This window comes from Ptychodera flava, chromosome 2, assembly GCF_041260155.1.
Source record: "Ptychodera flava strain L36383 chromosome 2, AS_Pfla_20210202, whole genome shotgun sequence".
In the NCBI taxonomy this organism is placed as follows: domain Eukaryota; kingdom Metazoa; phylum Hemichordata; class Enteropneusta; family Ptychoderidae; genus Ptychodera; species Ptychodera flava.
The window spans coordinates 30,914,970-31,059,148 of record NC_091929.1 but is presented as its reverse complement, the minus strand read 5'-3'; the positions used below and the strand labels follow the sequence as shown (position 1 = coordinate 31,059,148).

At 37.5% G+C, this 144,179-nt stretch overlaps 4 protein-coding genes across 5 annotated transcripts; 2 read left to right on the top strand and 2 right to left on the bottom strand.

Moving 5' to 3' along the window:
* Nucleotides 1–56,961: 56,961 nt before the first annotated feature.
* Nucleotides 56,962–68,034, bottom strand: LOC139119028 (myb-like protein X). The gene is made up of 2 exons (XM_070682640.1): nt 67,673–68,034; nt 56,962–61,847 (listed from the first exon to the last, which is right to left on the bottom strand). Exon 2 carries the CDS (start codon nt 59,509–59,511, stop codon nt 57,100–57,102), a length of 2,412 nt encoding a protein of 803 aa, XP_070538741.1. The 5' UTR covers nt 59,512–61,847; nt 67,673–68,034; the 3' UTR covers nt 56,962–57,099.
* A 4,295-nt stretch (nt 68,035–72,329) lies between these two features.
* Nucleotides 72,330–82,562, top strand: LOC139119016 (splicing factor YJU2-like). The gene is made up of 6 exons (XM_070682632.1): nt 72,330–72,661; nt 74,142–74,242; nt 76,850–76,994; nt 77,771–78,099; nt 79,060–79,198; nt 79,424–82,562. The coding sequence occupies exons 1-6, from the start codon at nt 72,638–72,640 to the stop codon at nt 79,757–79,759; spliced, it is 1,074 nt and encodes a 357-aa protein (XP_070538733.1). The 5' UTR covers nt 72,330–72,637; the 3' UTR covers nt 79,760–82,562.
* A 1,652-nt stretch (nt 82,563–84,214) lies between these two features.
* LOC139119007 (uncharacterized) lies at nt 84,215–120,291 on the top strand. Its single transcript, XM_070682621.1, has 12 exons — nt 84,215–84,876; nt 90,992–91,125; nt 102,561–102,719; nt 103,256–103,399; nt 104,094–104,192; nt 105,060–105,403; nt 107,023–107,115; nt 108,658–108,858; nt 110,535–110,610; nt 117,256–117,414; nt 118,343–118,477; nt 119,258–120,291. Exons 1-7 carry the CDS (start codon nt 84,595–84,597, stop codon nt 107,085–107,087), a joined length of 1,227 nt encoding a protein of 408 aa, XP_070538722.1. The 5' UTR covers nt 84,215–84,594; the 3' UTR covers nt 107,088–107,115; nt 108,658–108,858; nt 110,535–110,610; nt 117,256–117,414; nt 118,343–118,477; nt 119,258–120,291.
* Nucleotides 120,292–124,352: 4,061 nt separating this feature from the next.
* LOC139118992 (arylsulfatase B-like) lies at nt 124,353–142,210 on the bottom strand. 2 transcript variants are annotated; one of them, XM_070682603.1, is made up of 8 exons: nt 141,935–142,210; nt 138,035–138,236; nt 137,428–137,602; nt 136,905–137,086; nt 129,972–130,182; nt 126,720–126,969; nt 125,791–125,942; nt 124,353–125,110 (listed from the first exon to the last, which is right to left on the bottom strand). In XM_070682603.1, exons 1-8 carry the CDS (start codon nt 142,063–142,065, stop codon nt 124,887–124,889), a joined length of 1,527 nt encoding a protein of 508 aa, XP_070538704.1. In that variant the 5' UTR covers nt 142,066–142,210; the 3' UTR covers nt 124,353–124,886. The 2 variants fall into 2 exon arrangements, with proteins under 2 accessions (XP_070538704.1, XP_070538712.1); XM_070682611.1 differs by having other exon boundaries at nt 138,035–138,239; nt 141,935–142,177.
* Between the last annotated feature and the right edge of the window lie 1,969 nt (nt 142,211–144,179).

The window sequence follows — 144,179 nt, the reverse complement described above, 5'->3', positions numbered from 1 at the left end:
TTATATTACGCCATGAGGTAGAGTCGACAGATATTTGGACTCTCAAACATTTACAACACTTCATTGGCCAACCAGTAGTGGGGGCTCATTTTGAAGTTTTACTATCTTATTTTGTGTAAATCGAAAATGAATTTGTCGACATAGAATTTTCTAAGGATAGAGGCCATTTTGAATTTTATCTATCGGTACACATTTGATAATTTCACTCTCTAGTGACCTCTGATTTTAAATCTTGATTCTGAAAGGCAATGATTTAAAGTTTCTGAACAGAAGTTTGCGGAAAAGCAATTTTGAGACACGCACAACCTTAAAGAGACATTAGCTGTAGCTATTGACTAAATTTTCACTACTAATTTTACTATATAATCCGATCATCATGATCAATGCCAGTTGTCCTGCTGGCCAACACAGCCTGTATATGTGAAATGACCATTGTATTGTTGATAAATGTATTCTAGTCCTGACCTGAATACAAAATTTAAACAATAACAATGCAGATTATACTCATAGGGTATATTTATGAGCTACTTATTAGGAATTTCTTCATGGTTCAGGGATTCAAACCAGAAATTGCAGATGATACACAGAAGCAAAAAAATTAAAGAAATGACCAAAGTTACAGCTAATGGATCTTCAACTAAGCTGATAGACTCTGTTTTATTATATGTGGGGTTACACAATCTGGTTCGTAATGCTAAAAAATTCTAAAGAGATATATAAGTACATGTACTTCCATGAGCGATCGAAGAAAACGGATTGAAGCGGCTAATCTCGCTCGATGCTAGCTAGTTAAGAGAAAAACCATTTTCCATTTAGCCTGACTTTTTTGCTTTGTCGCATTGGCATAATAAAATTTGTTTGCTTCGTATGGGGTCCAGGATAGTCCCACCATACTGTCGCATATATTAAATGGAGTTTGCATTATATTAAATCAATAGAAACTATTATAATTATACACTTAACCTATGGACTTTCGTTGTACAGTAAGTTTCGTTATCAGAGGACACAAAGTCTCTCAAGTTAAACAAGGAGTACAATAACTCAAGGTAATATTGGACGTTATTTGACCTTTGACCTCATGGCATTTTTTACGTCGACTCAGGGCAAAAGACGAGAATATTTTACATTTTTTACAAAATATACATCTAAACATTCAGTTCGATATGCAGTGAATAATGGTCAGTCCAAAACCTGTGACTTTGAGTGAAATTATGCTGCTGAACTACAATTCCTACCATCATGTGCAAAGCGCTGCAAGGATTGAAGTATCGTTCTGTTTTCTTAGCGGACGCGCTGAACAAGTCCCCAGTCTGCTCTGATTGCCCGACGCAGTGCACGACGGACTTCCTCAAAACGCAATAATATCGACTTTTTTGGTAAAATGGGACTAAAAATTCGGTATTTTCGTCTCGGACGATACCTCGTTTGCTTGATGTAGTCGTCCATAAATTCCGGTATTTTATAATCTTATATTATTGGACAAATTTCGATGTACTAAAGCGTTGAGCCAAGATTCTCCACACGAGTGTTGTGTATATTGCTGATATTGATGCCGTCTATGATTCCTTTGTTGGCAAATGGAATATGCATAAAGTGACAAGTCTCGTCAGTCAGGGGTCCTGCACAAACAGGCTTATAAAGCCTGTACTTTACAATATCAGTAATGGTACTAACCAGTCTATACTGCCGAGTGTTCGGATCTGTCACAGGCAATCCAATGCATAGGTTTTTAATGTTCTCAAGTCCCTCAACTAAAGAGCAAACAGTCGAGTGCGAATGTCATAGAGACCAAAAGTTTTCTGCAATAATGGAAGCAGTTCATTAAATTTGTCACGGACATTGGAGCCCGACTGTAATGCCTGTGTCCATGACATTGACTTCATAACAGTCAGGGCTTCAGAGCTTAACTATGTATTTGATGTTGTCGTTACAACCATAATGCACTGAGGTACAAAGTTGTTTAACCCAATGTAGTGCGCGTAGACTGCTGAATAGTGCACTAAGTGTTGAGCTGTTGTTGTAATGGTATAGTTTTTTCAAGATTGCGGACACGCCCTACAAATGGAGTGGTCGACTAGATTGAAGTGTTTATACAGCTCCAAATCTGATTGGAAAGATTGATTCACTTCTCTCTCCGTGTTCTAAACAAAGAACATCCGATTCCGTACTTCAAATTTCTGGTTGTTCGGTTCAGAGGTTCAAGACACTTTGTCGTAAATGATTTCCTTGTCCAATTACTACTAAATTCTTGCGACATTATCAGGATACTAGAAGTCTTACAGTTACACCGCACTTTGAGATAGAATCAATAGTATCACTGACTGTGGATTTTAAACAAGCAGTCAGTAGCACTCTGCACAGTTTGATAAACTTGTGTTTGTTATAAAATTCTCCCTCTGACTGCACATAACATGTCTCATTAATATCGCGAAGGATGGCCCTATGTAGCTAGTCGAAACTTTGGTAACTACAAGTTTTTTCCCCAATCCGCTCATAACTTCATTTTAAATTTGCAAATCTGGCATATGGGACGTCTAAAGACACGTATAATTCTTGGAAGAACTAACTAGTACGGCTGATATATCCACTTTGCATTCATGGATGTTGTAGAGCCACTCACTCAATGCACTTCGCAGTTTTCAAATCACGGAAAAAAACTCATTTTACAAACTTTAGCCTATGTTACATCTACATCTATTTGAACTTACATATCAACGTTCTTCAAATTGTGAAAACCTGTGTCGACATCTTAATATAAATTTAAATTATTTGCTATGAACATGTGCCAAACACCCCTTCCATCAAGGGGGGATGGCAAAAGAGCGGTTCAATATCAACAAGTGATACAAGTGGTACGGCTGCTGTCACTCCTTTGTAATGAACTTTCTATGAGTACAGCGAGGAGAGAGCAAGGTTTCGATTTCGTCGCTAATTTCAAAACGTGGCTGGGAAAACAGTCATAACCAACTGCATAATAATGGTGTAACTACACAAAGTTTGATCGATATCGCGACTTATTCTTGTGATTTGACAGTATTTTTACTAGTTGCTAGGCAACTCGTCAAAATACGGACACATCTCTCGAATATCAACCAAATTTCGTGTAATTTTCCCTAAACATGTTTCAATAGTACAACAACTTTAATATGATCTCCCCATTTGTATTTTTAATTTGAAAGAGAGTGACTGTAATTTCCCTGAAGGAAACTTTGAGCAAATGTTTAACTTAATGTTGGCTACTCCAGTAAACAAAAGCAACAACAACAAGTAATAGTAATGTGAGAGACACACAGTGTTGGGGGTCAAGGTCAACTACTTTAATACAAGTTGACAAGCTGTAAGCCACAGTCCGCCACTCGGGTCGGATGAATTACAGAGCAAGGTAGTATGATAAACATACATGCAGCGCAGAGAAAGGAGCAAAGAGAAAAATAGTAAGGGACGCTAGCAGATGGTTTGGGTGGGAGGGCGGAGGAACGCTCGAAGGTCAATGCTAACAATGGTATACCCAGGAATAGCCTCGTTCCATGATAATCAAACACACAGCCTCGAACTAGCCCAATTTAAACTACAATGAATAAGTATTATTACACACGATAAAATTTCGAGCAGTGTACAACCTCAAAGACAAGTAAACGGTCAGGGAAATAAAGGCAAACAGACACATATTTGATGGACTTCATCCGCCTTGAGAAATTTGACTGCTTAAAAATTAATGAATTGCTTACCAATATGATGTTCTTTGATAATTTTTCGACCCATAAATTTGCAGTGATCTTCTTTCAAATGATCATCAATTTCGTAAGAGTTTGAGAATCTGTCTTCTTTGTCTCGGAGGGCCATCGCTCGCGTGTTCTGTGCATCGCGTGAGCTTTGCAAATGATGCAGGAGAAATCGGCGAGTCTTCTTGTCAGCCCGGCGCAGACGACACGACAGAGCTGAACTTTTGAAGGCGCTTTTAACATCTGTGAACGGCGAAAAGTTAGCGTTAGGGTCCGTTGGGAGTTCTCCCGAGCCAACATCAAACTCGCCATTGCTCAGTTGAAAGTTGTGATGATCTTCTTCTCCTTCTTACTCAGGAAATGGAAAATGTGAGATGTGTGTCTCTCCCTCTCCCGCTGTCTCAACTTGTAACACCTGCATATACAGGTAGCCGACGCACCACAAGAGTTGCCCTAACTTTACACATTGTCTAGCAATCATGTTGGTCTTGATGTCTTAACAGTCGACTCTGTACCGACGACTTCCAAACTTCGGGATTTTATACCTTTTGCGCCCTTTTTTCCATACACCCACGCTTGACTTACGTGGCTTTCTAAATTTGGGCCATGGTGGAAATTACCTAGCGTTCCAGGTAATTATGACTTGGAGAAAGCGACCTCCCCAGCCTTGTTGCTAGGCTGGTCTTTTTGGACACTCCACGAATACAATTATCATGGAATTAAAAGAATCATGTTTAAGTGCTATTGCCCGATTGACTGATTTCTCGCTAATCTCTTTACGTAAAGGAGCTTACTTCAGTGCTTTCACTATCGTCGTTGTCGGATCGACACTGTTGCGCGCTTCTCTCAGAATGACTTGACTAGCAAAGTATCGCGTCAAATTAGAGGTTAAGAGTGAGATTTTATCCAAGTCCAAAGTCAAAGTGCTCATTTGAGGCAAATTATCCGAGACTTCAGAGGGAGAAAGTTGACAGCGTGTTGTAGAATTGTGTCCTCGCCAAAGATTAGAGATAGGGTATTTCACCCTCCTGTCTTATGGTGATTTTAGCAGACGGATACGCAATTTCAATGTGATGATCGAGTGGATTTATTAGACACAGACTTGATGATAACTTCCACCGGCAACCATATCTGATGTCGCTGTAGGATTGTAATGTTACTATGCCAACACTGGATACATGTAAACACCGTTTCCAGGGTGGGATTATTTACCTCGGAGTTGTATTTCAGGGGATTAAAGATCAGTGACTGGTATCTATTGTTAATCTTCTGCTATATTAAACTTGCTAAAAGGTTGGCCCCGTCACCACTTAGGATACCCGAGAGAAAGGGATAAATAAATGATTGAATGAATGAATGAATGAATGAATGAATGAATGAATGAATGAATGAATGAATGAATGAATGAATGAATGAATGAATGAATTGATATAATCATCAACATTTAATCAGATAATGTGTTGAAGTTGATGTGTGATTTCTGATACTTCACTGAGGCCTCGATCAGTCAATTTCCAGACGAGCTGCTGAATATAGCTACTTCTCAGCAAATGCTTCGGTACAGATACGCCTCGAACTTGAATGACAGAAACTTTCCTCCTGGCAACTTTCAACTCGTTCGCGATGTAGAATACAAATTGGGGATCACCATGAACAGATCTTTATCACAGCAACAATCTGGCCTAACATTTGCCGATACTTTAATTCGAAATGGCCGCCAACCCTGAGTTAGTTCTCAGGGGCATCACTGCTTTAACGATTTTCAAAAAATTTAAAGCTGCGAAAATTGTATGAACTCCAACGCCTTCAAAGTGGTCCCAGCCTGTGGTAGATCAAAACGGTGTTGTAAAAGTTTGAGAGTCCGAATATTAAACCCCCTCCCCGAGGCGCAATCTGCCTAAAATAAAGTTTCAGGAAAGCGGGGAGCACGATTTTAGAACTACCGAGCCATGGTAATATGTCCAATGTTTGACCAAACACAAGAAAACAAACAAAACAAAGTAAGTATGTGGTAGTCTCTAAAAGCTCTTGCTGTGAACAGAGATGCATTCGAATTCAGTATCCCGACACAATGACTTTTTATCCAAACTGTCAACTGATCGTTATGCCATACAAATACTATATATTGAGAATTATTGCCAACGCTTGGTTGCAACAGTTTTGAGAAAAAAACACGGTCATAAGTTTACAGAATTCGATTTTATTGATGTAAACATTGGTAGTATGGTTGCGAGCACGAACATGCCCAGATTGCTCATGAACTGACCTGGAACGACATCAGCGCATGCGATGCTTGTCTGAGTCCAACCCCTCAATGAATTGTACTCCGTTGTAATTTATTTACCTTGTACAATCACAGTACACCATTGGCACCCTTAACCACACCGTTACAAAAACATGATAACACCAAGTATACTATTCAGAATTGGCAGCATATTCCCTCAACTCCATTTGTGTCATGATTTTGCGGATTTTTGTAACGCACATTATTTAAGTTAATTCAGTTAAAGGGCCAGTAATGCTAACTTTTAATATATTTTTTTTATTTTGCATATCATTTGAAACTTTTTATTATACTTCCAAATGAATGTTGAAACACCCACTATATAGCTTGTAAACTTAGCGTCTCTATGTTTAAAATGCATTGTTATTGTTTATATTTGAATTCTAGTCTGGACCAGAAGTCACTTTTTAACAATAACAATGCAGTTTACACAAGTACAGGCTGAGTTGACAAGCTAAACATTGTGTATATCAACAAGCCTTGGGGAGTAAAACAACGAATTATGGTTGACATTCAAAACAATAATGAGGAAAAATTATCAAAAGTTAGCATTGCTGGCCATTTAAGATAAGCCATCAAACTTAAACACGATTGTAACTAATTTGGGGTAATTGGATCTTAATATTTGTCAAATTTCTGAAAAGCGTGAGGTGCCCTATAGCTGGACGTTGCAATCCTATAAGGGGCCGTCGATAATAAAAGCTGACGCACGAGAAACGTAATTCCTTCGATTTACTTGAAACCCCCTCCCTCCCCCCTCAAAACGAAAGTTCTTATGTGAATACAATTTCGTATTATGATGCCATTTCTGACAAACCCACTCACACCTCTCCTATCCGCACGCCCATGAAAAAATACCGGAAGTGCACATTAATTAATAAACCTCCACTTTACGCGTATCACTTTTAAGACACAGAACATTTTAATGTATTTCGCACGTAAGAAAATGTTTCACGTACATGTTTCACGTTGAAAAAGCATACAAGTTTTATTTCACATTTATATCTTTTTGTTGTCTTTTCTGTCTCCGTATTTTGTGGTCATTTTGTTCTCGATGAACGCGAAGGTAGTATTGCGTTCTCGCTGCAAAGTCGTACCTCGAAAACAATAGACGAAAATCCTTATGCGATTTTGACGCACACAAAACGCAATGGGCTTTAACCCCCTCCCCCTAAACGAAAGAATTACGTTTGTCGTGCGTCAGCTTTTATTATCGACTGCCCCTAAGGTTAATGCTTTGAAGACTATTATTTTAAAAGAGTTTTGTCACTTTACAATACTTGATGTGTGGCAGCACTAGAACTAATTTAAGGTAGCGGTAAAGGCTATTTTTGCACCAATTCTTTTCTCAGAGTTAACGTCAAGTTTCAAGTGTTAGAATCAAGATATTTAAGTTCAAATTTTCAGGATAACTCCTTATTATACTTTCTCCAAAGAATATAAAAATTGTATATTTGCAGCCATGATTTTGAAATATGACACCAGTAAATATTAAAATTTAATTTCTCATATTTTTTTACATATTTGAATTTAATAATAATTGGATAGTACTTAATACTACCAAATTAGTTATAAATATATTGACACTATTTATTGTAAGATTTGTACGGCAGGATTTGTAAATAAAATTTGTTTTTATAATTTTACATGGGTTTATATCAAAAATTATTAAAAATTGTTTCAAATTTCAAAATGTGATTTTTCAAAAAGTACTTCAAATACAGGAAAATTGTGCCGTACAAATCTTGTCTGTAACCTTGTTAATAGGCTGTGAAAATTCCATGTCCATATCTCATTTCAAAGTTGGATTAAATTGGCATACAATTATGTAGGAAAACTTTATTCTGTCAAAAATGTTGAAAAAAGGGATATTTGCACCCCTCTTTTGAAGTCACAGAGCAGTTTTTTTGGTTAATCTCACTTTTGACACCTCTTTGACACTCAAAGAATCTAAAAACGCATTTACAATAGCAGTCACCCACTCTGAATGCAAGCACTGCCTTGTCAAACTTTCCTTAAAAACAGCAAAAAATGACTTTCCTTTTTCAAATATTTTTTAGAAGCTAGGGGACCTCTACCATAGTTAATACACTAAGGACTCCCCAACTTCCTCTTATTTGGTCAGTTTTTCAGAAGTTTAACAGCTACTCTGCAATGCCTTTGACCCAAATGTCTAGTTTTTTTTATTCCACAGAGAATGTTGACTAATCTTATATTTCAATAGTTTTATTGAAATTTATAACTGACGCTCTAGCCTTTCCAACCACCTTAACCATCCAATTATCCCAAATTAGTTCCAATCGTGTTCTTAGGTAAAGTCTATCTCTGAACGTTACTTGTGTGACGCGGAGAAAATTCGTAACGTTTCAATCCTCAATCGATCACAAACTCTAAACTAGATATGAACAGAAGTGCTTCCGTGTTTCAGTATATTTTGCAGTTGTCTTTAAATTGCACTTTTTACCAGAAGTTTGAAGCGTTATTGAAATTGTTATGATCAACATCATGATCCATATTCACCATAGATTAATTCAAAAGTCAATAAGTATACAAATAGTCAATCAGCTGAAATGAAAATACTAAAATGCCCGAGTCTTCAGAGAGGGAAAGTTGACAGCTTGTTGTAGAATTGTTTCCTTGCCAAAGATTTCAGAGATAGTTTCACCCTCCTGTCTTATTTTGATTTTAACTGACGGATATGCAATTTCTATGTGATTATCGAGTGGATTGTTTAATCACAGACTTGATGATAACTTTCACTAGCAAACATGTCTGATTCTCTGTAGGATTGTTATGTTACACGCAAACACTGGGTACACGTAAACACCGTTTCCAGTATGGGATTATTTAAGTCGGAGTTGTATTTCAGGGGTATTAAAGACCATGTGACAAGTATCTATTGTTAATCTTCTACTGCTTTAAAGATACTGAAAGAATGAACCTGTCACCGCCCAGGAAAGTAGAGAGGAAAGGACAAATGGATGAATGAATGAATGAATGAATGAATGAATGGATTTATTCATCAACACTTAATCAGATAATGTGCGTTGGATTGGACGATTCTATGTGCGATCTCACTAAGATTTTGATTTGTTACATTAGCCCCGGGACACATGCTTCGACAGCCGTTGAGCTATTACATTAACATAGACTCGCCTCAAACCTGAATAACTTAAACATTTCCTCATACCAACTTTCAAACTTTTGATTTTCTTTCAAAATCAAGAATACAAATCGGGAATCAGCTCGCACATTTCATTATCAGAGGAACAAATTGCTTAACGTTAACCGAAACTTAAATTCGAAAGGCCAACACATCTGTGTTAGCTCTCAGGGAATAACCGATTTTCCAAGTTTCAAAATTATAAAGCTATGAAAATTGTATTATTTACTCCAACACCTTCAAAGCGGCTACCACCAGTGGTATAATGAAAACAGTATTGTAAAAATTGAGAGTCCCAAATATTTACCCCCGAGGCGCAATCTGCCTAAAATAAAATTTCAGGAAAGCGGGGAGCACGATTTTGGAACTACCGAGCCATGGTAATATGTCCTAGCACTGACCAAAACAAAAGAAAACAAACAAAAATGTAAGTGTGTGCTAGTCTCTGCAAGGGCTTGCTGTGAACAGAGATGCATTCGAATTCAGTCTCCCGAGATAATGACTTTTTATCAAAACTGTCAATTTATCGTTATGCCACACATAGCTACATTGAGAATTGTTGCAAATGATTTGGAGCTAAAATCTTGAGAAAACACAGTTTACAGTATTGGATTTTGTTGCTGCAACATTGGTGGTATGGTTGCGATGACGAATGTGCGCAGATCACTCATGAACTGGCCAAGAATGACAACAGCGCATGTCAACCTCTAAATGAATGACTTCGTTGTGATTTGTGTACCTTGCACAATCACAGTACACCATTGGCACACTTAACCACACCGTTACAACAACATGATAACACCAAGTATACTATTCAGCATTGTCAGCGTATTCCTGACATATTTGGGGATTTTGGTAACATAAATTCCTTCAGTTAATTCATAATAATAATAATAATAATAATAATAATAATAATAATATGATTTATTTTTAGAGATATTTTCATCGATAAAATATCAAACCGCTTTGCAATAAAATTACAAAGATCATAAAAATTTACAACAATTTTAAAAGTATAGTAAAAATGCACTGATAAAAAGACAAACTCGACAATACTACATGCTGAAAATTTAAAATAAGAATAGACAAGATCAAACCCGCGACTTGTACATAGTAGTCACAGTGCTTTCTGAGGAGGTATGTTTAAGAGATGTTTTAAAAGAAGCAACAGACGGTGACAACCTAATTTCTTTTGGTAAGACATAGACATAGAGTTAGACATAGAGTTAGAGCTGCATTTGAGAAAAAATGATAGCCAAAGTGTTTCTGTTCCCAGTTCACAGGTTCAAAAACGGGTGCGAACGCTGAGCGTGTCAACCGTTTAGGAACGCGAGCTGTCACGTGGTCAGACGTTCAGTTAAGATACTAATATGCCATCAAACACACGTAAAGTCTATCTCTGAACGTTATTTGTGTGACGCGGACAATATTCTCTTCTTTCCCTCCCCAATCGATCACAGACACTACCAGATATGAACAGAAAATGCTCCCGGTGTTTCAGTATATATTGCAGTTGTTTGTAAATTGCACCTTTTTCCACAAGTTTGTTATGTAATTGAAATAGTTATGATCATCACCGTGATCAATATTCACCCTAGATTGATTCGAAAAGTCATTAAGTATTCAAATATGTAATCTGCTGAAGTGGAAATACTAAAATGGCGCCACAGGCAGTTTAGCGAAAGAATGAAAAAGAGTAGAAGATCATTATTTTTGGATAGTCAATACAATTACTTGAATACTATTGGGTGAGATATTAGTGCCAAAACATTTGAGTTAACATTATTTGATTTTACTGTAATGTTTTCGTTTTGTTTACATTCCTAATTAATTGTCTTATGTTCTCATTGTTTTCGTAAATTTATTTTCATTCTCTCATTTTGTTTAAATTTTTATTTCATTGTGTTTGCATTTGTGATTGGTTCTTTTGGCTTTCTTTCATTATGTTTACATTTTTATTTTGTTTTCTCATTTTTTGCATTTTTATTTCATTTTGTTCTCATTTTTTACTGTTTTGCATTTTTATTTCATTATTTGCATATTTTTACTTCATTTTATTTTGTTTTCCCATTTTGTTTGCTTATATATTTCATTATGTTCGCATTTTTATTTCATTATTTTAACATTTCTATTTAGTTTTCGTTTCGCATTTTGCTTGAATTTCTATGAAATTTATGTTCGCTTTCGTGCACTCATTTTGCTTGCATTTTTATTCCATAGGCAATTGTGACAGCATTTTTTTTATCACTCAGTTTGTTAACTTTTATATGATTGTAATTGTATTTTTATTTAGTACCTCACTATCATTGTGTATCTCCCTAGCCTAACGCCTAAAGTTCACTTTCCAGATTGTGAAATTTGCTGTACTTGTAGTTAAAAGCAAGTCCATTGATCTAATGTAACGTTTTTCAACCTTTTTAACCTAATAATGCGTTCGTAGTATAAAAATGTACCAAGTTAAAGGGCCTAGGTATAAGCGGTGAAAGAAGCACAAGACTAGTCGATGGTCACCGTCATGGCCGCCGGCCACCACAACTACTTCTTGTACAGGGAGACTCGCTTCTCTGAACAGAGCTATGATGTTTGAGGCTGTCAGGCATTGAGTGAGGCCAGCAGCTTGCTTACACAAGTTCATTCCAGAGTAAAAATGACGCTACCACCTTCCATCGCATCCTCTACCGTCACTCCAACATATCTAACATTTATTCTCCGCGCCATGCTCAATCGCCACTAGCCCTGCGTACGATGCTGTGTGTTCACGGCGTTGTACCGCGTCCCATGGCTTCCATCATGGCGTTCAAGTTAATTTAATTATGTTTACATTTTCATTTCCTTCTCTTATTTCGTTTGCATTTTTTATTTCATTATGTATGCAATTTATTCGTTCATTTTTAATTTTATTAAGTTTACAATTTTATTTCATGTTGATTCACAATACATGGTAGTCTATGACGAAACTACATTTTTTTCCAATACAAGATTAAAATAGGTAAATCTGTGTACTTATGTATAATTGATTATTCATATTAATGTACTTGATTAGACTAGCGTGGTTACAAACCGATATGTGTGCAAGAAATTGGATTTTGGAATTTCACAGAAATGTTGATTTACCATACAAGGTAGTCAATGACGAAACTATGAATATGTTTTTCCAACACAAATATAGATAAATCTGTGTATTTATGTACTCTTTATTATTCCTATTAATGTACTTGATTAGACTAGCGTGGTTACAAATGGATATGTGTACAAGAAATGGGATTTCGGAATTTCACCGAAATGTTGATTTACTATACATGGTAGTCTTTAAGGGAACTATGATCAATTTTTTGCCAATATAAAACATAAACTAACCATATCTGTGCATTTATAGACATTTGATAATTGATATACACTTTGTCATCTGTCTCATATGTTTTTGTCTCTTGCCTTTCATAAGTTTTAACTTGTCGATAATGTGTATGATTTAAAAGAATCAATGTATTTCGTCAGCAATTTGCTATTCAGGAAATATCAAATGGACATTCAAAGGTTTGGCCGAACAATCATCTTCTGTAAAAAGTGACCCTCCCCTATGATAGGTTTATAAAATGTTACCCTCCCCCCCCCCCGGGACAGTTTTCTAAAAAGTGGCCTTCCCCCCAATTCCCCCGGGCCACCCCCTGTAATTACCGAAAGCTCCCTAAGGGTGTGGCCAAGTTGGGCAACTCCGAATGCAGGACGCTGTGACGGATTCTCTCGCACTTGCGGACCTTCCATGACGAGTACGACTTCGTGCATTTAATCGAAGACACCCACTCATTACGTGTCTCTATTTGTGACGGTTGCGTCTTGATGTTGGTGTAGATGTAGACATTGGTGGTGTCGATTTTGAGCATGGTGTGGAGAGTCCTCAACGTTCGCGTTCTATCAAAGGTTTGGCCGTAAAATCACCTTCTGTAAAAAGTGACCCCCCTATGATAGGTTTATTAAATGTGACCCTCCCCCCCCTGGGACAGTTTTCTAAAAAGTGACCTTCCCCCCAATTCCCCCGGGCCACCCCCTGTAATTACCGAAAGCTCCCTAAGGGTGTGGCCAAGTTGGGCGACTCCGAATACAGGGTGCGGTGACGGATTCTCTCGCATTTGCGGACCTGCCATGACGAGTACGACTTCGTGCATTTAATCGAAGACACCCACTCATTACGTGTCTCTATTTGTGACGGTTGCGTCATTGATGTTGGTGTAGATGTAGACATTGGTGGTGTCGATTTTGAGCATGGTGTGGAGAGTCCTCAACGTTCAATTCGCGTTCGATTGCAGCATTCCTTCTCCGAATTCTTCTCCAAGCAAGCTGCTGGCCTCACTCCATGCCTGACATGCCTAGTTATAATAGCACTGTTCAGAAAAGCAAAGCCACATGTACCAGAAGTAGTTAAAGTGACCAACGTCCCAGCCAAGTCAGTCGACATTTTACAAAGGAAACTTGTGCCCCTAATTTACTACATTATTCTACGGAGAACACGTTATCAGATTATTGAAAAGTTTTACAAAAACGTGACTCTATATCAAAGGATTTGCTCTCAAGTTCATATATCACCAACTTCACAATCTAGCTAACAAACTATAAAATCATAGCGAAAGTATATATTTCATATAGAATTCCAGTCTTTCACACTAACAGGAAAGCCAACTTTGAGCGCTAGGCTGGGTGGATATATAAATTGTGATAATGAGATAGATAAAATGTTATCATTTTGAAAAAAATGCAAACAATGGAGTAAAACTGCAAACATAATGACATAAAAATGCAAAGAAAAACGAAAAAATGTAGCAATGAATTAAAAATGCAAACAAACTGAGAAAATGAAACCAAAATGTTAGCATAAAGCCAACTTTAGGCGCTAGGCTTGAGAGATACATAAATTATGATAATGAGATAGATAACAATGTTATCATTTTGAAATAAAAATGCAAACAATGGAATAAAAATGCAAACATAATGACATAAAAATGCAAAGAAAAACGAAAAAATGCAAACAATGAAATAAAAATGCAAACAATGAGAAAACGAAATCAAAATGTAAACATGATGAATAAAAATGCAAACAAAATGAGAAAACGAAATCAAAATGTAAATTGTGGCACGTGCAATCGGTATCATCTGCCTGTACCACAGTCAGCACTGTCATTGCGGTCATAAAATGCAACCAAATCAAAGAAATATTTTTTTATTAATTCACTGCATATTTTTAGATTATCATTGGTAGTACTGTAATAGTGCAATGAGCACAAATGCAGCACAATACTGTCAAAAAATTGATATGGAACGGGTACCCGTATTCTGTTTCTGCATCACAGAAATAACTCAATGGTTACCCAATAGGCTGTCTCACCGGGACGACTATGCGAATCGACGAAGAAATTCCACAGAAAAATAACAAAACTACATGAATATTTTTAAGTATGTCACTATCACATATCCAACTAAAAACATGCATGCATAATTCACAGTCTATATGAAGTTTTGCTACCTAAAGATGAGAATCAATTTACACGTGAAATCAGCTGTCTCTAAGTAAATACATGGCGCCGGCTCCGTGTACGTCGAGAACGCACAAGTCGATTACGTCATCGCAGATATTCGTAATTACTCGTTCAAGTCCACATAAAACGTGTACCAAAACCTGTCCAGTACCAACATGTATTAACGTGACACCCCTCCCCCTTGAATTCTTGAACGCCAAAGAGAATGGTTGAAAGTTTTCCTGAGGAAAACTTGAGCAAAAGATTAAGATTTTCACTTTCGAGGGCATTTAAAAAGTAATGAATTGGTATCGGGACATACAGACAAACAGACACATTGTGGACTCCCCTCAAGTGAAAAAATTTGAAAGTTTAAAACTGATGAATTGCTTACCAATATGATATTCTTCAATAATATTACGACCAATAAAGCTGCATTGTCCTTCTCTCAAACGACCATCAATTTCGCATCCAACTGCTTGGCCCTGGAGGGCTATCTTTCGCGTTTTCTGTGCATCGCACGAGCTTTGCAAATGATACAGGAGAAATCGGCGAGTCTTCTTGTTAGCGCGGCGCAGACGACAACACAGAGCTGGACGTTTGGTGTCGCTTTGAATAATTTTGATTAGCGAAAAGTTAGCTTTTGGGTCCGTTGCGATTTCTCTAGAGCCAACATCATGCTCGCCAAAGCTCACTTCGAAGTTGCGATGGTCTTCTTCTTCTTCTTCTTCTCGCTCAGGAACTGGGAAATGTGAGATGTGTGTCTTGCCCTCTCCGGCTGTCTCAGCTTGTAACTCTTGCATATACAGGTAGCCGACGTACCATAAGAGTAGCCATACGTTTACACGTTTTCCAGCAATCATTTTGGTTCCGATGTCTCAACAGTTAGCATCTGTATCGATGACTTTCAAACTTTGGGATTTTATACAATTTGCTCCTATTTTGACACACCCATGCTTGACTTACGTAGTTTTCTAAATTTGGACCATCATGGAATGAACTCACCTTTTCCAGGTATTTATTTCGGTAACTAGGAGAAAGCAGCCTCCCTGTCTTGTGCTAGGGGTCTTTTTGGCACTCCACGGATACAATTATCATCGCATAAACAGTATTGTTATGTAGGTCATTTCCCCACACTCATCATGACCTGAGTTCAATTAGTCTAGAACATTCTCAAGGTCACTGCCCTTGATGACCTCACAACCTTGAATTCAATTAGTCATGTTTGGAATGTTCTGGAAAGTTGATTAGTTGTGTAAGGGAGATAATTTTAGAACAGTAATTAGCATGTCAATAAAAGTTCTAGATTGTTCTTATATGCCTTTATAAAAGGGACGTGCTCAGCTTCCAGTCAGACTTTTGGGATCGTGTCTCTTGTGTGTTACTAACTCCAGCAGTAGTCATTCTCAAGACTTTTCAAGACCTTCACTGCCAACGCTGGATTTATACTGTGGACTTTGTGCAGCTTCAAGCCTGCAAGCCAAAGGACTGTTCATTCATCCGACTGACTGTTACAACTCTGAGACTGGAGCTTTGCCGTCCCAGCTGAGATAAGTAGTCTGTACACTTTAAAGCTTGTACTCTGTCCCTAACTTAGCAATTAGTTTTGTTTTCGTAATAATTTTGTTTAAACGGAACTGCTGAGTTCACCCTTTTGTTCGTTTTCTCTGCACGTAACAAATTGGGGGCTCGTCCGGGATACGAATATTTTGAGCCGTTTGACAACATTTTGACAGCCTTTTCAAAACTACTGTATACTTTGAACTCAGCGAAATTTAATCATGGCGGAATTTAAACCAGAGGAAATGGATGACCTTGATCAGGACACATTTGATTCCCTCAGAAAAGACGACCTCATTGCACTGGCCAATTTCCTTAAAGTAGAAGTCAAAAGATCTATGCGCAAGAGGGAAATACAGTACCGTATTGCCAAACATCTAGTTGATTTAGGCCAATTTGAGGAATCCACCCTGAAAGATTATGAGCCCGAGTCTACCTCTGACTCAGAAAATTAGAATTAGAAATGCAGACAAATTTGGAGATCAAGAAACTAGAATTACAAATGGAAAAAGAGAGACAGGCATTAGAAAAAGAAAAAATACAAATGCAATTAGAAATGGAAGAAAGACAGAGAGAGAAAGATAGGCAGGAAAGATTAGAAATGAAACGTTTAGAGCTTGGACAGTCAGGAAAATCCTTCCCTTCACACGGTTTTGACATCACTAAGCATTTCAGGTTAGTTCCCCCTTTCCAAGAAAAGGATGTTGATAAATATTTCCTTCATTTTGAGAAAATTGCTCAGAGTCTGGATTGGCCTAAGGAGTCCTGGTCTATGCTTTTGCAGAGTGCTTTGGTGGGTAAAGCCAGAGAAATTTACATTCAGTTGTCAGTAGAGCAGGCTTCAGATTATGATTCTGTGAAGGAATTAATTCTCAAGGGCTATGAATTGGTGCCTGAAGCTTACCGTCAGAAATTTAGGGATTGTGAGAAGGTGAAAGATCAAACTTATGTTGAATTTGCTCGAACAAAAGAACAACTGTTTGATCGTTGGTGCTCTTCTGAAAAGGTCAGTCAGAATTATGACAAATTACGACAACTTGTTTTGATTGAGGAATTTAAAAGGTGCATCCGGAGTGACATCAAGACGTTTATCAATGAACAAAAGGCAGATACATTAGAGGTTGCTGCACGTTTGGCCGATGATTATTCATTGACCCACAAATCTTCATTTCTCAGCAAACCATCCCAGTCCTTTTCCTACAGAAACAATGCAGGTAAATTTAACTCCTCCTTTTCATCCAAGAATTTTTCAAAGGAGAGTAGAAAATCAAATGACAACAGTTCACAGAGTTCAAGTAACACTCCACATCATCAGATCCCAAGTCTCAATCTCCTTCTGACAAACAGTTTGGTACACTTTCTTGTAATTATTGTAAGAAAGACGGCCATTTAATGTCAGAGTGTTTCAAATTGAAAAGAAAACGTGAAGGTCAAAGTGGTCAAAGTGGATCTAAGCCCACCGGCTTTATTTCTTCATCAACTCAATTAGAGTCTATAATGTTGCAACACATTTTCTGAGGTTAAACCCCTCTTATCCCCAATTAATGAGGTCAAGGTCATTCTTCTCAAGATAGCATTATGGGTATTTTCGACCATTTATTCATAATGGTTTTATATCACTTTCTAGTGATTTCTCTTCCGCTACCCCTGTCAAAATTTTAAGAGATACCGGGGCTTCCCAGTCTCTTTGTTGGCAGATACCCTGCCGTTTTCTGAAAAGTCATTTTCAGGTTCTAAAGTTCTTATTAAGGGGGTAGATTGTAATGACTACATTCCTGTTCCTCTCCATAATGTCTATTTGTCTTCGGACTTTGTTTCTGGACCTGTGACTTTAGGTATTAGGCCTTTTTTGCCTTTTGAAGGGATTCACCTTCTTCTTGGAAACGACCTTGCTGGGGACAAGGTCATTACTAATCCACTTGTGACTGATAATCCTAGTTTAGATCAAAATCCAGAGCCAATAGAGGAAGACATTCCCGGCCTTTCCCATCATGTGCCTTCATTACTCGAGCCATGTCAAAGAAAACTTCTGAGAATCAAAATACTCTCAAAAATAATGTCACAGATGTTGACTTAAATGACACCTTTCTCAGTCAGGTGTTTGACACGGATCATTCCGTTATCCCTCGTGGATTTGAAACTTCCAGTAAAACTTCTGCTGACCAAAGTCAGACATTTTCTAGATCAAATCTCATTGCAGAACAACACAAAGACCCAAATATTTTGTCTTTGTTTGACAGGGTAGATGATGAAGGTAAAACTTCAGATAGCTCTGTTTCCTATTATACAAAATCTGGTATTCTCATGCGTAAATGGAGACCTCCAGATGTTTTGGTTGATGACGATTGGGCTATAAAACATCAAATTGTGGTTCCAAAGCCCTATCGTGCTGAAATATTGCGCCTAGCCCATGAAACGCCCTGGGCTGGTCATTAAGGTGTAAGGAAAACTTATCATAAAATTCTCAGTCACTTTTATTGGCCTAATCTCAGGCAGGATGTAGCACATTTCTGTAAAACTTGTCACACATGTCAAATGGTAGGAAAGCCAAATCAGACCATTCCAAAGGCCCCTTTACAGCCAATTCCTGCATTTCAAGAACCATTTAGTAGGATACTAATAGACTGTGTTGGGCCACTACCAAAAACAAGATCAGGAAATGAGTACATTCTGACAATAATGTGTACATCAACTCGGTTCCCAGAAGCCATACCACTGAGAATATAAAGACAAAGACTATAGTGAGAGCTTTAGTCAAATTTTTCACTTTATTTGGCCTCCCTAAATGTGTCCAGTCCGATCAAGGCTCCAACTTTATGTCTGGAATTTTTCAACAAGTAATGGATCAGCTAGGCATTAAACAGTATAGGTCATCCGCCTATCATCCAGAAAGTCAGGGTGCTCTTGAGCGATTTCATCAAACTTTGAAAAACATGATTAGGACCTACTGTTTTGACACAGAGAAGCAGTGGGATGAAGGAATTCATTTTCTGCTCTTTGCTGTTAGAGAGTCAATTCAGGAGTCTCTTGGTTTTAGCCCATTTGAGCTTGTATTTGGACATACAGTCCGTGGCCCACTTAAGCTCGTTAAAGAGAAATTCCTATCAGACGATGATGATTGTCTGAATATTTTGCAATATGTGTCAGATTTTCGTACAAAACTCTCTAAAGCATGTGAATTAGCCAGAGAAAATCTTGAGTCATCTCAGCAGTCAATGAAAATCAAATACGATAAAAGCACCTCAAAAAGGAAGTTTGAACCAGGTCAAAAAGTTCTTGTTCTACTTCCAATTCCTGGCAATTCATTCCTGGCAAACCACTCCATGCTCGTTACTTTGGGCCATACCTAATTGATAAGAAATTGAGTGATTTAAATTACATCATAATAACACCTGACAGGCGAAAACAAAAACAGCTATGTCACATAAATATGCTTAAGCCATATTTGGATAGGGATAATCCTACTATAACTCAGCCTGTCAGTGCAGTCAGTTCAAACCATTATGAAGATAGTGATACTGAAACTGACTTGAGTGAAAATACTCTAAACTCAAAGCTGGGCTCGGTCAAGCTTCAGAACTCAGAAATCCTGGAGAAGCTGGAGTCTACAAAGTTGGCACACCTCCAGCCAGAACAACAACAACAGGTGAAAGAACTGCTCCATGAATATAAACACCTGTTTCAAGATGTTCCAACGAGGACAAACGTCATCTATCACGACGTTGATGTTGGGGACAGTAAGCCTGTAAAACAACATCCATACAGACTGAATCCAACAAAAGCGAAATATCTCCAGGAAGAAGTCAAATACCTGCTGGACAATGACTTTATTGAACCCAGTAAAAGTAACTGGAGTTCGCCGTGTATACTTGTTCCCAAATCAGATCACAGTTATCGTATGTGCACGGACTTTAGGAAGGTCAACACTTTAACAAAGACAGACACTTTCCCAATCCCGAGGATTGATGACTGCATCGACCGAGTGGGAAAAGCCAAGTATGTGACGAAATTTGACCTACTGAAGGGATTTTGGCAAGTCCCTCTGACGGATCGTGCTCGTGAAATATCCGCCTTTGTTACACCAGACGGATTGTTCCAGTACAAGGTGATGCCATTCGGAATGAAGAACTCTCCGGCAACGTTCCAACGGATGATCAACGACGTCATATCCGGGCTAGACGGGTGTGCAGCTTACGTTGACGACGTCATTCTGTATAGTGACACCTGGGAGGAACACATCAAGCTCATGCGGAAGTTCTTTGAGAGACTGAGTAAAGCAATGTTGACTGTCAACCTTGCCAAATCTGAGTTTGGTTGGGCAAGGGTAACTTACCTCGGACATACTGTAGGACAGGGTGAGGTAAAACCTGTTGATGCCAAAATCAGTGCCATTTCAAGTTTTCCCATACCAAACTGCAAACGACAACTGATGCGCTTTCTCGGTATGGCTGGTTACTACAGAAAATTCTGTCCAAATTTCTCCACAATTACTGAGCCTTTGACTAACTTACTTAAAAAGAAAGTAAAGTTTGTTTGGTCAGAGCAATGCCAACAGGCATTTGATACACTTAAAGCCATACTGCAAAGTGCCCCAGTGTTGTCTGCACCAGATTTCACTTTGCCATTCAAATTAGCTGTAGATGCTAGTGATACGGCTGCTGGTGCTGTTTTATTGCAAGAGGATAGTCATGGTGTAGATCATCCTGTTTGCTATTTTTCACGCAAATTTAACAAATCCCAGAGAAACTACTCTACAATTGAAAAAGAGTGTTTATCTTTGATATTAGCTTTACAGCATTTTGAAGTTTATGTTACTTCTTCAAATCAGCCAATAGTGGTTTATATTGATCACAACCCTCTTGTTTTTCTGCAGAAATTTAAAGGCAAAAATCAGAGATTGCTAAGATGGAGTTTAATGTTACAGGAGTTTAATCTTGATATTAGACATATCAAAGGCAGAGACAATTTAATTGCAGACTGTCTCTCTCGTATTTAGAGTTTATTGTTGTTCACTTTCAAGAAACTTTACTTTAGAGTAAAACAAAATTTGAGTACTTAAATCCTTTTCAAGATTACATTTGTAAAAGAAAGATTTTTCTTTGAAAATTTTCTTTTTTGAAGAGGGGTGTGTTATGTAGGTCATTTCCCCCACACTCATCATGACCTGAGTTCAATTAGTCTAGAACATTCTCAAGGTCACTGCCCTTGATGACCTCACAACCTTGAATTCAATTAGTCATGTTTGGAATGTTCTGGAAAGTTGATTAGTTGTGTAAGGGAGATAATTTTAGAACAGTAATTAGCATGTCAATAAAAGTTCTAGATTGTTCTTATATGCCTTTATAAAAGGGACGTGCTCAGCTTCCAGTCAGACTTTTGGGATCGTGTCTCTTGTGTGTTACTAAACTCCAGCAGTAGTCATTCTCAAGACTTTTCAAGACCTTCACTGCCAACGCTGGATTTATACTGTGGACTTTGTGCAGCTTCAAGCCTGCAAGCCAAAGGACTGTTCATTCATCCGACTGACTGTTACAACTCTGAGACTGGAGCTTTGCCGTCCCAGCTGAGATAAGTAGTCTGTACACTTTTAAAGCTTGTACTCTGTCCCTAACTTAGCAATTAGTTTTGTTTTCGTAATAAATTTTGTTTAAACGGAAACTGCTGAGTTCACCCTTTTGTTCGTTTTCCTGCACGTAACAGTATCATATTTACTTAGTTAGGAATATCGGATTTTTACGATTTTCAAAAAGATAAAGCGGTGAGAATTGTATTTGCTCGAACACCTTCGAAGCGGCCCCAACCAGTGATAGATCAAATCTACCTAAATTAAAATTTCAGGCAAGCGGCGGGCAAAATTTGAGAATTACTACGCCATGATGACATGTCCCAGCACTAACACAACAAACAAATAAACAAACAAAACAAAGCAAGTGTGCGCACGTATTCTCTGCAAAGGCTGGCTGTGAACAGAAATGCATTCGATTTCAGTATCCCGGGATAATGACTTTTTATCGAAACTGTCAATTGATCGTTATGTTATACTATGACTATACATTGGAAATTATTGCAAATGCCTTTAACAGATTTCTTCAAATTACAGTGAAATGTAACACGTTTGGTGTAATTTTTCCCATTTTTGGTCAAAATGTGTGTCCCCTCAAGCTATTGGTTTGCAACTTGGTATTGCGGTTCCTCTGGGCGACCTAAGGTGTCTTTAAATCCTGGTGAAATTTGAATATTTGCTTTTTATGGCAATTTTTCCAGGGCTTTGTTAAAAATCCTGTTCTCCAAAAACCATTGCCTGATTGCTTTGAAACTTAGTATCGAGGATTCTACGAGTGCTTTCTATCAGGTTTCTTCCAATTGTGGTGAACTTTGCATTTTGGAGCATTTTTCCAGTGTTTGGTAGGAAGTCTTGTTTTGAATCCACCTGTCCGATTCGTTTGGAACGTTGTATTGAGATTCTGAGGGGGTGAACTAACTCAAATTTGTTTAAATTGTGATAAAATTTTCCTGTTTCTTTATTTTAGGCAATTTTAACAGTTTTTTGGTCACAATCTTTTTCTCAAAATGCGCTCATCCGTTTGGTCTGAAACTTGGTTTTGAGGTTCCAAGGGTTGGCATCAGTCACGTTATTTTCATAATGTGGTAAAAATGCTTATTTGTATTTTGGGGGCAAGTTCTTTTGGTACTATTCTAAGTCTATTCTTCAGAACTACTCGTGTGACAGCTTTGAAGCTATGTATTTCAGTGACTAAGAATGGCCTAGATTAGATTATTGCGTATTGTGAGATGTCTACAATGTAGTAAATGTAAGAAATGTACATGACCTGCAAATTTTGTAAGTATAACTATCATACACATTTAAAGCGTGTGTTGCAAACTATGTTGGATCTTCACTAATAGTGACACTATCTGTCATATTAGATGCTATTTATGCTATTCACTTGATCAATAGGCATGTAATTCTTTCTGTCTTCATCAGTACTTTCTCACTTTAGAGTCCTTTATTTTTATAACTTCACTTTGATCCTCCACTTGGACAGGAAACTTTCTTACACAGGTTGTTTTGCATATTGAGGAAAACCGATCGTAATTAAGCCAATGGGCAATAGACAGAGAAACTTTTAAGTCTTCTATTTTAGGCAAAATTCATATAACACAGGTTTTATCTAATTTTATTTGTCATCAAGTTATACTTATTATTTACTTCTGCAGATTTATTTTAATCAGTATTACAATCTTAGCATGTGTGGTTTCTTAAGAACACGACTGGAACTAATTTGGGATAATTAGATTTTCATATTTTTCAAATTTCACAAAAGTGTTGGGTGCCGTAAAGCTGAATGTTGCAATATTGCAAATTACTCATAAAAAGAAGTGTGTAATGTAAAAAGAAAAGTAGATGGGATTACATTAGCAGATTAAATCGACATCACTTCACCATCCAATTATCCCAAATTAATTCTAATCGTGTTTAAGTCATATTTGATTACTAGACTTGTACCGCTTTGTCAAATTGTTTTCATTTTGTTAATAATCATCACAATAACACATCAAAAACACATTTATTTTTGAGATCTCTTTGACAGGTTACTTCCATGCCTCTTTCCCTGTCAGTGGATAAACAACCATTCAAAAGAAACCTCTTTACAGTTTCTCACAGCACATTGTGTACTACATGTGTGCATGAAGACTGGAGTCATTTTGAACGGACTCTAATAACTGATCATGGGTGGTGTGCAAGCCAACAGCATTCATGCCAGTCTAACAAAGAAGTGGCTTACCAGAAAAACCAATATATATACACACAAACCAATGTTTTACCAATATTTACACAAAGTGGACTGTCTGCAAATCAAGTTGTTAACTCAGCGTTGTGTGTCAATTTGCCAGCCTATTCTACAAAGGGGTTCGCAGGCTGGCTGAAAATGAGCCAAAAGTAAGCCAATTTTGAGGCAATGAAACAATTCGTTTAGCACCAATAAAGCCGATATGATTTTGGCTTGAATTAATTTTGCCAGGATGCGAGAAGAATTTGCAGTGTGATTGGAGATGCATATTTTGTTTTATTTTATCACCGTAAAATGGTGGCTTTCGAAAGAAATTTGAACTAACAATTAATAATCATCTCTTACTGTCCCATGTCTTATTAGCGTGATCTTAGCTTGATGTGCAATAATGTTGTCTAGTATATGTCTCTGTTGATGTAAACATTGGCAGTGTCGAGATGAAAGGAACGAGCATGCGCAGTTTTTGCGTGTAAACTGGGGCAGAACAACTTGAATACTACGTTTGTTTCTCTGTCGCTGTGCTATCTGTCCTGGTAATTAATGTACGTTGCGAGTACACGTTCACCAATACCAATAAAATGAGAACCTACATGTGCTATCTCGTATTATCAACGTATCGACTCATGTTATGAACTTAAACGATTTTTATGATTTGTCATTCAGGTTAGAGTTAACTAAGCCCACAAACCTAGGCAAAGTCTTACTCAGTGTGTTATCTATCTACACAGGTGATTATCGGCATTTCCCATCAAAGTGGGCCGGATTCCAGTATTTGATTCTCGAAAGACATTTGAAAGTCTGGCAGTAAATGATCAGCTCTTACCATTTCATAGGTATGATCTTCCGATCATTATGTACAACAAATCTGTATGACCGCCTACAAGTTCCAGGTATTTGGTTTTTGTTGACCCAAACATCTGTAGTTGGGAAGAAAGAACGCAGTCACTTGCGTGCACTGACCCAGAACGATACTGAACAACGAGTTGTGTGAGTCGTGTGTCTACGTCTCACCTTTAGTATGAACCACTTTATACAAGCATTGAAAGGTTCACTAGCATCCTGGTATGACCTAATTGGGGTCCCGAAGAGAAAACCCCTACATAAAAAGTACCCGCTAATTATTTTTTTTTCCTTCAGCATAGACTGGAATGAATCTACTTGCATTGTTTTTCATGCACACGGAAGATTTAAAGAAAAGTTGACGTTTTCCTTTAATTAGCGTTTTATCGTCAAGATTATAAAGTTTGTTTCTGTAGCTGTTAATAAATGAAATTACACATTAACAATGTATGTAGGAAAGCAGGCCGAAGCGTTCTCAGCCCGGATCACAAACTCTTCTGACCAAAACGAAAAACAAAAAACAAAGTAAGGAAAACATCGCGTGTGGAGAATGTCTCTGATGAACACGACCTCCCCCCTAAAAAATGTTAGCTCTCACTGAATAAGTTCCCCATCATCACACAAGCATTCTCTTCAGAACAAGTCAGAACTTTTCAGACCTTGGTTTGTTGATGTAAACATTTGTAGCATGCATGCCAGGAAATCCAAGACGATTTGACCGTTGACCTCGCTGTTAATTTTATACAGGAAATTACAATAACAATGCTTGGTCGAATGACGCAGTGCCTTGAGGGTGGGATCGCCAGTGGTATAGGGGGAGGAGTACCTTCCCGATGGTGATAAGTGGTGCAGATTACCGTCGCCTAGGTGACTGGCGTATACGCATGCCAAAAGACACCTATGGTTGATTTCCTGTTGACCAGTCGGATGGCAGAGTTGCAAATACCTGGACTGAACCATTTGGTTTTTTGTGGGTGTCGGTGGTACTTTGACAATAAAAGTAAAGATGCACAGATATTCAGTTTATTGTCTTATTTATGAGCGGCCAGTATTTCTAACAGCATGAATTACGTGCATTTGCCCTAGAAGAAAATTTTAATTTCGAATAAAACATCGCGAATGTAACCACATTCCCTAAGCTTGACGTACACTTAAGTGCCCCAAAGAACCATGGAATCACCCGACTTTCGATTGAAGAGATGAGTTTTGCCAAACCGCGTATACAGAAAAAGTGGCAGATGACTTTATTTTTAGAATCATAGACAGTATAGCGAGATGTAAAAAATGTGAAAGAGGCTCCCCACGTAACTATCCTAAATGTTTTTGTGTCGAGTTCGTGTTTGATTCGTTTCGAAAATGTGTTCCTACATTCTTATCCGATTGTGTGTGTGTTAATAAAAATGTTTGTTTCGCTTTGGATATTTGTAAAGAAGTTTGGATTAGTGTGTACGGTAATGTTTTGTTTGTGTGGGGAAAGCTTATGGCGAGACGCAGCCGGACCTATGTTGTTACAAAAGTTGATAGAGTCGCCCTTTGACGTTTGCGTTTCGAAACCCGAGTGTGGTTTCTCATCAGTCGCAGTGTGGATTCATGCCTTAGTTGTGTATGTGAAAATTTTTTTAATGCATTTTAGTGGTCTTGGTTTTCGATTAGCGAGGCAAGTATATTAATTTTTGGTCACGTTGTGAGTCCGTTTGGTGGTTCGGTTTGTTTGTTCTATGTTCTTTAGTTCGGTAAATTTTGTTTTGACTGGTGTGTCTTTTAGATTTTTGCGGAGGTTTGTGAATTTTTAGGCAATAAGTACCACTGCGGGGTACGGATTTTATGTTTATTGGATCAAGATACTTACAAGTATCCTGGTTGATGTGCTTGTTCTCGTACATTTTGGATTTGATTAATAGTTCGTTTACTTTGTTTACTGTTTGTTCTGGCTTGTTGTGTATAATACTGAGTGTTGCGTAATTGCCTTTCGCATTCTAGTACGTAATCGTTTGTGTTGACAATGACGAAAACCCGACCCTTGTCGAAGGTTTTTTTCCCGAATTTGTCTATTGTTTGCAAGCTGGTTTATCGCGATTCTTTTAGCACGCGACATGTTTTGTTTCCTTGTTTGAAAGGGTATCTCTAGAAGTGCGAGTTTAGCAGCTTCAGATAGCTTTCAAGTTGTTGTTTTTTGTTGTTCGTGGAGCCCAATTTGACTTTTCTTTGAATTGGTGTTGTTGCGATTGTTTGTGTCTCACGATGTAGAGTAGTCACATTTTACGACTTTATTTGTTGATTCCTGAGGTTGTTTTATTCTGTTTTGTTTTGTTGGTGTCCGAATTAATTTTAAGGCTTTTGCCTAGTACTATATTTTACGGAGTTTCATAGTTTGAGCGATGATAGGTTGTTGTTGAATTTCATGTTGCTGTCGGCTTTTCTTTGGAAATAGCTGATTTATTTCCACGGCCATTTTTTCTGTTACGTTACGGTGATTGTTTATTTTGTATTTAATGTTGTGTTTCAGTTGTTTGTTATGTGTACGATTTTTGTTATTTCTTTTAAGTGTTTGTGTGTTCTATGTCATTTTATGGTTTTTTTTGGTAGTTCTCTTTTTGGAGTATTTGGTGGTCCTGGAAAGGGCCGCTTGGTATGGGTTTTTGTTAGCGCTTGGCGCGTTTGTTTTGGCGATAAGCCTAGCTTTTTTATGCTTCTTTTCGCCGATTCGATGTGCTTGGTGAGTAGGTGTTTCCGCCTTCTTGTCACTGTGTGTGCGTACATGGACGGTCTGCATAGCCCTTGAATGTGGTCTCGATTTTACAATCAAACTTACAATTTAGGAGTATATATCAAAACTGATAAATGATTTATGTTTTCACATGGGTTCACAAAATTTTACGGCTCGGACTATCATTTTACAAGTTTCTATAAAAGTATAATGCGCGGGGTATTATATATTGACTGATTACTGTAGCTATGATAGGCTACATTCAGGACGGGCAGCGACGGGCAGTAATTAGTAGGCAAAACAGGTGGTTTTCACCGTGGGCAGAACTCGGTGCAATGATACTGAACATTAATAGTAAGCCTGTCACCTTGAAGGTAATGCTGTAGGTAAAACAGGGACTTCAAACGCACGATGGTACAAACAACACCACAAGTGAAACGTACACATAGAAATACACGCGTTTCCTACGTTGTGCCCACCCGGGCCACGCGATTAAATATGACTGATAATGCTGGATAGTGTTAATTGGGTCGGTAAACAGTCAATTAATAGTTTAATTGACTACCTGGGTGATTGGCAGGTCGTGTCTAACGACGCATATGCAAAGCAGGCCAAAAGACAAAAGCCCCCAAAGATATTGACAGCTGGCCAGGGGTCACCATGAACACGTAATGACGCTTCACTATGCAGAAACTGCGTAGTCAAGCCCTTCTAAACCGGTCAAATCCTCTTGGCATTTCCCCTCATGGCATTTCCAATACAAGATAAAATAGGTAAATCTGTGTACTTATGTATAATTGATTATTCATATTAATGTACTTGATTAGACTAGCGTGGTTACAAACCGATATGTGTGCAAGAAATTGGATTTTGGAATTTCACAGAAATGTTGATTTACCATACAAGGTAGTCAATGACGAAACTATGAATATGTTTTTCCAACACAAATATAGATAAATCTGTGTATTTATGTACTCTTTATTATTCCTATTAATGTACTTGATTAGACTAGCGTGGTTACAAATGGATATGTGTACAAGAAATGGGATTTCGGAATTTCACCGAAATGTTGATTTACTATACATGGTAGTCTTTAAGGGAACTATGATCAATTTTTTGCCAATATAAAACATAAACTAACCATATCTGTGCATTTATAGACATTTGATAATTGATATACACTTTGTCATCTGTCTCATATGTTTTTGTCTCTTGCCTTTCATAAGTTTTAACTTGTCGATAATGTGTATGATTTAAAAGAATCAATGTATTTCGTCAGCAATTTGCTATTCAGGAAATATCAAATGGACATTCAAAGGTTTGGCCGAACAATCATCTTCTGTAAAAAGTGACCCTCCCCTATGATAGGTTTATAAAATGTTACCCTCCCCCCCCCCCGGGACAGTTTTCTAAAAAGTGGCCTTCCCCCCAATTCCCCCGGGCCACCCCCTGTAATTACCGAAAGCTCCCTAAGGGTGTGGCCAAGTTGGGCAACTCCGAATGCAGGACGCTGTGACGGATTCTCTCGCACTTGCGGACCTTCCATGACGAGTACGACTTCGTGCATTTAATCGAAGACACCCACTCATTACGTGTCTCTATTTGTGACGGTTGCGTCATTGATGTTGGTGTAGATGTAGACATTGGTGGTGTCGATTTTGAGCATGGTGTGGAGAGTCCTCAACGTTCGCGTTCTATCAAAGGTTTGGCCGTAAAATCACCTTCTGTAAAAAGTGACCCCCCTATGATAGGTTTATTAAATGTGACCCTCCCCCCCCTGGGACAGTTTTCTAAAAAGTGACCTTCCCCCCAATTCCCCCGGGCCACCCCCTGTAATTACCGAAAGCTCCCTAAGGGTGTGGCCAAGTTGGGCGACTCCGAATACAGGGTGCGGTGACGGATTCTCTCGCATTTGCGGACCTGCCATGACGAGTACGACTTCGTGCATTTAATCGAAGACACCCACTCATTACGTGTCTCTATTTGTGACGGTTGCGTCATTGATGTTGGTGTAGATGTAGACATTGGTGGTGTCGATTTTGAGCATGGTGTGGAGAGTCCTCAACGTTCAATTCGCGTTCGATTGCAGCATTCCTTCTCCGAATTCTTCTCAAGCAAGCTGCTGGCCTCACTCCATGCCTGACATGCCTAGTTATAATAGCACTGTTCAGAAAAGCAAAGCCACATGTACCAGAAGTAGTTAAAGTGACCAACGTCCCAGCCAAGTCAGTCGACATTTTACAAAGGAAACTTATGCCCCTAATTTACTACATTATTCTACGGAGAACACGTTATCAGATTATTGAAAAGTTTTACAAAACGTGACTCTATATCAAAGGATTTGCTCTCAAGTTCATATATCACCAACTTCACAATCTAGCTAACAAACTATAAAATCATAGCGAAAGTATATATTTCATATAGAATTCCAGTCTTTCACACTAACAGGAAAGCCAAATTTAAGCGCTAGGCTGGGTGGATATATAATTGTGATAATGAGATAGATAAAATGTTATCATTTTGAAAAAAATGCAAACAATGGAGTAAAACTGCAAACATAATGACATAAAAATGCAAAGAAAAACGAAAAAATGTAGCAATGAATTAAAAATGCAAACAAACTGAGAAAATGAAACCAAAATGTTAGCATAAAGCCAACTTTAGGCGCTAGGCTTGAGAGATACATAAATTATGATAATGAGATAGATAACAATGTTATCATTTTGAAATAAAAATGCAAACAATGGAATAAAAATGCAAACATAATGACATAAAAATGCAAAGAAAAACGAAAAAATGCAAACAATGAGAAAACGAAATCAAAATGTAAACATGATGAATAAAAATGCAAACAAAATGAGAAAACGAAATCAAAATGTAAATTGTGGCACGTGCAATCGGTATCATCTGCCTGTACCACAGTCAGCAGTGTCGTTGCGGTCATAAAATGCAACCAAATTAAAGAAATATTTTTTTATTAATTCACTGCATATTTTTAGATTATCATTGGTAGTACTGTAATAGTGCAATGAGCACAAATGCAGCACAATACTGTCAAAAAATTGATATGGAACGGGTACCCGTATTCTGTTTCTGCATCACAGAAATAACTCAATGGTTACCCAATAGGCTGTCTCACCGGGACGACTATGCGAATCGACGAAGAAATTCCACAGAAAAATAACAAAACTACATGAACATTTTTAAGTATGTCACTATCACATATCCAACTAAAAACATGCATGCATAATTCACAGTCTTTATGAAGTTTTGCTACCTAAAGATGAGAATAAATTTACACGTTTACAATTTACGTGAAACCAGCTGTCTCCAAGGAAATACATGGCGCCGGCTCCGTGTACGTCGAGAACGCACAAGTTGATTACGTCATCGCAGATATTCGTAATTACTCGTTCAAGTCCACATAAAACGTGTACCAAAACCTGTCCAGTACCAACGTGTATTAACGTGACACCCCTCCCCCTTGAATTCTTGAACGCCAAAGAGAATGGTTGAAAGTTTTCCTGAGGAAAACTTGAGCAAAAGATTAAGATTTTCACTTTCGAGGGCATTTAAAAAGTAATGAATTGGTATCGGGACATACAGACAAACAGACACATTGTGGACTCCCCTCAAGTGAAAAAATTTGAAAGTTTAAAACTGATGAATTGCTTACCAATATGATATTCTTCAATAATATTACGACCAATAAAGCTGCATTGTCCTTCTCTCAAACGACCATCAATTTCGCATCCAACTGCTTGGCCCTGGAGGGCTATCTTTCGCGTTTTCTGTGCATCGCACGAGCTTTGCAAATGATACAGGAGAAATCGGCGAGTCTTCTTGTTAGCGCGGCGCAGACGACAACACAGAGCTGGACGTTTGGTGTCGCTTTGAATAATTTTGATTAGCGAAAAGTTAGCTTTTGGGTCCGTTGCGATTTCTCTAGAGCCAACATCATGCTCGCCAAAGCTCACTTCGAAGTTGCGATGGTCTTCTTCTTCTTCTTCTTCTCGCTCAGGAACTGGGAAATGTGAGATGTGTGTCTTGCCCTCTCCGGCTGTCTCAGCTTGTAACTCTTGCATATACAGGTAGCCGACGTACCATAAGAGTAGCCATACGTTTACACGTTTTCCAGCAATCATTTTGGTTCCGATGTCTCAACAGTTAGCATCTGTATCGATGACTTTCAAACTTTGGGATTTTATACAATTTGCTCCTATTTTGACACACCCTTGCTTGACTTACGTAGTTTTCTAAATTTGGACCATCATGGAAATGAACCCACCTTTTCAAGGTATTCATTTCGGTAGCTAGGAGAAAGCAGCCCTCCCTATCCTGTTGCTAGGCTGGTCTTTTTGGACACTCCACGAATACAATTATCATCGCATAAAAAGTATCATATTTACTTAGTTAGGGAATATCTGATTTTTACGATTTTCAAAAAGATAAAGCGGTGAGAATTGTATTTGCTCGAACACCTTCGAAGCGGCCCCAACCAGTGATAGATCAAATCTACCTAAATTAAAATTTCAGGCAAGCGGCGGGCAAAATTTGAGAATTACTACGCCATGATGACATGTCCCAGCACTAACACAACAAACAAATAAACAAACAAAACAAAGCAAGTGTGCGCACGTATTCTCTGCAAAGGCTGGCTGTGAACAGAAATGCATTCGATTTCAGTATCCCGGGATAATGACTTTTTATCGAAACTGTCATTGATCGTTATGTTATACTATGACTATACATTGGAAATTATTGCACCTTTACCAGTAAATTATAGTGTAATTTAACACGTTTTGTGTAATTTTCCCACTTCTGGTCAAAATGTGGGTCCCCTCAAGCTATTGGTTTGCAACTTGGTATTGAGGTTCCTCTGGGCGACCTAAGGTGTCTTTAAATCCTGGTGAAATTTGAATATTTGCTTTTTATGGCAATTTTTCCAGGGCTTTGTTAAAAATCCTTTTCTCCAAAACCCACTGCCTGATTGCTTTGAAACTTAGTATCAAGGATTCTACGAGTGCTTTCTATCAGGTTTCTTCCAATTGTGGTGAACTTTGCATTTTGGAGCATTTTTCCAGTGTTTGGTAGGAAGTCTTGTTTTAAATCCACAAGTACGATTCGTTTGGAACGTTGTATTGAGATTCTGAGGGGGTGAACTAACTCAAATTTGTTTAAATTGTGATAAAATTTTCCTGTTTCTTTATTTTAGGCAATTTTAACAGTTTTTTGGTCACAATCTTTTTCTCAAAATGCGCTCATCCGTTTGGTCTGAAACTTGGTTTTGAGGTTCCAAGGGTTGGCATCAGTCACGTTATTTTCATAATGTGGTAAAAATGCTTATTTGTATTTTGGGGGCAAGTTCTTTTGGTACTATTCTAAGTCTATTCTTCAGAACTACTCGTGTGACAGCTTTGAAGCTATGTATTTCAGTGACTAAGAATGGCCTAGATTAGATTATTGCGTATTGTGAGATGTCTACAATGTAGTAAATGTAAGAAATGTACATGACCTGCAAATTTTGTAAGTATAACTATCATACACATTTAAAGCGTGTGTTGCAAACTATGTTGGATCTTCACTAATAGTGACACTATCTGTCATATTAGATGCTATTTATGCTATTCACTTGATCAATAGGCATGTAATTCTTTCTGTCTTCATCAGTACTTTCTCGCTTTAGAGGCCTTTATTTTTATAACTTCACTTTTATCCTCCACTTGGGCAGGAAACTTTCTTAGAAAGGTTGTTTGGTATATTGAGGAAAAATCGTAATTAAGCCAATGGGCAATAGACAGAGAAACTTTTAAGTCTTCTATTTTAGGCAAAATTCATATAACACAGGTTTTATCTAATTTTATTTGTCATCAAGTTATACTTATTATTTACTTCTGCAGATTTATTTTAATCAGTATTACAATCTTAGCATGTGTGGTTTCTTAAGAACACGACTGGAACTAATTTGGGATAATTAGATTTTCATATTTTTCAAATTTCACAAAAGTGTTGGGTGCCGTAAAGCTGAATGTTGCAATATTGCAAATTACTCATAAAAAGAAGTGTGTAATGTAAAAAGAAAAGTAGATGGGATTACATTAGCAGATTAAATCGACATCACTTCACCATCCAATTATCCCAAATTAGTTCTAATCGTGTTTAAGCCTTTTTGATTACTAGACTTGTACAGCTTTGTCAAATTGTTTTCATTTTGTTAATAATCATCACAATAACACATCAAAAACACATTTATTTTTGAGATCTCTTTGACAGGTTACTTCCATGCCTCTTTCCCTGTCAGTGGATAAACAACCATTCAAAAGAAACCTCTTTACAGTTTCTCACAGCACATTGTGTACTACATGTGTGCATGAAGACTGGAGTCATTTTGAACGGACTCTAATAACTGATCATGGGTGGTGTGCAAGCCAACAGCATTCATGCCAGTCTAACAAAGAAGTGGCTTACCAGAAAAACCAATATATATACACACAAACCAATGTTTTACCAATATTTACACAAAGTGGACTGTCTGCAAATCAAGTTGTTAACTCAGCATTGTGTGTCAATTTGCCAGCCTATTCTACAAAGGGGTTCGCAGGCTGGCTGAAAATGAGCCAAAAGTAAGCCAATTTTGAGGCAATGAAACAATTCGTTTAGCACCAATAAAGCCGATATGATTTTGGCTTGAATTAATCTTGCCAGGATGCGAGAAGAATTTGCAGTGTGATTGGAGATGCATATTTTGTTTTATTTTATCACCGTAAAATGGTGGCTTTCGAAAGAAATTTGAACTAACAATTAATAATCATCTCTTACTGTCCCATGTCTTATTAGCGTGATCTTAGCTTGATGTGCAATAATGTTGTCTAGTATATGTCTCTGTTGATGTAAACATTGGCAGTGTCGAGATGAAAGGAACGAGCATGCGCAGTTTTTGCGTGTAAACTGGGGCAGAACAACTTGAATACTACGTTTGTTTCTCTGTCGCTGTGCTATCTGTCCTGGTAATTAATGTACGTTGCGAGTACACGTTCACCAATACCAATAAGACGACATAGTATTATTAACGTATCTACTCATGTCATGAACTTAAACGATTTTTATGATTTTTCATTCAGGTAAGAGTTGAATAAGCCCACAAACCTAGGCAAAGTCTAAGTCAGTGTGTTATCTATCTACACAGGTGATTATCTGCATTTCCCATAAAAGTGGACCGGATTCCAGTACTTGATTCTCGAAAGACATTTGGAAGTCTGACAGTAAATGATCAGCTCTTACCATTTCATAGGTATGATCTTCCGATCATTATGTACAACAAGTTTGTATGACCGCCTACAAGTTCCGGGTATTTGGTTTTTGTTGACCCAAACATCTGTAGTTGGGAAAAAAGAACGCAGTCACTTGCGTGCACTGACCCACAACGATACTGAACAACGAGTCGTGCGAGTCGTGTGTCTGCGTCTCACCTTGGTATGAACCACTTTATACAAGCATTGAAAGGTTCACTAGCATCCTGGTATGACCTTATTGGGGTCCCGCCGAGAAAACCCCTACATAAAAAGTACCAGGTAATTATTTTGTTTCCTTCAGCATAGACTGGAATGAATCTACTTGCATTGTTTTTCATGCACACGGAAGATTTAAAGAAAAGTTGACGTTTTCCTTTAATTAGCGTTTTATCGTCAAGATTATAAAGTTTGTTTCTGTAGCTGTTAATAAATGAAATTACACATTAACAATGTATGTAGGAAAGCAGGCCGAAGCGTTCTCAGCCCGGATCACAAACTCTTCTGACCAAAACGAAAAACAAAAAACAAAGTAAGGAAAACATCGCGTGTGGAGAATGTCTCTGATGAACACGACCTCCCCCCTAAAAAATGTTAGCTCTCACTGAATAAGTTCCCCATCATCACACAAGCATTCTCTTCAGAACAAGTCAGAACTTTTCAGACCTTGGTTTGTTGATGTAAACATTTGTAGCATGCTATACTTGGACCAACATGCGCATTTCTCGCACAGCCTGACCATAAACGATACTGACATACTATTAGAAAGACTTTTCACTAATGACATTGCAAAACAATTCATAAAAGCACGCCGGATTGCACTACAGCCATGGTTAGACTCTCTACTGACCGAAAATTCTAAGATGGAGGAAAACACCAGTGTTCAGAATGTCTGTGTTGAACGCCTCTTGTGACAGTAGAGGCATTTCTCATTTTATCAACCTGGAACATGAAATATCGTAAAAACAATTTGAAGCTCAGCCTGTGAATAAATGATAGTTCTTACATTTTATAAGATCCAATTATGATCATTCTATGAACTAATATTAAAAGCTCGTCGGCAAGTTTCCAGCATTTCGTTGTGTTGATGTAAACATATAGTAGAAACACAAGCACGAACATGCGCAGATCTCTCATGAACTGACCCAGAATAACTGTAGTGCTCCGGTCGCCTGTCCGAGTCTCACCTGTGGACGGACCACTTTCTTTAAGTGAACAAAGCAACTGTCACTTATAATTTATGTAGAGAATGGTGCAAAAGCGAACATGCGCAGATCTCTCATGAACTGACCTCAGAATAAGTATAGTGCTCTGGTCTCTTGTCCGAGACTCACCTCTAGATAACCAATTTCCTTATGTGTGACTAAACCTGTTACTGGGAACGGGGAAAACACGATATCGTTTGTATGGTCTTTGTCAAGCCAGTGAGGGTTTAGACAAAACTTAACATCAAATTGTTGCATGTAGACAATAAAGTTATCAGAAATAATAACTTATCCAAGAGTTGCTTTCTATTTCAAATATTATGTTTCAAGAAAATTAGTTTTCCCTTCATAATGTTTTCAGAATTTGGATGCATTATTGGCTGTGTTTTACATTATGTATGCAGGGCGTTTGGACCCAAAGTTTGGATCCATCGCTATCAAACGTGCCCCATGTCTTTGTAAAGTCATAATATTCCCGACACAGAGTATGGTACAGGTCAAGGCAATAGTAAATCCCGTGTCAGGTTTAGAATTCTGCTGCAAATGATAGCGATCATATATCACGTTAGTGTGTACACATTTCGCTGGTGTCACAATTCACGGAGGCGCGTACTCCAGCTATTGTTAAACACTATTTACTGACTAGCTTGTTGAAGCACAACACCAATGTAAATCAAGTCTGTAAACGAACCCATACTGCGATTGGAAATGCACTTTGTTATCACCCTTAAGGTAGAATGCGCATCGGAGACGGACATTCAGATTCTATTTTTCACAAATGTATTATGATCTTTGTTCGTGGGAGGCTGGTTTTGTAGCTTTTGGAGTAGGAAAGAAAATTGCCGTTTAAGTTATTCGAAAACAAAAAAATACATTTTTCCCTAATATAGTTAACAAATAGTGACAGACATCGGTAAATGGGAGGTAATGTATTTCTCAAACTTTGCACAGTAATCCCTGATTTTTGCTCGTGATTTGGAAATAATATGGTTAAAAATTTCATTGATGAAACTTTGAGGAAAAGTTTAAGTCTTTCACATTCGACGCGCATACAACCTTAAAAGAATGATTATCGAAATAAATTTAAAACTGTCGATAAATTATTTCTTACCATTTAATAGCCTCCATTTTAAGATCAATCTGTGAAATATCTAAAGGGTCTCAGAAGTTTCTGGTATTTTGTTTTGATATTGTAAACACTGGTACTATTGGTGACAAAACGGACATGCGCAGATGTTGTATGAATTGACCCAGAACGATACTGTGCAACGAGTCGCTTCTCTGAGCCTCATGTTTGTTACACAATATTTTCTTTCTGTCGCTAAGCAGACTGTCATTTGCAATTTGTCCCCTTCCTATGTGTGGGTAGACATTAGGCATGCGCAATCACATCAATACATCGCGATGACAACCGCGACCCTTAGCAACATTATGAAACATGAATTAATGAGCAATGAGCAGACTGACTGAGAATGGTTATAAACAAGAATATGACCTGTATAACATACGACCGGTTGCAGTATTCCCTAATTCTGAACGATCCCAAATTTTTGACAAAATTAATAAAAACGAAACAAATGGAGGCTTCCACAAGGAATGAAACAGTAGCTGGGTATTGATAGAGTCTTACTTTGAAATCGAACTTTCAATTGCTCCTCGAACTGTTTATGAATTCAGCAAAATACGAAATCGCTAAAACGATACAAACAAATAAGACAACGTAAACTGCCATATCAGTACAACGATAAGACGTAATATTTCTAGGTCAACATTCAGTGTATGCTCACTCTATGAATTGACGTCTCAGGGTCAAGTAAGTTGTAAAAACCACCTTGGCACTGTCATGTAACCTTGACGTATAGGGTAACTAAACCGTCAAGAACTATTACCTATTTTTTCGTGATTCTAGCTGATACAATGGTAGACAGGAATATTGGCGCGATAAACAAGTCATTAGAATCCACTTACGACATTTCCGAGAAAAGTCCACCTATATCACTCGCCCAAACATAAAATGTACCCATTTTGAATCATTCGCAGTGTTGATATCTTCAGGTTTCCTATCGTGTAGTAATGGTCGGTGTCGAGAAAATCAGAAAATGATTCGAACATGCTGCAGGACAGAATTATAAGCATTATCTTATAATTGTATTTGTACGTTGGGCGGTAGAATTGAGTGATTGATACCCATGCACCACCAAACTTTGGACAAAAATACAGTCAATGCAATGAGTAATATTGAAGTAGTTTATAACCACAATAAGTAGCAATCATGGCTGTAATTATTGCCTTGCGTTGTGATAAACGGATCACAGTATAGGATTTCACCTTATAGAGAACAGTTACAAATCCTCATATACTACTTCCAGTGGTCTTTGTTTCGGCGCAGGTCACTTACCTTTGTTGCGTGTCAGTGTTGTTTACTATGTCACCATGGTAACCAATGTAAACAGGACACAAGTCCCGATGTGATGCAACGCCGGAAACAGAAATTGGATATAGGTCGTACGGCTCAAAAACCCAAACATTGCTTGGGGGACAACATTTGTCTTCTTTGCTCTACGGGTGACTTCCTGCAAACAGTATTGTTAATTCGGACACGTTACGGCATACACAGAATGGGGTATTCCCAATTTGCTCAGACATTCAAATCTAAACGGGGTTTACCTTGTATGATATAGTTTGGCCAAATAAACATTCTGTCGTTAACAACAAAACACAGTGGGTGCATAAAATGTAGTACCTACTATATTGATGATTCTGCCTCGCTCACTGTAAAACCAGATGTTTCTCGCCTATGATCTTGGCAAACAAAATTTAAAAAATCCCCTAGCCTATCCATTTGCTTACTGTGAAATTTCACCCCGTCAACAAGACCTGCAGGCAGTTATTTCCCTCCCTATTCTAATTTTACATTTTTTTCAAGTTTATTGATAAAATTTAACAAAAACTGGAAAGTGTTTATTTGATCGCCCTATAATAATTGCCATTGAAACCTGAATGCGGAAAGAGTTAAATATAGCAAACCAAAACAAGAACCTTACCTAAATTCATATTTTTTTCATATTTGTAGATACTTTATGTGATTATACGCAACTTGACCATGAAGGGGCTTTCGCTGTAATTTTTTATGATTTTCAAAATTCACTCTAAGACATGTACAATAACCATTGTATCTAGTTGTACCTTTGGACAATAAAGCCACATTGTCTGTATCTTTTTGCGCGTTTTTTTTTCGGTAAGATGGTTTGAAATAAAAAGCAACTTATGTAGAAATGCTTACAAGAATTGGCCACAGAGCGTTTTTCAAGTAATATAATTTTCAAATCGGAAGTTGCAGTGCGCGCCAGTGTATACAAAGGGTACGTTACCCCTAGAACTTGTTTAGCCGTACTCATAGAACGCTATTGCAGGTTACACCCTGACCTACATTTTCGTCGCTGATGGTTACATGACTAATCTAGAACTAGATTAGCCGTACTCATAGAACTCTATGGCAGGTTACACCCTGACCTATATTTTCGTCGCCAATGGATACAAAATACCCGAAGCATTTTGGCATTGCAAATTTGTGTCATTCTTCTATAACAATCCGTTGTATAATTACCAGGCTCAATCAGACCGTTTGTGTGTCAGTGATGTTCATTTTGTTCAGTAGAACGATAAGACGTAAATATTAAGGTCAACATTCAGTGTATGTTTACTCTATGAATTGACGTCTCAAGGTCATGTAAGTCGGATATCCTTGATGTGTAGGGTAACCAAGCCGTCAGGAACTACTGTCTGTTTTTGGTGATCGGATTCATGCAGATACAATGACAGGCAAGCAAATAACAACGATATACAAGTTATTAGAATCCACATACGACATTTCAGAGAAAAGTCCACCTTTTTCTTCGCCAAAACACAAATACGGCAATTTTTTCGATGGGATTTGAACTGACAACATACAGCAGCCAGTCACCTAGCGGAGAAGCCACAGACAGAACCGCTCGGCCAACTCCCCACTCTCAAAACAGAGTGGTTCAACAACCGAGCTCTATTGTTACAATTTTTCTGACTGCGACCCCTCCACACGCTGTAGAGTTCGCAATCACGCTCGTACGCTCACTACCAAACATCGCACACAAACTTTATCGAAGCAATAAATAATTGCTTAAACTGGGCGAAAGACAGCCTCAGGAAGAATTCTATTCACCAGCAGAGCTACAACCCTGGGTAGAAAATACGGTAAGGGTTCCAACTCACAACATAAAATGTAAGCGTTCGCAATCATTCACAGTCTTAATATCTTTAGGTTTCCTATCGAGCAGTAATGGTCGGCGTCGAGAAAATCAGAAAATTGATTCGAACATACTGAAGGACAGAATGATGACCATTATCTTACGGCTGTATTTGTACGTGGGGCGGTAGAATTGAGTTTGATACCCTTACACCACCAAAATTTGGACAAAATTACAGTCAATGCAATGAGTACCAATATTAATGTAGTTTATGAACACAGTGAGTAGCAATGGCTATTACTGCTGTATAGTTTAATAAGCGTATCACTGTATAGACATTTCTCTTGTACATAACAGTTACACAAACTCATATACTATGTCCACTGGTCGTTGTTTCGACGCCAGTCACTTACCTTTGTTGCGTGTCAGTGATGTTTACTATGTCACCATGGTAACAACTGTAAACCAGACAAAAGTCCCAGCGTGATGCAACACCGGAAACAGAAAGTGAATACATAGGTCGTACACCTCACAAAAGCCCCCAAACATTTGGGAAGGTCTTTGGCTAATGAATACGGGTGACTTCCTGTAAACAGTATTATTCATTCAGACACATTAGAGCATAATGGAGTATTCCAATTTTGCTTTGACATTCAAATCTAAACGGGGTTTACCTTGTATGATATAGTTTGGCAGAATATACATTCTGTCGTTAACAACAAAACGCAGTGGGTACATGAAAGTAGTACCTGATAGATTTTTTAATGTCCCACTCACCGTAATACCAGTTGTATCTCGCCTATGATTTCAGTAAACAAAAACTTAAAAATCCTTCACCCTATCCATTTGTTAACTGTGAAATTTCATCCAGTCTAGTGAGACCTATGCCTGCAGGCAGTTATTTCCCTCTATTTTCTAATTTCACATTTTTTTCAACTTTATTGATAAAATTTGACACACTCTACTAGCACACATCGCACACAAACTTTATCGAAGCAATCATACATACATTGCTTAAACTGGGCGAAAGATAGCCCTGGGACAATTCTGTCCATCAGTTATACCTTTGACCAACAAAACCTCATTTGCTGTATCTTTTTGCACTTTTTTCGATAAGAGGGTTTGAAATCAAAAACAAAATATGTAGAAACGCTTACAAGAATGTGATTACAAGCTTTTCTCAAGTCAATAATTTTCAAATTGGAAGTCACAGAGCACGCCATCGTACGTTATTCCCAGAACTTGTTCAGTCCACCACTTGTTACTCATTCATTTTTAGGCTCGTGGAATATTAAACTTTCCACCTGCTTATCTTTGTAAAAATCGAAAATTTATTCCTCCCTGTAGAGTTACCACAAGAGTACAGGCATTTTAAATTTCAAGTGTCATTGAAAATCGGGTAATGTTCTTTAGTTCCAAAATTCAACGGTGACTCTCGATTTTTCGAAACGGCTGAATGCCTTAAAGTTTCCTTGCGGAAAGTTTGAGCAAAGATAAGTCTTTCAATTTCGAGGCGCATATACCACCTTAAGTTGATCATCATATTATTCAAATGAGGGTGAGTATGTAACTTTCCATTGTGCTACGTCCAGAATTAGGGCAGAAGTGTTTGGGGTGTCAAAGGCATCGAGAGTTCATGTGCGAAGGTCATTGCCTTGTTTCAATCGGAGTGTTGCCATGGCAAAAAAAAACACATTTGGAGTGCAAATCAAGGATCAAGGGCGTGATGCCTTTGAAGTTATTTGGTAGTGACATAATCATAATTATTCTGTAACCAGGGCTACAGTGTACACAGTAAACCGACGTGTTTCTCGACCCCACTGCGCTGGTCCTTTAAGAGAACTATAATTGAGATAAGAACTAAACGCCCTGTAGCCTTCTTCTACTTACATGTAGGGTGAACGACAGCATGCGGGTCATGATTTATTGATGGCAGAGGTCACACGCTATTCATGCATGTGACTTCATGAAGAAGTTTAGTGGTTTAAATCTTTGAATATACCTTGCCGTAGGTTATCTTGCCACCGGCAGCATTGTCTTATATTACTGCCATCTTTCCTGGCTTCCTTAGGGTATGACCTATGAGGGCGCTGGTTATGAAAGAGGCAGGAGAGTGTAACGCCTTCCTCATCCCCTCCCATGATTTCGGATGTTTAAAGTTCACCTATAGTAATCAATTTGAACGACAGTAAAGACTGCCTGCAGACGTAGCTTCATGTGATTTACAAGCCTCTTTATACTCTTAAACTTCAAGTAACCATTCTTTATTCACTTGCTTTGAGTGATGTATTGTTTTAATAGATGCTAAACTTATTAGAAATGACGTGACATTGACGGTGATTCAAGCTTCAAGTTGAAAGACCATCTCATATTGTTTTGACAATATTTGCTGTCGTTTATTATTTTCCGACGTATCTTTAAGTAGTCATATATGCTTTGTCAATCACTCATTTTTGTATGTAGATTTTAAGACTTTCTAAAGTAGAGCTGAGCGTGGGAGATTTAGAATTTCAGTCTTCACCCTTGCTGTTTAGTTACAAAGATCTAAAGTGGTGCTTAGAAGCGACAACTTGGTGTGTCAGCTTCAGTTACTGAAAGCATTATGATCCCAGACCTGTACCTCACCTTAAAAACTGTTAAGGAAGCGACTAACAAGTTTCAATATTTCACATCTTGATGAAAGTCACATGCTGATTTGTAAATAAAAGTTACAGAGCTTGATAATTCTATTATGTATTTATAGAAGTGAGGGGCTATAATGGCTTCTTCACTGTGAGAATTATTTTCTCAAATTTCTATACAACGGACGTTCCAAAAGAAAATAGTATACATTTTCTACATGTTCAGTCCACAAAATCTCCCCGACTTCTATCCACATGTCTACCTCCCTCCACGGATAATGGAAGTATACAACATAACAACGTAAGCAGACAAACAAGTGAATAATGGGCGATTAAAGTTAGAAGAAAGATATTTTCTGGTTCAAGCATTGATTTGAACTCTATATGTATATGTATATGGTTTGGACGCAACATGACCTGGCCATCGTTGTTTCAGGACATTGATGAAAAGAAAGAAGTGAACGTTTAACAATAGTTAGAAGTTTAAGAATAGCTTGGCGAATTGTATGTCATGTTGAGGTCAATAAATTACAAAGAGTTGTAGCTAATGGGACTTTAAGCATTTACTTGATTATTCAGAGTAATGCGCCTCGCGGACAATTATTATCACCCTCAAACGTGTACAATAGAGAGGGTTACACCTATTTACTCAATCTCCATAAAGAGATTGTAAGGAGGCGTGGATGACTATAGACGACCTAGAGGGTCTCGGGACTAGTAGCCTCACTCTAGGTCGGTTAGAATTACCCATGCCGCACTGCTGCCACACCGCGTTTCAATCTCCGTGTGGAGATTGGTATATATTTATTTTCGTTCCATCAGTAAGCGCAGCGTCTTTGTCACGTCATAACCGAACGTCGCGTACGTGAAGCACAGATGTTCGGAACGTCAAACGACACTTCTACACGTAGTCATAATTACGTGTAGTGTTTTTAGATTCTCTTGGCGTTCCCGTGAATTTAGACAAGCAACCTCGTAAAAGTATCATTGTAAATTAGCAAACATTTTTGATATCAGATATTGCCTACAGAGTTTGCACCAGTGCAAGAAGTACCTGCAATGATTTCGCGACATGAACAAAATGTTGAAGTCTCATTCCACTTTTTATCTGACGCCTCGACAAAATTTTCTTTAAATTCCATCAATAACTGTATCACATTTGAGAAAATCGATAGATTTAATTCGACGGAAGAAAGAGGTATAAGTGTAGCCGCCAAAAAAAAAAAGAAATCAATTTTTCATGAATATTACAATTGTTTTACACTTGGTTCGCATGTTTCTGAGAAAAAATGCCGCAATAATCATTAGGAACGCAAAACTAAGTAAACATTTCGCGGATTAGCAAGGATACACTAACGCCTGCGCGCGCCATCAGACGTATGCGTAATTATGTGCAAATACACCTTTTTGGTCTACAACTTGTGGGGGCTCATTTCGAATCTCATTAGAATTAATAAAGTTTTCACCGCTTGATTTTTGTGAAAAATGAAAAATTTTGTTTCTTCCATAGAGGAGACATTGGGTTATCGGTCATTTTGAATTTCAAGTGACGGTAAATATTGAGTATTTTTCCCCTAGTACCGCATTTTGAACAATGACCCCTGATTGTTATTCTTGAGTCCGAAATGGAATTGTTTAAATTTCTTTGAGGAAAGTGTGAACAAAAGTTGAAGTCTTTCAGATTTGCCCGGTAAGATAAAACGGTATAGGTAGCATTTCTATATATGCGTACGTATATAGGGTTTAAAAGTGCTATTGAACCAGAAAAATACTTAATTTTAAATTTGAATTTTAAAATTCGCCAAACAATCGCTTGTTTCCGATGTTCTTGCCTTCCTTTAAATATAGAAAAAGGGCAGACATGATGGGATTATCTCAACTGAAAGGTTTTGCGAAGTGTGCAATTCTGGTAAAGTTGAAGACGAATTTCATTTTCTGCTGGAATGCCCTGCGTATCATGAGTTTAGGTCAATTTATATACCTGAAGATATTTTCATTCATCTAAACCTTTGTAAGTTTCAGCAGTTATTACGCTCTCGTGATGAGAGAACTATACGTAAATTGGGCATCTTTCTTTAAAGGCTTGCCAAATTCGAAAAGATTTTCTTTGTAATTTAAATGTCAACAATCCTGTGTGAGAAATTTCAAATTGTATCTAATTAATTCACTTTAAATTATTAACTTCTGTTTGATTTGTAAATTTTGACTTGTAACTCCTTTGCATATGGGCCGGAGGCCTTATAATGCAATAAAATACTACTACTACTACTACTATAGGTAGCATTTCTGTGCGATGTATCAAGAAAATAAAATTAGGAAACTAGTTTTTCTCTACGTACGTGTGTAAAGACTCCCTGTGCACTTTGAAGACAGGACTTCAGATCCGCAAAGCTCGTGGTGGCAAAGAGGTAAGCTGTGATTATAGAACGGGCAGATGCGTGTGTAAAGGTTATGCCTTAAAGCACGACTGTACTATGATCTACAAAACATCTGCTATAATAACAGTGAGGTGTGTGCTAAGGTGTCCTTCGCTCTTTGAAAGACACGACTGCAGATCTGCAAAGTTCGTTAGGTCAAAAAGGTCAGCCGTGTATTATAGTCGTGAGTATGGACGGTGATGAGACGTGACACTGTTCTTTGATTAACCATGGAGGGCGCTAATCCGAAATAACAAGTTGTATCAACATTCACTCTAAGACCTGTACAAGAACCAATGTATCTAGTTGTACCTTTGGCCTATAAAGTCACATTGTCTGTATCTTTTTGCACTTTTTTCGATAAGATGGTTTGAAATCAAAATCAACATATGTAGAAACGCTTACAAGAATGTGATTACAAGCGTTTTCCAAGTCAATAATTTTCAAATCGGAAGTCACAGAGCACGCCAGCGTACGTTACTCCCGGAACTTGTTTAGTCTACCACTTATTACTCGTTCGTTTTGAGGCTCGTGGAAAGTTACATTTTTTACCTGCTTATCTTTGTGAAAATCGATAATTTATTCCACCCTGTAGAGTTACCACAAGAATGCAGGCATTTTAAATTTCAACAGTCGTTGAATATTAGGTAATGTTCTCTATTACCAAATTTCAACAGTGCCCCTCGATCTTTCGAAACGGTGGAATGCCTTAAAGTTTACTTGCAGAAAAATTGAGCAAAGATAAGTCTTTCAATTCGAGGCGCATACTACCTTAAGTTGATCATCATATTATTCATATAATTGAGGGTATGTAACTTTCCATTGTGCTACGTCCAGAATTAGCGCAGAAGTGTTTGGGGTGACAAAGGCATCGAGAGTTCATGTGCGAAGGTCATGGCCTTGTTTCAATCGGAGTGTTGCCATGGCATCAAAACACATTTAGAGTGCAAATCAAAGATCAAGGGCGTGGTTCCTTTGAAGTTATGTGGTAGTGACATAATCATAATTGTTCTGTAACCAGGACTACAGTGTACACAGTAAACCGACGTGTTTCTCGACCCCACTGCGCAGGTCCTTTAAGAGAACTATAATTGAGATAAGACCTGCACGCCCTGTAGCCTTCTCCTTCTTTGGTCGAAATACAACATTCGGGTCATGATTTATCGATCGCAGAAGTCACACGCTATTCATGCTAGTGAATGCACGAAGAAGTTTAGTGGTTTAAATCTTAGAATATACCAAGCCGCAAGTTATCTTCCCACAGGCAGCATTTTCTTATATTGCTGCCATTCATTCCTGGCTTCCTTAGTGAGGGCGCTGGTTATGAAAGAGGCAGGAGAGGGTAACGCCTTCCCCTTCCATGATTTCGGACTTTTAAAACTGACCTATAGTAATCAACTTGACCGATTGTAATAATTGCCAGCAGACGTAGTTTCCTGTGACTTACAAGTCTGTAATAATCTTGAAGTAACCGTCTGTCTTCATTGCATTGAGTGATGTATTGTTTACATATGCTAAAGTCATCAGAAATGACCGAAGGTGAAGGTCGATCCAAGCTTCAAGTCGAAAGATCATCTGATCCTGTTCTGACAATATTTTCTGTCCTTTATTATTTTCCGACGTATCTGTATTTAAGTGGACCTATATGCTATGTCGATCGCACATTCTTGTATGCAGATTTTGAAACTATTTACGTTGTACACTTTCTAGAGTAGAGCTGAGCTGAGCGCTGGAGATTCAAAACTCCAGTCTTCACCCATGCTGTTTAGTTATAAAGATCTAAAGTGGTGCCTACCAAGTTATGTCAGCTTCAGTTACTGAAAGCATTACAATCCCAGACCGGTACCTCACCTCAGAAATCGTAAAGGAAGAGACGTAACGAGTTTCGATATTTCACATCTTGATGAGAGTCATATCATTATTTGTAAATGAAAGTTACAGAGCTTGATAATCATATATTTCTAGAAGTGAAGAACTATAATGACTTCTTTACTTTGAGTATTATTTCTTACATTTCCATACGACGGACGTTCCAAAAGAAAATAGTATACATTTTCTACATGTTCACTCCACAAAATCTCTCCGACTACTATCCATATGTCTACCTCCCTCCATGGAAAATGGAAGTACACAATAACGTAAGCAGGCGAACAAGTGAACAATGAGCGATTAAAGTTAAAAGGTAGTTTTTTTCTGGTCAAGCATTCATTTGAACTCTACATGTATTTGTATATGATTTGGACGCAACATGACCTGGCCATCGTTGTTTCAGGACATTGATGAAAAGAAAAAATGAACGTTTAACAATAGTTAGAAGTATAAGAATAGCTTGGTAAATTGTATGACATGTTAAGGTCAATAAATTACAAAGAGTTGTAGCTAACGAGACTTTAAGCACTCGCCTACTTATTCAAAGTAATGCTCCTCTCGGACATTTATTATTAGCACCCGCAAACGTGTCTCCGTATGGAGATTTTAAGGAGGCGTGTATAATTATAGCCTTGCTAGAGGGTCTCAGGACTAGTAGCCTAGCCAGAGGGTCTAAGGACTAGTAGCCTTACTCAAGTTTGGTTAGGATATCCGTGCTGCAATGCAGATACATCGCGCTTCAATCTCCGTGTGTAGGTTGGTATAATTTACTTTTATTCCATCAGTACGCGCAGCGTCCGAGTTGTCACGTGATAACTAGACGGCTACGTGTAGTACAGACGTTCGGAACGTCAAACAATACTTCCACACATAGTCATAATTACGTGTAGTTGTAGTGTAGTTTTTTGGCGTTTCCGTAATAATTATCCGGAGCGCAAAACTAAGTTTAAAAAATTCGCACGTTAGCACGGATACATGAACGCCACCGCGCACCATCAGGCGTATGCGTAATTATGTGCAAATACAACTTTTTGGTCTACAACTTGTGGGGGCTCATTTTGAATCTCATTAAAATTAAAAAAGTTTTCACCGCTTGATTTCTGTGAAAATGAAAATTTTCTTTCTTCCATAGAGTAAACACTGGGTTATTGGTCATTTTGAATTTCAAGTGACGGTCAATATTGAGTATTTTTCCCTTAGTACCACATTTTGCACAATGACCCCTTTTTTTATTCTTGAGTTCGAAATGGATCGAGTTGTTTCAATTTCAAGTCCTTAAGAATAGTGTGAACAAAAGTTAAAGTCTTTCAGATTTGCCATTTATTTTCATTTATTTATTTATTTATTTATTTATTTTTTATTTATTTGTTTGTTTATTTATTACTTATTCAGCTTTGACATGAAGTCAGGATGAGTCGCACAGGTGACTGACACCTATAAAAAAGCAACCCTCCACAAATGAACAAATTTTACAAGTTACACATACAAATTAAAAACAGAAAAGACAAATGATTTAAGATAAATTCAAAAATATAACAATAACAAAACTATACAAAAACTTAAAAAAAACAGAGAAATTAACAGAGACTTCAACTTTTACAGTGGCACTTTCCCACCCAAGTACAAGTGTTATCAGGATAGAGTAAGATAAGGGGTACAGGTACCATTTCTGTGCGATGTATCAAGAAAATAAAATTAGGAAACTAGTTTTTCTCTACGTAGGTGTGTAAAGACTCCCTGTGCACTTTGAAGACAGGACTTCAGATCCGCAAAGCTCGGGGGGCAAAGAGGTAAGCTGTGATTATAGAACGGGCAGATGCGTGTGTAAAGGTTATGCCTTAAAGCACGACTGTACTATGATGTACAAAACATCTGCTATAATAACCGTGAGGCGTGTGCTAAGACGTCCTTCGCTCTTTGAAAGACACGACTGCAGATCTGCAAAGTTCGTTAGGTCAAAAAGGTCAGCCGTGTATTATAGTCGTGAGGAGGGACGATGGTGAGACGTGAAACTGTTCTTTGGTTAACCATGGAGGGCGCTAATCCGAAATAACAAGTTGTACCAACTGTATCTATTTGCGCGATTTTTTTCCCAGCTAGATGGTTTTAAATCAAAAAAACATGCAGAAACGCTTGTAAAAATGTGATTAAAAGCGTTTTTCAAGTCAATAATTTTCAAATCGGAAGTCACAGTGCACGGTAGTGTATATCATTAAAGCGCACGTTATCATGTGCGGGCTCTCCGTACATGTTGTCACAGACAAACATGGACAGACTCGTAACGGGTATCGTCTAAGGCGTGAAGCGGTTATGTAACCCATCCATGTTCGCCTCGCCTCAGGTTGCTCTTGCCTCCCTTTTCCTAAGAGTGCCGACCATGTATCCTTCGGTAATTTTCGGATTTTCACCAATTGTTAAGCGAAAGTATGTTCGGCAAAGTTTGTGTTGTTGTTGTCGTGTGGTGCGGAGCAGAATTGACGTGCTGGCGAAAAGGGGAGTGTTTTGAGCTTCGGGAAAGTGAGTTTTACCGTTTTAAAATTGCTCTCATATTTTTATGAATATATAATGAGTGTGTTTGAGCCAAATTTTAAAGTCTTTTATCGATACTGTCTGGTTTTACTCAATGGTTTACGGTAAGTGATACCGTATTTTACACGTGCGTCAAGGAAGGACATGTTTATGAAACTGTTGGCGTGTTATGTTTTGATTGGCGTGAAGCAGTGTTTCTGGCCTGAGAGCTCACAAAGTAACTATGGTTGCTACGCGACTGGCAGTACGATGCCATCTCGTCGTATTTTTCGCATAATCTCGTGCAATTATCAACCACAAACAAAGCCTCCAAAAAGTTTAACACCTTTGAAGCTCATTTTAATATGAAAAGCCAATAGTCTACCGAGACGACCATGGAACAAAAGGCATGCCGCGTTACCAGTCTGTCCATGTTTGTCTGTGATGTTGTTCACTAGCAAGTTATCCTAAAGCGCGTTCAAGACATCAGTGTTCCATACTTGTGTACCATAAATCGGAAGAAAATTGTTGATATTGCGCGAAAACGGTCAATACTCGACCCATTTGACGTCTCTGTCACTGATCACTAATTTAAGAGGCATAATGATAAGGTTATTGCGAAAATACTATGCATGTACCCGAACATTAGCACGAATATGCTTCGCAAATTGTCTTCGTCAGTGCATCCTATTATATATGTGGTATTTTCGAAAAAAACCTCACACTATAAAATTTGGGAAAATTTCCATAGCGTCGATTGATACTGAACAAGTTTTCACAAGTTTAATAATTGATTTTGAGAATTTTCTTCATCAAGACTTGGTAAGGGCCCTTCGAATCACGTGCGCTGTGCAACCGAGTATGGACAGCTCACTCAATGCAATTGGGGGCGCTCTGACCTTGCACTACACCATGGAATGCCATAATAATGAAGCCATTCGACCTGGCTCATGTGGCAAGCCTAGCCTACTTGCTGTGAATCGATCGGCCCCTACCACATACCGTCACAACGCGTCATGCTATGTATGTTTACGTTAGCAGTGTCCATGTGTGATTTACCTGATTGTACTAAGGGTCTTCATCATTCGACCAGTTTTAATCCTGATCTTTGACAGCAGTATGGCCACAGGAACTCTGGCTCCTTGTTTGTTTGGTTGTTTGTTCGTGCTTGTTTGTTTATTTGTTTCGTATGATTATTTCCGTGTACAATACAGAATCAATAAAGATATGTGTTTATTTGTCAATAAAGAACGGTGTTTGTTTGTTCGTTTGGTTGTTTGTTTACAAGTATAGTCAATAAATGATACTTTAGAAAGTTTCTACACAATCCCACATATAAAACAAATCATACCCCTCCGTTGCCATGGGGAGTAAGCATTCCTGTGTGTCCATCACTCTCTCTGAATACTCACCCTTTGTAACCTGGACACACACATTGCGTATGTTTACTTCAGGGTCAGTCTTTCCATGCACTGCTCATGAGCCCCACGAATTTGGTTGAGCCCTTATTCAAAAAAACTTCATGCAAATCACGAACATTATAGCCTTTGACAAGAAATCAAAATCAGTGTCCTAGGGGTGCTTTCTACTAACATGTCGATTCTTCAAATGGCGTGTGCCTGAACTCAAAACGAATTTACCTCTCTTCAAATTGAAATCGTCTCAATTTTAAACGAATATGCAACTCTTTAAAACGAAAGTCCTCTAACTCAAAGAATAAGGATAGAAATTTCTACCCAAAAGTGCTGTGACTCAAACCGACTGCGGAGACTTAATTTTGGCCTTGATTCCGAGCCATAGGCAACATCACGAGTGGAATTTTGAGCTGCTGATCTATATAGCGGCTGCCGCGACCATGCCCAACCAAGATTTACATGTAAGTGGGTACATCACCATGACCACAGTGGTTTGAAGCAGAAAATATCATGATGTTTATAAACATGTTTTCACCAAACAAGCATCAGGTCAGCAATATTTTCACTCGGAGCTAGGTTCGTACCAAGCGAATGACCTGCCTGACGCCACAGCCCTCAGGGGTACAGTGCTTGTACTCAGGTCAGAGAATATCACGCAGAGATCATTTTAGCTTGATATACATTAAGATTTGGCAAAATATCGTGGACATAAATGTTCTAACATGAAAAGCACTGTAATATTCCAGGCACATTGTGGTCAGGATACAGACATTGTGATTTTTTTTGTTTCCGTCCGAAAATTTGATGTCTATTTTCCCTCATCCCATCAATGACATAAATTACACACTTTTTTATTGACCGCCCTCATGTTCATATTTTTCTTCAAAAATTCAACATGGCTTCAAAAATGTCCTGGAAGTTTTGCTGTGAAAATGTTTTCCGTTTTTTGACAAACCCCTCCGGAGATCTACTATACGTTCCTGATTCACGTGAGGGAGAGGCGAGTGGAGCGCCACCTTTAATTACTGCTCGGAGTGTGTTTTGGCGACAAGGTCAAAAAATATTCCAAGCCTGAACGGATAATAAACATTAACTTCTACCACTCAATCCAGCAAGCTCATATTTTATCCTAAAACTGATCACCAAAAACCGGGCCTAGACTGAATTACAAAACATGTTTCCGGTAACACGATTTACGCTAATAAATCCCCTGACCCTTAGCTTTTTTCGTGTTTTCAACAATCGCGGCTGATTTCGCCAATTCTTGCTGCTTTAATATAAAAAAAATAGGACAGTCTTATCATGTTGTTCTTACATGTACGTGTCAAAAATAAGTATTATGCTGAAGGAAATCGTTGACGCTATTTTACCAAAGTGCGCCACCGTGCGGCCATTTCAGCGGTAGCTTACAGCAGATGTCCGACTCGGATATTTCTTTTCTATTTATTCTGTACCATAATCGAGCAACATTAGAATCTAACCCAATTTCTCAGAGCAGATCCCATGTACAAAATCAACCAGTGGAAATTGAGCGGATATTTATAACATGGAAATCACGGCAACTGCATGAGCGTTCAACATCGTTCATTCATTAACGGCCAACGCCTGATTAGAATTCCATAAATAGCACCAACCACTATTAAAGCATAGCTTACTTCCTGGCCCGTCATTTATGGTCGTAAAAAGTACATTACGCTCAAAGAATTGACATCACTATTTCATAGCAAAATAATAAATACGTAGTGCAATATTTATTAATCTCCATAAAACTTGTTCGTGCCTTCTAGTTCAGTATTACCACAGTCATATATTATATATATATATATATATATATATATATATATATATATATATATATATATATATATATGTGTGTGTGTGTGTATGTGTGTGTGTGTGTGTGTGTGTGTATTTACAGATATTTTATATATACAGTATACTGTATATGTACATACATACACACACATATAGATAGATAGATCGAGTGTGTGTACATATATATGTACATATACAGTATACTGTATATATATATATATATACATATAGATATATAGATGAGTGTGTACATATATGTACATATAAAGTATACTGTATATATATATATATATATATATATATATATATATATATATATATATATATATATATATATATATAAGTTTACAGATGGGAAATTACAGTGTTCAATGCTAAAAGCAGAGCGTTATAAATATAGGGGAAATTTTTGTTGTTTTGGTCGTCAATGCCGGTAATGTATAATGCTCGATGCATTTCTGCAGGATAACAATACTGTGGCATTTGGAACTCACACAGTGGTTATTCTACAGGTTGTGTTCTGATACTCCGTGGTGTTGAATTCAGTATGTTCAGCTTTTCAACCGGGACCTAGCTATCAGAGGGGAAAACAAGAAAGAGGTAGGCCCGCATGCCATGTTTTATCGAATACATGTACTTTGATGTGAGTATGTCTACGTATCTCTGAATATCCGTTGATCATAAAACACAATTGGAACTAATTTGGGATAATTGGATGATGAAGTAATGTCTGTCTGATCTGCAAATGTAAGATCATCTGCTTTCCCTTTTAAGTTATACACTTGTTTTTATCAGTAACTCGTTTAATTAATTGCAACATTCAGCTATAGGGCACTTAACGGTGTTGAGAAATTTGAAAAATATGAAGATCCAAATATTCAAATAAGTTCCAATCGTGTTATTATTATCGTCAATATCTGCAATTTTCGCTTCCTGCTGGGGCATTGTCAATATTACTGTCACGAGCACCAATCCGTTCAATAATCTGTAATGTTATCCTCGGTATCATGATATATATTTGATAATACTCTTTGTTTTCCTGATCCAATGGAGACCCCTGATTTTCAATCTTTAACGTATGGAAGGATTTTTTTAATGTTTTATTTTTTTAGAAAAGATTGGGCAACGGTTCAAGCACTTACTGTTTGGAGGCGCTCTTTACCTCATGTCCCTAATTGATTTCGAATATATGAGGCATTAGACCAGTATTTCGTCACAAAGTCCCCGAGATTCTTCTCTGTCCTCAATGACGTCATAGTTAATGAATGATATGAGTTACGTAAGCACATAATGACAGCAAAAAGCAAGGCGGTGAAAACCCTCTTTACCTCACAAGCTTCAAAATAAATCAACGCATCGGCAGGCCAGAAAGTTTTGTGAAACATTAAGGTAGCACGCGCCTCGAAAGTGAAAGATTTTCAGTTTTGATGAAACTTTTCTCAATGAAACTTTCGACCATTCTCTTACCAAATCAAGAATATAAATCAGGGATCACCGTGCAAAGTTTGGTACAATGAGAGACAAATTACCTGAAGATTTACCGATATTTAAAATTCAAAATGGCCGCCATCCCTGTGTTAACTCTATGGGCTAAAATAAAATTTACGATTTTCAAAAAACTAAGACGGTAAAAACGTTTCTTACCCCAAGAGGTTTAAAATGAGCCCCCACAAGTTGTAGATCAGAAAAGAATTGATAAACTTAAAAGCCCAAATATCTGTCCCCGAGGCGCGATCTACCTTAAATCTGCGAAAAACGCTATCCCCTTGGGCGAAGATGGCTAATTGTGATGACCATGATAACCATAGCTAGAAGGGAAAGACAATGGGTAGTGGACAGAAGGTATTAATATAATGACAAATGATTTCCTGAGAAATTTCTTACCGTGTTGAAAATAGTTTAATCAGATCATTTCATATCAATGAACTTACAACAACTCTAAAAGTGGACAACTGTGACTGTCTCAGTTACAATATTTGATTTAAAATTATCTGACAGACACTTCATCAAGTACGTCTTTCATGGAGCATGGCGAATATACTACATTGCCTACGAGTCATGGCTTTAACCTTGGACTTTGTTTTCGTCATCATCTCTGTCCGACTTCAACGTCAACCACAAAATCTGTATAAGAGGTAAATGTATGTTTTCATGCACGCATGTACACGTCATAATGATCGCAGAATTTCTCCTTTCCGTGAGTTCTTCACACGCTCAGACAGTAGAGGGCGGAAATCTGTACTCCTCAAAAGAACGGATGGACACCAGAAAACTATCTAAAAGCGTTCAACGCGCAATAGTTGTAACGTGTGACAATATAATTGCCATTTTTTCTATAATAATTAAAGCAGACACATTTTCTTCTTCGCATTAAAGTGTGTTGAAATACCAAGTATTTTACTTTGCCATCACACCGTAATTGTTGAACCAATGGATTGTATTCTGGCATTTCAATTAAGTTAAAAGCAATAAATATCTGGCATTAAACACATACAGGCTGCATTGACAAGTTAACCTATGGACATTTTTATGAGATACGGGGAAGAAATACAGGAAAAAATACTAAGGTAAAAAGTTAGAGCGAACGAGCCTTTAATTACAATATACTCACGTGCAAAAATAACTCTCGGACTGATATTGTGAAATATTTCTTGTTTACATGTGTAAATTTATCCAACTTAAAGACACTGTTGTAAATGAGTGTAAACTCCAACCTAAAGAAAAATTGTAAACACTGTATATTTGGGCGTGCGCATAGCACGAGTCTTGTTGATTCAATAACCATCAGGCAATGGCGATTTATGGAAAGTTGGATACAAACTACAAGGCTTTGGTCAAATATTCGCAAAGATATTCGGAATATTGTCGTTGTTTCAACGTTTTGATAAGTTATTATTTATATCGGATCTGAATACGTACACAACCCTTATGTAAACTGAACGGTCTACTTATGGCGCGTATTTCATAGACGACCGTTTGATGATACATTACAAAATTTGCACGGTCACTGCAGGAGCATCCGAACCAGACCGAATGCTGCCTGTCAGTGACCTCCAGTATACACATATGAACTGTGCACAAACTATGTACTACAAATCACAGCCCCTCGACGTTTTTCTTGGTATTTTGGCGGCCGGGCCGTGTCATGACCGTAGGTCGTGATCTGTTGAGCATATGCATGATTGAGTCTCGTGCGACCAGTTGTGTACTGGTTTCAAGATCAATGTTGTATTTATGGAGGGACCGTGATATCATAAAAAATTAAGTGAGGGCGTTTGTTATACCTAAGCTATTGCTGACTCAGTCCGAGCTACAGCACTATTCACATGGTCATTTTGTTTCTATATTTTGGAGAGAACCTGTGTGGGGACTCCAAGACCTAGACTATCCTAATTTCATCAAAATAAGCAGGAAATTTTCAAATTCTCTTAAAGGGATATAGTCGTCGGAACTGCGCTCAAAGGTCGTATGGGACCCATACGACCCATGGCAACAATGTATCCAAGGCACAATGGTGATTGATGACGTCGACAGTTAAAACATGTCTGTCATACTCTATCATCGTATAATTTAAATGTTGCAGCTATAATGATGAGGTGTATCTAGATATCGTGCACGAAATACATTGTTTGTAAACAAGAAACTCGCACAGGCGCAGTTCCGACGACTATATCCCTTTAAAGAAACATTTGCCGCCAGCCCGCCACACTGACTCTTGCTGATCCCATGTTATTAAACGGACACATAACTTTTGATAATATTCTCACCATATTTGTTCTTGAAAACTAGTAATATCTTCTTTTGCAAAAAGAGTATTTTCTATAATATTATTGTTCACGAATAAATACTAGTCTGAACAAATATCAATCGTGTATAGGTGTTACGCTATCTCCGCCCCTAAACACAGTCACCTGTTTTCTAAAATTTCGCTCTGCGCCTACGCTCCCCATAGACGTGTGTACATATGTCCCTATTCAGGCATATGGGGTGCGTAGGCGCAGAACGAAATTTTAGAAAACGGGTGACTGTGCTCAAAACCAGATTAGAGGGTCGGAGATGGCCCGACACCCATGTATAACTGAATGTTTCCGTTTTCAATAACGCGGGAAGAGAACCCGAACACGAGGTTTGTGGTGTAGAACGAGAAACTGCGTTAGACTACTATTTTTGATCAACACCCCGTGCTCTTGCTGCTCTGGGACGGTCACCAAGTGTGTTTTTCAAAATCTTCTTACTGTCTGTGATTGTTCTCACTTCCCTCTTCGGTGTTTTCGTGCTCTCATCGTTGACGACTTGCGCTCGTGCACGATGGATTTGGGCACTGTCACCATCCTCGTCCTCCCCATCCTCGTCCGAGGTCTCGCCGTTTTCGCGCTCATGGTACACGCGCTCGTTCCTGAATTTGTCGTACTGTTCAGTGTCTATAACTGTCACACGTTTGGCCAGTTCATTTATGTTCCCTATCGATTTCAAAGTCACGGGTAGAAAGACGAAAGGTCCGTTCATCAGAGTGGCGTCATTTGTCCTGTTGGGAGTGACTTTTCTTGGTGTAACGCTCGTCGTTCCAGAAGACTTTGACTTTGCTGCGGTGTCGTCCGATGATGAGTTCTGTTGAATATTTGGAAGACTGTGGGGTCGCTGTGGCGTATCATTTCGTTGCTGATTCTTGGAATGGCGTTCTTTGCTATTTTCTCTGCCTTTCTTCGTACTTTGTTCGTCTTCCTTGAGTCGGTCGTTATCACCTTGAACTTTTGTAACGTCTTCAGGTTCAATATGCTTATCACAATCATGATTGTGTTTCACTTCTGCATCTTTATTTTCTGAGGCAACGCTTCCAACATCACCTTGACCTTCCGTTTTGCTACCTGCTTCGGAAAGAGCAACATCATCGGGACAAACTGGGGACAACCTCGCTGAGGGCGTCATCGCCTTCCACACGCTCAAGTTTTCGTCATCTTTTGTCGATGACGTCACAGACTCTAATCTCAACTGTCCACACTTTGATGAGCTCCGAGAGTTGTTACTGTCATTAGAAATTTCTTTATCGTCCCCCTCTCCTGTTTTGTCCTGATAATCTTCCAAAGTTGGACTGTGTATTACTTCTGTTGGAGATTCAGGCACGGGAATATCTCCATCTTTGCTTTTGATGTCCGAAGGTTTTTCATATATTTCGACATCCGGGGACTTGTCGTTCTCATGGCCACTTCCGTTAATATCCGTTTCTGTATTGTTGTCTTGTTGGTAATCATTTTCATTGTATTGAGTACCCATGTTATTATTATCCAGTTCTGTCTCGGCGTCTGCATCGCCCGCGGATAAGTTCGTCACAGATGATTTTTCGCTGGTTACAGTGACGTCATCATCCTCTTCCAAGTGAGCTAATTCTCGCATGGAAGTCTCGCTTGGAACTCGCACGTTCTCCGGTTCTGTTTCGTAGCCACTCTCGACCTCGTGGACGGATTTTCTGCCTTTCACCCGCAGGACACCAACCTTCCGTCTGTGAAATTTTCGCCGCTCGTCCTCTTCGCCTGGTCTGTGCTTCAATACGCTGGACTGGTTCTCTTCCAGCTGTCGCAATATCGGCCGCCCAAGCGTCGACGCCTTCATCTTTCGAAAATACCACTCCTCTTCAATCTCGTCGGACGTGACCTCGTTGTAATTTACGAGAATCGGGAAAACCACGGACTTGCCTTCATTGCCGTCCGTTTCGAGTTCTTGCTGCGCGTCCTGCGAGGACGACAACATCTTCTCCCCGAGCGTTTCACGAGATTTCCCCAACGGTCGACCGTGCGCCAAAGCCCGTCGCATGCTCTCCTTGTACCTGAAGACATCGCAGAGCGGTATCGACGATATATCCCTGAACACAGGCTGAGAGAACTTCATCGAGGTGACAGACTTCTCAGATATAAATTTTGTCCCTGAGCTCTCTCCAATAATGTAATGTTGGTGGTTATACTGCTCACTGCATTTTTGTCTCGGCGTGTCTTTTGACTTTGCCGGTTTCTCCAACGAAGGAAGATATTTCGCTTTGTTCATTTTCACTGGCGGGCGATAATTGCCGTCGTATATTCGGTCAGGCAATAGTAAGTTTATATCGGTAAATGGTTTCGTGTGAAAGACCAACCTCACCTTACTGTCGTGTCTCTTGGGAGTTATATCCAAACCATTGCGTCCATACAAGTACAGGGTATCTCTGGGCATGGATATGGCCCCATCTTTTGCCGTCGAGTCGCGGACGTCATACAGTTCATTGGGAATCGACAGCAGTCGGGACAGTCGCTCGCTGCCGTCAAGAATAGAAGAAATCACACTGGCCGTGTCGCTACCGTTCGATCGGTCTGTCGCCAGGTCGACTTTCCGGAGCCTCGGCAGACGCAGGCGTTTCTTGACGTAGCCGGTCCGTTTCGCCCTGCGCGGCTTCGAGCCGGAGTCTAGATCCTGAATTGACGGGAAATGCGCACAGTCCGTGGGCTTGTAGTTATTATTATTGACATGCATTCCATCACTTAACGACGCTGATACACCTGTCACGGTGTGCGCAGGTGCGCCATTGCTTACTTGCGGAAGGCTCATAATTTGTTGGCCCACGACTGTCTATCAAGCAAGCGTAGTGTACTCAATTTTCCAAGCTACTTAAAGCTGTATGTAGTTGCGCTATGAACGTGTCACACTGAACTTGTATTCTCCTGCCCTTGTTTAATTATTGTTCGCACTTGGTCAAAGTTCTTCTCATCTCTGGGATAGAACAAAAAATCGTCGAAAACAGTCTAAAATGTCTGTCCACATGACTGCATGTTCTTTCAGCACGACAAACAAATGTCAATACTTGACAAACCGTGCGTCGCCTTCGATACAAATCCCAGCCTTTGTGACTCGATGTACAGGTCAGATTTACTTTGTGGCGTGGGGATTGACTCGTCAGCCGCTTCCATTCAGCGTTCCGTGAGGGTGTAAGTTAATTAAACACCGACTTTGTTTGTCGTTGCTACCGCTTGTATTTGGCAGTCGGCGGTCGGAGTATTTGCTGTGCTGTTGGCTGCCAGATTCCTGTAAACACACGGTGTCTCTCAGAGGTGATCACTGCACAGAACGGGTGTTTAAATGTCAGACCAGTTCTTCTTACCCTCAATTACCACACAGTCAGCTTTGCTGAGGTGCAAATGCATAAGACCAGTCTACTTGCGAGTTGTAACAGCCTTCAATCACTTGTCGCTAAATGAAACTTATGTATAGACCCAGGTCTTTGGCCATAATTCCAAAGGTATCTCGCCCTATACTCGCTCGGTAATCCGTCAGTGGTATTTCTTGAATCTCAAGTGGCTAATGGACAGTTATGTTGACCACTTAAAGTCTAAAATGCCGGCCTCCACCGATTACCGTGGACTTCGTCCTGTCTTTCGCCGTTTGAGCCGATCACAGCGTTACAATGTCCCCCACAGTGGAACGTGACGCGATCAACAGGTTGTTGTACCTGAGTCTGGTGAACACCGCGGTGCAGCTATACGCTCAGATCTGAACTCCTGGTCAGGTTTTCGACAAACGCGCACAAAGATATCGATTTTTCTTCGGAAAATTCTTCTCCCATATCTTGTTCCTAAGCGTTAACTCACCCACCAGTTTTAAACTTTACTGTGATCAGTATAACGTTCGAACGCGCTGGCTTGGCCCTTTCTGTGTGAGGGGTTCAATAATATATGAGTCCGCGCATTCAAATGTTGATGCCACGAAACGCGAAATCGATAACCTCGACAAAAATGTGGATTGATTTTCGCTTGTTGGTAATCCTGGGCTACCCTTTATTTGCTGTGAAGGGTTTCAAACAACAACAAATTCAACCGAGCTGTTTCTTTTAACGGAGTTGTTGACTTTGTGGAGCTGGTGCTAGGATAGCCAATCTCCTGAACCTGCGTCACTGGCGGGGTAATTCTTGTCGGAGAAGTAACTCCCTCCCCCGGGTCAAATCTCAGCAGCTCGACACGCTTGAAGGTTTTCAAGAATAAAAATCATCAGCAATTAATGAGGATCTTGTTGAAGTTCAATGAGACTGTTTCGAAATTTATGAACAGGCGGAACTTATTTTCCCACACACGCGATGCAGGCTTAAGAGTTTCCTTGTCAGGTTGGGCGCTCGTTGTCCAATTCGCAAAGGTTGTGTTTTTGTCCAAAGTTCCCTATTATCTCACAAATTCACATTTAAGCGAGGGTTAACCTATGATTTGTGTCTCCAAGCTATGCTTTACGGTTGGTCTTTTGACCTTGTTCAACGCCAAAATGTCACTGTGCACGCACAGTTATGTCCTTTGATTTGCTGAACCGATTAAGTACGAGTAGAGGTACCACCAGACATTAAACACACATTTACACGTCATCCATTTCAGGTTACCAACTTCCTCTCATGATCGTCGCGCGCTTCTGCCGTCCAGCAATTGGTGTTTCCAAGGTTACTCCACGGGTAGCTTCAAGTTCCACTAAAATCAATCCCCCAATGCGCGTAATTGTTCCAACAGAGTCGAGCACAGGTTTTCAGCGTTGCATACACCAGTCCTCAACCGAGCGTCCATAGAGAGAGTTTGTAAGAAGACCGTGCTGTTCTTTTGCAGTTATCTGGTCATAAGCAACAGATAGGGCTTGATCAATATCGAGGTTCTTTAAATAGCAGACAATGAATAAATGTATATGACCAATCCGGAATAATCGGTGGACGAACGCTCCACTGGGCTGGTAAACAGTTTGCCGTCCTTAGTCTGAAGTCCGACGCTAGCTGTGCCCCTGCTGTCTGTTGTCAACCTCCCTTAGATGCAAAACCTCAAGGCGAAATTTCACTCGCTTTGACAAAACACTGCAAGTGGTAGTCCTCTCAATTTCAAGGCAAGCGAAGTCTTCTATCGACTTACGGTGACCCCCGACCTCTGCGAACAGAACAAACACGCAAAGCCAATTAGAGCGCTATTTCACGCTGGTGTTTACACAACAAACCATGGTAACGGACTGCGGAGTTTAGTTTCCACTACAGGTTATCATTTACAAATAATTATCTAACGCGAAATGAAAACTGTGTTGTGCCATTAGCAGAAGCATCGTCGCCTCTTGTCACATGTAATGCGAGAATCCTACCTGGATCACGTCATAGACCTTAAGAAACGGTATGGTCTAGAATTTCTACCATGTTATTTACCCACGTATCGGTTTACTGGCGAAGAGAGAAAAACGGATTTCACAAAAGATACACACAATCTGTAAACATATGACTACACATTGAGAATAGAGGGAGAATGAAACGAAGGCAAGAGGGTCGGTAGAAAAGAAGAGATATGTGCACAAAGAAACAGAGAGAAATTTTGAAAGGGAGTGATACAATCAAGAAAGAAGGGCAATCTAAATTCTAACAAATAAAATGCAAGGAAAGACATTAAAGAAAAGCTGTCGTCAGAACTGCGCGTGTGCGACTTTCTTGTTTACAAACAATGTATTTCATGCATGATATCTAGATGCATCGCGTCAACATAGCTGCAACATTTAAATTTTACGATATTCATTGTTAACAAACATCTTTTAACTTTCGTCAATCGCCAAAGTACCCTAAATACGAGTTACAGTGTTTAAATTGGTCGGGGGCCTGGCAACATCTGAGCTGAGTTCCGACGACAGCCTTTCTTTAATGAAAACATTGGTCTTGTACCGTGACATTTTGCGAGAATATTGCATGTAGTTTGGATTTCATAAACTAATAGTTATGTTTCAAATAAAATTTGCAATCATACGTACTAGAGACACTATTTTTCACTCATGTTCAAATCTTTCCTGTTTACTTGTCTTTTTCTTTTTGTATCTATGCACGTGACATTGCCTCAAACTTGCATCTTGCATATTTATTCTAGGCATATGGTGAGGTTTTACTCTCGCGTGTAGTGGCTCCCTCCTTTCTACCAGTCTCAGTGGCTCTCTCATGATATCTGCCACTCTCCACGTCTCTGTACTTCAGTGTACCTATCTATGTATTTCTCTATGTGTCACTATATACGACCGCCTGTGCATTTGCCCGGTTCATGCAGTGCTCCGTGTTGCGATGTCTTTCACACACTCTCTCTCTCTCTCTCTCTCTCTCTCTCTCTCTCTCTCTCTCTCTCTCTCTCTGAGCATGTCTACCCTGTTTGTCTGTCCATCCGTTCGTCCTTTTTCTGGGTCTGTCTATCTCTGTCTCTGTTTCTGTCTGTCTGTCTGTCACACAAACACATCTATGGACAACCCTATCATGCATCACATCATCGCTTTCAATAGAAAACGTCTTCTAGATCTGATATGAAATGTTTGCAGGTGAGGTTTTCCGTTTCATTCAATTACGTGCTTGACATGGCCTTTGTCATCGAAACCCCGGCTAAGTTTACTCTTCACAAACTTAGATTACCCAATGTTTTTCAATGTTGACCCAGTGTCGTAGAAGCGTGAATAACACGAATTTCAGCGAGCTGTAAACACACATAAGATCGCCAGAAAGTATGCTAAAGCACGCGACATTAGGCCGCAACAAGAAAAAGCTACATTGCTCTCATTTTTTTCCGATAAATTGAAAACAGTTAATGTTATTTGAGGTCTTCAAAATTCCATTTGTTTCTCTCTCAACTTCATGTATTCGTCATTTTTTTTCTTTTTTGGTCATTAGAAAACGAAAAACGAATCCCCGCGAGAGGATACAATCGAGGCGACAAACCTTATATGAAGCGTTCAAACGACTATCGATAATTCCTTTCTTTGGGTTACTCGGAAAACGAATTTACCCCTTATGGCCTTATCTTGCTATAGTATTAAATTGAGGTTTTTTATAAGAAAGAAGGTAGAATATCTAACTGAATCCGTATAGTGGCGTGAACTGGAGATTGAATCCGTTTTTGCAATCTCGATGCTGAAAAAAAATATGCGGTGCAACAATGCAATACAGAGCTAACCACACCAGGAGCTTGATGAATTCAGTCATTACACGGAGTCCGCTATTCATGACTATTTTGTCGGGCAGTTTTGCGCCTTTGTTGAGCACGGTGTCATTATCGGGCGAGGGTGCGTGTGTAAATAAAACGCTTTACATATTTGTCAGACGACGCTATTGCAGTCGGGACACCGGTGATGGCACAGAATAAACATGCGTAACTTGCCATTGTCGGGGCCCACTGTCTCCATACAATGTGCAAGGTCGGTGCGTTACTCCCATCCCTACGCTTAACCAAGCCATCATAAACGTTACCAAACTGTTGCTATGGTGAGTGTTATACTATAACGCCTGGCCTGAACAATAAACTTTGCCGAGACGCAATATTATTATATATACGTAATCTCAGTAACTAAGCAACAATACTGAAGATCGCGGTATCACAAAATGAAATCCTCTCATATGTCAACAATCGTAGGGATAAAATTTATGAGTATTGACAGCATTTATAGCTCACCAAAATTAAAGGGATTAATTTTTCCGTTATTAATTCCTTATTCCACAATTAATCATCGTTTTTGGCAGCTGTTGCTGTAATCGTAGTTTTATAACGATGATGTGATGATGATGATGACGACGGCGACGATTATGATTGTCGTTGTCGACGTCGTCGTTGTTGTTATTATTGTTGTTGTTGTTGTTGTGCTACTGCTGTCGTAGCTTTCGTTTTTTGTCAAAATTGTGACACATGCATAAAATGGTAAATTTCAGGGATCGAACTCACGTGATCACACGTGTCGAAGTGATGAGCTTTCCAAGTTTTTATCACCGGAAAGAGCCTGAAAAATTATTCTATATTGTCGGTCACCTCAGTCATCTATACTACGTGGCTGCTACGTATATATAGGGGCCTTCAGAATTGGACGCGTTAAGGTAGTGTGTGCCTCGAAAGTGAAAGACTTAAACTTTTACTCAAAGGCTTTCCTCAAAGAAGATTTCAATCGTTCTCTTTCAAAATAAAGAATGAAAATCGAGGGTCACCGTGCAAATTTTGGAACTAGAGAAACAAATTTCCCAAGATTTACCGATATTTGAAATTTAAAATGGCCACCATTCCTATGCTGACTCTATGCAAAAAAAAATTTTCGATTTTCGAAAAGCTAAGCCAGTGAAAATTTTTCTCACACCAAGAGCTTTAAAATGAACCTCCACAAGTGATATATCAGAAAAGAATTGAAAAAGTTTGATAGTCCGAATATGTGTCTCCGAGGCGCGTTCTTAAGGGGGTACATGACTCAAAAGTGAAAGCCTAAATTTTGGCTCAAACTTTCCACAATTTGACAGTTTCAGTCATTCTCTTACCAAATCAAGAATGAAAATCAGGGGTCACCGTACAAAGTTTTGTAAAGAGAAACAAATTACCAAACATTTACTGATACTTGGAATTGAAAATTGCCTCCATCCCTGTCTTAACTCTTTAGAGAAAACTTTTCGACTTTAAGATGGCAAATTCTTTTCTTACTCCAAGAGCTTCAAAATGAGCCCCCACAAGTGGTAGAGCACAAAAATTGTAAACATTTTAGAGTCCAAATGTCTGTCACCGAGTTACATTCTACCTTAATACCGATTAACTGGTATATTACGTGGCCATCGACCAAGCCACGGTAACCGCGACCAAGCTGACATAGTATACAAGGCAGCAGAGTCTGGTATCATGCCGTACATGCAGCCGTCAGTGATTGGATAACTCACATCAGTGGACACTTTCCAAGCCTATTAGAAACTCCGTTACTTACTTATCCGCTCAGCTTGACAATCTCAAAGCGCCAACAACAGTTACGATAACAATGATTGTATGTGATTCTTATAAGCACAATAACATGATTAAAAGAACTTGTTAATTTTCCTTTCTTTTCTCTCTGCCTGCTTTTCTTCGTTGGTGTCAGGCTAACGGAGGGTGGGGCTTCAGTTTTTGTTTCTGTAAAGGGTCGGATTATCCACTCACTCTTACGTCATCTGTGATTTACGGACTTACATTGACGAATGGGAGATTAAACGGCACTGACATTGATCTTCTTGGCTTGAAGCCACTTTGTCAAAGGTTATGTAAGAGAGAGAGAGAGAGAGAGAGAGAGAGAGAGAGAGAGAGAGAGAGAGAGAGAGCACAGAAAGCATTTAGAGGAAAGCTAGACATTTCGTACAAAGTTTGAAAGACAGAAAAAGAGAAAAATAAGCAGATGCAACACTTTTATACTGACGTGGAGAATTTAACGTTGACAAAGAGGGACAAAGACAGGGGGTCGGAATACGGCAGTTTCAAACAGAAATAGGCTAAGACATTGGTGGACAAACAGGCAGCAGGTAATACGACAGTCAGACAGCGGCAGAATAAATTTTCCAAACAATGTATAAAATAGAATACACGTTTTTGTAATACAAGATCGAGAGGTTGTGTATGTACATTAACAATACCGAATGAAACCTTTTAAGTTAATGAAAACACCATAAATTCCTCCCAAGCGGTCGACATTAATTCAATTTCCACTCTTTCTAAGGTGTGGTAAAATTTTGTGCAAATAACAACCGAAGTATGAAATTATTATTTTTTTAAACGGAGGAGTCGGAACGGGAAACTCGACAACCAGGAAGTTTAGTCAATGTGAGAATAATGACGAGATAAGACAATGCACAGTATGGTACAGTCTTTCACAAACTCGATAATACATGTAGTTTAGCTGACTCATTATCTAATGACAGTGGGAGTACTTTATGCAGTTCAGGCAAAATGTCAGACAACAAAACAAACAACAGTTTGAGCCCTAAACCTACCGAAAATAAATTAATCCAAAATAATTAAATTTGTTTAGCTTAGCTTAGCTGTACCAATTTTGTTTCGGGCTTTACACACAATGAAAGATAGATAATTAAAGGATTTAACATCTTATTGCTGGGCAACAAACATAAGAAATCTTTTTTCCATAAGCCCTCTGATTCTGCCTATAGCAACAAGGTATATGAACGAGACAATGTGTAACATATCGTATTGTGACTTTTAATCGTGAAAAAAGCGTTACTCTGTATTGGGGCATGATAATGGTCGGTATAGGACATAAGACACTGAAAAAATTAAAACATCTCCAGTGTTTTGGATCTCTCTGTTCCCTTGGTTCCAACAAACCATTTATTTATCGGGCAAAGACAACAAACAACGCCTTGACATAGGCATACATTGTTATACGCTGTCGATGTTGGGTGTCAGCTGTGTGCGAGCTTTGATCCAGATGAAATGATCGATCTAAGAATGCTAACTCCCCTAGGCTCTACTGTAACTCTTTTAACGTTTTTCTAATGACATTTGTATTCATAGTTTGCGAGCGTGACTATACCTCTCTGTTACATGACTACAACTTCATACTAAGTACATATTACTGTATATGTAACTATATAGACACACATATATATAGTCAGTAAGTGCAATTAAATATTTGTTATATGGCTATAACTGTATCTATCATATGACTATAAACTATACACATATATTGACAGGTATCAGGAAGAATGTTACACACACACACATAAATGTGTGTATGTATACATGAATATACCTTTTGTTTACGAATATTGATTGTAAAAACGATTGATATCATAATTCATGTCGGTGTTAAGTCGAGTCGATATAATATTAATTTGACTCGCATATGCGGTAACGGCCTACATCCGACTTGGATACAACGCGAAAGACCATCCTTTGTCGATAGAAAAGTCATAAAACATCAAGTATATATTAGATATTTCTATCAGAGGTATACTTACGTTTGAACACATTCACGAATATTGGAGCTGTTTGCGTGCCGTGGTATGTAGCTAAGATTGGAGGAGACTCGCTTCTGTTTGATCACTGTATGTTATTCTGCATCAGACCATGAAGGTAAAAAGCGAGACGAACTCAAATCCACCCGACTGCGGTCGAATGTTTTTGTTACCAACAAACGAGAGTGGTGAAGTTTACATCTGCTGTGGAATAGATGACAAATAAAAGCCTTTTGGAAAAGTTTTAGTTTAGCCCGACGAGTTAAGATGCCGAATTCACCTGGAGAAGAAATCGTTGTACTGTTGGCACACAGAATGTGACCTCACTAACATGTACGACACCGATCTCCCAGTGTACTGCCGCTGGGGCTAACACAGAGTGGGGTGTTTTATCGCCGCGGCGAACAGTGGCAGCGTGCCGACGGCTCGACTTGGAACACAATACCGTATTCAAATGCTGGGTTTTTGATGATCGATGGTCGCTTGACAATAGCTGTAGTAATCAGATCATTAAATACAGAGTGGAGAGAAAAGCGGTGCGTTTCACATAACAATTGCCAGGCAAAGCCCATGAACAACGTGTACTGACAGCGTCCCCGTTCTACCTGTGTGTTGCCATGGCGACTGGGTCGTTCTTGTAAAGTCCCAAGACTAAAAGCCATATTGAAGTTGTGTGCGGATAGCTGCTGCCACAAGTGGTTGAGTGACTGTCGACAAGAAATAAAACAAAAAATCGTGTGGGTTTTACTTAATGTTGTTCGTGGAACGAGTGTTTTAGGTATGGATTAAATTAACATTCGTGTATAACAAAAGACTCCAAACTTCACAGAGCTGAGTCGACAATAAGATCGTTGTCCTCACACTTTGTGCATTGTCGGAATAGAGAGATAGAAATAATGAACGAACGATAACATTGAGACATGACTTCATACAGAAAGTAACGAATTGTTGTAGATATTCAAAGGTTTGGTGGCCAAGTTGTGTTTTGGAGTGGTACAGAGTCTTCAACCGATTCAATTGGCTTTGAGTGGTGAGAAAATAACAAGTTTCTGGACTAGGCTGTTTAAGTAGAGACCGGTTTCTGAAGATTCCATCATTAGGAAAAATTCAGTGTTGTTGCAGACAAGAGACACCTAAAGAAAACAGTGACCTCACAACATGCACTCGTTTAAACTGATTCTACCGCCGACATATTTGTGAAGTATCCCATAACACCGTCGGAATTTCTTCTTTAGAACCGTATAAGGCGGGTTAATCGCTGTTCAAACACACTATACTCCGTTGTACGTGAGTTGTTAGATACATTAGATTTAGAAAAAAGAAAACCGAAATAGAAATTCGTACGAGGGTTGAGTAAAATCTCGATTAAAAGTCAGCCGGTTATGGAGGTGATAGAGAAATATCTTCACTGATGTATTGTGTTGCTGATAAAACTTTGATTTGTATTCTTAATATTGAAACCCATCCAACCTCTCAACAAGAATCTAAACTTTTCGCGTGTGTTTGTATCTTTTATTCAAACGTTTCCCATTCTGTTGAGCGAAGCATATTGAAATATCCGGTATTCGGCTAGTCATATGTTTGACCAGCACAAATAACGTTATTGTTGATAGCTGAATTTCAAACATTGGCATAATATGCTTCTGTCAGTGATGAAAAGCCAGTCACATTTGACACTTAAAACTCTAGTAGCTGTACCGTTCCTTTTGTTGTATTTACAGTATGTTTGCTCTGCCAACGTGCTCGATGTTCAGCTTGCAAACACACTGCATACTGACCAATAGTGAGTTGATGGCGACTGGATTTTAGTCCGGACTAGAAATTATTTGTCAACAACAAAACAGCACACTGCAGGCATATACTGTCTAGGCAGGGCGAATACTCGGTATGGCTACACCAGGGAGAAGACAACAAAATTTTCCTTGTTTTATAGAAAAATAATAACGAAAACTTGATCCAAATTACAGCCACTATAGTTTACAAGCCGAGTGCTGTATGAAACATAGAAGAAGACACAAGAAGAAAACTAATTGTATTGACAAATCTAATATAAGAAAGTTACTCTCTTTAAATACTGCATTAACTTCGTTTTATTTGACATGTAAGTGGTTTTTGTTCTGAATTCTGAACTACGCTGAAGAATTGTCGATAAAATGTAACTTAATACAGACCAAAAATATATGGGAAACGTTTCATTATTTCGTGTAACATCTGATTTTGCGACCACCTATCAATCTAACAGCCCTACCGTACAGTGCAGTACAGTGCAGTGCAGTACAGTACAGTACAGTACAGTACAGTACAGTACAGTACAGTACAGTACAGTACAGTACAGTACAGTACAGTACAGTACTGTAACAGTACTGCACAGCACATCAAAATAACGTACAGTACAGTACAGTTGAATGGTATAAGAGTACAATACGGTAAACTTTATCACAGTACATCTCGGTATAAGTGCAGTGCAGTGCATTGCAGTGTAGGGCCGTACAGTCCAGTACGAATAGCGTAATGCAGTACCGTATAGCACAGTAAAACACAGTCGGATAAGGTATACGGTACGGATTGGTACAGATACGGTGCGGTATTGTAATGCTTACAGTAGAGCAGAGTACAGTAGAGTATTGTAGAGTACAGCTCAGTAAAACAGTACAGTACGTACAGTCAGTACAACGAAGTAATGTGCAGCCAGCTGAATAGCGTGTAGTAGATACAGTGAAGAGCAATGCATGTCAATACAGAATCATGGCAAATTATAGTGTATGTTCATTTGAGGAACATCATATCCCACATCAACAGTTTTTTCTTCAGTTCACAGCCTATTTATGAATTCGAATGCTACGTCTGTAATACATATATATGTATGTATGTATGTATGTATGTATGTATGTATGTATGTATGTATGTATGTATCTATGCATCTTTGTATGTGTATCAAATAATCAACGTATCTGCCTCTCTTTTTTTTTCTTTCTGTCTAACAATTATCCCTGCTGTGTGTGTTTTTGTCTGTGAGGGCCAATGTGTAAACACAATCGGAATCTTTGTCCCTGAAATTGTGGGAAAGAGTTTGTTAATATATCGTAAAAGTATTCGCAACATTTTCAGACTGGCTCGGTGACTCATTACACAGTTTTACTTCCTCTATTTGTCTATTGAGAACATAACAGTTTCCAAAAGTGCTGCCGCGGCAATGAAAGAATGTCAAAGTTCATCGTGTGATCAAGAGGTTACCAGACTGAGGTTATCATAAGTAAGTGCCGAGACTCTATTAATAAACATCATGTATGCTAAATTCTGTCGTAAGTCACTTCCCTTTGTATTTGAATCTGACACTATGGCACCTTCAGTTGAACCCGGACATTAAAATGATATAAGAACTAAAACCATCAAAAATGGCAGGCCAAGACATACAAGATGGACATTCACAAATATAGAACAGGTGTACAAAAGGGTGTACATGCTTCACTAGACGTCAAAATTCTCACCTTATCCCTATTGGAACATTCAAATTGCAGCAAATTTGTTTCGAGAACCATTTCTTCATGTGGTGGTAGTCTTGTTATTCTTCCTTATCTCAATAGTTTGTCGAGGTGAAAAGGTCATGAGAAAACAATGCATTGAACAAAAGAGTCACGCGCTGAGGCAATTGGACTTTGACAGTGGTAAAGATTTGAAACCTGCTGACATTTTTACTTCACTACAGCTTGTGTATAGGTGAGATGAAATTTAGGAAGTTGCATTTCCCGAAGAATATAAAATTAGACCTAAGATGAAGCTACGGATGGTATGATGAGATAAAATTAAACGAGAAATTTGACCAATGACAGACTGAGAACATTAGGTAAACAATGTGACGAGTGATTAAACAACCGACAACAAGCAACAACTCGTCATTTATTATTATAACTTGCTTGAGTGTTTACCAATACCTGAGCTTCACATTTTTCTTCAGGCGTACCAGGGGAAAGGTAGTTACTGCTGACAAAAACATGGCATATAGTATTGTGCGAACATTTTGTAGTAAAGTAAATAATTTGATCCTTCCATCGTAATCAGAACATTTTTAATGCTGCACTTACTGTAATGCTTATCTATTCAGCTACATTCCGAAGATAACATACATGGATATTGCAAAAATTTAATCAAACTTTTGTAAGAAATAACTTGAGTGAGACTTATTACGTCAAGTTGTGAAGTACTGGCGGAATACGGAAGGCTGAGTCTCCAAGTCAGTGTATGGTACGTGTGTGTAGATATTATGACGAAATATCGGGGCTTTCATGACAATCACTGACTCCCCACTGAGTACATGTTTATGTTTTATAATCTCGATGAAAATGTAACACAAACAATATGAGCAGCATTAATTCGTTTTTCATTACAAAATTATAGTTCTAGTTTTGCTTGGCTGTCACATGAAATTGGTACACCAGATTACTTATTGTCGACTTTTATAGCGAGACATGAGGCAATTTGTCAGCCAAGAGTGGTATGCAAATGTGAACAGTGATAAGACTTTTTAAGGTAGTAATATTATCTTTCCTTTTGTAGGACACTTTCAAGTGCAACGTAATGTATTTCGTCAATCTTGAAAACAAAGGTATCCATGTTATTTTTGTAAGATGGCGCTGGTCACAACTGCCGCGAGCGTCGCGACCTTTAACCTCAGCTTTTCTTACATTCGCAAACGTCAGCGCAACGTTCATCTTTTCACGGTGACGGAAACGACGCTGGGTTTATTAACAGTCGAGTTAAGGCTGCACTTATAGTCTAAGAGGAGAAAATTTAAATCACGTATCTGATTTGGTTTTCCAGGTATATACACTGAGCTCTTTACAGAGCGTTCGGAGTACGAGGGTACGCAAGCTTCACTTCCGGTGTGTGTACACTCTTGGCGTTGTTGTAAATACTGTCGGAGTTCTGGTTATTCTGCCTTTCAGAGGATCTTCAGTAACCTGAGCAACCATGTCAGAAAGAAAAGTTTTGAACGTAAGTAGTTGATTAATATGCCATCCTTACCGCAAACTGGAAAGACGTCGCAAACATCAAATTTGCGCTATTCGTTGTTATGTTACGCTGTACGCTGCAACACTGCAAAGCAGTCGATCATAGCCACATACAGGGAAGAGAACATGTTTGTTGTTGTATTGTTGCGGATCTGTAGCCCTACCACTCCCTTGCTGGTTGTGTTGGGGGAGTCCCCCAACACATCCAGCCAGGGAATGGTATAGGGCTACGGATCCGCAGCAAGTTGTTGTATTATTATCGATTGCCACATCATTATATCAATTTTTTGTCAAAAATAGTTAATATATAGATAAGCAACCCAAAAACTTTGTCAACGCGTGCGGGGAGCACCATCTCACCACCAACGTACTTCTTCCTGTGGCTTTTGATGACTTTTTTTCTCTTTTTTGTTTATAATGCCAACCATAATCTCTTGTTCTACTCCCCTAAGCATGTTGATATATACAATATGCAGCTTGTCAACCCAGCCTGTAAGTGAGTAAACTGTGTTGTCATTGTTTGACAAGTGAATTCTGGTCTGGACCAGAATTCAAATGTAATCAATAAAAGTACATTTTACACATATAGACGCTGAGTTGACAAGCTGAATAGTGGGTGTTTCAAAATTCTCTGGGAGTAGAATAAGAAGTTGTGATTGATACACAAAATGAAAATCATGAAAAATCATGAAAACTTAGCATTACTGGCCCCTTTAAGAGTCTTGTTGACATTAAGCTGAAATAACGTAATCTCGATGTTTCTTCAATTATAATGGATATATTAAGTAGATCCAAAATGTGGGCAATATGATATTATTTTTCAAGTTAGAATCCATGGCGCACAAAAATACCTCCCTTTACATCATGAAGGTAGTAGCTTCATCAAGGCATTGAATGTACAAATGATAGAGGTAAAACACATTATCACCATGGTCGAATCTACCGCCATGTTTCACAAATACCATTGAACTTTGTCCCTCTACAACATGTATAGTTTGTCCTTTGTTTTCTCCTAAATCCAACATGCACAAATTCAGACCATGGAGGTAAAAAAGACCAACATGCGGAAATTGTCCCTGTAGTCTCTACATATCTCGTAGCTGTTTCACAAGTCAAGTACAAAATTCCGACAAACACCCTCTCCCCCCTCCCATTGTTTTTAATACATTTGACATGTTGGCACTGGGGCAAGATTGAAGATTAATGGACACAAAGAAATTTAGTTTGAATTGTTAGTAACCTAAGGAGTGCACTCATACCATCCCCCATCCGAGCCCCTAGGAATATATCCCTTGTAGTTGACAATTCAACTAAAGGTGCATCCACTTATCTTTAGTCCTCCAGGTACTGATGGCATACTTTCGTCTCTGTTATTAAACTTATCAAAATATGCCTCAGTGAATGTATTATATTCATTGAGTTTGTAGTTCATAATTTCTAACACTTATTTTTTTCCATTTCAGAAATACTATCCTCCAGACTTTGATCCATCTAAGATCCCAAAGTTAAAACTTGCTAAGGATCGACAGTACACAGTCAGATTAATGGCTCCTTTTAACATGAGGTAAGACGTCCATCCAACCCCTTCACGACCAGACCATGGTGCTTTCCCACTATTTTCAATAGCCTGGTTCAATCTACATGTATGTAAGAGGAAATGGAGATAACAGCATGACTTTTTGCATTGAACATCCCAATATGTGTTGGGGGTTCCCATCCTATAAGATGTTTTCAAAAATAGGATGAACTTTTTCTCTTTGGCAGAGGAATGTGTATCAGTAGCAGTTTACAGAATGATGGCTAAATAATTCATGGTATACACAGACAATATACCATGTCTAGTTCTTGCAGTGCACCATCATAAATCAAATTGCTGTGTCACTGACTCTAAGAATTGTACATAAGGCATACAGTGTTCTCCACAAATGAAAATTAAAGGCGGGCGGCTAATTAGCATATGTATTTGCATAATATTTGCATACAATTTACATATCACCAGGCTATTCACAAGGCACTCCAGTGATGAGATATACTTCTGACATTCTCAATATTTTTCTCCATTCAGCAGTGATTAATGGCAAGCTATACAATTTATTTTTACATTTAAATCCTGTTTATTTACTTTAAATAAATAAAACATCAAAAGTGAAAAAAAAAACACATTGAACTAATACAAACAATACACAATTTAGTAAATATATTGCACAATACCAACATGAAAATTCAAAAGTAGGCCTACATGAGAAGTAATGCAGTGTTCGAAATAATCGTGGCAAATGGTGGCACGTTTTCATGTGACCCTCTGTTACTATATGTTTGTCTGTAGCCGGATTGGTAAAGCCATGAACGTCTTTTTTTTACGTCCATGACAAGTTGATACGGGACTGAATAAAATGCGGAGTCAGCGGAGCATGCCTGCAGAGAAACATACGTTGACTTTAAAACTCAATTCATAATAAAGGGAGGCCCGAAAAAAATGATACCAAGTATTTCCAAGAGAAAGATTTGAAATTTCATCGACTCTTAGTTCGGCAAACGTACAAAACTTCGACAACTGCGCGGCGTAGGCTGCCATGCATGTTTGTGTGGAGCACGCTGGCGCACTAGATCTCGATCACACGCGACCTTTGAACTATAAAGTAGGCCTACAGAACCGTATGTACGGTACATAGCTGCTGTATTCGGATGATCACACGAATGATGATTTTAGCTCGTGCAGTTTCTTTTTACTTCATTTCATTGTGCCTTTGATATTTTAAAACGGTCACGGATTTTGAAACTTGATCAAACGCAACTGCTTCTCAAGTCAATCGAATGAATCCATGCAAGTTACGAATGCGTGACAGGAAATGACACACATGGCTTCAACGTCATGTGGACGTACACGGATCTCAAAATGGCTAACTTGGCTCGGATACGGAACGACCCGAGCACAGCGAAGTACCATACTTTTTTGCATCTGATATTTGTCTCAACCAATCGTACGATTTTAGCCAGATCTGATCGAAATCACTTTTCCTGACCTTCGGATCCTTACAAGTACGAGACATTGGCGGCAATGGCAGTTGACAATAGCATAGATGCTTTGACTGAGTGTCCGCTGGCAAAAATGCAACACCGAGCCTTCGAGTGTACCGTGTCCGTTGTATGAAATGGACGGTGTCTGTACGGTACGGTCGGCAGCTTAACACATTTCAAGCTTTTTGAATTGAAGTCTTAGCCAGTGTTCATCGGCACTACAGCCGTTTCACACTTGAAAAGCTTGCTGAAATAAGAGCGTGACAAAATCGCCGCTGAGAAACATAGGTCTTCAACCACATTTACTAAAGAGTATCGGCGCCGGCGGATATGAAACAGGATCGGCCGAAAAAAAATAACGATCGGGGCCGTCGGGGCCTGTGGGAGAACATTGAGGATTGCATGCAGTCGCAAAAGAAACCGACAGATGTGTGAACGGTCCCTCTTTATTACACGACGTTGTCAGTTGCTGTCATTTTTATTCAATAGGCTTTCAGATATTGTTTGGACAACTAACTGTGAAAACAGTTTAGGCGACAGAAAACAAAGGTGGGCGGGCGAGATTAAAGGCGGGGCGGGCGAGATTAAAGGTGGGCGGCGACAAAAAGAAGCCGGGCGCACCGCCCGTCAAAAACCCCTTGTGGAGAACACTGGCATGTACCAGTGAGGTACACGTACAGGGCCAGCATAGGGAACAGGCACTAGCATGTCAACCAGGAGCCTTATGTTTTTGCATTGCAGGTGAAATTTCTCAGTCGGGTGTAAATGATTACCAATCTTTGATTTGCTTAGATCAAAGGGAGACACATGGATCATTCAGTGTGTGCATGCAATATATATATATATATACATTTGGGCAGGTACTATTTATTTTTTTAGGGACAGGCAATTTTACAAAGTGACCTGCCTGGATGTCTGGATTTTGTATTTCACCAACAATCTACATTGTGTAGGACTAACTCAAACAAACTTAAAAGTAAGTCTGAAATAGACTCGAGGAGTTCAAAATATTGTATGTTTAATACTTTAGGGCCCACTGTGTACTTTTGTTGTGTACTTCATGAAACAACAGCATCTTCCATGGACAAAACTCAAAAGAAAATTCAAATATGTGTAGTGGTATTAGACGCTGGTTATCTTTTATACTGGACAGGTGTAAAAGCTGCCATGAATATATTTACAAAGGCAAGAAGTTCAACGCCCGGAAAGAGACAGTTCAAGGAGAGACATACCTTGGCCTAGCTATATTCAGATTTTACATCAAATGTCCCAGATGTGTCGCAGAAATTACTTTCAAGGTAAGCATTTAACTTTGAGGCGTACACCCCCATTTTCCTGTCTAGAGGTCTGACTCTCCTGCAGAAAACAATGGAATCGCGCTAAACCATGGTGGTGGAAGGGTTAAATCATAACAGCATCTTCAGTGTCGTCCATAACTTGGAAAACAGAGGGGTGGTTAATTTACATAACAATGCACAATTTGCATGTCCTTTTGTCGTGAAAATTTATTTTTCTGTACAGCTTTTAACATATGAATAGATTGTTTCAATATGAACATGAATAGATTGCTCCAAAAACCTCTTTGCAGAGAAATTTCATACCCAACCATGTTTTGAATTAATGCTAAAGCAATCACCCAACGAGAAATGAGGTTACATTTTCAAGGGAGTCAATATAATACTTTAAATTACTAAGAGGGCATTTCACGTGTAATTTTGAGTGATTAGCAGCAACCTCCCAGCATCACTACGGGGCGTTTCATTTTCGTGGGGTTATTCAGTTTGACTTACATGTTCATGTAAACACTACACCATAGACTTTTCATAGTGATATGATTCTGTTTTTAGGGTCTCCCTTTACATTTATTGTGTCATGATGCTGGATTTCTGCATCTTGTAAAACAGCGCAAGAAGGTGAAGTTCAAATTAAAATTAAAAAAACGCGAAAAAATCAGAATTGCAGCTACTGGCCCTTTAAAGTTTTGAAGTGTAAAGATCCTGTGATGAATAATTTCTTGCCGTGATCTCTCTGGACTGATCTGACTTTCAATAACTCCATGTTGTGATCTCTCCAGACTGATCCTGAAAACACAGACTATGCCCTGGAAGAAGGAGCCACCCGGAATTTCCAGGCAGAGAAACTCATCCAGGAGGAAGAGGAGAGAATCAAGCGGGAAAGGGAAGAAGAGGAAATGAACAATCCCATGAAGGTCCTGGAAAACCGGACCAGGGATTCCAAGATGGAAATGGAAATCATAGAAAACCTGGAAGAGCTGAGGGATTTGAATATGAGGCATGGAAACGTGGACCACACCGCTATCATCGAAATGAAGGCACAGAAATGGATGGTAGATCAGGAAAAAATATTAAAGAAAATGGCCGATGAAGAAGAAGCAGAAGTCAGGTATGATGCAATGTTCTCTATGGTTGAGAAAAATAGAGTGGTGGTCAATTTACATAACAATGCATAATTTGCATATCATTTTGTGTGAAATGCATTGTTTTTTTTGTATGGTTAATCAGAGCAAGGGGATTTGAGGGTGGGGCCATAACTCTGTTTCCCCACAGTCTATTCATAAGTTAATAATCATACAAAGAATACAATTTCATAGCAAAATTGCATCATATTATAAATTGTTATGTAAACTGGCTGTCCTCTGTGTATTTCCAAGCTACAGGGATTACTGTTAGCATGTGAATATATTGTTGTAGAAAAATCAGAGGGGCCGTCCTCTCCTCAAAATCTCCAATGAGGAGAATCCTGCCAGGAAGTAAAAGGAAATCCCTCCCATCCTATTTAAATTGGTTGGTTCAGCTTTGTTGTTGCCATGGTTTTGTATAAATATGTCTGTTTTTTGTTCAGCAACACTTGGCAGGTATAGTCACAGGTTTATTTTAGTACAAGTATGTACTGATATGGATGTTTGTATGTGTGTACATTGTATATATGTGTGTGTGTGTATGTATGTATGTATGTGTATGTATGTATGTATGTATGTATATATGTATGTGTAGGTACATATGTATGTATGTATATTATGTATGTGTGTACATGTATGTGTATATGTATGTATGTATGTGTGTATGTATGTGTGTGTAAGTAACTGTATGTAATTGTTGTGTATTGATCATACAAGTAATGCAATATGGATAGGTAAATGTTTTGTGGTATATTCTAGACTCATTCTTCCTTCTGTAGAAAATAGAAGTGTTCAAAACCTTTGCCATGTTTGAATGCAGGTAGTAGGCCAAATACCATCAGTTTAGTTTCTCTTTATGTTCATGGGTACTTGCAGTTCCCTCAGCGAAGACAGTTGACTTATGAAAAGTGTTTACAACTCTGAGTATAATTTATCATTTTCAGGGCAATATTTGGAAGATCTGATGGAGACACAATCAAGAGACTGGATGATGAGGAGGAGGAAGATGATGATGAGGATCACACCCCAAGTGTTTCCATGGCAGCAGGGAGCAACAAGAGACCAACTGATTTCCTGACAGAGGTATGTAGGTGCTCACATAGGCGTGAAAGTCAGCAAACACACAATTCCACTTTGTTTTTCAAGTAGTCTATTCATAATGTAAATCACCTTACGTGAATACATTTTCATGACAAAGAAATATGTATATTATGTATTGTTATGTAAATTGATCACCTGTTTTATGAAGCTGTTGAGAACACAGTTGATTAAATCTTATAATCTTCTCTATTGCATCTCTGTCTGTAGGATTCTGATGCGTCAACGTCACAGCCATTGAAGAAGCAGAAGACATTGTCATGGGAACGGAGTGTCGGTGGCCTGTCAAAGAAATCGGCACTGTCGTCCCTAGTGAAGGTCAAAAGCAACAAAACGAACTTGTCCAATGGAAAGACAAATGATAACAGTTGTGAGAAAAAAACAGTGAATGAATCCAAGGAGACTGTTTCCAAGAATGATAAAAAGGAGGAAAAGAAAAAGGCAGATGACAGAAAAGATGGACAAAATATCTCAAAACCACAGACAAGTTCCTTGAGTCTTCTTGGAGCTTATTCAGACAGTGAATCTGGGAGTGATTGTAATTGAACATCAGAAGCAATTTTTACCTTCTCGTGTCTATTTATAGACATAGAAGATATTAGAGTTGAATACCAGTATGCTTGTGTCAACTTCTTCCGTCTGTCAAGACTTCCGTCTGTCAAGATCCGTTGACGTCATACCATTATGATGGGTCATATCATAAACTGGTGGGGGTGTTTATGGCTCAGGTTGAGGTGTAAGAGAACGATTTTGAGCTGTGACAAAAATCAAAAGGGACTTAGCGGCATAGCCACAGTGTTAAGCCTTTCTCCAAGGTTTCTTAGTTGACTACGATCTATCACAGACTACTGAGCTGACGTTAGGGGTACTTACTTTGTGTTTGCTCACTCTGTGTGCGCTAGTGTTTGGTACTGAGTTGCGTGGATATCCCCTCATGGCCTCACGTGATATGGGCCTGTTGCATAAACTGCAGATATGCCTCTGAGTCTGAAAACGGTCATTGTGTAAGCCTGTCGGCATTTTCCTTGCATTTTTTCTCATTTAATTTTGCAAAATATCGGCGAGTACCTCAATATTTCAAGATAAGTTATTCTTCCCAATCGTTTCCTGGAGTTTCAGAGTCATATGAACGAAAATGAGTGAAAGTTTTAGACAGGAAAATCGGACGTCGGCCATGTTCATTGTTTACAGTACAATCAGAAGTTTATGTGGAGGAAATAGCTAACAAACACTGTTCATGATGCCCGCCCTCTAGAGGCAGACCTTCCTACATGAAGTACCACATTTGATGCTTGTGGAATTTTAGCTTGACCACACAAAGGAGCATTTAAAACATTTAGAAAATGACAGATTGAAGGTATTCTGAAAATGTCAAATACTGAGGAAAAATGTGCAAATATTCAAAATAAACAGGTTAACTGACTGGTCAGCTATAAAAAACAATGAAAATGTTTATGATCAAAAGTTTTTGAGATGCGCACATTTTAACAAATACAGAAATTATTAACATTATAAATATAAGACCAACTATTTTTCAGGGATGGGACAGGTTGGAAATGAGGGGTGAGAGACAAAGGCACTTCTATTGCTGCATGTGGATGCAGCCACACCATTTCATTTACAGCATACTTATTCACTGTGTTGTGTTCAAGTTCCATATTGTACTGACTGTCATACAAGGATAACATATTAAGCAAATCAAATCAAATTAGAAAAGCATCAATGCTGTTGTGTGGATTTTGCTGAACATGGCTGATTTTAATATTTCGCCCTATATATTTGGTATCCGGCAAAGTCAAAATAAAAAGTAAAGTCAAAATTAACACTGCAATTGCTGACAATATATGTTACCGTTTCTGCATGAACTTTTCTTTTTTTAATTAAAGTATAGTAGTACTTCGAACAGATTAACAATTATCGTGATGTCAACCCATAATTTTACATCACAAAGACAGTAATTCTGCCAATTTTTTTTTGTTTTTCAGTCATTTTATAAATTTTGCACTGCTCAAGATGATTGAACAAATTGCAATGTGTGAATTTGTAAACTCAAAGAATAAAAATCCTTTGGTCACAGATTAAATTATTTTTTTGAAAAGAAATTTACTCTTAAACATTTTTAGCATATATTCTTTACACGGTCATGTATTTCAAGGAAAATATGCCTATTAAAAACAGTAATTTCTTCACTTTCAATTTTTTTCAATACTATGACAATTATCAGCCATGAGGTTTTACAAACACAAGACCAGATAAGCGTTTTTCATCATTTCCATAGGACTCTTTGGAAAATCCATTAAAAACAGTTAAAAGTGACTTAAAATGATCACTTGGTATACATTTAATTTACAGATGCCAGGTTGTGTATATCACATGCACTCAGGTCAGTAGGGAAGTGCGTCATTACTATTTTGGACTGTTAATTCTTATTTCTGAATTATTTAACTTTTTTCCACATTGAACTATCTTTAGGCAGTTTATACTGTAGCTTAGAATTTTTTTGATTGATGTATTTAATCATCTTTTGGGTTCTTTGGGTCCATATCCCACCTCATGCCCCTACATCATCAACTATTTACCAACAACTCCATGCCAACAACCAATTACCTGACCTGGCCGCACATTAGAGAAGGTACAGCGTCATTGACGCTATTTTAATACATGTATAAAATTTTTATAATACATCAAATTTCTGTGCCTGGGGCACACTCTCCCTTAAATGGGGATGGAAGGTGTAATGTATGGGTCACTCTACCTTCTGTATTTTTCAACTACTTGAGGAGCTTGTTGAAATCTTATGTTACATGTAAAATTTCCTAGAGTCACAAAGAGAATCCTTAGGCTGGCAGAATGCCAACTATAGTCACTGGATTAAAGTTTTATCGAAGCCCCCTCTGCTTGTAGAGAAATTGCTGTCAATTCCTGGAACATAAGATGTTTCTAAATACAAGTTGAAGGATAACTTGTCCCATGTAGCAAATTATAAAATAAAGTATATCCGGCTATACTCCATAGTATTGTATTTTTCAAAGTCAAAGCTAATATTGCCAAGGAGGTGATAATGTCAGTTGGAAAGACTGCTTGCCTCGGTGCACATTCTGAAGATGATCACAAAATCTTAACTTGGGTCAGAAGCATGCTATGGAATAACTTTATGATGTGTATACAGTAATCACCTGCAGAAACAATGAGGGGCAAAACACCACCGTAAACAAATCAGTGTGAGTTTACCTAACCCCAGTCACATCAAAATATTGGCCTGAAACACGAGATTGGCTACAGCGCCCTCTTACGTGCGTGTGTAAGAACTTTTGTTTATGTACGGTTGTGATTAAAAGTTTTTACACTTAGTTTTGTTGTGTTCTGTGTTATTTTTATGTGTCATAACATATTCAAAGACATTCGAATTACTGTTGGCATAATGAAGGGTTCTGATGTAAACAAGTCCAAAGATGTTTCAACTTTCATAGAACAAAAAGAAAAGAAAAACAAATATGAAAAATTCATGAAAACATCAGACAGTGTGGTGCAATTGATCGCTTTATCTGATGAAGAGAATTTAGTACTGATGGACGAAAATGCTTTAAAACAAAGAAAAAAATAAGTGTGCACTTGAGTAAGGGTTTAAATTTGAAAAATGGGCCTCGGGTGTGTGAACTTGAATGTATCATGAATTTAGAGAGCAAGGTAAGAAGGAAAAGAATAGTAATAACATATTTGCAGTGTGCTGCAAGGGATGAAAATGCTTTAAGGTAGAATGCGCCTTGGGGACAGGTATTCACTCTAAAATGTGTACAATTCTTTTTTCTGGTCTACCACTCGTTGGGACTCATTTTCAAGCTCTCAGAGTGAAAATAATTTTCACTGTATTTTGTGAAAATCAAAACAAAGAGTTAACTCGGAGATGGCGATCATTTTGAATTGCAAATATTAGTAAATTTATTTCTCTTGTACTAAATTTGCGTGCTGATTTTTCCTCTTGATTTGGTAACAGAATAATTATATTTTCTTGTCCTACAATGTTTAGACTCAATAAAACTGAAAAAAAAACAAGATTATGCAATCTTATTTTGCAGTATCAGCCACTTTTACACTGCTTTCATTGTTTCTTTGCCTTTTTAAGAGGTCAAATTATGGCTAAAATTTGCCATGGTGGAAGAACATGATCCGTTTGTCACGTTCTGTCACGAAAATAAAAGCATCACCTCCAATAATTATTTAAAGGTTGAATGGACTTCTGGGAAAGTTTTTGGGCACTCAAAGTTCCACAATAGTATTTGGTCAGCTGCTTCAAGTTGTGTGAACTCGATTTCAAGCCCGTGCAAATAAAGTGAAAACCCCTACAGTTAACACAGATACTGCTATGGTACCCGTTTAATTTCAGATATAAGTTCAACGAGTCACGTTGTTTTTCCCTCTAATTCCATACTTTGCTCTTTGAATTTTCCTTGATCAGAAACTGCAGAAAAATGGTTTAGGTGTAAAGTTGCTTCAATCGAAAAACATGGGGGCAATACCCTTTGAAGGGTAATGTAGTGATAGCCTTATTTAAGAAACTTTTTTCAGTTTTATATTATATTTTTATTTCTCCTTTGTCGTTTCAACTCCAAGTTAATGGCCGAACAACAGATGGGATCGACGCTTACGACGCACCACATGGCTGATTGAGGAGCAAACAGACTGTCTAAGTTGCATATCTGCATATAGCGGGACCTTAACCATGGCAACGAAGTTAGCATCGGCAGCTATGATCAACAGGTGGTGACCCGGCCTGACTTTGACATGGCTAGCCCAGCCAGCACGAAGCAGTCGCCTCGTGTCGTGTACGGGGAAGCGGAGCGGTCGGGTTATGTTTATTTTGTCGTCTAGGGTTGATTATTTAAATATAAACAATTTGGTTATCGACTCGAGGGGATATACGGCACAATAGAAGTTAGAAATATAATTGATCGGAGTGTATTTGCATACATTAACATGCTATTACGCATGCCCATAGGGGTCGCTCGTACGCGCCGTTACTGGGTATCAAATCACACAACTAAAGGCGATTCTCCAGTTCACATTAGTTTCTTGAGATTTTTGGGCGGTATAAGCAAGACCATGGGTTAATTCTTGAAGCCGAGTTCCTTGTGAGTATATTATGCGACACTGTGCCGTCCATTAAGTCAAGATTACTGCAATTTTGGGGAGATTTTCACCGAGCCAGAACGGAAGTAGTGTGTCTGTATGCGATAACAACACACACGAACTCGCTGTAGCTACCCATTGGCGAAAACTTCACGAACACACTTCGACTTGCCTATGCTTCCTGCCGACGGGGTTTTCATCAGTGATCGCGACCGCGGACTTTAATTCAATTTCACCCATTTTAGATAGCTCAAATGGAACTGGTTCGGACCATGTCCGATCATGTCACGGACAGCATGAATGTCAACGGCGAGCAAGGCAAACAGGTGTTCCCGTCCATCGCCAATATGCCGAATCTACAGCACCTGTACAGCCCGTCGCCGACCAAATCACACGATTCAGGTGTGTCCCTCAACAAATCCACGCCGCACACGGATTTCGATCGGCTACCAAGACTGGTTGAACTCTCAAGCGCCACAACGAAGACGGACTATCGGCGAGAAGCCACAAGTATACGGACTGCCAGGCTGCCGAAGGTAGGAAGGGTGATTTCAATAGCTTCCCTGACATTTACACTTGTGACCGTGTAAAGAGTTCATAAATTACCGATTTACTTGTCACATCTAATCCCAGCTTTGTTCCATAAACAGCCATTGAACTGGTTAAAGTCTAGCTCAGGAAAGCCCACAAAATATTTCATCATATACGATAAACGTTAGCTTCGTAGACTTCCAACGACTGGGGAAAAATTTAATCCTACATTTTTTCCACGGTACCGTGATTTTTCACAGCATTTGATCACTATGTGGTGCATTAACATATTATGATTCTTTTGGGTGTTACAAACCTTTCACGGATTCAGTCAAGGCAGGGCTATCTTTTCAATTTGTTGTCAAGGCGCCGGTACAATTCAAAGCCGAGAAGCCCGGAAATTTCAATGCCAAGAACTCGGGACAATAACTGGACATTGATGACAGGAGACCTTCAGAGTGTTAGTCACCTACAAGCAGGTGCTACTGCAAAATACCTCAAAATGAAACGTCTATACATATATCGCTTTTTAGAATAAAACTTCTGTTTGACAATGAAGTTTGTAATTGCCTGAAAAAGTGAGAAAAGAGAGCATCATTTGCCTACATACTCACAATGAAAGCCTTTTGAATTTTTTTTTTAATGCTCATTTTCTTGCATTTAAAAAACTATTTAGCATATAGCATGCCTGTAGGTATTATCATTAATTTATGTTACTATTGATGTTGTGAAGGTAAGAAGATTGGGTGAAAATTCCATTACCCCCGATCCCCCAAACCCCCACCCCTGGCCTGTTCTAAATACCCTACCTGCCCATAAATAATACTAATAAAGCTGTATCCATGATAAATTGGACATGGGGAAGGGGAGACATAAAAACTGAAAGATAATTTGCATAAAGTTGAATTCAAAACATGAAATAGGTAAGCTTAGACTGTTTTTCTGACAGGAAATGTAAATAATAGAGTAGTTGCATGAAAAATTTAAAACTTTTATTTTCAAAATGCTTTTAGTGGCTTGCGATGTTCAGAATGAAGATAAAATAGACCAGGCTTGCACAGGTAAAACAAAACAAAAGTACAAATGAAATTTTTCCGAATATATTCATGATTGTTTACGATTCAGGAAGACCATGTTATAAACTGAAAAGAGCAGATTCTGAGAGGTAACAAGTGGTCTGTTTTTCAAATTCCTCAATGAACTTAATGACGCCTTTGTAGTTTAGAGAGACATCAAAAATGCATGGGTTTAAGTAAAAAGCAGTTGATTAATCATTTACCATAGTTTGGTTCAGGTATTTTTTACTCACCAAATTTCGAACAATGTTTCCTGGAGTTAAAGAGACACATTAAGAAATCACAAAAACTACACAAATTCTCCTCCTCATATGATTTTTGTCACAGATGTTGATATTTCATAACTGTGTATATTTTGGATCAATATTTTTTCAGCTCTAAACCCTATGAGTGCAGTAATTTTTCCCACCAAAATTTTAGTGCAACATTTTACCAATTTTTATGAATTTTTCTGTAATTTTTTTGATAATTTTTAACCAAATGGTCATCGCATTTGATCGGCTATAGTTTCTTATCAAAATTTTGGCAAAAATCTTTAGAAAATTGACTGGGATATATTTTTTAAAGGCGACAAAAATTGGTTTTGGCGCTCAAAGGGTTAAAATTATTTTTTTCAAAATTGTTAGCTCTGCATGATGTTGTCGTTTCTAACCACACACAAACCCAGTTTGCTAGCCAACCATTAAGTTGAAAATCAGTTATCTGGTCCTAGAACTCAGACTTCTTCATTTGAACAACCCAGATACTGTTGTTACCAGAGTTCAAAGGTCTACCTTGATTGCCTGATATCTCAGGAGATATACCATTGCCAGATATACTCAATACATTTGATTGATACATGAAAATAAAACATTCTCCTAATTATTTGATCAATCCTGTGATTAAAGTCCGCTCGCCCTTTGCTATGTACATGTAATTTCAGTCTGTTAAAACACTTAAGACTTACAACTGTTTATGTCTGCTACACAAATTACATCATATATTACACCATATCTGCCACTCAGTAGGACTTTCACGGTTTCTGGGAAAAAATCGGCTGGTGGCACTCTCTGGGCAAAATGGATATCCCTTCACTATGATAGACAGGTCTTAGATTCGATGAAGATGTGCATTTTTGTTTTTTTACAGGGGATATCAGCTTTATCTCTGAGTATATTGACAAACTGGCCCCAACTTTCTCAGAGAAAAATAAAGGACTCACATTTCTTATCTAGTCAATGTCAACAAGCACTGTGAGGATTAGGGATTGACAACAGTGGCGTTAAAGGGGCAGTCCTCAATCCCTGGTTCTCATTGACTGACAGTCTGTTTATGTGATTTTAGTCCTTTGTTCTCCTTTGAAAGTTGTGCACAGTTAGTCAGTTTGCTCACAGATGTAATACAGCTGATAAAAAACATGCCCGTTTAATTAAACGACTGACACTGAGGAATCATTAGATTTTGGGAAGGATGGTTATATAGAATGAAAGTTTTATGTTCAAGCATTTGACTTAATGTTTTTGAGTGGACAGAGCTTGCAGAAATTCAAGTTGAAAAAAATCTTTCTTTCTCATGCTGATATTGTGATCAAAAGCCACAAAAATAAAATGTCAATGGATGTGAACATGATTGTACTGATTAAAAAGGAGCAAGACATACAAAATTTATCCAAAATTTGATCTACTGAAGCCAATGTTGCGCATATTTTCTATATTTAGTAACAAATCTACGATAGCAAATAGTGCTATCGGCTCTGACAGACTTTTTGCCAGAAAGTTTAGCAAGGCAACAGAGCATGCAATTTCAAACAATTGACTGCTTTGCTTCATTATGCATTCATGCAAAACAAGCATTCATGCAAAACAAATTAAATATCAAGCGAAGACTCTCAGAATTACATTTAACAGATTTTTTTCATCCACACCTACTCTGTGCAAACACTAAATGTTTTACTACCGGCCAAATAATGGTCAATTTTTTTTTCAACTTTTCCTGTAGCGTCAACACAGACATTTGTCTAACACAATTCAAATAAAAGATTTTGGACGTCATAGATGGTTTGAGTAAATGTTGGGGGTGTTCGTCAACACTGGTATAGCAGTTTAGTCATGTGGAAAATTCCCAATCAAGTTTTCCTCTGTGCACGGCAACCATTGTGTCTATTTGCTCTTCAAAATAAAATGAGCAGGTTGTTCTGTCAGCAGAAAAATGGAATGCCGTCATCAAATAGATCATTAAGTCAAATAACATCATTCCGTTGTACACAACTTTTGCAAAATGTAACCTCAATGTATTGTGGGGCGAGGATTGCAGTTTGGAAAAGTTACAGTTCCAAACATTTATTTCTGATAAATACCTGAAATTGTATTATTACTTGTAGCTTATTACAAAGGGATGGACCAATAGATCATAGGAGGGAATGGTCAAATTGGAGAAAAAAAACTTGCAACTTGCAATAATTGCTAAAAACATGTTTAGCAGCCATGGTGATTTTTAAGAAATTTGACCCTGGCCATATATATGATATATATATGTAACAGCAATAAGTTTGATTCAAAATGGTGCCACAGTAAATATATATATAGATAAATATATTTATATTATTTATATACACACACACAGATATATTTCATATTTTTTAAAGAACAGTGACACTATTTTGAATCAAACTTATTGCGTGTACAAATCATGCACTGAATATTTAGCATTATTTTAAGATATTTACAAACCAATGATGTTCATATAAACAGAAATAATTTTTACAGATAAAAATTATCAGCTGTGATTCAATTGCTGAAAGATTTTTCTTTTCCACAGGTAGTGTTGAAATCATAGTTCACCTTCACTTTCAAAATTAGTTAAACCCCACGGGCCTCTGTTTTCCCAAAGCAACATTGCACAGCTCACAGTTCCATATGGGACTTTGGACAGTTACATCAGTGAATGGGGGTGTAAGAGTACAAAATGCAAATAAAAGATCTTGGACAAAATGATAATTTATTTCAAACTGTCCAAAGTAGTTGTGACTGCACTTATGGTGATGAAATTGATTCATTTGACTACATAATAATCCAAATGCCAGTGGAATAATAAATTTTGTGTTACATAGCAGTGAAAATTATGTTCACAATGTTGATCAAACTTCTAGAAACCTTTCCTGTGTATTAGATTACAAGCTGTTTATGTTACCTAAGTACCACTACCAGCAGTGTAGCAAAATGCAGATTCTGAGTTAGGGAATAAATTTAGATATCAAGTGCTGCACATTTTTGGACTTTAGCAGCGTCTCTGACAAGACAATAAAGACATAGTAAATAGAAAAGACCTAGTAAAAATAGCCAAAACTGCTATTGTTATAGTCTCTTTGTCAGGGAAACAAACAAAAGATGTTTATTTGTCATAGGATTAATCCTTAGATAAGATGACCTTAAGAATGGGTGGTACTATTAAAGTTGACTGTGAAATGGTAAAGTGCTTTGAAGACATTGATTTTTGTTATGTTTAAAGGCACTGTTCGCGATCCCTGGGATCGCCTTTGTTCTAGTCTATAAGAGGGTGTTAGGAGCGAAACTGCACTCAGTCCAACTACAAAGAGGATGCACCAGTTTAGAGACATGGACTCGAAATAGGGTATCTTGAGTTAGGTAAAGGAGACAAGTCCGGTAGTCTACGGTTAAGCCTTTATTTAAAAACCAACGTTTCGACCACACACAGGAGGTCTTCTTCAGGGTCTAAAATAATAACATGAGCGGATAAAAAGGATTAAAAATAAAAAGAGGATTATGGAGGTGTGATAGCCTTTTGTTTTCCATTGAAATTGTAATCTTGTGGGTAAATTTTCTGATGAGACAATCTGGTGACAAAACATGCCTTTAAATGAAAATATACAAAGTACTGCTCAAAATTCTGTGATAATATGTGATGTGAGCAATTGCATTAATGCCTTATTAATGCAAATAGAGCTAAATAGATAGGTTTTTACAAGTGCTTGTTGAGTGCTAAATAAAATCATGAAATTTATGAAAAATACGTTTTTGCCATAAATTTCCATATTGAACTTTGCTATGTTAACTTTGCCATCTGTAGAAGTTGCTTTTTCAGAGGGAGTTTTCAGATTTTAGCAAATGATAAGAGATAAAATATGACTTGTAAGTAGCTCTAACACATTACAATCAACTCGGCATTTAAATGATTTGAGGCATTTCTTTGACCTTTGACCTCTTAATGTGATACTGGATAATGTATCACCACTTGAGGGCATACCATTCCTGAACAGACAGTCATAGAAACTAATGGTAAACAAACAAACAGAACGGAGGTGTTGATGAATAACACATTTCCAGTTACAGTATAGACATACACTGGGTAAAAACAGAAAGAATATAATTGCCCAATTGAAGTTAAAGAGTAAAATTGCTAAAGTTTTGAGAAAAATTTTGGTGAAGACATCAAATTTCTTTACATAGTTTTATGGCGGACTAAAATCTTCAAAGATTAAGGAAAGTGATGCTTAATTTTTTTAAGATTTGCATATTTGTTTGGATCTGTCTTTTTGTCATTGTGAATTTGTTAGTGGGAATGTGTACTTCGGCCAAAGTAATTAAATTCTTTGTTTTGCGTCCCCATTCCCGTAGGCTTTTAAGGTTTTCATGAAAAACACACACAATGTATTTGAATAGGAAATTTTAGGACATGACCGGTTAGCTTTTCTGAACTAAAATTTTGTTACCATTTTTTATTTGCTGCAATCAAATTATATTGTGTTAATTTTCTTGTGTGTGTTTTTCAGCCGCTTAGACGCGTACCTTTTCCCATTTAGAGTGGACGCAAAACAAAGAATTTAATTACTTTGGCCTTATGGTAGATACACCAATTGATTGTTTGATTGACAAATGAGTAATTAAGCAATTTTGTCAATTAATAATGAGTGACTAGATCTCATCTGTATTTAACTTCCACTGCAAACAATGTCGATAAATCATTTAGCAAAAATAGGGCAGACTTTTCATCATCATTGTTGCCTGCAGTTTGGTTTAATGAATGTGCTTCTTGACATTTTTTCCAGATGTCCTCCAATTATGGTCGACGGAAACAACAAGAAGCGACTACGACTGCTGCTAGTACGATAGTTGACGACAACACAGACACTGCAAACCAGTTTAATCCAGATCCTATGCCTTACCAAGCTAAAAACTTCAGGTAAGTCAGCATAACCCTGTGACACAGCCTTATTCATAGGCGTAGGAGTTTTTTTCAAGCATCCTCACCATATACAGGCCATATAATTGTGAATGTCCAAAATAAAGTGCAGTCATAAGTGCATCAAGAGAGAATGCGACCCAGGAAAAGATTTTGGACTCAAACTTTCACAAAGTTCTTTTGGCTGACCACTTGTGGGGGCTCACTTTGAAGCCCTTGGAGTAAATAAAGTTTTACTGGCTTCTTTTTGTGAAAATCGGGAATCTCGTTTTAATCGTAGAGATAACTCAGAGATGGCGGCCATTTTGAATTTCAAATATCTGTAAATGTCGGGTAATTTGTTTCTCTACGACCAAAATTTGCACGGTGACCGACGATTTTTATTCCTGGTTTTAAAAGAGAATTGTTTGAAGTTTGCTTGAGAAATGTTCGAGCAAAAGTTTGTCTTTCATTTTTGAGGAGTGACCTACCTTTGAGTAGAATGCACCTTTGACATAGGGAGTTTTTCATTCTCAGATTTTTTTACAATTGTTTTATAGTCTGCCATTTGTGTAGACCAGCTTATTCTAAAGCCTGTCGGGTGAACAAAGTTTTCACTGAATTTTTTTGTGAGAATTAAAAATTCCGTTTTTTCCAAATTGAGTTAACACAGGTTTATGGCAACCATTTTGAATTCGAAATATCAGTAAATTTTAATTTCAAATGCAAACTTCTCTTAATTCAAAATTTGCATTGTTACCCCAAACACTTTTCTCAAATTTGAGTAAGAATGGTTTGAAGTTTCCTCGAAATTTGAACAAAGTCTTTTAGTTTTGAAGTGCATACTGCCTTAATTCCTGGTCACTAGTCTACCGGTATAGTGCATGCACAATACAGTATGTGGATGACATTGCAGTCTTTATACAGATTATAATGCAACCTTTTGTGGAATGACAGTTGTGGCCATGGTATTGCTATGTGGAGTTAAGTCAGATTAGGACTGATACATTGTTCTTTCTGAGAATGACTTCATTGTTGAGATGACTTTGTCTCTATACCTGTAGCCCCAACAATCAATATTTACTAAAGTCTTATTGTAATCCACGGAAGTTACCCCTGTCTCTTAGAAATGTTTATTCCTGACTCAATTCTTCTTCCCTGGTCAGTCTATGGTTTGCATTGGCCATTTGAATCTCGGGTCACACATTTGTTTTCACATTGTGTGGAAAAGGGTAAATATGAGACACTTGATATTAAGGAAGAATGTGCCTCGTGGGTGGATATTTGAACTGTCAAATTTTTACAATATTTTAATGATCTAGGACTTGTATATGGGCTCAATTTGAAGCTTTTGAAATTAATATGAATTTTACAATCCTACTTTTGAGAAATTTCGGATTTTTTCCATAGAGTTAATGCAGGGATGGCGGCCATATTGAAAATATCGCTAATTTAAGGTAATTTGTTTCTATAGTAACATAATTTGGATGGTTACCACTGATTTTATTCTTGATTTTGAAAGAGAATGGTTGAGAATGGTTAAAACAAGTTTGAAGAAAAGTATAGGAGGACATACCGGTACATGTACTACCTTAATGATAATACCAAATGAATCAATCAATAGCATGGCATATTAACCCTTTGAGTGCTGTAATTTTTCCCACCAAAATTTCAGCATAACATTTTAGCAATTTTCTAAAGTTTGCTGTATTTTTTTGGGTGTTTTTGGACCAATTCGCCATAACTTTCATTTGTTGCAATTTTTGAACAAAATTTTGAGAAAAAGTCTGAAAAAATTGTCAACATCTAAAAATATTGTTAGCAATGTATTCCAAAAATAAAGGCAACAAAAGTTGATTTTGGTACTCAAAGGTTTAAGAGGTCTGTGGTTGCTGAAGTAATATTTTTCGCTGTGTACCGGTATGTTAAAAGCATATTTGGTATGATGTTTCGATTGTATTCAAATTATGAATGTTGCATAGATACAATTATCTCCAACAAGTTCCATGTAGGCAATAATTACATTGTCAAATTTGTAAGCTGTAACTGCTGATAGGCATAATATTGCAGGGAAAAAATCCAAAAACAGTGCCAGCTAGGTTTTCTGGTCTTTTCAAGGTACTGGTACACTCAGTGTGACAGTTTTCGGACGACCTCAGTTTTCGGACATTTAATGACACATGTGCTGTTCGTTGTACTCAGTTCGCTCTGTATTGATAGCGTTTTAGAAGTCATGTGACGCTGCTGTCCCGTTTTGGATAGCTTTTTGTTCGGTAGAAGCTATTTCGGGTGCTACAAACTTGCCGAAGTTAGCCACACCGTACGATACAAGGTGTCGACCGAAACACACAGAGACAGCCCATGTCCGATATTTCAGGGCCATACACGTCAAAATATAGTTGTGTCATCCATGGATTAAACGTAACTAATTTAGCATATATTTTTACAAACAGTTTTCTAAACACATCGAAATTGAAAATCGGGAGTTTGAAGTTCAAAATATTAATATTTAGCCCCGATAATCACATTCCAAATACGACGTCCGATTACTGCGATAACAGTCAGATTACTACGCACTCAACATTGGGTGAAAAATTTGGCAACTTTGACCCCTAAATACCAATTCCGTCCTGTTAACTGTTTTAGGATAAACACAATAAAGTTTCAAAGGGTATGGTAATAAGATTTCGTACTGCTCGTCATTTATGAAACGGCTTTGGGCAAAATTCACTACCCTGTCCAAAAACTGTCACACTGAGTGTAGTATGCGCCTCGAAAGTGAAAGACTTAAACTTTTGCTGAAACTTTTCCCGAGGAATATTTCAATCATTCTCTTTCAAGATCAAGAATAACAATCGGAGGTTACCATGCAAATTTTGGTACCAGAGAAACATTACCCAAGATTCACCAATATTTGAAATTCAAAATGGCCGCCATCCCTGTGTTCACTCAATACGGAAAAATAAAATTTTTGATTTTCACAAAACTAAGGCAGTGAAAAGTTTTCTTCATGCCAAGAGCTTTAAAATGAACCCCCACAAGTGGTAGATCAGAAAAGAATTGTAAAAGTTTGAGAGTCAGAACATCTGTCACCAAGCCATATTCTATGTTAAACACAGAGCAAAGTAGTACTAGCTGTCACTCAAAAGTCATACATCATGTGGCCAGGAAAGTGTTTGTTTACAAAAATATTTTTTTGCATTTCTAAAATTAAGTATATATTGAAGGGGTAGGTTTTTTATCGCTGAATGAAATGGTTATCACAACTTTCAGAGGAGAACAAGGATTAAAATCACATAAATTATAGCCAAAGCAAACACAATGCACTACAGTGTGAGAACCGGGGATTAATTGAGCACTGCTGCTTTAGTTATGTTGAAAGAGTTTTAAAAATTTTTCATACTTTTGTAATATGTTACAATTTTGTGACATATTTTGCACTTTTTATTTGATATGTTCATTGGGTGTTGAAATCTTTGCTGAGTAAGCATCAGGAGATACCCAATCATATTCCAATCCATAGCAGCAGACGGGAAGATTGAAACGCTATACACATTGACAAAAAGTCAGCTGTGCCATGGTCACTTTTGCAAACTTCTGGCCATTTGTCTCCAGCATAGCATTTCACTCACATTGTTCGTCTGTTTACAGTGTACACATTATCCCGTCCACTTTTTAGCCGAGTCATCGCAGACTTATAGAGTTACCAACCAACGCACGTCAGAGTATCTTGTGTCCCTTTCTGGTCAATCTGACCGTTGCAATATACCATACGCAGAAATATGAGATTCCCATCTCAACTCTCTTGTTTATGTGAAAACATTGCTTTACTCGTGAAATACTGTGGTGTCAAGTGGAAATTTTTCATACCCTTGACAAAAAGTCAAAGAATATCTCCCCATGCTGGGGTTCACTTTAGTATAATCTGTCATTATCCATCAACGTCCAGTCCCCAGGCCTTTATGTACTTGTCCCCTCCCCATTTCTTTGCAATGGTACAGTCTTGCTGTTTTTTGCATAAATTGCAGGAAAGTCATGGCCATGTGCCAAGGCAAATTCAATCAGGTTCATTGTCAAGACCTAAATGCACTTGACCCACTCTGAACAATAGCCTAGTGCAGGGGTCCAATTTATGAAGACTGTGGATGGCCTCCAAAGGAATTAAAAACACTTATTTTCATGAAGGTTTGGGCCCAGTTTTCTGCAGTTCCACCAGTTAAGAATACACTTGTACAGTTGCACTAGTTAATTATGGTAGGGTACAGTTGTAGAGCTGAAAAATGTGTACTTATTAGTATTACTCCACAAAGGAAAGACTGAGGAAGAGTGGGCCTACACCGGACAATTTTGCAAATCAACATAATCCTAGGGGGTCCAGTTTCTATTTTAAGTTTTAGGAGGAGCTCAAAAAAAAAACCGCAAACCCCGGTTTTCATTATCAAAATTTGGTCAAACATTCTTCAGATGTACCACCATGAACAAGATATCATCTCATTTTTTATAGCTTGTAGGTTTTTGATTTTTGTCTGCTTACAATGTATTTATCTGTTTGTCACCAATTGGTAATATTAGCCCACAAACTGATGCAGATATAATGTATGCTAGACTCAGAAGTTAAAGGGCCAGTAATTTTTAAAGACCCTGCAAATATAAAACGCATGCTGAGTAAGACATCAAAACAACAGTGGACATTTCCAAATCTTGAATACATGTATGTCGATTAATGTTAGTCAGAGCGCATAGTGAAATGTGAAGAATTGAAATAAAATGCTGATTGTGAATTACTAAGTCATAGCCATAATAACAGTGTACTTTACTGAAAAAATTTCAAATAACTTAAATAGGAGTAAGACATGAGGTATTATGCCATTCTTACTAGTGGTGCCTTTAACACCGAGATCTCAGTTCTTATTTTTGACAATTTTTAATTATAGGACTGTACCGGTAGATTAAGTGGAACAAAGTGGGCAGTTGATATTTTAAGCTACGTCTTCTTCAGGGAAATAAATTTTTGCGATGAAAGCATGTGGCTAAGGTGAAAGCATTTTGCCGTTTCCTGGTTGTAATTGAAATCAATGAAGCAAATTTGAGCAGGTGCTTTGCAGATATGAAAGCCTGACCTTTGACCTTCTCGACTTTTATGATTTCCAACAAATTGGCTATTGTATTGAGTTGCATGTTGTGTTGAAAATGTAAAGCTCAATATAATCAGGTGCAATTTTTTTCCACTCTTTAGATTTTTTTTCTTATGCATGTCTTTTTTTATCGAATAATAGTAATTATTTCTTAACTTGGACAGAATTTAATGAACGTAAATAAAAAAATAGTTATAACGATGTTTATGACAGCAGGAGACTTGCTAAGAATTAATTTGATCTTTGACTCCTTATAGCCTTGTAAAAAGTTTTTATCACTGTAGTCATTAGTTACAATGCAATGTCTAAGAAATATTACAGTCTTATCTGTAAATTATCAAACAGGGCACATATCAATATATTCCTATAACTGTCAAGTAAGTTTTGTTGTAATTCTGTTTAAACTAAACTCACACACACAAACACACACATACACACACACACACACACACACACATATATATATATATATATATATATATATATATATATATATATATAAAGTATACAAATGTCCTTGTGGGAAATTACAGTCCTCAATGCTAAAAGCAGAGAATTATAAATAATAGCATAAATTCCTTCAAGTATTATTATTACTTTGTACTTGAAGTAATTTGTGGTTTTATATACATATAGCTATATATATATATATATATATATATATATATATATATATATATATATATATATATATATATATATATATATATACACATGTATATGGGTAAAAATCATCGACACTTTGATGAGTTCAACTATCACAGATTTCTATTCCTAAAAATTTAATAGATTTAATGAAATTGCAATGCAGAGTGGTTACACTTTGCTCTGATATTGAGGTAGAAACTGCTGATTTAATGAGATTGTTTAATTTTACATACCATAGGGTATATTCGTTGTAGAGTTAAAGTACATAATTTACACACAACTGGAGTGTAGCTTAAATACCATCAAGTATGTTTAGTGTACTGTGAAAGTATATTTTAAATACAAATACAATACATACAAAAGGGTACATGTATATTCATTGTAGACTTAAAGTATATTTTTTACACACTGAAGTGTAATTTAAATACCATAGAGTACATTTAGTGAACTGTTAAACTATATATTTCATACGGATGCAATGTATATTAAATGTGCTATGAAGTACATGTACATTCAGCATTGTCTTTGAACATTTCTGAAAGTGGTGATTTGTGACCCATTCATCAAAATAGGGGGCGACAAAGAAATTTTGAGGGCAGTTTCATTAATTCCATACTTGATGTTTTAAGTTATACTTTCTAACTTTGCTGGTACATCAAAACATGAACATAAAATTCCACTTGTGTCCATGGAGACCAAACCACAAAAGGTTATTGGCTGTTCTTTTTAGTGCGTAGTACCCCAAGTCCCGGTTCATCAAAAAAGTAGAATGACAGGGGATATTTTGACTTTTGTCCAAGAGCAATATCACTAGAAACAACAGCGAAATCACGGGTTACTGAACACAATTGGTTTGACCACTTTCAAATATACAGACAAATGCTTTTGCTCACTGTGTTAAGTCTGTATTTAGGGTCTTTGGCTTAGTGCCTGATTTCTGCTCTTTGGGTAACTTTTCTAGGGCAGCTAGACAATGGCTTCCATGCAATTTGCCAGTTATACTCAGTACATATATGCTGGTACAGCTGGAGCAGATTTTAGAAACAGTCAGCTTAAAACTGACATGTATTTATGTCTATGTCAAACCTGAATACACTTTTTTCAACATTCAATATGGTTACTGTAAACGTTGAAAACTTGAGCAGTTCGGCATCGTGTGTGCATGCATCCACATCCAGTAGTTTACTCGAAGGATGAAGTTGGTTTATATTTGGATTAAAAAATCTCAATTTTGGTATTAATGATAAAAATCAATTTAAGTCAAAAACTTGACGCTATTTTCTGAAATGTAATATTTTACTTGAAAGAAGAGTATATGTAGGAAACAACGACTATTTTGTTTTGCCTTATGTATCCTCATTCTAAAATGGCATGGGTTGAAAGACTGAAAGTGATTTTTGAGTAAAATACGCTGTGTTGGGTGCTGCACCCCCTTAACGCCTCCTTATACAGGGCTCGAAATTAGCGGTAGTCCCGCGTCCACAGACTACCAACTTTTCCCTGGGGCTACCAAAGTCCATGAAATGGTAGCCCGCATGGACTACCAAAGCCTGGGACATGAAATTCAGTCAGTACTTGGCGTGCCATGTCTGGTCTTTCACTTTTGGACGAGCTAAATGCAGTCAAACCCAGCTGGACACAGTAAGGCCAGACTATGACTTTGTTTTGCAAATTACAAAGACGACCCTGCGATGGAACTTTGCAACAAAGTTGCAATATCTCAACTGATGTACTTGGATGACAGGCACAGAAAATGATGGCCAATGAAAACGTATTCTCATTGCATTTTGATCAAAATGTATCAATCACAAACTCCTCCCTACTACAGAAAGCCCATGGTCTGTTTTAGCCCTGCTGAGAAGGTGGTGGTCATTGCCATGACGACTTTCAAAATTGGCATGCAACTCTGAGAATGAAATGGTTGTCAATGCAATGATAGGTCACCAAACTTTTTAGTGTCACTGTCGTCAATTATACCAGTTTCCTTTGGGTAATAAAGATGTGCAAGTATTCACATCAAATGACTTACAAATTCACTTCATGGGCAGACTCTTGGAAAATAGCTTTTCTTCTCTTGTTAATGGAAAAAACCTAAACTAAAATATGCATGAGCTACCAGCCTTTGTCACTGGGCTACCAACTTCAGAAAATGGTAGCCCAAGTGGACTACCAGGGAAAAAAGTTAATTTCGAGCCCTCTTATAGCATTGTGCCAGCAGTCACAACACACAGTCGGTGCATATGCGTGACTACTGGGTGTTGTTTTGTGAACAGAGCAATGAAAGTCAATGCATACAATGTGTGCACGTTAGTGCGGAAAGTGTAGCACACTGTAGCACATAATTTAATGCATAATTGGTGAGAATTACACCAACTAAATTGAACTGTGCTAACTACAGTGCTAACTACTGTACCCAGTGGGAACATAAGAAAATTGAAGTTTGCTTATATGCAAGATATAATACATGTATTTGACCATACATGTGTACCTCTGTTACTTTTTTAAAGGCTGGTGACTTTCAATTTTTTTTCAAAACAGTTAACTTCAGAAATGCACATGAAGGATATTCATACAATGGGTACAATGGAAAATTTAAGTTTTTAAGCTGTATGCATGAGCCACAACTCCTGTCTGAGCTCCATTTGCTCAATGAAATGCAGAGACTGTATACTTTTATATCTGTATTGTCCCTTTAATCAGTGCAGTCTAGACATTTTATATGGTTGCTATGCTCAAGATCTTTTCCTCGGCATTTGGACCAAATTAAAATTCATGAGAAGAATAGATGGAAGATACAGAATTTACTGCATAAAAACACAGATATGCAGCCTGTGCTATTATTGTACTCAGAGTCATGTAATATAAGGCTTTTGTCTGTTTTATTCAAGCTGATCCTTTGAGGACATTCCAGCTTATGTCCATTCATTCTGCTAACACATGAATTCTTTGTGATGAGGACCAATTGTTGTGTTCCCACTTATGGTGTAAACACGGGACATATTTGTACCATTTAAACCAATGCAATCTAGAGGACATTGCACGACACTCCCTATAAGTACCATTGATGTTTAACCTTTTCACCCCCAGTTCCCTGTATACAGGTCCAACTTTACCATAGAAAACCATGGATTTGGGACAAACCATGGTGGTGAAAGGGTTAAAGGCGTTTTAACATGACGAGTCGGAATAGCTGATCGTTGTACTTTTAACTGAAGGTACTTGTATTCTGAAGTACAGTTAAGATTCACCGAAGGGTTGGGGGTCACTGTCCTGCTCAGATAGACACTGACAACGCTGACCTCACTTACATGCCGCTCTCTGAATGGTACGCAAAATACCTTGTAATGCAAATGCCTTTTACTCTGCCACACAATGCAAGAAATCACTTACACTGAGTTTGGCCGACACGTCCATGCCCTGGGGGTCGTCTGTATCCAAGAGACTGCAAATAAATACTTGATTTAATGGCGTAATTCAAATTACATTCACTTAAAAGTTGGTCAGTAGGCTGGATGAAAAGAGCAAACAATTTTGAAGTTACTGATTTTGTCTGCAGGTACTTTTTTTTTATTTTAAAACATGAAGACAGACTGATAATATTTTTGTGTAGGGGATGACTGATGTCCTCAAGTAATGCTTATTGTAGTGTTTGTACACAATCCATGCACAGCAACAAATTAAAAGAAATCAAGTCATTGTAATTGTGTTGCTTGATCTATCCTGTAAATGGAAGCATTGAACTTGAAACCAAAAGTGTTCAATTTTTAGTCTTCCTCGAATACCATGAGAGACAAACTGGTGTTTATGTACAACTCAGTCTTTGGCAATGATCCAAATATCCGTTGTACAAGTAATAGTAAAAGCATATGATATGCACTGTGTAAGCAAAAATCAGGGTTAAACCTCACCTTTACTCAATGGCTGGAGTAAAGGCAGTCTATGTGCTTTCTTTGGAATTTTTAAGGTTTCACCCATTTTCCTCATTTAGAACCTTATATTTATGGTAGACTCGTCGGCAGTTGCCGCCATGGCTTTTCTCGGCAGCTGCTACTGGCTGGGCCAATCAAGCCATAGCACTTACCCCATAATCTGCATGTCAGCCTACCATTAACGCGACAGTCTGCTGCAGTTTATTTCGTCAATTTATTCTGTTTTGATATTTATATATCCTAAGACTTGGAGCAAGTCTACATTAATGGGTCCAACGATCCCCAGGAATTAACGGAGCTATTCCAAACAAAGTCATAGGGAGCTCAAGTACAAATATTGAGTAGATATTATTGCACCCTAAAGTTTAAAGAGCCACCTTATTGCTAATTCACTATTTTTCTTTTTAATGTGAACTACATTTTCTTGTTTAACTCCCCAAGTTTGTTTAAAATATAATGCAAGTTAACTTGCTGTGTTTTAGTGCCTTGTATTGATTTATGAATACTTATATATCATAAAAGATTATCAAATACCTACTATTCCGACAGAGGTTATAGTTATCAGTTGTTTCAGTCCATAGTTTAAACATTTATTGATTGAGTCAATGTACCACTGGGCAGACTGTTTGTTCGTGTTATTCATCAGCTGTCACGCTGATATGAATAGGCTGAGCAACTGTGCCCTGGTGTAATTGTGACTAATGATTGTGACCAGAACATTGCTGACCATGCAGTGTTGTTCTTATGACAAGTGGTACCCATGGTAATGATGGATGTACAATTATGTGTTACATGCATGACAATTAGTCCGGCACTGACATGCATTACAGTTATTGTACGTTGTACCACCATACATTGCTGGTATAATAGCACTTACAAATGTGGAGGCAATAACAGAGTAGTTAGAGTAATTTATGACCATGTAAAATGATTTGGAGTAGGACTGTCGGTGTTGCTATGGCCACTGGTCTGGTTTTGCAGTTCGGTTATGACCAGTGGTGCAATTATGGCCAGTTTTGTGGTCTGTCTGTGACCAGATTTATAGTGTAACAAGTCGGGTGATCATTATGACCCAATAATGTCATTATTAATAGCCAATTTGATGTCAACTATTCAATAGTCAGAAACTTGTTGTTCTTGTAGTTAATAAGATCTTTTTGCGCCCAGCACTGCAGTGTCTCAGTATTCCATATTACCGCAAATTCTTTTTTTATGAATATAATGTTAACGCTGACCAGCTTTGCGCTGCAGATATCGTGTGTTTTGATGTTGGCTTACTATACCAGCAAAGACATAAAATGCAATAAGGGAATCTTTCTTATACACTGCAAACACAATTGACTCTACTTTTCCAGTCTTCGTTGCTCTGATGGACATTTTATGTATAACAATGATGAAGGCCATGCAAGAAACATTTGAAATGCACCCAGATTGAAAAAAAACAGATGAACTGGTACCTCCTGAGGGTGTTTACCAAAAAGGCAAGGCGGTACGACTGCCTGCTTCTAAATTGATTTGTTCCGTGTATAGTGCCTATAATTAGCAAACACATTTACATCACACAGTCTTAGTCACCATAGTTCCAAAGAGATTTATATTTTGTCACCATAACTGTTTCTATCCCCCAAACTTAAGTGTAAGAATTTTTCAACAATTGGGAAAAGAAATTATCAATGACCATTTAAAAAAACAACACATGAAATAGTGAAACAGTAAATTATAAATTTTGCTTTCCTTGTTTTAGGTCATCGACCATGATACGAAGCGTGCCGCTGAGCAGGCGCCACCAAGAGTCCTTTGGCGCTGTGGGACCACGATTAGTCAAGACAAAATCAGTTCCTTTCCACACCAGGCCTTTCCTGTGGGATCCTGTACAGAGAACTCACACAAGTCTGCTAATTGAGTAAGATTCCAAGCATTCTTCTTAAAGAATGTCTTCGTGTCTTGTATCCTCTTAGACCCTGTGTGTAAGGGTGCGAAAGCTGTGACGTCAGCACCTCTGACACAGGTGACCATTGCACTGGCACACCTATCATCTAAACCAATAGTACCGAAAAGTAGACTTCAAGGTCTCTGTGCCAGGAACTTGAACAATCTGTGTCAATGACCGTGGACTGATATAAAATATCTCCTGCCTTTCCGTTAATGATATATGTCTGTGAATGAAATTTTTTTCCACTATAAGTGAGAGGTACATGTAGATGGAAGAGGAGAAGAGACAGGCTTACAGGAATATAGACCCCAATTTTTATACTTGACTTTGAAAGATAACGGTTGAAAGATTCCCTGAGGCAAAAGTTTAAGTCTTTCACTTTTGAGGCACTTACTATTTCAAATGTTTGGCCATGCTACCTGTGATTAGAATGAACAAACTGTCAGGATATTTTTGTAACTATGCCCTCTAGAATAGTTCTAATGCTTTCTTTTGTTTTTTTCCAGGTCTTGCCAGAGGAATAAATTCATGGAAGAGGAGGTTCACTTGGAGGAAGTGAGAGGATTGAAGAGGAAGCGGGAAGTGATACCACACCGAATACAATACACAGAGCTGTCTGTTGATGGAGCAACCACAAAAATGCATGAAAAGTAGGGAAATAAAAATATATTTGATACACATCATCTACCAAAATCATGGTGAAAGGTTTGGTGTTTGACTCACCAACACAACTTTTAAATGTTATTGTTGATAAGTAAATTCTAGTTGTGACTGAATTCAATTGTAAACCTTCATAACACTGTATATTGCACAGAGTGCATTTTATGTTGGCAAGGCCAATGTAATATTTCAATATACTTTAAGGACTATTTCCCTCCAATATTTATCTAGATAATGTTTTCCGCATCCCTATTTTGGTACAGGACAGATATTCAGACTCTCAAATTGTTACAATTCTTTTGCGATCTACCACTTTAAAGCTCTTGGAGTGAGGAAAATGTCTACCATCTTAGTTTTTCTTAAATCTAAAATATTCTTTTTCCCCATAGATTTAGATTTAACACAGGGATATGTGGCCATTTTGAATTTCAAATATCAATAAATTTAAGGACTTTATTTATCTAATATTAAAATTTGCACAGTGGGCCATATTTTTATTCTTGATGTGGTCAGAGAATGGTTGAAAATTTCACTGAGGAAAATTTGAGAGAAAGTGTAAGTCTCTCACTTTTGAGGTGCATACTAGGTTAATTCTTTATTGGTAATATTTTTCTGAATATACCCACTTTGGAGAGTTTTCAATTCCAAAAGTCGAACATTTACACTTTTATTTTTACTTTCCAGATTGGATTATGCAGCCGAGTTGGAGAAGATCAAATCTGTTCCAGTGCTACCTCCAGAATGTCAGGAGCTCTACACAGGAAGGGGGATTAAGTTACCACCGTGAGTATACCGATAGTTGTTGCAATATTAGTGATCATGACACCAAACCATTCATTATAATTGGATAGCAGTTGAAGTTTTCCATTTAGGTGTACATAGGTATATGTATGTACAGTGTAATAGAAACACAATATTATAACTACGAACACCGATTTTAGATGGAAGTAGCGTTTGACAGTAGCCACTGCTATGAGGTCATAAAGTTGCCATTGAGAAAATCATTGCTTTCCGGTACATTCATTTCTGGAATTTCTGCCACCATGCCATCCATAGTTGTCATTACAGGGATAATCAAATGTTGCAACATTTTAGTAACTTTTGGTTATCTTTCTATCAATTTTTGCTACACTGCAGTTATACTATCATTTGTTTCCAGTTCTTTGTCACATTATTATACACTGTAGCAAGTTATTGATACTCTTTAACCAGTTGTTGGTACTCTGTTATCAGTGTAATATCGCTACATTTTAGGCAATTATGCTACACTGTTAGGAGTTGTTGCTACTCTGTAATCAGTCATTGCTACTCTATAACCCATTATTACTACTTTGTATCAGTTGTGCTACACACTGTAGCTAATTGTTGCTATATAATCTGCAGCCATATGTTGTCAACAGTTGTTGCTACAGTGCAGTCAAAGAAGTTGCTATACTATAGTCAAATTGATAGCAACAAACGTGTCTTGTATCTGCAGCAGACAGGTTACAACTTTACAGTGCTGTGCAGATCTGCATTTCAATTGGTGTGAACTGCTGCAGATCTGATGTGTGGAAGATCGGTGTAGATCTGCGGGTTTGTTAAGTGATGTTACAGTACAATTGAAATACTATCTTGGGTATTATTTTATGTTTTTTTAATATTTTCCAGCTCTCATTCTTCAAATAAACAACCACCACCACCACCACCAGTGGTCATACCAATGCCACAGCCACCAGCAATGAGCAGAACAAATACATTTGCATCCCAGACTGATGAAACAAAACCACCTCCAGACAGAGATGACAGGCAGGAGAGCCTGAAAGTACAGCCTCCGGCAAAAATTAAGAGACAGTCAACGAACATGAAGCGGAAAGACAGCAAACGGAAAGACAGTTTGAACGACAGCAGGGAATCAAAGAGAGACTCTAACTCTCAGGAGAAAAAGACAGACAGACCAAAATGGAAACTGAAAAATCTGAACCAGCTAGTGCAGAACATGTTCCCACACCCAGGTAGAAATTATATGAATAATTGTATTTTTTTCAAATTTACTTGAATTTGCTGTATTGATCTTTAATTTAAAGGATATATCACAGTTGTATCATAAATAATCAGTGTTCGCGCTACCGCTCGCCAGACGGCAAAATGGCGAATTGATTCACTCATTGGCGACTCAGACGGTCAGAACAATCGCCAGACTGGCGACTCAAAATTTGTACGTTCGGTCACTTTGTTCTACGATGTTCTGTTGCATTGCGGTGTTTTGTTTTACTTCTTGGGAAGTCTTTCGCCATAGAACTACCGTACTCATCTAAGTATAAGCCCCGCCACTGTTTTCAGAGTAAAATGGATCGTACAAGTTGGTAAAATTACTTTTCAGATCAAAGAAACTAATGGGACATCGAAGTTCCCGTGATAGTATCGTGAGGAAAATGGCACGTATACCCAATACATGTACTTGTACCCCTCCGAAATGTCCCCGTTACCTAAATAGAATAGTCCCACTCTAGTACTAGTGACGTCCGCCATTGTTCATGTTCACGCTGTCCTGTTTTCCCGGGAGGTTGTCATAGTCTAAACATGCAATTTCAGTGTTTTTCAGCGATCATCCTTTCATCTGTGAAGAGCTTTTACCGGTTACATTACAATTTTCACTGCTATGCTGTTGTTTTCACAAGACACAGACTGTTTGATCTTGGAAAGTAGAGTTGCTTTTACCGTGCAGCCAATGCACATGCCAGTTCACGGTTCACACCATGCTCTTGAACACGAACGGCAGGATACATGATGTCTTTGTTTCACGTTCATATTTTATTTCAAGGTATGCTTCAAGCTGAAATGTCACCAAAATGTCACTTTTATATCGAGGGATTGTGCAAACCAGTTTGATTTGAAACAGCTTTGTAAAACACTGTTTACTTAGCTCGGAAATTGTTACTGAGTTTTGCTGTAAAACTTTTGGCCATGCACGGATGTGTATCAGTATCAGTGTGATCACGGCATGCCATGCCACGTTCATGAAGATCTTGAGGATGTTACTCTTTTTGTATTTTTTTGTACTTCACAATTTCTTTGGTCGATTTTTGAAAGTTCAAATGGTGTTCAATAGTCATGCATGAGTTTTGATACGAAGCATTCTTTTTATTGAACTATTAAAGCAGCACTGAGGATACATATGATGATGAGAAAGTGGCAGACTTCTGAAATATTTGGTTATCATTACTCTTGAGTGTTTAATGATATCACCTTTGACCCTTTGAGATGAATGTGTGTGACCCTTGACCTCACCTCTCAAAAGAAAAATCTGGCTACTTGTGTTCACACTGTTTAAGCCAAAAAGGCTAATCAGCTTGAGTAGCCAGAGCAAACCCTGAATATGCATAATTGAATATTTGACCAGTTGATTTGGCAAGACTTTTAGATATTGCATACATGAGAATGGTAAGAGTCATGTACTTTGTTTCCACTAGTTTTTTGATGGAAATAAAAATCACATATCTCCAAACTTGACCTGGTAGAAAACCACAGATGCAAAACAGGTGAAGTTTGTTCAAAAGTTTGTCAGCAGTAACCAAGAAAAAATCAGCTACAAATGTCAGAGCATCTTTCTATATATATTTCATCTCAACAGAGTTGAAGTACAAACAAATGATTATGATAGTGCCATGGAAACGGAGACAGAAGAGAAAACAGTAACTCCAGCTCCACCTCTGCCTGAAGACAGGTATTTGACATGTTTTTTTTCAATTATTCATTCAAGCATTCCTTTACAAGTGAGGAAATAGAAATTTTTGTCAGCAAAACCTTACTCCTTGGCACTGATTTTTTTGGAGTACATGTATACCATATCATTTTGCAGAGCTGAAAGGGAAGTATTTTATTGAAAATGTTAAATGTCTGCACAAAGATATCCTGCTAGGTTGATTGGTTAATCACTACAAGACACATTATGACAGCTTGACAGAGAGTGAATAAATAGTACAGCATCCACAAAGTTTGAAAAGAATTTTGAAGTTCAAAAAATATTAGTGAGGACGATACATAAGTACTAGTATTTTCGTGAAGACTCTTCAATATTATTAAGTAAATACTGCATTTACTCCGTGCAAGCACTCACAGTCCAGACCATGTATTTTGCTTTAGAATTGGAGTGACCCCAGGCTTGACCCCAGCCTGACATGTTTGAGAATCAGAACACAGCTATAACTGACAATTGTTATGCAGATGACATGTAGTCTTATTCTGTTGACATTCCGGGTGTTTTGGCATCGGAAATTGGTTTCCTGGTCATCAACTACAAATGCAGAATGAATGAGACTTACACAAAATGCCATGGTTTCAAAGTTTTTTTAATCCTCATTCCCAGAAAATACATTAAGAATGTGCGTTGGCCCGAATAATACTTTTGAAAGTTTTGGATTAGCGCTTGTCAGGGCATGGGCACTTACGTAAAGAAATGTGGCCCAATGACACTGAACTCATATCAAATAAATAAATATTATATTACGTATATATATATATATATATATATAATATATATATATATATATATATATATATATATATAATATATATATATATATATACAACTGATACTCTCTGTGCAAAGTAAATAATGCCATTATATACGTATATATAATATAGATATATATATATATATATATATATATATATATATATATATATATATATATTATATATATATATATTACATATATATATACATATAAAACCGTACTCTCTGTGCCCAAGTTCAGAGGTTGCCATAAAGCCATTATGGTGATAACCGGAAGGGCACATTGTATACAGTTGTGTGTGTGTATATATATATATATATATATATATATATATATATATATATATATATATATATATATATATATATATATATATATATTAACAAAGCTACAGGTGGTACGTATAATTGTTGCAGTTACAAGTTGAAATTTTGTCAGATGTTATTCTTAAAAGATGTTCTTATCAAAGTACCTATTTAGAAAATGTACAATGGCTATTGTAGTATGCTATGGTCACCCAAGCCAGAAGGTATGCGACAGAAAGTACAAACAAAATAAGCAACGAGAATAGATGTACTTCTACCTGCTCATCTTAGCATTTGAACTATGTATGTTCATAACCATGTCATCTGCATTATTAACGTTTTCAATTTAGGTTGAATTAGCACAACTTATCTTCAACAGTAGGATGAATCATTGAATCCATGATTAATACACTAATATCTTACTCCTGTCAATTTTGTTCTCAGGCCGGAATCTGAAATGGAAATTGAGGTGCCTGCAGCTGCAGATGAGAATGAAAACACTGAGTTAAAACCTGCAAGTTTTAGTCCTATCAAAAGTGTCTCTCCAAACCCATTGAGATCGGTGGACCTTTCCTTACATATATCAGATGAAAGAAAAGCAGAGCTTACGAAGACTTTTCACAAGTTAGACACCAACAAAGATGGGTAAGTACTGATACAGCACAGGTGTCCGGAGTTGCCGGTGTACATGCATAGAGAGAATGGGAAGGTTTGACACGATTTTGCCCGCCGGACCGTGAATCCAAACAAATAAGGAGTTTAGAGTCAAATAAAAGGTCTACGCCGATAGCGAAATACCTCTTGCCTTTAACGCTCAAGTTTCAAGTGGGCAAACTAGCATTTAGTCTCAATATCGGCCCAAAACTCTCTGGTAACCCGTTCATCAGGCTGTTACGTACGGCAGCCATTTTAATAACCAGATTCTTTCCCATAGTGCAGTGCGGGTCATTAGCATTCGACATGAACCCGTGACCCCGCAACCGCTAAATTTAAATCCACTATCAAACGGGCTACAAGTATTGGTGCACACAACGTCCAGCTTTGCGTTTTGCACAAACTCAAGTCATGGGAAAGTTTACCATTGTTACGTTTGTTTTGATCGTGCAAAGGTCACAAGTTCATCACTTATGCGCGCTGAACCATGGGTAATTTGTCCCGTTCAAAATGGCTGCTGTACGTAACAGCCTGAGGATGTACGTAACCAGGAATTTAGGGCCAAAAGAGAGACTAAATAACAATTAACACGTCTCAGGGTTGGACATTAAACGTCAAAGGTATTTATCTGTCGGAGGAAGGTAGTTTTTTGACTGCATGCGTTGATATACGTGGATTTTTATTGTCTACAGGATTCCGGAGGGCAAAATCGTGTCAAACCTTCCCATTCTCTCTATGCATGTACACCGGCAACTCCGGACACCTGTGTGATACTGGTGACCGTCTAATGCTCAGTTTCCTCGATAATGATATTCGTTCATGCATATTAATGAGCATTGTTTCAGTATGCAAATCAACCGACAATGAATCCTTATTGATGGAGAGTATTCATTGGCCTAAATTGTGCATTATGTGTAGATGTCATGAAAAGCTGAGTATAGCGCCCCCAATGGTGACTTTACAAGATCTGTGTGAGTTTATCTGGTGAGGTGACATTTCCTTCTGGTCGTGGCTTTTCCAAAACTTTGACAACCGTCCATATTTGCATTATTTTATGTTTTCAGGTCATCCAGTTTACTTATCACTTACATATATAAATAATGTCAATCTGTGAAAAGAAAAGACTGACCACTTTGATGCATCGTCCAAAGATGCATAATAATGTTCTTGATGGTTGTACACTTGTCGTATTTACAATCTTATCAGTCTTCACTACCTCAAGACAGAAAAATACAATTTGTGAAGATCTTGATGAATTTTTAATTTATGCACAAACCAGACACAACACTTTCCCTTTGTTTGACCTAGAGTTTGGAAATGAAACAAATTTTACATCACATAATTTCACTTTAAAATAATTCAATTTTAAATGATTCACTTTAAAACTATGCCCTCGTGTTTAAGGTGTGGCAAAAGAGTATTTTAACTGACAAACTTTGTGTAACATAGAGTTTCTTTGATGCCTTGTTCTTTGATATGTCCCTGTGCTGCAAATAAAAGTTACTGAACCAAAAAAAAAAAAAGCAAATACATGCACTAGTGACCAGACACAAAAATCCACAAAAACAATGATAACTGGATGATGAACAGTGCCCTTTGACTTCTTCCAGGCCCAATTTTCATGTTGTTCCAAACTCTCATGTTTTAAAACTTATATTTTTTTGTAGGCATATTACATATCCAGAGATGTCATCAGTGCTACCAAAGGAATTGTCCAAATCTCAACAAAAATATCTAAAAGAGGTGAGAAAGGCAAAATACAAATAGAGTGGGTTTTCATTTATATATACTATCATGTTTTTAGCTGACTGAATGATTATCAAATCTTGTCGTTTTATGTGTGCATTTTTATTTTTCTCTATTCCCCAAATTTTGAAAACTTCATGTACAATTTGTAGGACAATCATAATGAAACGTGTATGGACAAATTTTTAACAAAAGATACACAATTTTTTAAAGGCACCATGGTTTGTTAAACAAACATGAAAGAAAAAAATTATGTCACATTTCCATTTACAAATGAAAATGCAAATTTTGCATGTTATGGTGGGTGCTTGCTTTTCCGCGAGGCAGTATTGTTTGTAAGGCAAAGCATACTGGGTTTAAACTATATTTGGTGATTGGTTTATTAAGGCATGTATCAACAAAACAAGAACAAAACAGTGGTGGCTGGTGTTTAAGCAAATAAGTTTTAGGGGATACAAAATGGCAATTCAACTCATTCCTCAATCAAATTTTACATTCCTGACATTTTATTATACTTTAGTGTAATTTTGAGAATTTTTTTATTTGCCACCAATACAAATTCCAAGACAAACAAACAATAGATAGCCTTTTCCTAGAAAGGGGTGAAATGACTTTTGAAAAATGCATCGTTGAACATTTTTATATGTCCACAGTTGCAAAAATGCCATCTTACTAAACCACACAATATGGTATGTTTATAACTGATTAAAATGATGTGCAACAAATGATATTTAACAAATGTTTTGCACTAAAACATGCTAACAATGTTCTAAATAATGTTCATGCATCTCTTGTGGAGCTGCTTTTTTTGTTTTATCTTCATAGAATCCAGTGTAGTTAAAATTTGTGTGTTCTGGTTTTTCTTTTCTGCATGCTTGCATGCTACATTGTATCCAATATTGATGACATCATCATCAACCAATAATATAGCTTTACAGGGTAAGTCTCCCTAGCTCTACAATTTTTTTTATTCTTCTGCACGTGAAGCACTAAAGTTGCCATGCCTCCTTCAAATAGAAATGCAAAGTACGAAAAATTGACCATAGTTGATGCTATAAAGCACCTCACATTTGTGAGGTTTTTAATACTTTAACAAACTTACAGAAATACTAATATTGAGTTTTTAACAAATATATCTGACAATCTTGTTTTATGAGGAAAGGACAGCAAGTAAGCCACTGTTTATAAGAAAGAAAAGAGAAAGCAAGTAATGTTGATTTTAAATTAATTTTTAGTTCCATAATTTTCATCTAAGATGGTAAAATTTATAAATTGAAATATTTTGTTCATTTATTTAAATTAATTGTTTCACTATTTTTGTTTGATTTTCCTTCCATTTTTAAAAAGAAACAAGTCCTTTTCTTGAATAATTGTCCAAAATTATGATATTGATACTTTTAAATGAAACTGGCAGTATGAAATATCATTTGATAAAAACTGACAGGATACTGGCAGGAGTTTAGGTAGCTGTGTTTAAAAGGCACAATGTACACACAAACATGAACTTTAACCCTTTCACCACCATGGTTTAGCCCAAACCCATTGTTAGCAATGGTGATTGTGGACCTGTTTACAGGGAATTGGGGGTGAACAGGTTAACCTTGAAATCAATGTAGTCCTCCCTTTGATATAATTCGGATTAATCTCTAATATATTAGTTTCAGTATGTCAGCACTCATCTGTTCAATTAATAGGACCAAAGAATGTTCTAAAAATTATCAAGAATGACATATTAATGTTGACATCAAGATTTTCCTTGTCAGAATGAACTGTTTGAATAAATCATTACAGAAAGAAAAAAACAAAATTTTCTTTTAGCTTTATTTTTTGCACATTTTTTTGTAATTGTATGCATGAACATAATTCCATGTGTTCAAATTCTGTTTACAAAGACACAACAGATTACAAATTTTATTTGAATGCATTCCGCATATGTTTGAATTTTCTTGACGCCTTTAATATCAATATTAAGAATGAAATCATTAAATGAACATTACTGAATTTATGAGAATTTCAAAGTTAATACACAGATAAACCAATACTGTGAGAGTCTCAAATCCAGATGAATTGTTGAAATTGTAAAATTGTGTTTCAATGTATCTGATCTGTATCTGATCTACTGGCATGTAATCACATCTTTCGATGAAGTCACAAAATAATTTCTACCATCAATTGATATCTAAATGTTCTGTTATCTTATACAAATGATTAGAGCAAATTTGAAAATAAAAAGGTCAAAATTGAAATTGCTAGAGGATTAAATCATGGAGGTGTGATATAAAGATGAAGGGTATACATCATTAAATAAGGTTTTACATTGAAAAATGTTGTAAATGACTTGTTCAATGTTATTGCGCAATGTGCAACTACCAGTATGTTGTTGCATGGAGCAATGTGTGCTTGTAAGGTACTTGGTGATGCTGCTAGCTAAAGTATTGCTGACTGCTTGCAATGGAGGAAGCTTTGTAACCATGTGGAGCATTGTAAAATATTCATAGCTACATAGACATCCACCATATACCTATAAAACTTGCTGACCAATGACACATGCATATATTTACAGACATGAATTTGAATACACACATAGGGGGGGGTGTGTGTGTGTGTGTATATATATATATATATATATATATATATATATATATATATATATATATATATATATATATATATATATATATATATATATATATATATATATATATATATATATATATATATATATATATATATATATATATATATATATATATATATATATATATATATATACACACATACACACACACACACATACATATAAACATGCACAAATATACATTTGTCCTACATTCATAAACAAATGTACAAATCCAAGGTTTCAATGAAGTCCTGATTCTTCTGTAATATATTGGAAAGACCTAAATGTAGGAGTTAGTTTGATTAGAATTTATAAAGCAAAAACTTTCTAACTTGTTTTAGAATTATGCAAATGTTAATACAAAAAAGATATGCGACAAATTCTCTGTTGCACTTTGTGTGAAGTCCTTATACTGACACCGGAACATCTTTTAATTTTCATATTGTGCTTTAATTGACGGAAAGTAGAGTCCAGGTATCAGTTGCTAGGCAATCCTTGACAACGTGTATCCATACTAAATTGTCTTTGGTTTATGTATGAGCGAATTAAATTTCCAGTGGTAGAAAACTCAATCATCACCCATGCCAAACCCATAGCAATTAATACCCTTCAGTTGTTATACTGCATGAATGTATCCATCTGACACGGTCGGATTAAAGGAACTCTATCACCTATATTTTTGTAAGCAATCCATCAAAAAGTGGACTGCCAAAACATTCAAGTCCCTACTAGTGGTCCATAAGTTGATATGGCCAAAAGCTAGTTGTGTATCAAAACTAAACAACTTAATCTCTTGCTCAGACCTGCCTTTAGGAAACTTTAAACAATTGTCTTTAGAATCACTTGAAATGCAAAATGGCTACCAGACCTGTATTAACTCTATTGAGAAAAAGTGAATGTTGATCTTTGCCTAAGAATCAGACATCTTTAATTTATTTACTTCGAGAACTTTCCAGAGGCACATTCTACCTTAAGCGCCTCTTTTACCATATATGGGTATATGCAAATCTACTGTGACAGGGTAATATAGGGATCAGCATTACTACATGATGAATGTGTGAGTGTGCTAAAAAGCTGTGGTAAAGCAGATCGTTTAACATTCAAAGACATCCTTTGACTACTTCTATATATATTCACATGTATTTCTTCAACAACTGATGGTATATATAATAATCATGAATATTTTAATAATACTATTAAATTCATGAAAACTTGTATAAAATTGAATACCTATTAGTGCATTGAATCTTTAAACCTCATGTTTGGTGACCTATGACCAAAATAGTTTTCAAAAAGGTCAAAAACATTATTTGCCACTCGTTTATCACTGTGTCCCTTCCCTTTTTTCACTGCAATAGTGTGAGCTGTTGAGTTCAGAAAAGTCACCCACCCTGGTTTATATTCTTCATACATGCAATGTGCACAATACCACCATTACCACCGATACCACATTCTCCTGTCTCATAGGTTTGTGAGTTTATGCACTCGGTCGAATATTTTTTTCAGTTTTTTGTTCTGTTTTTGCCTTCTTGACTTCACATGATAGAAAATAATGTAATTCTATGATTTGCATGTTGATTATTCTACTGAACACAGCTCAATATTTTTAACTGGGTAAGTTTTTTTACACAAAATTTGGCACTTTTTATGGAATCATGTTTTGCTAAAGGCAATAGACATCTTACAAAATGAAAATTTTCAAACTTTTGCAAGTGCTTTCTTCTCAGGAAATTGTATTTTTAATGATCAAAAATTGAAATCCAGCCATGCAAATTGTTCATGTAGGGAAGGAAACTATAACACGAATTTATGAATATTTAAATTTCAGAATGGTTGCCTTTCTCTATGGAAAAAATTGACATTTTGCAATTATACAAAAAGAGACAAACAATTTTCTGTTTAAGTTCAAAATGAGGCAATTAACATAATTCAGAAATTTTGGCAGTCTGCTATTTATTTTACACTTTTTTCTCACATGCTTATGCACTTGTTTGATAATATTGATTGTTCACAACCACACCACATTGTGTCAATAAAGCACTTTAGTTTATTTTTCGTTAATTCCAACAATCTAATAAACAATAGTTATGAACATTGATCATCAAAGGTCAAAATAAAGTTGCTGGTTTAGTATCAACCATACTGGAAAAGTTGTTGACCATTGTGCCCATGAAGATAAGTTAATCATGTGACAGTCATATATGACTTTACCAATTGTCCAATCATATCATGAAGATCAGTTTATTATATTTTGTGTTCAACAGTGTGAAACACTTTGAATTAGCTGCATGCTTTCTTAGCTAAATGGGAATTTGAATTGAATGAATGGGTTCTTAACTTAGGTACTTGTAACAACACACTTTGACAATTGTTTATGTTTTGAAAAGTTTGAATTAGTAGCATCTTAAATTAGCAAAACCTTGACTCTAGCAAAATTAGCTGAAAAGCGTGCTAGCTAAAAGACATTTTACAGTAATCCCCAAGCTGTTTTGGCGTTCTGTTATTCTGTTATCACTATCATTAATATAGTGTATTTGTCAACTTATGCAAAGGTTTTTTCCTGGCTGACTGGTATACTCATCACATAAACACACACAGTATCACAACAGCTGTGGCAATTTTTAAGCTTGACATCACTTTAATACCCTATAGCTTTAGCAGATGATGATATCAGAGTTGAGGACTGCTTGAAGGGGATATTACATAGCATTTTATGAGGAATATTTCATTTTTATTCAGCATTAAGTACCTCAATGGCCTAGTGATCTACACCACTATCCTGTTGAATTAGTCAAGTGTTCTTTCATTTAATAACTTGCCTTGTGAGCAACATACAACGTACATATATGCAAAACTTTGTATATGAAATGTTTTTACTTCTATAGAGTAGGTCAAATATATGCAAAGCTTTGTATATGAAATCTTTGTACGTCTAGAGCCAGTTGACTATGTTTCCAAGCACTTACTGAAAAATACATTAATTTGAGATCACTTAATTAATCATTTGAGATTTCACAAACATTCTGTCTATTATAATTAATGCATGATGTTTGGCTCAGAAGTGCATGATGATGTAAATCTGACGAAGCAGAAACTATGCTGTTTTGTGGCTTCCATTGTTGGTCCATATATTTATATATTCATTTCATGTTTCTACTCATTTATAACATGTCTAATATATTTAACCTATAAACTAATTTCATTAAAACATTCAACATTTACCAGTATTCACATTATTGTAATTGTTCAGTAATTGACAAATGCCAAGGCAATGGCCGAAATATATATTATGCAAATTGTATGCACCCTCTGTGTAGAGGGATTACTGTTAATTGCTTATTGCTGTGTGTGGAGTATAAAGTCCCTGTGTATTGTTTGAATGGCCTAAGATGTGCGTCAAAGTTATCTACTCTCATGGGATGTAGATAGCCTTTATGCTACTCCCGTTTCTGTAAACACATCGGCTCCTCAAATTATAGTGAAGAAAAAAGTGCAACAATATTTCAAATAAGAGATATTTAAATGTTTATATGTCTATTGAAAAGTGCATTTATAAATCATAAAATTTAATATATGGGCTTCAAGCGCTGAAGCAAAACTGGAATCACCATTAGTCTGCAGAAATCTGTTTTTGTGACAGTGTGAGAATATACAGAATAATTGATCTCAGTCTCTGTATTGGCATTCAAAAATGTCACAAATGTATGGTAAACAATGGAAAATAGTCCAAAGGTTGATCTTATCACTACAAGTTTTTGAGATAAAGATCACAGAATGAACTTATATAAATTGTGACTCAAGCTATTTTTATGGTGCAATTGGAGATCTGATGTTTAATTATGACTCTAAAATAGAACATCAAAAAAATTAAATGCACTTTAAACAGTTAGACTTAGATTGTGTTTACAGAAGGGTATGATGCATGTCTGAAAGCTTTTGAATATTTCTTACACATGGTAGATTTAATGTATTTTTATATCTTACTCTTATTCTTGTTGCTGTATTTTTGTTTCTCTCTCTAGGTGTACGAGATCACAAGTGCTAGCACTTTTTTCGGTGTGGAAGAATTTATGACAGTCATGTGTTTATGTGACACAATGGTGAAACTCCGAGGCAATTTGATGCTTGCCTACGATGACTTAGATTTTGGATCATTAGAACATACAGTGATACAATATGTGGTATGTGACAACATTATTAAATTCTGCTTATATTCTTTACGTTTTCACCGTTATTGCTGTTTGAAGAGGTTTCAATTAAGAATACCAGGGCCCTAGTACACTTCTAGTTCTATTAGACATTATCATAGGGTACATGTAGTTTTCAACAAAAGGAACTATGACCCATAAAAGGCACCCCTAGACAAAATCTGATTTTTACCAAAAAGGGGTTTAAGTGCATTATTTTCCAGGTGTGTCTTTGAAGAATCTATGAAATATCTTCCTCTTAAAGGGAGCTTGCTCTAAAAGTTCTGAGGCAATCATTCATTCTGTTCATTCAGATCGGCAACATTATTAGAGATTTTCATGTACTTCAAATTCGTCTCCTTTATTCTTCATATGACTCATTAAATGTATAGTGTACTTTGGGAAATGCAGCAGAATTTATTGGTATAGAAAGAAAATCCCACGGCTAACAATACTTTTCATGACAAAAAGATGAAAGTTATTATTATTATTATTCAGTATACCGGCTCCAGGTTAGTGATTCAGTTTCGACCCACAAAGTCGTGACATGACAAGGTTAACACGATTGGAACTAATTAAGGATAATTGGATGGCAAAGTAATGTCGATTTAATCTACAAATGTAATCTCATCTGCTTTTCTTTTTGCACTACACACTTGCTTTTGTGAGTAATTTGCAATGTTGCAACATTTAGCTATACGGCACCTTACACTTTTGAGAAATTTTAAAAAATATGAAAATCCAATTATCCCAAATTAGTTCCAATCATGTTGGTTTTACCCCAACTCAACACAGACTGCTTACTCTTTGTGGCCATCTGGCATCTTAACGCAAACAGCTGAAAATGGTACAAGAATCCATCTCTCACGATCATTTTGCCATATAATACCTTATGTAACATATGTGCAAATTCTTTACACAGGAGTTGTACAGCTCAGTGGATCGTCGACAGACAGGATCTATATCGGTGGATTCCTTGCAAGGAATGCTGTCATCTGCCCAAGAAAAAGAGCTGAAGGAGCGAGACTTTAAACGAATACTAAGGGACATGGATAAGGTTTGTATCTTTGAATTTGAATAGTTCAGTACCATTCGCTTATGAGTTATAACCATTTCATTGTGGTGAAATATTTGAATAAATGTGAATCACAATTGATCTTTGATATGGTGCAAATCCAATATTACCTTTGTATATAATTAATGTGCGTAAATAAGTTATTGTCAGTTGACACTTTTGACCAGACTTTGGAAAGAATGCTTCTTTGCTAATGCCAAAGTTGTGATAACATCCATCCTGCGAATGCAGCTGTAAATACAGACCAAGAAAAAGCCAATTTGTCACAATTTCTGTCAGTGAAAACCAGTTCTGTACAGTATTGATAACAAATCTACAACAGTAATCCTGCAGTTATGTTCAGAATTGACCCTTGAACAGCCATTTTCCACCACACATCAAAGTCAGATCTTTCTAAGTTTCATTTGTATTCTCAACACTTATTCTGGCTCTCAAATTTTCACATAGGTTTGTTCATTTTAAAGCTCTTGGCATAAGAAAAATTTTCACTGTTTTGTTCGAATTTCGACAATTTTATTTTTCTCCATAGCATTTACAGAGTGATGGCGGCCATTTTGAATTTGAAATACTAGTAAATGTCATCTAATTCGTTTCTTTTGTCCCACATGATTCTTATTCTTGATTTTATAAAAGTATAGTAGAACATTTGATTTAGAAATGTTTGAACAAAAATCTGTTATGTGCTAACTATTGTAGGGCATTGCATTTTACAACACTATAAATGCATTGTGGTAATTCTGTTTTTCTTTTCTTTCATTTCAGGATTCTAGCTCAACCATTGATAAAGTTGAATACTTAGCCAGTATACCTTACTTTCTGACGTACAAATGAGGTCACAACAGAAAAGATTATTCTCTCAAGGAAGATTATAATTTTGTCCATAGTTTAATACAGACACTTTCAATCATGTCCATCTGCAGCTTTCATGTACCACTTGGATATACTAAAACAGTGTAACTCTTTCAAAAATATTGGTGTGAATTACTTTTAAAATATTTTTGATGATATACGTAACAGATTAACTGTGTTGTTTTGTACAGCTATTGAACTAAGTTAAGAACTTGTCAGAGAAATCATAATAATAGTAGTTGTCTGTGAAAGATGTTTGAAGTGAGAACTTACATGCAAACCTTGAAGAAAGTGTTGAACATCAAGTTTACTGTCGAAGTTACTCTTTCTGAAGTCATTGCCATACTGTAGTAAACTTGATTCTGTGTTTGGAAATGCACTCATCCATTTTTTACACTTTTATCAAGATTTTGTTTTAGTGAAGGAAAGTTAAAAACAATCATTCAACACATTACTTGTGTTGTGTAATCCGTCCATTTCAGACTTGTTGTTCTTTTTATAATTTACATGTGTTCTAAATATATAGACGGATTGCCACTTTGCCCTATGATATTGGAAATGAAATTTGGCTGTCATGAGATTTTCAGTCTTTATAAGTGGCGTTTCAATACTTGATCTTCAAGTTATGTATGAGTTTCAAGTCTATGTGCGTTTATGCGAAGCATGCAATTGGTAAAATTGACGGCGCTTGTGTTCTGAAAAGAATTCTAGTTTTGCATGTTTGCTACCCAGGTTTTTGTACTTGATCTGACTTTGTTTAATTTGCATTGTAAAGCATTTTGAGATTGCTGAGAATTCATCGGGTCCAGCTGTTGAAGGGATCATGGAATGGTCTAACACAAACATTAGCATCGCTCCTTGTGGCCCCTGGATACAAAATGTTCATTTTTACACTCATTTAATGCATCATCATATGCTGGAAATAGGGCAATAAAAGTGTGAAATTGGCACTTCCTACTAGCTTAACAAGTTGTCTTTCCAAAGAGTGCCAGATCTTTATGAATGTGTATAAAAAACGTATTTTACACACACCCCTGATAGTGACAACAAGATAGGGTCTGTGTTTCCAAACATCATGAGCTCGCTTTGGGCAAAGCCATTCCAGGTTACTTGTCGTCCACTTTCCCTACTTTGTATATAAGACTACCTCTTGCTCTGCGGTCCATTACTGCCAGCCATGTCTTCCTTGGTGCTAGGCCTGGCAGCCAAAAAACCAGTCCATCTGATGTTGTCCGGCCACACAAACATAAATGCCTTCATCAAGTTTCTCAAAGCATATATAAACAAGGGAAAGACCATTTCATTAGCCCTTCAACCCCTTCACCACCATGGTTTTACCAAAACCTATTGTTATCAATGGTGATCATTGACCTGTTTACAGGGATTGGGAGTGAACGGGTTAAAGAGAGTGACTTACATGTAGTGCTTCTTATTTATACTGGATGGATACTTGCTCATTTTTTCGGTAATGAGGCTCTGAGCAATGTCTTCATAAATACTTTTCAAGAACACTAGTTTTCATAAAAATGATGTACATGACAGCTTGAAAAGTTTACTCCGTAAGGTTTTGCATAAATATCACCAGAATATTAGACCAGTCAAGCTTTACATTAAAAATGTTCTTTTCTGACGTAATCTTCGAGACACGACCAAATGACAAGGTTACAGTGATTTTGATGCCAAAAACATACAAGTCCATATTGTTCCATAGCTATTTAACACTGAATAAGAACAATAATCCATATAGAGTAAGCATATGGGTTTTCAACATGTAAATATGCTTGGTTCCTCATCATCCAAGAGAAAAATAGTATTAATTTTCACAAATGGCGAGAATTTAGGAGTGTTTTATATTTTAAATTGTATGTTGTCAAATATTTAAGACTGAATGAAACCTAGGATGCAGTTGATAACAGCAATTATCATATACCCATGCCCATATTGCTACATCCTAGTGACGTTCAACGTAAAATATCAGCCGTGATATTTCACGGTAAACGTCGAGATATGCACGATGAACGTCATCAGTTTTAGAGTTTTCCCGAACTACATTAGCAGTTTGTTGGTAAACAACGTAAACAACAAAATGGCTGCCGCTCCCCGCCTGCGAAGCGATGTCGCCGACGTAAACACTTGAAGGGTTTCGAGGAACACGGGTAATTCTGGTCGAAAAATACGGGAATATCACGTTGAGTCTTGAAATGTTTTACCATGGTATTTTTTTGGTCAAGTTCTAGCAAACATACTGCCGTTCGCACGGCGCCGGCACTGTGCACGGTCTCCACGAACATGTAGTGAGCGCGGTGGCGTGACAGCGATGTCGCGCGCGCGACGACTGTTGACATGGCAACTCTAAAGGTAAACTAACAAAATGGCGTCCCCTCTCCGCGCGAGCTCCGTGCTGTACGACGATCGAAATCAGGATAGATTTAAAGCTGAGCAGTTTTTGATCGGTTACAGTTGTAATAGCATATTGCACCTTAAAATGTTATTTCTGTATGACGATTTTTGTATCCCGGTATCTTTCTTCTTGGGTTCATTGAGATATGGATGACTTGCAGCGATGTTCGCGCGTGATGTTGACATCTTCGTCGTATAATTTATGAATGAAGCCTGTTCACATAAACATTCTGATATTTATGCACAAAGCGTAATAAAGTAAAGCCTCAAAATTAAAGGTTTTTCGTTCTTTTAGTAAAATTCCCTAAAATTATGGGCATGGGTATATGATAAATCGGTTATTACCCAATATCGCCTGTTCCTTGTGTCGTATCAGCATTCGTGTCATTTGTGCTGCGTCAGACACTCGACTTCGTCTCGTGTCTGACGCAGCACAAATGACACTCATGCTGATACGACACAGGAACAGCCATATTGGGTAATAACCTCTAAGTAGTTTATAGGTTATTGGACAGCACTGTTCATTCAATTCAGAAGATTGACCATTCGTTTTGCAGTCTTCCTTCAAGTTGTATACGAATATGCAAATCAACCTGCTTATCGCCATTAAGTCCAGCCCATAATGTGTAGCATTAAAAAAGTAAGTCATTTACAGAGAGGTTGAAAAAGCAGTATTTTGACCAGACATTTAAATGTCGGTTACTTTCAATTTTGAAAAGGAAGATCAGAACGTAAGTTGCTCTTCAAGATAGCATTAGGACTTACAAAAACAAAATATATTTGCAGAATAAATACTGTCAGAAATTCTTTGTTAGGTTTGATGATGGTAGTCAGGAGAGCGCTGGGTGTATCAGTCTAAGAGGTTGTGCATCATAAATTGTCTACACTTAAAATTACCCCTTCAGAAGAATGATCATACGCGCAGTACTACCATGTTTGAATGGGCCATTCTAGGTAATGGAGGCAGCTTTGTAAAATGATAATCTTTTTACTATGTTTTTCACTCCATCGCCTGTTCAAACCTGTACTAGTTTGTTTGTTAATACAAAAGTATTGGTTCAAAAATCATTTTTCCATTACCATGTTTGAATGGGTCTTTCTATATGATGGTGACTGCTTTGTAAAGTGATTATCTCTTTACTGTTTTTCACTCCATCCCATATTCAAAACATACCAGCTTATTTCTTAACACAACAGCATAGTTCAAAATCATTTTCCCATTACCATGTTTGAATGGGTCTTTCTGTATGATGGGACTGCTTTGTAAAATGTGAATCCCTTTGGGACTGCTTTGTAAAGTGATAATCTCTTTACTGTTTTTTCACTACATTGCCTGTTCAAACATATACTAGTTTGTTTGTTAATACAACAGCATTGGTTCAAAATCATTTTCCCATTACCATGTTTGAATGGGTCTTTCTATATGATGGGACTGCTTTGTAAAATGTGAATCCCTTTGGGACTGCTTTGTAAAGTGATAATCTCTTTACTATGATTTTTTCACTCCATCGCCTGTACAAACATACCAGTTCGTTTCTTCACAGATAAGCATTGATTTAAAAATCATTTTCCTATTACCATGTTTGAATGGGTCTTTCTATATGATGAGACTGCTTTGTAAAATGTTAATCCCTTTACTATGTTTTCCACTCCACTTATTCAAAACATACCAGTTTGCTTCTTCACAGAAAAGTATTGGTTCAACAATCTTTTCCCCATTACCACATTTGAATGGGTAATTTTACATGATTGGAGCAGCTTTGTAAAATGCTAATTTGTTCACAAGGTGTTTCACTCCATGGCCTGCTCAAAATTTGTTTCTTAACAAAAACACATTTGTTCCAAAATCATTTTCCCATGTAACACGTTTTTGCAAACATACGAGAATGTCAGGGAAAGTAAAGATGTGTACCTGTTCAGTATGCGTTTAACCTGCACTTAGATATATTGTGTGGCATGTAAATAAAAGTTTCTGAAACACACTCTGATATTCGAATTCATTGATTATTTTTGTCTTGCCCAAACTGTCCACTGCATCAGACATTGACAAACAATTTGGCTTAGAAACTAAGGAACAGCTATTAAGTTCCACTTTAAACATAAATGACATTCGTGTACAGCTAAGGCTGTACAAACGGAATTTTCAGTGTATATCCTTCAATAACAGAACAACCTTGACAAATCGACATAGAAATCATTGTTTGCATGAGTCTCAAATTGTAAAAGTGAATGTAAAAAATATACCATTCAATTTTTTGCTTTCCCAGTTGTACATCTTTCATAAACGTTGCATGGACAAAATAAAGACTAAAGTTTCACTGCCGTGCGTGAAATAGAGAACGCGATTGGAAATAATTTAGGAGAATTGGATCTTCATAATGTTCAAATTTCTCAAAAGTGTTCTATAGCTGAATGTTGCAATATTACAAATCACGTATAAAAACAAGTTCATAACTTAAAAAGAAAAGCAGATCAGCTTACATTTGCAAATTAAACCAACACTACTTCGCTATCCAATTATCCAAAATTAGTTCCAATCGTGTTAAATGTGCAAATTGCACACAAACTGTCATACAGATGCAAAAAAGGATACGCAAAAGTATCAAAACTTCGGACAAAAATACTTTTATTTTTTTCATCAATCTAACAAAATAGAGAAATAAATTGTATTATTACTTGTTACAGTGTAGGGAAAATGTTCGCAGGATTTTCTTTCAACAGTGACGTACTCACATACCTACACACCGTATGTACATATCATGGGATAGAAAGAAACACTAAATACAGTTATCAAAAAAGCAATTCACTTGATTATAAACAGCTATTTTGTCAACACAGCGTCGTTACGAGTAAAGTGCAATGTTATTGTTTACATTTGAACTCTAATTAGCACCAGAATTCACTGGTCAAAAATAATGCAGTCTAAACATGTACAGGCTGAGTTGACAAGCTGAACACTGCATATCTCAACATACTTTGAGGAGTAACTTAGTTGGCGTAAAAAACAAAACAAAAAAGTGAAAAAATCAACTCTGCGATAGTTAGTAATGCCAGTTTTTGTTGGCATACAGGAATGTTTGTGTCCTTCAAATCCACTTATACAGAGGTTTTTTCCCTGAATTCTTACATTTGTTTGTATTCATCACTCGACAACTGGTTCCACCTGGAGGACATCTTTATTGATTGTTGCACTGTACCTCTGGAGAGTTCTGTAAAGTTCCCGTAACTTGACTGTATTGGTTTGTGCAAGATTGTTCCTCTCTTCTGGGTCCTCTTCAATATTGTAGAGCTCTATGCTCCCATGGTTACCGGGACCATAAATATGAAATCCCATTTCGGCTGGTTTTGTCCAAGAACCCTCATTGACTGAAATGTGAAGAGATTACTATAGAAATGGCAGAAATTTTTGAAAGAGAACCTGGCATGATCCCAACTATTACATATTGAAGCTCTCTTGAGGAGCCGCGTTTAGGATATCACATGGAAGATACCATTTTATGAAGACCTACGACAGTCCCTCCATGGACTGTGGAAATACTATACAAGACGTGATATCATGTTCTTGTTCTTATTCTTTGTGATTTCGGGTTTACAATGACCAGAAATATTATATATTATTGCCCGAATACATTGGTTTATGTGCCCGAGAGCAGGTGACACTTTGCTCGACGCCAGGAGGGCACATCGTCTCCTGCTGCGAGGGCACATAAACGCATGTATTCCTGCAATAATATTTTTATTACATGCCTCTTCACAATTAACGCTATATGAATTTAGTTACAGCCAGGGCATTCCCAAACAATTTTACCATTATCGACCAGCATCAAACGGATTTTCACGAAAGTCAAAATAGCAGTGAACGCTTGGATATTTTACATTTGGCGTTAAAGTGTCTACTGTGACATCAAAAACCTCAGAGGGCTTCATCGGACTAATACATCAGTATATCGTTCACACGGCCCACTAACTCCTTCTATACAAATCAATGCACTGATTTGCACTCACATCGAGGCATGTAATAAAAGGCAGGATAACACCATACGAACCTATATTGCCTGTCAGAAGCTTCCATTTTCCAACCCTGAGAGTAGCAAATGGCATTCTATCAAAGAATCCATCAATACTACCTTCAGTATCAGCCTGGTCACCAGGAATTAAATTATGTAGAATTTCTTTTCTGTCCGTCGTTTTACCCATGCTGAAAAATATATGATCACAAAATGGACATGAACGTCGACTTTAGCAGATGAAAGAACAGACGATAATTAATTTTAATCATACAAAAATCTGAGGGAATTTTTGTGAACGCCTTTGTGAATTACCAAGTTCTAGGAAATTCTTGCAGGGGCTGTTGGATAATTCCTTTTGGACTGTTGCATTACTTGAGTTATTTCCTTACTGTAAATGTAATTGCTTCAGTCTAGATGTGGGATGTCAATATTATGTTGTTCGAATGCATGTATCGACTTTGTAAAATTCAGAGAAGGGGTCTCTGTCACGCTATCTTGTTCTAACGCTACCACCATGGCTATTCATCAGTAAGTTAAGGAGGCAAAATCACGGATGGGTATACATTGCTTCATTACCCATGGAATTTCAAGTATACACCAATAAACTCTGGCTGTACATTGATTCAGATTTACATATTTGCATATCTAAGGTGATATGATCAGGAACGAACAGTTCGGCGTTGACAAAGCGCATCAGAGTTGCTAAGAACTTAAATGATTAACACATCAGGTCCAATCTCTGATCATTTGTTTCCCCCTCACAAGTCATGATAAGTCTTATTGTTCTCCCACGTGCACGTTTGGAACAATAGTGAAAGAGGGCCATGGGTAATAATAGTGAAAGAGGGTAATGGGTAATATTATATAGTGGTGGCGGAATATAGGGGGCGCTAAAAGATTATTCTCAAAATACTTCTTTTGCAGATTACACATCGATCTTACAGTTTACCAACAACTCTGTTTACCTGATTGTTTCCCATTGGTTGTAGCCGTCCAGTGGTTTTGTTCCCTTGAGATTTCCTTTGGCTAAATACAGCATCGTTTTAAACCAATCCGTCATGTGGATCAATTCATTGTTCACTGTCCCTTTCACTTGATCAGTAAGCAAGGGGCTTGTAACGAAACTGACAAGCCTGATGCCACCCTCGTACCAAACTCCTTTATGGCCCCTGAGTGGCCAGTTGCTTCCGCCGCCTGATGGCGTAGCGCCATTGTCTGCGCGGAAAGATGTTCGATTCGTTGAGATAAGAGATAAGAATAACTTTATCACTCGCCCTTTCTACACATTTTCATGATAACTTCACACTTGAAAAATAGTCTTGATGATTATGTTCCACGAGCAATCAATTATTCTTAACAAAATAATGAGATTTGTCGTTTGATCCGATTAGTTGACACGGCTAGTTTTTAATTCGTTCAAGATATAACTTTACAGCGCTTGTCATTTGAGTTTGGAGTTTCAGTGTTTGGCACACACGGATTTCTTGACTGTAATGTACAAGTTGTTTTACTGTAATAAACAACATCAAAGGATGTGACGATTGCCGCACATTCTCTTATCATACAAAACACTGCTACAGTGTAGCACAGCTTTTATCTCTCACGAAAGTGACAGTTTCAGTACTTTTTTCCGATTCACGCATATAATTGGCACAAAACTTCGCAGTCTCGGTTAACCCAAACAGGTAGCTCACAGAGTGTGTTACCTACATGATCAACTACACGGGAAGTTTCGACAATTTTTAAATTCATGGGGCGTCATTCGTTCAAGATAAGTCACATTTTTATCGGGAATATTGCAATAACATGCGATAATTGAAGCCAGTCTCCATTTAAATGACTAAAAATACATGTTTAATGACCATAAAGCGTAGCTAGCTCAAGGCGTGCTTCTAATTCGTTAGCTGCTTGTCATTGACAATGGCTTTCAAATTCCTATGAACTCAACGTCAACATCAAGTGATATTCATCATTTACTACGTTGTCCCAGGGGGGGGGGGGGGAGTTACTGAACTGGTTTTGCAAAAAATACCCAAATATTCTTTACTGTCATCGATGCCAATCGAAATTTAGGGAACAAGCATTATTAAAGGTAGATGCACAGAAGAGAAAATTGGGAGCCACGAAGAGAGGGGGGCCTTAACATAAGGGGACGTTTGACTCGATGTAAATCATACCGAACGCGCTTTAAATCACCGTACTCTTGTAAGTATATTTATGTTTAAAATAAGATATAAATATATATATATATATATATATATATATATATATATATTTCATATGTGTATAGTGTATCTTTCTAAGCCCCTGCAGTGTGTCTGTGTAGTACACACATCCATAAATACCATATATACATACACCCATACATATATCCATCCATCCGTCCATCCATCCATCCATCCATCCATCAATCCATCCATCCATCAATACATACATACATACATGTCTTCATATATATATCTTTACACACAGACACAGACACAGACACACACACACATATATATATATATATATATATATATATATATATATATATATATATATATATATATATATATATATTCTTTCTGCCCCTGCCGCTAATAATGTTCGTTGCCTAATCTTTGCCATTTGTACATACGATCCACTAAACCATTTCGTAGTACACCAGTCCCGTGGCCCTCTTGATGCAGTCAGAAATTTTGTTTGTACAGAGGCAAAACCAGCTCTTTCCGGGTCGTAAATGAGAGTTTACGATTGGTACTCAGTGTTCAAGATTTAAATACAATGCAACATTACCATGCACTGGTCCATGTACAAGTCCTGCTCAGACGACTTACTAGTATTTGTCCTATCTGCATGTACCATAATGAAAGGAAAAAACTGGTAGCATAATGATTGTAACTTACAGACTATCGCCTATAGACCAAATATGAATTTTCTTGTATATATTTGTACCTTATATGTGATAATGTCTTGTTTAAATTTTATAAAAGTCAGTGCAGTTGATTTCAATTTCCCCAGACGCACTATCTGCATGGGGCACACAAATTTACGTGATTCTATAGCAGTTATCTCATATATATTACCATGCCCTATCCATCGCATTTTAATTGGTCAAGCTGAACCACGTGACTACCCCTTATATACACAGTAATGGTCTGTTTACATGCCCGTGAATATGAATAATATCGTAAACATAGTAACTTTACAGCTTAAACGAAAATTGTGATTTGTACAAAGTTCAATATTAATCACAAAATAAAATGTAGCACTTGTGGGCCAAGTTTAGACACTTTTTTCAAAAAATCTCCGGATTTACCAAATATTTGCACCGCGCACTACTCACTAACAAGATCTGGGTCCCCATTGTCGTTCGTTCGGGAAATTTCCGTAAATTTTGACGGTTTTGGGGGGTTCGTTGATAATATAATGGAAATAACAGACTCCGCGCTGACCATTAACGTTTATTTATGAGCGCGGGCTCGAGGAAAGCCAAAATTAACGGGCTCGGCGTTAGTTTTTGGCTTTCCTCTCGCCCTTGCCCATAAATAAAGGTTAATGGTCAGCGCGTGGCCCGTTATTTCTATAATAGTGTGTGCCTCAATAGTTATCACGTAGAGGCTTCAATGAATGGAAGTGATATTTTCTGTCTCAATTTTTAAAACAGGCTGCCAATTGTTAGCTCTCATTTACGACTTTTGGCAGGATCTGTTTTGTCAATATACAAGCAGAATTTCTGACTGTATCAAGTAGGCTTAATCAACAGTAAAATGGCGACGGGTGTATATATGTCGCTAAGTTATCAATTGCCAGAGATCACTGCTGGCTGCCTCTCCACTCAGACACGTTCTACGCTGTGTATTGTGCATTCTTACGATGGATTACTCAAAGACAATAAACATAAAAAGGTATGACAGCAAACCATTGATCTGGGGGTTTTCTGTTCAGACAGACAGTTCAATGACCGTTATATGGTTATGGCGCGTCTGAAATTTGTTTGCAACAGCTGTGCAGCATTAATTCTCTGACCAAGAACAAACGTGTCACTTTGTTTTTAGACTAGCAGTTCGGTTGGGCGTTTCTCATGCGTTGAACGCTAAGGATGTACTATACGAGAAATCTTTGCGTCTCGAACAATGAAACTCCAAAGGAAAATAACAAGCGCTGTAATAAAGGATATGTCTAATTAGGAGAGCTTGCAAATTCGACAAGAAGTAACATCAACGTGACCTCACCTGATGAAAATATCAATACAGTGTTTTCCCACAATCCGGTACTTTTCAGTGTTTCCGTAACGTTGCCTATGGCTTCATCCATGCACGTTGTCATGGCAGCGTAGATGCGCCTGTCGTCATCCTCAATGACGTTTTTATAGATGTTTTCATATTCTTCAGGAACCTCTAAGGGGGTGTGCACGGCTTGATAGGATAGGTATAAAAATAACGGCTGCAGGTATGAAGCCAAGAATTGTAAACTTTTGGGAGTGAGGAAAATGGCTTTTAACAGAAAAATTAAATCTATTCTCGATTGTTTGCTTTTGTACACGGTGCATACTCGTGATTTGGTTGAAAAAAGGTAATCAGCCTGACTTTTTTGTTAACCATACAGATTAGTTGTCATATAATGGTAGTTTGTTAGGAAGTCGGAAGCATGATGTCTGGAATAGCAAAGTCAGATTTATTATAATCACTCTGTATCATCTGTTCCTGTATTTTGCAAGCACATAATCTTCAAATAGAGATGCCATTTGTCTGACCCCTCTCAAAGACACAAATGCCGATAAGACTCTCGGAACTGGTGATACTGATGAATAAATGATTCAGTCTATGATATCGGCAAAGATTGCACAAAAGATTGGGAATCTGTTGATCTAGGGGATCTAATTCCGCAATGTAGATTACTAAAATAAAGTTAATGTTTGCAGGTTTTACAATATGAATATGCCACCACAACTCCTGCTGCAGCGAGTGACATCACGCATGCGCTTTCCCCGTTCATTCAACGCTTCGCCATGTCGATGGCTGTATTGTAAAGGTAACATACTGAAGTGTTTCTTTTCGGCACAGTCGTAGAGTTACCAACAAATATATCGAGCAAACTCACCCCACTCAGTAACTTACTGGCTAACTTATCAACTAATATGTATATATGTATGTATGTATATATATATATATATATATATATATATATATATATATATATATATATATATATATATATATATATATGTTATGTGTGTATATATGTATATATATATCATGTATGTGTATATATATATATATGTAATTACTAACTAGCTCAATGAAATACGCACACTCATATATATATATATTATATATATATATATCATGTATGTATGTATGTGTAATGTGATATATATATATAATATATATATATATATATATATATATATATTATATATATATATATATATATATATATATATATATATATATATATATATGGGGGGGCGCTAGAGGGCGTTCGAATTGACACCTGGCTGCAATTTCGTGTCCCTATTTCTTGGTGTTTTTTTCATGATAGACGGACTTTTGGTCATAGTGTATCACACTGTTGAATAGCTAAAGTGTTACTGGTCAGCCTGGAAGTTCAGTTCTGGAAATAGGAGTCTCTATAGAACAGTGGAGAATGAGAATTGGTACGTTCGAGCATCCACCGAGTGGTACAGGTGTTCGCGGCCATTTTGATGTCAATGGTAATACCGTTTGTTTGGCTGTTCGTCTTGCGTTGATATCTTTGTTGCTGTTGTCTGGAGATATTGAAAGTAACCCCGGTCCTAACCAAAGTAGCCAACAATCCTCCGAGAAACGACGTACAAGGCAAACTACGCTTTTTTCATCAAATCCTGCTGCAAACAACGAAAGTGTTGAACTCGGAGATGTTATGCAGGAGTTACGTAACATGAAATTTGACCTGGGTAGGAAAATGGATAGAATGGCCAATGAATTGAACAAAAAGATTGACAGTCTGGTTGAAGACATTCAAGACGTAAAACAGGAGCTTCTCGAAGCTCGAGAAGAAACAGCGCGATTGACCGAAGAAAACGAGAATCTGAACGACCAAGTCAATGATTTGACAAACGATCTAGATTCCCTTAGAGGCCAAATGAAACGGGATAATTTATTATTCAAAGGCATTAGCCAGGACGATGACAAAACATGGGATCAGTCAGAGTCAAAGGTGAAATCATTCATAACGGACAAATTAGGCATAAATGGTGACAATATCGAGTTTGACAGAGTCCATCGGCTTTCAAGTTCTCGAGTTCGGCCACAACCAATAATAGCGAAATTCGCCCGCTATCAACAACGAAAGCAGGTATACGAGGCAGCTAAAGTTCTGAAAGATACAGATTTCAAGATAACAGAAGATTTTACGCAAAGAGTTAGAGATAAATAAAAGAAGAAAACTTGGTCACCATCTAGCATCAGCAAGAGCACAAGGAAAAAGGGCATTTCTATCGTACGATAAATTGAAAATTGAAATTAGACGGTGTTACATACGTCTACGATAGCGTTCGCGACGACATACGTCCGTTGTCGGATAGAAGATAGGGTAAAGGCCAAGGCCAAGATAATAAGAATCCGGATAGTGAAGAGGACATATTTTGCGAGTCTTTTGAACCGAACGTTTTTCATGAATCACCTTCAATAAGATCTGTCAAGACTTCATTGTACCTTTTGGAATGTTCATGGTTTGGCATCTAAGATATGTGATGTTGATTTTATTTCGTATTTACAAAGTTTTGATTTAATTTGCTTGACAGAAACGTGGATTTCAGAAGGTTTTAGTTATGCTATGCCTGGCTTTAAATCCTTTCACAAATCAAGGTCCAAACGCTCTAAATTTGCAGACACCCTGGTGGTATTAGTATATTTACAGTGAGTCACTCTGCTTGAAAATCAACACAGTGTCAAGTATTTCTGATAATATTGTTTGGATTTTTCTTTATGATGAAATCCCTGCGAAAATACCTGTAATTATTTTCGCTGTTGTGTACGTTGCGCCGGATAACACGGCTAGTGCTATCTCTAATAGTACACTGGAAATTTTGGATAAGAGTTCGCTCCATTTGTAAGTGATTTTCCTAGTTCGCAGTTCTATGTCTGTGGGGATTTTAACGCCCGTTCAGCGAACGAGGCCGACTTTACAAATGATAGTGTGATGAAATATGTGTCCTGCGATTCTGAAATTTTGAGCGATTCAGAAATCGATATTCCATTACGTATTAATAGTGACAAAGTATGTAATATCGCTGGAAGGAAATTTCTTGATTTCTGTAAAACAACAGATTTACGCATTGTAAATGGTAGGCTATTTAAAGAAACGGGCACTGGAGATTTTACTTTTATTAGTGATATTGGATCCAGTGTTATCGATTATCTCCTTACCCATTCACGTAATTTTCCGAGTATTGTCCAGTTTTATATTGATACTAGAATAGAGTCTGATCATCAACCTTTAGTATTCGATGTTAGTTTTCAACTTCCCCCAAAAACTACAAGAAATGTTGATCTTAGAATTATTGGAAATCAGATATGTAGAAGTGAACATGACATGTCTTTTGTCAAGTATGTATGGGACAATGATGAACAGATGGGTTTTCTGAATTATTGGGATTCTCTTGAATGCAGGAAACACATGGGGGAATTTCAAGCTTCCATCGATAATTTGAATGTTGATCAAGCTGCGGGCTATCTTTTGAATATGCTGAAATCTGCTGCCAGTCGAATGAAACACACTGGTACACTTGACCCAGGGTCTCGATACAGACTGCTTTGCGTTGAAAACTCTTGGTATGATAATGAATGTAAGAATTTCAAACGTATTGTAAATGTGAAGCTAAATAGGTACAGAAACATAGAACCAGTCAAAACTTAGAAGACTTAAAAGACTTTAAACGTCAATATAGAAAGTTGTTGACATACAAAAAGAAAGAGAAGTGTACTCACAATTTAGACAAGTTGGTTTTTGCCGCCAACCAACCTAACTCAAGGTACTTTTGGTCGCTTGTAAAAGGAAAGTCAACTCCTTCATCTTCCAACATAGTAAGAGATCAGTGGTTTAATTACTTTGTTAACCTTTTGAATACACCAGGTCTTGAAAATGTGGATTTTGTAGACTTTTATGATGAAATCAAAGACTTTGTAAATAGCTTTCAAATAGAAGGGGATAATGGAGTAGATGATACCGATTCTTGAACGCAGCGATTACTTAGAGGAAATAGACAAGTGTATAAATAAACTCAAGGCTGGTAAAGCGCCTGGAATGGATGGGATTTCTCCAGATTTTTATAAAAATACCCATTCTTAGCTCGAGAAATGGTTTGTAAGCTTTTCAATGTAGTTTTAAATACGGGGAATTTCCCTTCTGAATGGGCACAGGGTGTAATTGTTCCAATTTATAAAAAGGGTGACACAGAATGTGTCAACAACTATAGAGGAATTACTTTGTTGCCAATCATTGGTAAGATATTTTGTAGTATTCTAGACAACAGATTGCGTAGTTGGTTGGATAATAACCATCCGATTGTTGACGAACAGGCAGGCTTCCGAAAGTCATATTGTACTTCAGATAACCTTTTTATACTGCAAACAATTATTTCTAAATATCTAGCACACAAAAAGGGGAGGTTATATGTAGCTTTCATCGATTTTGAAAAAGCGTTTGATAGGATTGATCACTTGTCTATGTTTTATAAATTGCTTAAATCAGGTGTAAAGGGTAAAATGTACAAGGTAATATTTTCAATGTACCAACATGTAAAGGCCAGTGTACGAACACCGAATGGTATTACAGACTTGTTTCAATGTAAATTTGGTGTCCAACAAGGATCTGTATTATCTCCGCTATTGTTCACTATGTTTGTAAACGATATAGGAGAAACCTTGGGAAACACTCAGCATTTTTCTGGCGTTGACCTCGGTCTTCTTAAAATCATTTATTTACTGTTTGCAGATGATTTGACCTTATTAGTAGCTCAAGAATAGGATTACAACGCTTGTTAAATCAACTTTATGAATATTGTAACCAGTGGAAGTTGAATGTCAATATTGGTAAAATAAAATCATTGTATTTAGAAGAGGTGGTGCTTTGAAAAACTATGAAAAATGGTTTTACAATGGGCAACGTTTGATGGTAACTTCATTCCAAAATTATCTATGTCTGGTTTTCTCCTGGACTGGGAAATGGTTTCATGCCCAGAAGTGTTTAAGTGGACAGGCTAATAGAGCCCTTTTCAGTTTGAAGAGCTGCTTGCTTAAATTTGGCACTCTTCCTGTTAAAATTGCCTTGGATATTTTGATTGCAAAATTCTTCCAATCCTTCTTTATGGCACAGAAATTTGGGGATTTCATCCTGCTAAAGATATAGAAAAAATCCATCACAACATGTTACGTGTTCTTTTAAAGCTGTTTTCTAACACACAAGTTATAGCCATGAGAGGCTAGGTGAATTGGGTAGAGTCTCTTTAAAGGTACCACAGTACTGTAGAATTGTAAAATATTGGCTTAGAATTTTGAAAATGGACAAAAATAGATTAACATACAAATGTTATGAATACCAGGTCAATAACATTAATCTAAGTAGGTATGATTTTTGGGCTAAGAGCGTTCGATATTTATTGCAATGTTATGGTTTTGGTGAAGTGTGGGAACATCAAGGGGTTGGAGATGAAGCAGTATTTTTAAAAATATTTAAACAAAGATGTATTGATATCGATATGCAGTTATGGTCCGATGATATTAGTGAATCACGGAAACTGGATACTTATGCTTCATTTAAAAAAGAACTTATTTTAGAGCCATATTTACTTTGTATAAAACAACCTGTTTTCAGATTAGCTCTTTGTAAATTTAGAACCTCTGCACATACTTTAAGGGTTGAAACTGGCCGTTGGAATAATGTTCCGAGAGCTGAGAGACTGTGCGAAATATGCAGTTTGAATGTTGTTGAAGATGAATATCATTTTCTCCTTGTTTGCCCAATGTATAGAGACCTGCGCTGTAAATTTATTGCTCCCTATTATTATAATCCACCGCTTTTATACAAATTTAAGATACTTCTGTCTTCCATAAATACCACAACTTTAAGAAAACTAGGAAACTACATTTTTTCTGCCACTCAGCTTCGTGATGATGTTTAAATAACCAAAGATTCAACTTGTAAACCTTGTTTGCTTATCATATGGGCTGTAAAACTACTTTGTCAATTGCTAGCGATCCGTATCTTATGTACTGCTCTTTTTTTGTACTTTTTTGCCGGAGGCCAGTAGTTTTTTTTTTTAAATAAATCTATCTATCTATCTATATATATATGTAATTACTAACTAGCTCAATGAAATACTCACGCACACTCACTCACTAACTAACTGAGTATATGACAGCCACATATACTGACACAGCTACTGTGATAGTCATTTCATAGACACGAACCTTTCTTAATAACCTACCTACCATGCAGTTGTTAGGGAGCCTTCAGTAATTACATAGGGTGGGAGATCGCAAAAAAAACGTTAATGACAGTAGTGACAATGATGCTAAAACTGACCATGACATTGCGAGATATGTTTTAAGTAACGCGAACATGTACATAGTTTGCACAATATGCAAATCACGCTTTGAGTATTGAAAAGTAAGTTTGATCTCATACATAAGAAAAGAGTATAGTTTTATTGTAGTCTTTTGCAATCAGTCAGTCAATTTCACTGGTAAAACACCATTTACATGTATATGTATGGACATATATATCATGATGCAAAACTATCTCAGCACACAGTGATGCGGAGGGTAAGTTTTAGAACATGAGACAGTGGGGTCACATTTTTGAGAGTAAGATAGAGGGAGGGTCACACTTCACAGAAAAAGTTTGATCTGAATTTGCCCTGGCCACAGTCCCTCTATCCACTGTGCCCTGGCCCACCCTCATGTAATCACTGAAGGTTCCCTTAAGACTGTTAAGGGGATTCCGAACGAGTATATCATTGCATACAATATCTAACGACAGATACAAGATGACGTACTTATATTTTGACTAAGCTCAATGGAAAACTGTCACATACGGCACAGTTGCCACGAATCTAGTAATAAAAGGTCATATCTGGGTGAAAGTTCAGACTGAATGTTGTATGAAACAAGGAGTGCACAAACCTGTTCTGTTGGTCTTTTGGAGTGCTGTTCTACGATTCTCTGTGCTTCTTTTGTGAAAATAAAGGTTGAATACTGTCCTTCGTAGTCAGGCCCAACTGCAGTGTCGTTAGCAAAGAGGTCATATTTTGCGCGAGGACCACCACGACGATGTGTGTAATAGCCATGGCACCCTCCAAGATAACCTGTGGTGTGAAAATAATACGTTTTACATTTGAGCGCCAACGTCAATTTTTGTCACCATTATAAAATATACTCTAGTCAATTTTTCTGAGATTTTTGCAAAAATTTTGATAAAAAACTATAGCTAACAAAACATGATGTCCATTTGGTCCAAAATTATCAAAACAATTACAGAAAAATTCATAATAATTGATAAAATGTTGCATTAAAATTTTGGTGGGAAAAATTGCAGCACTCAGATAGAGAGATTGTATTGATAGAATGGGGCTTGTGATCGTATGTCGCTCAATTCCATACGTACGACTACGCATTATTTAAATTGCAGCATGGAAAATGTACTCACCGAAAAACGTATCAAAGCCGCGTTGAGGAGGGTTACATTCAGTGTTATAAAATCCGCCCAGGTGCCACTTCCCAACCAGCGCCGTGTAATAGCCGGCTTCTCGGAGCTTCTCAGCTACCGTAGTTTCAGAAAGCGCCATGAAGTCACAAACATCGCCATATAAACCCGTGTGGATCTACCGAACAATGAAATCGAATTCTTATGGCTACATGACAGGAGTTAACAAATTTACTGAAATTTCACAATAACAACTTCTTTTATGGACACTCCTTTTGGTCAACATTTTGAATTGAACATCAATATCATAATATCGTTTTTTTAGGATTTCAGATATCATATGACATTTGTCTACAAACAACCAAAATATATTTTCTCTCCACGATCGCAAACCAATTCGTCATGCTACTGATAGCTGTTTTGTAAATGTAGAGTCTATTGCATAATTATACCGAATTAAGTATACCTTTTTATACTTTTTTGGTGTAGGTCATACAAGTTGGTGTCATTTTACCTCGTGTGGCTTTAGAATTCAGGCTCTTGAGTCCATGCATAAGCAAATTGCACTTAATTTATTCATTCATAATTAACGGCGAATAAAGCTACTCACTCTGTACCGTCCGGTCATAAGATTGAGTCGGGAAGGGGCGCACCAAGTCGATCCGTAATAGTTTTCCAATTTGACCCCCTCGCTGGCTAGTCGGTCAATGTTTGGCGTCTTGATAATGCTGTCATGGTACCCAACGTCACCCCAACCCAAATCGTCGGCCATTATGAATACAATATTTGGAAGCCCGCTCTCTCTTGATTCTCTGCTTAAAAAGGATATTTGCCGATTATCTGTGTGTATGTATATATATATATATATATAATATATATATATATATATATATATATATATATATATATATATATATATATATATATATATATATATATATATATATATATATATATATATATATATATATATATATGCATACGCAATATGAATGGCAATACAAGCTATGTCGAGTAGAGTTTATTTTATAACCTCTATATCAATGACTGTAAAACGTGTCACTTTTTCACATAAAATGCCCGTTTTAATGGCTCCCACTAACAATGATCGGGGTTTTTTTACAGTCGATGTATTCATAGGCACTTCAGTCGACACTTGCCTCGTTCTACGCCTATTGATGGATACAATCCGTCTGCAAATCTGCGTCAGATTATCTTAAATGTCCGCAGAAAAAAACTGCTTTTCATTGTAATGGTATATCTATATATTTTCCGCATTGAAACGTTTTGGGGTTTTTTTTATTATAGATGAAGAGCTTTGCCCCAAACTGTCTTTATTTACTGTCAATCAGCACTGTCTGCACCATGGCAACGAAATAGGCAAATCTGCAGTCTGCCATACTACCGTGAAGTTAAACATTGAAAAAGCCCCCTTCAGAAATACATTGAAGCCACATATCCTAGAATTCTGAAGCTTGTATTCCCCGCTGGTATCAGCTGTTACGCGATAAGAATTGACCTTTTATGTTAAGGTATCTAACTGCCTATGCTCGGATATATCAAACTTTTACGCCAGATGGTGCCCACCTATAATCACTTGCTCGGCTGAGGCCAAATAAATAATCTGTGTTTTTCCTCTAACCGTAGGTTTTCTAACCGTAGTAAAAAACCGCTGACCCCAGGCTTCTCAATCTAAAATTTGACCTTCCCCTCTTTTTATTGCCAGAACATGACCCTCTCAAAGCCCTTCAAAAATCGAAAGCTTTTAATGCGTATATGGCCGAACCTGAACTACTTTGCCCCATTCACCCCTGTGTTTACCGTATGTTCACATCCCCTCTTTTGTGCCCCTGTCATTGACTATTCTGTGTGATTATTCGATTTTTGTCATATTGACAACTCACTAGGCCTTGCTCTTACCGAACGATACTACTAATAATTAACCTATAGGCACATTCTACCTGTTTATAAGTGTGTATGTACTGTGATGTCCCTCGGACTATCGTGATGTATTGAACGGAAAGGATGAAATTTCTGTTGTACACATATAATTTCTACCAACTCGAGTCAAGTACAGTCAGATCTATTGTCAAACAATTATAAATACACAGATACGGCTAGTTTAGTAGAGGGAGAATCTGATCATAGTTTGTCCCATTGGCGTATTGTGACTCGAACTTATATTTTTTGTCACATATTTTTTAGTGTGTTAAAGTAGAATCTGTTGCGACGCCCGATGACGACGTTGACTGTGACCGACGCCTATTATTAGACTGGTGTGAGACATAGAAGTTTTACCGTGTAACTAATGTTACTCAGCTGAATAAAGTGCTACGACTTAGAGTATATTTCGGTGTATCGTTGCCGTCTCTTATACGTCTACTGCCCTGACGTTCCACGCCACAGAGTGTACGCATTCGACAATAGCTATATCACAACCACGCTACGTGACATATTTGGTACAATCCAATATCGTATTTGCCACTTCTAAACACATTACCCTTGTCATGTTCATATCGACAATGACAGATTGTGGTGTGGTTAGTTTTGTATTGGTAAATATTGCTAATCGTTTCGACCATAGACGCCCATGTACAGTGTTGACAATGTTAGGCGAAATTTCAATCACACTTTCAACATTTGAAAGCACATGCACATTTTCATCTGATCGCCCTACTCTAGTCAAGTAAATTCATATCATTCATAGTATGCGCCTCAGCTAGATATATTTGGAATCTCAAACTTTTCCAATTCTTTTCTGATTTACAACTTGTTGGGTTCATCTTAAAGCTCTTGGTGTAAGAAAGTTGTTTACCGTCTGGGTTTTTCGAAAATCGAAAATTTTATTTTAGACTTAACACGGTGATGGCGGCCATTTGGAATTTCAAATATCTGTAAAACTTTGGTAGTTAGATAGATAGATAGATAGATAGATAGATAGATAGATAGATAGATAGATAGATAGATAGATAGATAGATAGATAGGTGGATGGATGGATGGATGGATGGATGGATGGATGGATGGATGGATGGATGGATAGATAGATAGATAGATAGATAGATAGATAGATAGATAGATAGATAGATAGATAGATAGATAGATAGATAGATAGATAGATAGATAGATAGATAGATAGATAGATAGATAGATGGGTGGATGGGTGGGTGGATGGATTGGTAGTTAGATAGATAGATAGATAGATAGATAGATAGATAGATAGATAGATAGATAGATAGATAGATAGATAGAAACCTACGAGATGTACTGTAAGTACTGCGTGATAGTTGTTATAATTGTATCAGTATTATAGGGAAACGTTTTAAAATTTGTAATCAAAAAATTTTAAAAATGTGAAGTTTGACTCTCCGCCAGGCTAAGTTTGCGAAATGTGACCTTTCTCCAAAGGGAAGGTTTGTAAAAATGACCCTCCGCATTTCCTCTGGCCAACCCCCTCATAATAAATGAAAAATCCCTTATATCGCATAGGGATAACTAATTAGGCAACACAAATACACCGTGGCTCCTTTACTGTTGATTAAGCCTGCTTGAAACAGACCCTGCCAAGGGTTGTAAACGACAGCTAAGGGTTAGCACCCTGTGTTAAAAATTGAGAAAAAAGATACCACTCCCATTCATAAAAGCCTCTACGCGATAATTAGTTTATTGAGGCAACACACTTTTATGAGATCACTACTATAGTATCGCGCAAACTTGTGTGTCCCATGCAGACAGTGCATTTGAGGAAATTGAAATCAACCACACTGATTTTCATAGTAAGTTGTCTGAACAAGACTTGTAAATGGACCAGTGCATGGTAATGTTACATTGTATCTCAATCTTGAATACAGGATGTCAATCGTAAACCCTCATTTACAACCCAGATAGAGCTGGTTTTGCCTTTGTACAAACAGAATTTCTGACTGCATCAAATGGTGAACTGGCCACGGGTGCGTATGGTTTACGTGCCAGTTAGCTGTGTCTACATGGTTAATTAAACCGTTGCTACGCGTACTACAGATATACTGGTTTACGGTAGAAACATACGATAGGCGCTCCTGTGTTTTAAACAGTATCACATAGAAGTTATCTTTTTTCTCTTTAAAGAAATTAGCCGGTTAATATTTTGATTATTCTTTATTTTACTTGTTCGGTGTTATATACTGGTAGAGTCATCATTGTGTTTGCCTTTTAGCAGGTTATAAGGAGACTTACACTCAATTTTGTGATGGCGTAGTGATCAACATAAATTTCAACTTTTATGAGTTCAACAAACTGCACGTGCAGGTTAATATCAAGACACAGTATTTGTTATATAGTACAAAGCAGTATTTACTGTTGCACAATATACACGCGTATGTGCTATTTTGCTCGTGTTGTTTGACTTCACGGAAGGCCATTCCTACTGCGATAAAGAGTGACTTTAAAGAGACCCGCTACATATCGCTGACGTCACTTAAATGAAAGTAGTATACCCACAGAAGATAGGGAATGAACTTCCTTGTAACTCACCTTTGTGTTGGTACATATTTCTTGCTGACGTCATTCTTCTCTCTCCCTCCAAATCGAACAAACAAATGAGACAGAAAAAAGACGCAAAGCAATGTAGTCCCGTACAAACAGACTGAACGAAGACGCCGCATAGTCGAAGGCCTCTGCCTCCGTCACCTACTGTTGGGAATATTTCTGTAATGGTGAGGTTTTGGCTATCAGCTTAAATCATGTGACCAACACATATGCTGTCGAAGCGCACTTATATCGCTGCTTAGCTGCAGCTGACGTACTGGACCTCGACGGAGGGATGGTTCGAGGGTCAGGTGAAATTATATTGATTAATAAATTCTTAATCCTGTTATCTACCAGTTTGACCTCATGTCTAGGTTCAGCCTAAACAGGTAGCTTAATTAAAAACAGTCCATTTTCGATTACTTTTGAATGGAAGCGCATTCGTGTCACATTTGTACGAAAAAATGAAAAATTTTCCTAATTACGGGAAGTTGAAAACTCGTAATTGCGAGATTTTGATTCTCGTAATTACGAGATTTTGATTTCCAGTAATTACGAGTTTTGATTCTCGACAGCACATTTCTTGTGATATTTCAGCTCAGCGAATAGTATTTGCGTTGGCTCCTTGGGGTTTTGATTCATTGAACATTTCTGTTAGCGTCTATTTGTATAGCCGACTTCTCGTTTCAATGACGCATGATGAAAGAGAACGCAACACTGTCGACAGTTTTCACTGACGTCAACAATGCATTGCTGAATGTGGTGGTGTCAAGGTCAATCACAGCCACAGCTAAGCTAAGCTCGGCCGAAAAGTTCTTGTCATGACTCAAGGGAAACGCGGTGTAGTTGGCCTGAATTTCACCGAAATCTGGTTCTCACTAGAGGGATCAGTTTTCTGTTATGGATAACAGGCTCATGCCTAACAATGATCACCGATGTGCCATGAATACGCGGGGTTACAGTGATTAACCCGTATGACCCCTACTTCCATATCCGCTCACATCTAAGCAGTTGCAGGGCGATCTGTTTGTTATTATCATTTCATATGCAATAATGCAGACTCATCTGTGCAGACATACTATACTCTTGTAGCTAAATACTTTGTACTGCACGGGAGAATTATTTCTCTATCCAGAGCTTTCGACAACTATCAAGCCGTCTTATCAATGGTGTTGATTAGCACCACTGCGCATGCGTGATCTTAAAATATTATCCCAGATTCGAGGAAGTTGATACCGTCCGCCATCCCGATTTAGCGTTGGTTTATGTGTTCTTATGTATATCGCTTAATACCTCTCTTGAACCAATCCGGCTCCCGATCCAAGATTTCCTTCGATCGGGAGCCGGATTGGTTCAAGAGAGGTATTCAAAATCAAAAACGTGTAACTTTACATGGTAATTTATACCTTGGAAATCAACAGATTAAGGAAGTTTCATCAGCTAGTTATCTTGGTGTATAAATGTGATAAATAAAATAACCCCAAAGTTGGAATCATCTCACGTCTTCGACACTTCGTTCCTTCCAAAGTTTATCCTACTTCAACTCTACAATGCCTTCATTCTACCACACTTAACTTACTGCTTAGAAATATGGGGGAAATGGTTACACTACTTTCCTGAACCTATTTACCGCCTACAAAAGAAAATTGTCCGTTTGATTACTTTTTCTGATTTTCATGCCCACTCAAATCCCCTCTTTCGTCAACTAAACATCCTTCATATTTTTAAACTAAGTAATTACTGTTCTTGCCTTTTGTTTTTGATTTCAAAAATAACGGTTTTACAATCACTATCACAATTGTTTTGAACTTCCTCACCATGGGTATTCTACACGTTCAGTAGAGCATAGCAATTATTGTATTCCTAAAACAAGGCTTACAGTCACACAACACAACATTAAGTATGCAGCAATCAAACATTGGAAATCTCTACCGTCTTCATTAAAGCAAATAACGTGTAGACAAAGGTTCAAAGTAGAATTAAGAAACTACTTAATGAACATATAACAATATGCATCTTTTTTCTTGAGTTGTTTATGTATCTAATGTATTTTATTCACTTATCTCCGATATGTATTTTTGTCTTACTTGAGCCCTTTACGGCATCATCGTTTGCAGTTACTAGCTGATAGTGGGCCATGGACTGGTCCAAACCAGATAAAGTCATACTTTCACTGTAATATTTTTTTGTAATTGTACCTCAGTTATCTGGTTAAATAAACAATTCATTCAGTAAAATTAAAACTCATTAT

Coding starts and splice junctions, on each gene's coding strand:
- LOC139119007 (XM_070682621.1), top strand. CDS start 84,595: ATGGAACTGGTTCGGACCATGTCCGATCATGTCACGGACAGCATGAAT. Junction 104,193..105,059: donor AGGGGGATTAAGTTACCACC/GTGAGTATACCG, acceptor AATATTTTCCAG/CTCTCATTCTTCAAATAAAC. Junction 105,404..107,022: donor GAACATGTTCCCACACCCAG/GTAGAAATTATA, acceptor TCATCTCAACAG/AGTTGAAGTACAAACAAATG.
- LOC139119028 (XM_070682640.1), bottom strand. CDS start 59,511: ATGAGCCTTCCGCAAGTAAGCAATGGCGCACCTGCGCACACCGTGACA.
- LOC139118992 (XM_070682611.1), bottom strand. CDS start 142,065: ATGCGGCGTCTTCGTTCAGTCTGTTTGTACGGGACTACATTGCTTTGC. Junction 137,087..137,427: donor CGGCTTTGATACGTTTTTCG/GTGAGTACATTT, acceptor TTCACACCACAG/GTTATCTTGGAGGGTGCCAT. Junction 125,111..125,790: donor GCTTCTGACAGGCAATATAG/GTTCGTATGGTG, acceptor TTCACATTTCAG/TCAATGAGGGTTCTTGGACA.
- LOC139119016 (XM_070682632.1), top strand. CDS start 72,638: ATGTCAGAAAGAAAAGTTTTGAAC. Junction 76,995..77,770: donor TCGCAGAAATTACTTTCAAG/GTAAGCATTTAA, acceptor TGATCTCTCCAG/ACTGATCCTGAAAACACAGA. Junction 79,199..79,423: donor CAACTGATTTCCTGACAGAG/GTATGTAGGTGC, acceptor CTCTGTCTGTAG/GATTCTGATGCGTCAACGTC.